The sequence below is a fragment of the Rattus rattus genome, chromosome 2, assembly GCF_011064425.1.
Source record: "Rattus rattus isolate New Zealand chromosome 2, Rrattus_CSIRO_v1, whole genome shotgun sequence".
In the NCBI taxonomy this organism is placed as follows: Eukaryota; Metazoa; Chordata; class Mammalia; order Rodentia; family Muridae; genus Rattus; species Rattus rattus.
In genome coordinates this window covers 4,223,291-4,351,703 of record NC_046155.1, presented here as the reverse complement: position 1 = coordinate 4,351,703, position 128,413 = coordinate 4,223,291, and the positions used below count along the sequence as shown (strand labels likewise).

Below are 128,413 nucleotides of genomic sequence, written 5' to 3'. Positions count from 1 at the left end.
CCTGTTCTGTACATATAGGCCAACCAGGGTCACATAGAAAAACCTTGTCTCAAAAGGGGACGGGACTGGAGAGATGGCTCAGTGGTTAAGAGCACAGTCTGCTCTTCCAGAGGTCCTGAGTTCAATTCCCAGCATCCACATGGTGGCTCACAACCATGTGTAATGGGGGTCTGATCCTCTCTTCTGGTGTGTCTGAAGACAGCAACAGTATACTCATATGCATGAAATAAATAAATCTTTTTTTTTAAAAAGGGTTAAAAAAACCAAGACTTGTACTCGAGTAATAGTTCAATGGATAAAGTGCCTGCTCTATATGGAAGCCCTCTGGTCAGCTCCCCAGAACCTGCCAGTCACAGCAGCATGCATTCCTAACCCCAGTGCCTGAAATATAGACACGTGGATGCCTGGGGCTCACTGGCCAACCAGCCTATAGCTTTCCAGCAAGTTCCAAGGGTCTTGAGAGAACCTCTCTCACAAAGCAAAGTGAACAGCTCTTAAGTAGGCAGTCCTCTTCCTCCACATGCACACAAACATGCAAAGATACCCACACATGTAAACATGTATGCAGCTAACCATGCCTCTGCTGGGCACGGTGGCCACACATGCCTGTGAAGTCAGCACCTGGGAAACAAACCCGAGAGGACCGGCTCACCGTTGCTCTCACAATAGGAAAATGGCGCTGAGGAACAGAGGCCAGACACAACCGCCACACATTGTGTGACTTGATTTCTATGAAGCCCATTCTACGAAATGTCCAGAATAGGCGAGTTCACAGGGACAGAGAACAGACCTGGTCACCTGGGGCTGACAGAGGGCAGAGCGTGGGAGTGACTGCTGATGGTAGGGGTTTCCTATGCAATAGTGGCATGTTTCTGAAACAGATGAAGCTGGTGGCTACAGGGCTCGTTAAATATAGTAAACCCCAGCCGCAGATGCAGAGGTTGTGTCAGGTGCTGGTCACACGTCAGCGAGGCCAGTTGCTTGTTTGGCTTGGTTTTGTTCTTGTCTACTCATTTTGTTTTGTGGGTCTTTTGAAGCAGGGTTTCCCTATGTAGCCATAGCTGGCCTCGAACTTGCTATGTGGGCCAGGCTGGCCTGGAACTTGCTGAACTCCTCCTACCTCTGCCTCCTGCCTTCCGGGATTACAAGCATGTAACACTAAAGTCCTACACTTGTTGTATTACTTCTCTTTATGTGTTTGTGTGTGTTTGTGTACCCCAGCATGCCTGAGGGGGGTCAATTGCAGGAATTGGTTCTCTCCTTTTTTTTGAAGACAGGGAGTGTTTCTTGCTGCCCAGGGGCTCACCAGTGAGGCTAGGCTGGCTGGCCAGCAAGCCCAGGGATCAACCTCTTCCTTTCTCACCAGTGCTGGGCCTATAAGCACACATCACCACATCTGCTTTTTAACTGGATTTTTGGGCTCTCGCAGTGGCACAGCATGTGCTTTACAGGTTGAGTCATTGCCTCAGCCTCCTGACAGCAGTCACTAATGGACAGACCTCATCCAGTCACTTGGAGGGATACAAGGGACACAGATATTGATCTTTCTTCAGGCCAACTGCCTTGACCTTGGAGAATCATTGTCCTTGCCTTTGAACTCACACTGCAAAGTCTCCCTGCTTGGTTCTCAAGCCCATCGGCCTTCAGAGGCAAATGCACGATCTCCAGCTGCAGGTCACGGTGGTTGGCATGTGAACCCACACACATTCGAACCCACACACATGCATACATACTCATTTGCTAGTATGCACACATCAGCACACAGGACACCCATATCTCTGTTTAGGCCAGCCTCTTCCAATGGCCTAATAAAGAAGACAGCTTGGTAGCAGGCACCGACAGGTCTCGTTCTGCACATGGCCTTGACCCAGCAATCAGTTCTGATAGCCTGATGTAGAGCAGCTGACCTTTCAACAGTTATTCAGGGCGATAGTATCTATGACAGGAAAAGAGCTTGAAGACCCCTCCTGTTTCAGGGAAGAAGTTAATTGTGGTCAAATAAAGCCACAGGAGGGGACACTCTTAGTAACCAGTAAGCCAAGCGGAGCATCAGTGAAGCTGTATTTACTAAAGATCTATAACTAAATGTTACAAGCTGGTGGGAGCTGGCCATAGGACAAAGAAATGATTTAAACTGCATTATTTTGGCTAAGCGGGGTGAGTACACACATCTGTAATTCCAGCACTCCAGAGGCAGAGGCAGGCTCATCTCTGAGTTCAAGGCCAGCCTGGTCTACATAGAGAGCTCCAAGATTCTGCCTCAAAAATAAATTAATTAATTAAAATTTAAAAGTTAAAGTCAAGTAAATCTGTTTGTTTTTCCAGTTCTGTTTTTCCCGTTGGGGGATTTTTCTCTCCCTATAGTGAGTACTTATTTGGTTTGCAATTTTAAAGTTAACACAAGGAAGCTTGGTGGTCCACAGTTGTGGCAGCAAGTTGAAGGCCAGCCTAGATTACATATAGAACCGGCCAGTCTCTTAACAAACAGTAGAACCTTGGGGCAAGGTGCAGGCACTGAGGATTGGTGTTGCCAGCCCAGAGTGCAGACCTGATCTAGAGCAGGAATCCTGGCGTGTGCAGCTGCCCTATGGGAGCTCAACGTGCCTGGGGGTGGGGAACCCACTGCAGTCCCTAACCCATCCCGGTGGCCTGCATAGGACTCAGGCACCTTCTAATTCTCTGCATGGGGGTGGGGGGACGCCCAGGTGGCCGGTTCCTCCTGCAATCTGACTTTGACACTGAAAAAATGGCCTGTGTCCACCCACTCACCCCCTCAAACCCCTCATCCTTGAGCCCTCCCAGGCACAGACCCTAGCTCCTGGCCTGGCCACCCTGACTCCCCCTCCCCAGCACAGTGGCTTACAAGGAAAATACACTTATGGTTCAGGGCGAACAGGCATCTCTAACTTAACCTGGGTGTAGTGTGGCTTCCGTAGCTCCTGGCCACACTGACTGGACAGGCCACAGGAAACAGCCACTCCAGCTCCCATAGTGCTAGGGCTGGTCTTATCTCCTGGGGGAAACAATTAGCTTATCTGGAAGCCAGCGTCCACTTTTCCATTGCACAAGTTCTGTAGGATTGGAAGGGCCCCAGGCTTCAGTGAAGTTTCAGACACAGAGTGGCGAAGGAAGATGCTGCCAATCCCAAGGAAAATGGCCCAGAAACCAGAAGACAGGGTTATCAGTCTGTCTGAGGGTCTGAGAGATGAAGCAGTTGACCACGAGGTTGACCTTGGAGTCAGTTTAATTCCCAGATCGGGAAGACTACAGTGATCCAGTCACAGTTCAAAGTTATAGTGAGAGGACTTCCCCACCAACACACACTACCTTAGGCTGATTAGGAGCCACAGTCACCCCTCAACCAATGAATGGAAAAAATAAATGTGGTATGCCCATACAGATGGAATATTACTCAGCCATAAATAAAAATTAAGGGTTGGGTGGTGGTGGCATACTCCTTTAATCTCAGCACTCAGGAGGCAGAGGCAGGAGGATCTCTGTAAACTCTAGGCCAACCTGGTCTACAGAGCTAGTTCCAAGGCAGCCAGTGCTACACAGTGAAACCTTGTCTCAAAAAAACGAAAGGTGGAAAGAGGAGGAAGAGGAAAAAGAAGAGGAAGATGAGGAACTAAGGATATTTACAATACACCAGGTGACCCCTGAGACTGTCATGCTCAGTGAGAGGCCAGACATAAATGATCATGTTATAGGGCCCTATTTATATATGTCTAAAATAGGTAAATCCTTATTCTTTAATTTGACAGAAAGATTAGCGCTGCCAGGGATTGGGAGCTAGTGGCTTTTTAGAACCCCGTGGGTACAGCCAAAGCTACCAGATTGTGTGTCTTCAAGTAACTCAATATGATACACGAGTCATATCTTTGTAGACTTAAAAACTGGGACCTTACATTTAAAAACTATCAATATACAACAAAGGTGAGTTCATTGGCTGAACACTAAGAGCTAGGCCGAGCTGCATGCAACTGCTGCATGGGGGGGGCTCACTGTCACCCCATGTGCCTCCTCGAGGCTGATCTAGGAGCCTCTTGTTGGATCCTGCTGACCCAGCACAGCAGGTAGACTGGAGCCTGTTTGTTCTCTGGCAATGTCTTCTCTAGAGAGCCCCGACTAGTCTGGTTAGCCCTACCTCCCCTTCAGGTCCCTGGTACATAGCTGTACACAAAGACAGGAAGAAAAGACCAGAAGACCCTAGAGGGAACAGAAGAAAGGGATGCTCAGATGCAGGAAGCCAAGTGAGGCCCTAGGTCTCAGATATGCAGAGCTCAGCAGATGTGAGAATAAGGGCTGGGGAGAGATCTGACCTGAGGGCAGGGACAGCTGTACATCCATGCCACACCTAAAGTCAGTCACACGAAACCCTGCTGTCACTTAAAATAATTCTTCTTCTTCTTCTTCTCTTCTTCTTCTTCTTCTTCTTCTTCTTCTTCTTCTTCTTCTTCTTCTTCTTCTTCTCCTCCTCCTCCTCCTCCTCCTCCTCCTCCTCCTCCTCCTTCTTCCTCCTTCTTCTTCTTCTTCTGTTGTCTTTTTTCCTCCTCCCCCTCCTTCTCACCCCCCCTCTCTTTGGTGTTTGGAGATTCATCTAGTCTTGATGTGATTGTCTGCCATCCATTTTGCTCTTTTCCTGAATACTCAGGCCTGTAACTCAGGCTCTGAAGAGGAGTCTTCCTTACCCACTCATGCCATCTCTCTCCAGTCATTACCCTGCCTTGACCCTCTCCATGGGGACTAAAACTATTACTTAGAACTATGCCACATGCTAGTGTTTATCTTCTGTCTCCACCACTGAATCCCAAGCCCCTGTAGGGTGAGGACCTGGCTTTCCGTAGAAGCCACAGCTTATTACTTTTTAAAAACATGTTTGTATGGGTGTCTACATGTACACACGTGCATCATATGTGTGCTTGGTGCCCAAAGAAGCCAGAAGAAGGTGTTAGATCCTCTGGAACTGAAATTGCAAGAGCAGCCAGTGTTCTTAACCAATGAGCCAACAGTGGTCTTGGGTTGTGTGAGAAAGGTAGCTGACCAAGCAGAGAGAACAAGCCAGCAATCAGCATCCCTCCATGCTTAGATTCAATTCCTGCCTCCGGTTCCTGCTTCAGTTCCTGTCCTGACTTCCCTTAATGAAGAAGGGAAACTTGTAAGCCAAACAGACCCTTTTCTCCCCAAGCTGCTTTTGGTCATGGCGTTACCACAGCAACAGAAAGCATGTTCACTGGGTTTTCTTGCATTTATTACTTATTTATGGGGGTGGGACTTGAGTCCAGGGTGGAGGACAACAGCAGGAGTCAGTTGTCTCCTTTTATCATTTGATCCAGGAAATCAAACTCGAGTCATCAGGCAAGCACCTGTACCACCCAGCCATCTCACCAGCTGACTTAGGGTTTTATTGCTTTGAAGAGGTGCCATGACCAAAGCAACTCTTATAAAGGACAACATTTAATTGGGGCTGGCTTACAGTTCAGAGGTTTAGTCCATTATCATCATGGTGGGAAGCATGGCCATGTGCAAGCAGACATGGTGCTGGAGAAGCCAAGAGTTTTACATCTTGATCCACAGGCAGTAGAAGAAGACTGTGTGCCACCTGGGCATAGCTTGAGCATATGAGACCTCAAAGTCCACAGTAGCTCGCTTCCTCCCACAAGGTCACACAGACTCCAATGAGGCCACAATTTCTAATAATGCCACATTCTATGGCCAAGCATTCAAACACATGAGTCTATGGGGGCCATGCCTATTTAAACCACAACAAAGACAAAGTCTCTCTATGTAGCCCTGGCTGGCCCAAAACTCTGACTTACATCTAAGTCAGAGAGAAATGGATTAAAGGAGCGTACCTCAAAACCCAATTTGCAAGAATTCCTTTGGAAATGTTTTAGTTTGTGTTCCTCAGAAATCACGAATGTCATCCCAACACTCAGTCACTGGGAGACCAGAGGAGCAGGAGTTTAAGATCATCCTTGGTTAGTTACATAGCAATTTTGAGGCCAGCCTGGTCTACAAAAGACTAATTTTCTGCCCTTCTTTTGTTTTGCTTTGTTTTTGAGGTGGAGTTTCTCTATGTATCCCTGTTTGGCCTAGAACTCCCTATGTAGACCAGGCTGACCTCACACTTGAACTCTTAGAGATCAACCTGCGTCCACCTCTGCAACGCTGGGATTAAAAGCTTGTTCCACCACACCTGGCTCGTGAGACTCATTTTCAAAGAACCCCCTCCAAAATTTTTTTCTTAAAAAATAATTAGTGGTTGGGCTGGATAGTGAGATCCTATCTTAACAAAAACAAATAACAATTTAAAATGAGTCTAGTTTTTTAAGATTTAAAATTTTTTATATGTGTGTTTATGTCCATGTGATTACATGCCCAGTGGGTATACATGGGGCTGAAGGCAGTGCGAGCATCTGACATGGGGCTGAAGGCAGTGCGAGCATCTGACATGGGGATGAAGGCAGTGCGAGCATCTGACATGGGGATGAAGGCAGTGCGAGCATCTGACATGGGGATGAAGGCAGTGCGAGCATCTGACATGGGGATGAAGGCAGTGTGAGCATCTGACATGGGGCTGAAGGCAGTGTGAGCATCTGACATGGGGATGAAGGCAGTGCGAGCATCTGACATGGGGATGAAGGCAGTGCGAGCATCTGACATGGGGATGAAGGCAGTGCGAGCATCTGACATGGGGATGAAGGCAGTGTGAGCATCTGACATGGGGCTGAAGGCAGTGTGAGCATCTGACATGGGGATGAAGGCAGTGTGAGCATCTGACATGGGGATGAAGGCAGTGTGAGCATCTGACATGGGGATGAAGGCAGTGTGAGCATCTGACATGGATGCTGGGGACTGTGGAAGAACAGGAAGTGCTCTTAACCATCTCTCCAGCCCTTCCTTGGTTTATAGGTTTATTCCCCTATGAGCCAATAAACAACAAAAGATAATTTTGACACTTCCTCTCCCCTGGCAATGGGCAAAGAGACACCTTGTTGATGTTGTTCTCATATCAGTCAAAGGCAGAGCAGACAGCAGTCCTTCGTCTATCCTAGCTTGATTCCTGGCTCGGTGGCCAAAACTTTCTTATCCCTATGACTCATAAAAATCAAATCAAACCAAACTAACTAAAATCCAGGCATGGTGGCACTGGAAGGAGGAAGACAGAGATCTGAGGACTACCATGCTACCCAGAGACCTGCCCTCCAGCACACGGCACAAGCAGGCCATAGATACCCACTTGCTGCCATGCTGTGTAGCTCAGGTATAAGATGTCAACCAGGAGCTCACCGTTCGTGGCCAGCCTGCTGGAGGCACCACAGTGCGCGAGTATGTGGTGGTCAGACAGAAGGGAAAGAGAGGCGGGACAGCCTGAGCATGATGAAGAGAGATGGAACTGGAGACTGAGGGTAGAGAGGAGTCGCCTGTTGTGAGTAGCCAAGCCTGCCAGCTGGGGACATTGATGAGGTTCCAGCCTGAGCTGCCACTGAGGGATGAGTCCATAGATTCGCAGGGGAAGGGGTCAGTGTTCATGTCCGTGGCGCCCATTACCACTGGAGAACATGGGGAAGTCCCTGGCTGGGGCAGCTGCCTGCGATCATACGAATGCCCAGGAGCTGTGTGTAACTGGCTCCACCCCTCAGAGGATGCAGAGTTCTGGAGAGATGGCCCCATCTCTCACCAGGCAGCAGCACTGAGGAGAGCAGGCCCTGAGCCTCACCCAGGCAACACAGTGGAGCTGGCTCTGGGACAGGAGTGCTGGTGAGTCAGCCCTGAAGGGATGAGTGAGGGAGAACTGACCATGCCACTCATCTGGGACTGTGTGGATGCAGAGGTGACGCCTCTCTCCCTCTCCACTTCCGGCAGTGGAGAAAGCTGCTCACAGGGTCATGAGCTCAGGATGCTAGCCCTGTCCCTCACCAGCTGCAGCCCTTGGGAGAGCAGGCCCTGCGAGCTGACTCCGTGTCAGGGAGCAGGTGAGCAAACCCCCAGGGCAACAGCTTGGGGGCCTGGTCTGACACTCTTCTGTCATGAGGTGGTATTTGTGTGGGGCTGATGCCTTCCCCCTCCTTGCTCCTCATTGTCTGTAGCAGTCTGGAGAGGTGGCTCTGGGGTTATGAGAGTGGGAGAGCTGGCCCTGTCCCCTCACTGGCTGTAGTACTTGGAAGAATGGGCTCTGGAAGCCTGGGTAAAGGTGGTCACTCAGGAAAGCAGGCCCCGTACCTCACCTAGGTAGCAAGTGGAGCTGGCTCTGGTTGGCCGGGGTGGGGAGGGTTGGGGGTGGGTGAGCTGGCCCTGACAGCATGAGAGCAGGCGAGCTGACCCTGTCTCCTGCACATGGTGGCATTGGGTGGTCTAGCCTGAGCAATGCTGGAGCGTTCCCCCTGGTGGTGCAGATGAGAGAGAGAGCCAGTGCACTGAGGAACTCAGCTATCATCCAGGCCCAGGCTGACCCCTAAATCTATATCATCTACAAACGGCTGGGACACATGAAAGGGCCGGTCCTGGTGCTCCAAAGAAGCAGGATCTCCAGATACAGGGCAACAACAGGATAACTGGGATGGGGGTGGGGTGGAGGTATCTTGATGAAGATTCAATATTGGTGATCACAGAACCCAGAGATCTCCAACCAGCCCAGTGATTCATTGCAATGAACATTTGCCAAGTGTAGATGTGTAGACAGAGAGATGTGCTGGGGGACACACTGTGACACACTATGAGATTTTTTTTCTATGCTTTGTTGTTATTGTTTGTGTTTCATTTTGGGGGGAAGATTTCAAGGGCGAAGGCTGGGGACAAGGAGATGAGCAGGATTGGGGTGCATGATGTGAAAATCACAGAGGATAAATAAAATGTTTTTTTAAAAAGATAATCTTGATATTCTGTATTTGGTATGACTTGTTCTATGGCCTAGAACGTGATCTATTCTAGAAACAATTCCTCAATCTTGCAGCAAGCCTTTTGCCCTAGCCTCCCAAGTGTTAGCATTATAGGCAAGAATGACCTTAAACTTCTGATCCTCCTACCTTCAACTCCTGAGTGCTGGGCTGACAAGCATACACAACCTTGCCTCGTTTGTTTGGCGATATGGATCAAACCAAGGGTCTTGTGCTTGCTGGGCAAGCACTCTGCCAACTCTGCTTCATCCCTAGTCCCTCAGGGTAGGGACACAAGTGAACTTGGGCTTCCTTGCTCCCGAGGCCTCAGCCTGCACTAGGTCATTTGAAAGGAAATAAGAAATATTCAAATGCATTTAAAAATCTGAGGAGAATAGCATTTGCAAGTGGAACAGGATAAAGCAGACTTATAAACACCAGACCCACAGCTCCTAGAGCAGCAGCCAGCACCTCACAGAGAGATCCTATCTCAACAAACAAACAAACAAACAAATAAACAAACATTCTTTATTAAAAAGCCAGCAGCTGCTCTCAACACACAGAAGCCAGCTCAGTCCTGCTCACCTTGAGTCCTCTGGTGTCCTGTAACCTGTGGATAGAGCCCTCCTGTCAGAGTCCCAGTTCCTAAGTCATAACAATGACCCTCTTCTCCCATCCTCAAACCCTTAGTGGTCTGAGACCTTGCACCAACAGTCTTCAGCCCCATTTGCCTCTCTCAGGTGTGAGGACACGTGCCAGATGCAATTGTCAACAAGGCAAAGGTGTGATTCAAGTTTCAAGTGAGCACACGTCAAAGCAAGTCAAAAAAGACTCTGGAAGCTGAGTCTAGCTTCGAACGGTACGAGCTCAAGAAGTTGAAGCAGTAGATGGCTGTGTGGTGAAAGCACTTGGCCATGAAAGTTTGAGGACCCAAATTCAGATCTCCAGACACCCACGTAAAGACTGACCAGTGTAATTCCAGCCTTCGAAGGCAAGAGATAGGTGATGTCCAGAACAGACTGGCCAGCAGGACTAGGCATATCAGTGAGCTCTGGATTTGACTGGGAGTCTTCCTCTCTGAATGGGGTGGAAGAGCCATGGAGGATGACTCTTACATCAACCTCAGACCTCTCCAGGCATGTGCACTCACACATGCAAAAACGGGTGTGCGTGTAAATTAATTTTAAAATTTAAAAAGGATCAAGCTTGTATTGAGAGCTGTAACAAGGTAGCAGAGCAAGTGACAGAAGATTCTAGAAGCTGAGAAGAAAGCATGCTGTAATAGACTAATTTCCAAAGCAGTTACTACTAAACAGGGAAGTAAAGCTTAACCTTGAGAAGACTCTTCTTTGAGACGAGGTGTAGTTAATAAAGCTCAGGCTGGCCTTGAACCCACGACCCTTCAGCTTCAGCCTCCCAAGGACTGGGATTACATGTGCACCCTGCTGCCACTCTCCTGCTTTGCCTGCCCCTCACTCTTCAGCCCACTAAAATCTTATTTCTATCCTTACTGTGCCTTCATTTTCTCTCTCTTTTTTTTAAACACATTATTTTAAAATAAAAATATTTATGTTTAAAGATGTATTAATTTATTTTTATTTAAGCTGTGTGGTAGTGGTCTGTGCTTGCTCTTTCTCCTTCTCTCCCAAGCCCCCAAGGTCTATATAGGCTTGGTTGGCTTGAAACTCACAAAGATTTGCCTGCTTCTGCCTCGAGTTCAGGAGTTAAATAAACACTCCACCATACCCAGTTTTTAAACTTAATAATAACAATGATGATGATGATGATAGTAGTAATAATAATAATATTTATTACCGTGTAGCAATGATTTTGATTTCTTATAAACCCAGTTATGTTATATGACTATGTTTTTGTTTGTTTGGGGTAAGAGGCTGTTTCACAGCAGGTGATTATGATTTGCCTCGTGCTCTAGCAGGGCAGTGATTTTTGACAGCTTGCAGATATTTTACTGTGGGGGACTCTGGAGAAGGTATAAATGGGAGATCTCCAAGGGGGCTGTGATGCTGCTGCTCCCCCTGCTGCTCCTGGTTGCTGCTGTTGCAGTTTCTCAATGCTTACGAGCAAAGAGATGAGAAGTTGGAAATATCCTAACAATGAAGGCTGAACTTGCTCCAAGGAACTCAACACCCCCAGTCAGCAGGAAGCAGTCTAAAGTGGTCTACAGCTCCTTTCCCCCCAATCTTCTTTCTCTCCTACCTAAAATTGGAGGGTTGGGAGGAATTAGGGTAGAATTAGAGTTGGAAGGGTGATAGAGAGATAAGAACCCAATATAATAGCTAAAGGATTGTACCAACATTATTGTTGTTTTTCTTTTTAATATTAATATCTGTATATCCATTTGTCTGCATATATGTCTACGCACCACTGGTGTGCCTAGTGTCTTCAGAGGCCAGAAGAGGGTGTAGGGTCCCTCATAACTCGAGTTACAGAGGATTGTGAGCAACCACGTGGCGGTGGAACAGAACCCAGGAGCTGGATCCTCAGAAAGAGTAGCCTTTGCCCATAATTGCTGATCCACGTCTTCAGCCCTTTCATTTTTCCACCCAAGAGGAAAGCCCCAAGGCAGCCAAGCTGTAAACCTCAGCAGAGGACCAGAGTTCAGTTCCCCGCATCTATTCAGAGCAGCTCAGAACCACCTGTAACTCCAGCTCCTGGGATCTAGTGCCCTCCTCTGACCTGGGGGCACTTGCACATACGTGAACACAGATAAAAAGTTTAGAAATCTTTAAGAATAAATAGATATTTTAAAAACAAAAACTCAAATGACAGAGCTTCCTGCCTCACCTGTTTCCTCTACCCCCACAGGCTCTGTCACCTACTTAGACATCAACTAACACAGCCCATAGTTATCTGAGGACGTCACATTTGGGGGAATTGCCTCATTCAATGTGGCCTGAGGCACATCTGTGGGAGTAGCTCAGTTGGCGGAGTCCTCAACAGCCTGGCCTTTGTCTCCAGCACCACACAGACTGGGCATGATGGAGCGCAGCTGCAATCCCAGTACAGGGAGGTAGTGGCAGGACATCAGGAGTTCAAGGTCACTCTTGGCTACGTTATGAGTACCAGGCCAGCGTGCACTACCAGAGACTGTCTCAAAAAATGGTGGGGTGGAGGGGCAGGAGCACTCACTGGCCACTCTTGCAGAGGATTCAAGTTCAGTTATTCCTAGCAACCAGATGGTAGTTCACAACTATTTATGCATGGTGCCTTATCTGTATCGTCTGTGTGTGAGTGTGTGGTGTGTGAGTATGTGTATGTGTGTGTATGTGTGTGAATGTGTGGGTGTGGTGTGTGTGTGTGAATGTGTGTGTGTGTGTATGTGTATGAGTGTGTGTGTGTGCGTGTGTGGGTGTGTGTCTATGTATGTGGATGTGTGTGCGTGTGTGTGTGTGTGGTGTGAGTGTGTATGTGTATGTGTGTGTGTTGTGTGTGTGTGAGTGTGTGTGTGTAGGTGTGTGTGAGGTGTGTGGGTGTGTGTGAGTGAGTGTGTGTATGGGTGTGTGTGTGTGAGTGTGTGTGTGTGTGTGAGTGTGTGTGTGTGTGTGTGGTGGGTGTGTGTGTTTGGTGTATGTGTGTGTGTGTGTGGTGTGAGTGTGGGGGTGTGTGTGTGTGTGTGTGTGAGTGTGTGTGTGTGTGTGTGTGTGTGTGTGTGTGTGTGTGTGTGTGTGTGTGTGTGTGTGTGTGTGTATGTGTGAGAGAGAGAGTGTGTGTGTGAGTGTGAGTGTGAGTGTGTGTACCTTTTACTGCTGAGCCATCTCTCTGGCCTCTCCTCATTTCCTAAAGTGAAGAAACTGAGGTTTACACAGGACAAGGAGGGGCTCACACTGACACTCCTAGCCCTGGTCTTGTGACTTCGATTGTTTCTTCTCTGGGACAGCAAACGCTGCCAATCTTCCCTTCACTGGGTGCTCCAAAAACAGTGGAGTGTCTCCCAAAGGGGGACAGGCAGGGTACATTTCACAGGATATTTGCACTCTCTGAGATGGAAGCGCCGGGTCACAGAAGACGCCTCATGGACTCCAAGTTCCTTTCCCCACGCCCATCGGCAGCCTGGGGTTTGTTATCCTTGTGACAACGCCACTGTCCTCATGGAACCTGGTGACGCTGGCTGAACAAATACTACCTCCGCTATTGACTCAAAACGTGTACAGGAGCTCAAAGTTCAAGTTCAGGGGGAACTGAGGCTTGGAGGAGTAGGGGAAAACACCGCCTTCTGGGATTACAACATTATTATGGGATAGAGTTCCCTCAAAACTATGTCCTATAGCCAAGTTCCCAAAGGTCTTAAGCACTGTGGATGAATATCTGTTGGATGCTGCCAACAGGAAAGGAGGCTAGAGAGAACGACCCTGGAGCAGCCATACTCTTGACAACACAGTGGGGGCTTTGAGAATCCCCTGTCGTGTATATTAGGTGAGATGATTAGGATTGGGATGTGGTTTGGCCTCCTATGAATAAGACCTTGGCTTCTAGCCATAGTACTGAAAAACAAACAAACAAACAAACAAGGGATATGGTAGCTCAATGGTAGAGCATCTGACTAGCATGCATGCAACCCTACCTTATTCTTTCCATTTTCTTCAAACGACTTGAAAGTCTTGCTGGGACCACAAGTTGCTCAACATACCTGCTTTACGAGGTGTGAGGGATGGGATTTAGGACTTCGTGCATGCTAAACAAGTGCCGTAACACCAAGCCACATCCCCAGCTGTGTTTTTTTTTTTTTTTTTTTTTTAGATTAAAAATCAATTATGTATGGGGAGGTATGTACACATAAACGCCCATGCCCATAAAAGCCAGAAGGGGGCGCCGGACACTCAGGAGCTGGAGTCATAGGCGCTTGCGAGCCTTGAGACTTGGATGCTGGGAGCCAAACTGTGGTCCCCTGGCAAGAGTAGTGTTCATACTTAGTTACTGAATCATTTCCTCCAGGTCTGTTTTTTTGTTTGTTTTGTTTTCTTTTGTTTTTTGAGACAGGCTTATGCTGTAGCCCAGTCTGGTCTCCAACTCATACATGATCCTCCTGCCTCAGTCTCCCAAGTAATGAGATTACAGGTGTGAGCCACCACACAGGGCAAACGTATCCACCGTGGGCAGTTGGCACAGTCTATGGGATTAAAACTGAGACAGAATGTGAAAAATAAACAGAAAAGCTTGAGAAAGGTTCTTCTAGCTTTGGTGCCAGTTCCTAGGATATTTTCAGAGCTCAGGGAGTTTAGGTTAATGCCCCAAGCATCCCCACACTGAGGGGCGAAGGGGGAGAGATTAAGCTCTTTATTAATAGCCACCCCTGGAGCTACGGTCCCTAGGAGTAGGGCCATGGTGAGTGATGAGGAAGGAAAATGAGGTCCCCACAGCATAAAACCAGGTGCAGGCGGTTCTGGCTCATTACGGTTACCTCCCCAAAGCCCACGAGGCACAAGGCGCCTGAGTGCTCCTTCTAATGAATTCTCTGCCCCTGCTCCTTTCCTGCCTGGCCTGCAGGTGGCACCGAGGCGGCGGGCGGGAAGGCCCGCGGTCAAGGCCACGGAGACTCCCGGACAGACAGGGCACAGGGCCAATCCAGACGGACGCAAAGCAGGACGCCAAGAAAAGAGGAAGTGTCCTTGGGGAGGGGACGGGTTAGGATGGCGTTTTAGGGAGAGGAGGAAGGGCATTTAAGGTGAGCCTAACAGTCCACGATGTAAAAGAACTCTTATGTAGGGAGCCGCAGGAGGTGACGCTAGAGCCTTCAAGGCTGATGAGGACCGGTGGACAGCAGAAAGTTTTCCAGAGAGCATCTCTGCAGTGCCAGCCACATGTCACACTTGCCTCTCTGCCTCCACGTCCAGGAACAGGTGCTCAGACAAGGATGCTTAAGAAGGCCAAAGGCGTGTGGGTGTGTCAGAACCGTGCAGCCAAGTGAAAGACCCCGATTACCTGTGAGTCCCTTCACATAAACTAAGTAAAACAAACAAACGAAAACCCTAAAGGTCTAACAATCGCCTGGCCTTTTAAACAAAAGAGGTGTAAGGACGGGGGGGGGGGGGGTTGAGACCCAGCAACAGTTAACTACAGTTGGGGGCGGGATCAAGGGGAGCTTTCATTTTCTCTTCGGATTCCTTCCGCGGCAATGCAGGGAAAGATGGAGGCAGACACAGCTCTTCCAAGACCAGGCGTGCTTGACCTCAGACTGGCGGGTCTTCCTTCAGCGCATTCAAGGAGAGGTTGCTAGATGCAGGGTCTGGAGCCGCAGCCTGGGAGGGCGCCCCATCTGGCCGGTAGAGTGCCTTGCCAGGTCTGGCCCAGCTTCTCTGCACCTTATGCACAACTCACCCGGCAACCATCATTCCCTGTGTGCGGGCAGCGACCCCTCTCCAGAGGCCACTCTGTACCAGGTTCCAGTCACTCCCCTACTGGCCCCTGTTCAAAAGAGTACTCCGATTCCGTTGCCTTTTGACGCAGAGACTTGAATCCAGGGCAGGAATGCGTGGCATTATGAGTTACACCCCACACCCTAATTGCTCCGCAGAGGAGGTGGGTTTTTTGTTTTTTGTTTTTTACCCTGACGATTTTATCCCAGGGAGACTATGAGTGTGCTGGCCTCTGGAGCCAACCTGCCCCAGGATGACAAACATCTGTTACTCAGGCTTGGGACTTGGGCTTACTTCTTCATTCTGTGATGTTAGGTAAGCCGTTCCTTTCCCCGCCAAGTGCCCCCCGTTAAAAATAATCAACCAAACAGCCAAACAAACCAAAAGTCTAAAGCAGAAACAGCATAACCCTACAGGGTTGCAGAGAAGTTTATGTGCCGGTGAGTGTAAACCGCGAGTGTAGTACCGGCATGGAGCAAAGAGCTTTTATGGGCATGGCTTTAATGAGTTGGCCCCTTTCGTATATGAAAAAACTGAGGCTCACAAGGTAAGGAATGCTGTCCTAGGTCTGTAGTTCGCAAGCTTGGGTCCTAGCCTCAGTTTCTTTACTGAACTCCTCCCCGCAGCCCCGCCTCGTCCAGGCCCCGCCCCGTCCTGCCCGCGCTGCAGCGGGGCTGGGCTCAGCCAATCACCCGCGGCGCGCGTCGGTGCGCCTAGCCTCGCCCGCCCCGGCTCGGACTCAGCTCGCTCATTCCGCCGCCGCCGTCCACAGACTCGGTAAGACACCGGGAGGGCAGCGCTGCGGCACCGCCCTGAACTGGGCGCGCGGGTGTCACCTTTGGGAGCGTGGAGGGAGACCCAGACTGTGCCCGTGGGGTACGCGTGAGCCGCGCATTGGAGAAGCAGAGGGCACCCCCTCCCCCGCGCAGTGACAGATCTGGGGATCCCGGGACGGGAGTAAAGATGCTTGGTCCCCAGACTGGGCAAGATGCCTCCGTTCCGGACGCATGGGACCTCGGCTCTTGATGTCCCAACAGACGGTGAATTCTCTCACCGCGTGTTTTGGGGTCCTCACTACCCAGTGAAGGATGCTCAGGATTAGGCATGACTCCTTGGTCCCTGACCAGTAGGCGTAAACTCCCTTTCCGACCCCATCTCCCCACTCCGCGGGTGGCTTGGGGCCAGTGTGGACACTGAGCCCTTTTCCAGGCTCTTTCCATTCGCCACCCTGCAGGTGGATTGGTTCTCAGGGTCCGTGAGGGTCGGGCTCCGCAGTAGAAAGGATGCTCTGCCAGGGGACTTGGCAGGTGGCCGGTGCCCTCTCCCCGCGCGAGTCCCTGCAGTACAGCCTTCGGGACACACCCTTGGTGCATATACTCAAGTGTTGCGCACCCCTCACCCTCTCTTTTGCCCGAGGTTCAAGGGCAGGTGGGTGTCCAGAGACTGCTCAAGGTCGCGCCGGGACCAGAGCCCGGGAGGGTGGGGCGTCACGTGACCCGGCCTGAGTGAACTTGGCCTGGGACAGCCTGACAGCGCGGTCTGGGCAGCCCGGATGTGCCCTAACAGCCGGTACCCTTCGTCTCGGGTCTGGCTTTCGTTGATGTCACAGAACACAGATGAATACTCACGGTTTTAAGGAGTTAAAAAGTTCCTAGTGTGAACCAGGCTAGATACAATCAGGCTCAGGACTCTCAACTCCGGGCCAACTCCCGCTCGGCTCCTTTCTGTACCGTGCAATCAGATAGTTGTCCAAGGACAGATTTTAGTCGGAAACTGCTAACTTTGGAAGTTTGCAAATAAAATGAAAGTGAGTTTAGAAGCTTTTTCGAACGCGTATTTAGTTACAGCATTTTGTCGCACAGGCGTCTGGTTTCTGGTCATTCCTGATATTCAAGCGTGTTTATCTCTGTCAAAACCACAAGCCAAATGACTAAAACACAGCTTTGGCCTTTTATTTGTGCCAGCAAGCATACATCACCACCACCACCTTCCTAGTCGGTCGACTCCGAGCTCAGTGAGGACCTAAAGCAGAGGACTGTGGTGCGGAGGACAGTGCTTGCTCCGGGGAGTGCAGAGCAATAGGTAGGTCTGGGCACGGTCTGGGTTCAGAGTCTATGGCTGCACTGGGTTTGCTGCTGCACAAGAGCTCTTTTGTCATGTAAATTATTGTTTTTGTTAACTAGTATGCCTCGCTAGACTTAACCTTACACTTGAATTTTCTCTTCTATCTATTTATTTACTTTTAAAAAGTGAGATAGGGTCTCATGGAACACATGCTGGCCTCCAGCTTGCGATGTACACAGGGTTGGCTTTGAACCCCTGATCTCTCCTTCCTGCAACCCCAAGTGCTGTGATTATAGGCGTGCACCACCACGCCGGGCTTTGAACTCCTTAACTGTCGTTGGAATCAAGCGCTGGTCAGGTTTTGTATCAAAAGTGGCCGAAGCGGCTTCCTGCACAAGACAAAACCTTTCGAGTTTGAGCTAGAAAGCCACCTGACTGCAGATGAGGGATGGAACGCCTCCCTTCCGCCGCCGCTGCGCTTGGCTCAGACCCAGTGGTCACGGAACGGGCAGGCTCGATTCTCTCGGGAGTTTGGGGCGCTGGCCGGAGCTTACCCAACCCTGACTCCTCTTGCCCGTTTTGCCCATTCATAAAAGCGTTGTAATTTTTACTTTTTTGTTTTTTACCCCCTTGGGTTTCGCAGTGAAACCCTTTGAGGCACGGTGCTGGCAGGCTGTTTTGTTGCATACGACATCTGTCCTCGGACAAAGCGGGTCGGAGGCTCCCGGGCAGTACACTGGGATGGCAGCGGCGACGCGTCGCTCCGGAAGGCCTGCGTGGGCTCGGCCGGTGGAACAGGATCCGAGCGCCCCGGACGCGCCAGCACGGGGGCGGGGCTCCCGTAACCTTTCCCCTACTTTTCTCAGCCGTCACGTGACCCTGGCCGGGTTGGGGGAAGGGGCGGGGCGGGAAGCCGCGGTTGCTAGTGCCCTTCCCTTCCCCTGCGCCTTGAACTTGTAGTTTTGATCTGCAGGCGGCTACAGCCACGCGACTCTCCTGTACTTTGACCATTTGAAGGTTTTTTTTTTTCATTTGGTTAGAAAATATGTTTAGTCACTCTGCATAGATATTTACGGGTAGGCCAGAGTCTTACGGCTAGAGGAAGTCTGCATTTGAATTAGTTTAGAATAAAGTGGTAGTCCAAGATGAATCGTTCGTTTTAAAGTGTGTTTAGCAGATGTCCAGTCCCCTGAAGGAGGGAAGAGTCACTCGAATCTGGGAGTTAAGGGACAGCCTGGGAACAGGCAAAGATACATCCTCCGCTCAGGAGAGAAGAAAATGGGAGGGGGTGGTGTTAAGCTGGTGACGCGCCTACTAGGCTTAAAAAAGGATTACTGCACACTTGAATTAATGCCAATTTAAGCTCTTATTGCAAGAATTTTTGTTGTTGGGAAAATAAGTCTGCTGCCAAGCCTTACGACCCGAGTTCGATCCATGAACTCGGAGGGTAAACATTAGCCCGACTTCCACACACGAGCTATAGCATGTACGTAACCATAAATAAATAAGATACATGTTTTTGTTTTAAGTAAAACGCAATACCAGCATATTGTGCAAAGTTAAAGAGGTGAAAATGGGTTGCCGTGCGGTCACCTCCTTACTTAGTAGTTACTGCAGAGGCCACCACTGTGAGCTCTTTCAGGACTGTGATGGTATATACCTGTGCCTTCTTCTAGCCCTTGGGAGGTGAATAGAGGGGAGGGGGATTTAAGGCCAGCTACAGCAGTCAGTGAGTTGGAGTCCTGTGTAGGATGCACAAGAACTTGTCTCTAGACCAAAGCTAGACTGCAAAGTTGTTTATGTTTTTGTTTTGTTCTTTTTAATGACTTACCTAACACAAGGAGTAAGTTCTACTTGTTGATTTCAAATATTTGTTGCCTTTTGTACTCTTCACCTTGAACCCCATGCAAATATTGAGGTGGACATTGGGTCCCCGCTGGCCCTGGGCTAAGGCCAGCTTTGCCCTGTTTAGGTAACGTGGCAGTCTGGTTCTGAGAAGTGCCCACCCTTTGCCCTTTTTGTGCGAGCTGTTCTGACCTTCAGAGATGTTTTTCCGGAAGTTAATAACAGTGGGCATGCTGCCCACTGAGGGGCCCAACACCTGGGTAACTGCCACTTGGAAAGTTGGGAAACAGGGTGGCTACTGACCTTGCCTCTGAGGAGTGTCAACCCATGCTGCACACAAACCCATTTAGGTAAAATGTAAAGGAAGCTTGGTGCGGTCCAAAACACCTATAATCCTAGTGTTGGGGGGGTGATGGTGCTGAGGCAGGAGGATTGAGGCTTCAGGAGCAAGACCTCGTCTCAAAAAAAAAAATTACAGAACAAAACCAAACCAGCAAAGCCAGGCTTAGGCTAGGTTATCTATGCCTTAGTAGGTGGAGACAGAAAATTAGTAGTTCAGAGTTCAGCCTCAGTGACTACCTGGTTAGGGTCAGCATGGACTACATAAGACCTGTAAAAACAAGAAAAAATTACTGTGTTATATACTGGTGTTATCCACTCACTGGTGTTACCCTCTCACTGGTGTTACCCTCTCACTGGTGTTACCCACTCACTGGTGTTACCCACTGCTGTTGCCCACTGCTGTTGCCCGCTGGTGTTGCCCACTGGTGTTATGCACTGGCTTGTCACACTCAGGAACACAAGGTCATCTATATTCTTTTTGTCCTTCCTCTTCCATGCATGGTCCAAGCAGCTGAGTCTCACTTGTGTTTCTTAAGTCCCTCCAGAATTCGTCTTCCTCAGTCTCCCTGACCGTGTGCAAATCCTTGTGGAAGGAAGGACAGAGGTTGGGGCGCCCTTTCTCCACTGGACTGACACAGCCTAATGATATTAAGGGGATGGGGGTCTTTTGGAAGTTTCACTGATTACCCCTAGAAGGTAATGCCCGAGAGGGAGGGAGTAGTTGGGCCCCTGCCTTAGTGCACTTCCATGTTCCTTGTCTCTGGGCTGCCTTACCTGACATCCCCATCCAGGCCACATGCGCTAAGCAGTGACCATGTCCACACCCACCTCTACTGACTTCTTTTAGGGTTCCCTTGGCTTTGAGTAAAGCCATGAATAGAGACTTCAACATGCCTTGAAGGGGTAGTCCTATGTCTACAAGGACAGAGACAGTCAGTAACTCCCCACAACCCTGTCCCCCTTGAAACAAGAGTCTCACTATATAGTCCCAGCTAGCCTGAAACTCACTGGGTACACCAGGCTGACCTTGAACTTCTGATCCTCTTGCCTCCACTTCAGCTAAACACTTGGCCCTTTATGAAACTGGTTGGTTTATTAAAGTATTCACCCCTGGCTTCCCAGCAGCTGCCCCTGGAAATGCTACAAGGAAAGTCTACCCCGGAGCCCATTGTGTCCTGTGGATCTGTGAAGGTATTCTGAAAACAAACAAATGAGCTACCCATTGTTAGTCAGAGTTAGAAGATAGACTGAGGTACTCCATGCTGGCATTGAAGCATTGAGCTGGATGGGGGTTGGAAGGAAGAGCAGGACAGACACCCACTTTCTTAAAGGATGAGTGTTGACCGACCACATAGGCTCCTGCCGGAATGGCAGAGTGTGGCCTTGAGTTAGAGAACCCGTTCTGCGTTTGTCCGCTCTAGCATCCTTCAGTCGATGGGAGCTGAGGTGCTCTGTACTGCCCTGTGCTGATACAGTGTATGAGAGGCTGATGTTAGTCAGTGAGCTGGACATCTGGAAGTGAACCCAGATCTGAGTTGTAGCCACTCTCAGCTGGGTCCAACTCACCTGCTGTCACAGAGCAGGACTCAGTGGCGGTCACCACCTCCATACATGCAGTCCTAGACTGACGGCAGCGAGATGTGGGCATGTCTGGGTGTTCATTTTCTTCTCGGTAGGATGGCAGCTCTGAGACCTGCTCTCCTGTGTCCCTTGAGTCCCAGGAGACTCCAGAAAAGAGTAAGACCCAGTCTTAGCATTCAGGTGGCAAAGATCTCTAAGTTTGAAGCTGGCCTTGTCTTCCTAGAGTATAAGCTACACACACTCTTGAACTTCAGAGTGTCTTTTTTAGAAAAGGGTTTATTTTCTTCTATTTTGTTTTGTTTACCCAGAAACACACACACACACACACACACACACACACACACACACACACACACACACACACACACATATATATCCTTTACTAGTCTGGAACTTGCTACATAGACCAGGCTGGTGTTGAACTCACAGAGATCTGTCTCTGCTTCCCAAGTGCTGGGATTAAAGTGTGTCACAACACATGGTGCTTTTTAAATTTTTAATGTTTTTATTTACGAGTATGCATCTGTGTATGCGCACCTGGCGGCTGGAGGCATCAGCTCCCCTGGGACTGGAGACAGGCAGTTGTAAGCTGCCGAGGTGGGTGCTGGGAACTGCTCGATCCTCTGAAGAGCAGCGGGTACTCTTAGCTTCCCTCCAGTCCGGTCCCTGATGCCTGAAAACACCACACATCCCATGGGAAGTGAACTTAGGAGGTTGACTTTGGATCTTCTCCTGGGGCTAATGAGGTGATGTGCCAAAGTGCGACCTTCCCTGTGATCCTGGGTGACTTCCACATGGCCTCACAGCTATAAGGAGGACCAGAGGTGAACATGTGTGGTGGAGTGTGGGACTCAGCACAGGGAAACCCTCAGGAGTCCCTCAGGAGTCCCTCAGGAGGTTAGGGCCTGCCACTTTTCCAGGGGAGCACAACTCATGATATATTTGCAGCCTCGGCTTCCAGGTCTTAAGTCCATTTGCAGTAACCTGAAAGCCCCGCTTCTTTGACATGTGGATCCTCTCATGGCTGGGAACTTGAGGATGGCCCCTGGCAGGACCTCAGTCACATTTCTCTTCCTCTCACTTGAGGAATATGGATGTGCTGAGTTAGTTAGTGTGAACCCTGGCCACTGTACCCTGGGGCATCTCCAAGGCACCCCACATCTAGAGCTGAAGTCAGGGACTTCATGACATCAGAGGCATGGCTATATACAAGCAAACTGTCTCGAGGGTCTCACAGGGGCACAGGTCTACACGGGGCAGGCTTCATTAGCTACCAGGAGGGTTGCTATTCACAGCCACTGCCTGACAATCCTCTCCTTCCTTACTGAGGTAGAGTTGGGGCTGACAGAGGTATTTTAATGCAGGTTTAAACACAAGAGTTAGGAGGAAGAGAGGCTCTCAGAACGAAGTGAGATAAAACATGTCTGAGGGCATGGAGAGTCTCTGTGAACCCCATTTTCATCGTACAGTATTTTTTTCCGCTAAGACTTAATTTTTTCTAGATTGTCGGTACATGCTGTGATCCCAAGGCTCTGTAGGCAAAGGAAGGCAGATCTCTGTGAGTTTGAAGTCAACTTAGCATATACAGTTAGTTCTGGACTACATAATGAGAACCTATCCTGTCCTTAAAAATATATATATTTAATCTCCCCCCCCGTGTGTGTGTGTGTGTGTGTCTGTGTGTGTGTGTGTCTATGTGTGTGTCTGTGTGTGTGTGTGTGTGTCTGTGTGCACCACTTGAGTGCAATGACCTCTGAGTCCTAGGAGGTTGATATTCTAAAGCTGGAGTTAGGGGTGGTCGTGAGCTGCCCCACATGAGTGCTAGAAACTGATCTCAGGTTTTCTACAAGCAGCAGACATTCTTAAGCCCTAAGCCATGCCTCCAGCCCCCTCTAACAGAATTTTCTACCTGGAGGTGGCCTGTGGCATGTGACCCCTGCCCGTATATATCAGAACATTTGTAGATTCAGGTTCTGGATGCCAGTGTCAGGATTGCAGCCGGACGGGTTTTCCAATGGTCACTGGGTTCTGCATTGCTTGTCTTGCAGATCTCAGGTTGCTGAGGTGACAACAACCTGAAGTGCAGGACAGTCCCCCCCCCCACACCCAATGGGAACATGTATGGGAACAGTGGTATGTGAAGAAGTTCTGTTTCCCCAATAATAGATGCATTCCCTAATAGATGCATGCCCCTTCCTGGGCAGAGTTCAGGCTGGTGTCCTGTTCTGGCAAGATTAGATCCATGTGCTGTTTCAGAATGGATGGGGTAGCCTTGTCAAAGTGAATTTTCCTTGTCATTAAAATTTTTTACATGTATTTTTATATGGTAGGGCAGGTGTACGTGTGTGTGTGTGTGTGTGTGTGTGTGTGTGTGTGTGTGTGTGTGTGTGTGCATGTGTCCGTGTGCACTCACAAGCATTTTTGGGCCACCTGTGAGGAGGTCAGAGGACAGTTTGTGGGACTTAGTTCTCTCCCTGTCCTGTGTGGGTCTCTTGAGGACTGAACTCGTGTTGACTTGGCAGCGAGAGCCTTCTCCTGCCAAACCATCTTGCAGGTCCCCTTTACTATTTTGTTTTGTGTTTTTTGAGGCAGAGTCTTATATCTGCATGCTGAGCGTAAGCTCTACCTCTTGAGGCCTGGGATTACCAGTGTGTGTCACCAAGCTGGCTTTCGTGGTGTTGGGGATGCAGGATCATTAGGACTTCTTGCGTGCTAGGCAAACACTCTGTCATCTAAGTCCTATCTCCAGTCCAGGTCATTTTCCTGTGTAAGTGTGTCCTTTGGTGGCTTCCCCTAAATCTGTTTTGCCAAAGTCCCATTTCTCTGATTGACAGTTCTTGATGATGTGGTGCAGTTACAGCCTACATTGGACTTTGCTTCACTTTTAACTTTTCTTTCTTTTTGAAACGGGCTCTCACTAAGTAGCTCTGGCTGGCTTAGAACTGGAGATGTAGACCAGGCTGGCCCCAAATGTACAGCAATCCTTCCGCCTCTGCCTTCTGGGATTGCAGGTGAGCACCACCACACCTAGCTTTTATTTCATTATCATTGTTAGTATTTTAAATTGAGACAGGTGTCATTGTAGCCTGGGCTGGCTTTGTGGCCACAGATGCCTTGGAATTTGTGATCTGTTGCCTACAGCTCCTAAGCGCTGGAGTTGAGCTGTTCAGTGTCATGGCCAGCTTGGGTTTTTACAGTGTGTGGTAGGTGGGAGCTCTGTTGTTATTTTGGGGGATGGAGACTGAATTGAAAATTGATTGAAATCTTATTTTTACCATCCAAATACTAACCAGGCCTGACCCTGCTTAGCTTCTTTCAAAACCAAAACATTTAAAATGGTATGGCCATAGACCAGATTTTGTTTTCTAATCTGATTTGAACGACTGTGTCCAGCCAAACAAAGCAAATGCTTATGGTGATGTGCCCATTCTGTGGGAAAGTCACCTAGATGAATTACGAAATGCAAATGGGGACTGTTGAGGCATGAATTCCAGGTACGACCTTTAATGGTGAGTTCCTGTGAACCTCTACCTGTACACTAAGTTAACAACAACAGCAACAACAAAAAGCTGTTGAAATCTGGTAGCCAAAATGACAGTTTCCAAGGAGGAGTCTTTCAAGTGAGTGGTCTAATGTCTTGGACTGGATTAGTTCTTGGACTGGGTTAGTTCTCATAGGCACTGTGCCTTGGGCCTGCTTCCTCTCCACACACTCACTTCCATTCTTATCTAGGCTCCCACCAACCCAATGCCTTCTCCCATCTAAGGACATAGCATAATGCCCTCACCTAGAAGGAGAGATCCTGAACTCTCCAGTCTCTGATACTATGAGACATGTAAACAAACCTCTATAAAGTACACACCTTCTGCTGCTCTGTTATAGCAACTGAAAATGTACTAAGACATTCCTTCAAGCACATGGTGCAAGTGTCTCATTTCCATCTGGAAATAGCTGTCATACTCAAGTTTTTAAGTCTCTTTTTTTTATCTTTGATGTGTTTGTGCATTTCACATGTGTGTAGCCCAGAGGCCACAGGCAATGTCATCTTCAATTACTCTTTAGCTTTATTGTTTTCTTTGAGACAGGTGTGTGTGTGTGTGTGTGTGTGTGTGTGTGTGTGTGTGTGTGTGTGTGTGTGTGTGTCCTGGCTGGCTCTCCTGGACTTATTTATCGACCAGGCTGGCCTCCAACTCACAGAGATCCACCTGCCTCGGCTCTCGAGTACTAAGACTAAAGGTATGCACCACCATGCCCAGGCTATCTAAATTGGAGCCATTTCTGTTTAGCGGAGCAGACACTCCCAGAAGTTAGACCCCACCAGCAGCATCTATCCAGGGGCAGGGCCCAGGGTTCATCAGCCTGGTTACTGTCTCTTACTGTCTCTAGTGAGGGATGCCATGTTCCTGGATGCCCTGCCTGGAATTCTGTTAAGGTGCCACTTCCTGTGGGTAACCCTTTCTCTAAGGATTTCCAGAGGTTGTTTACTGCTTGTCGAGATGGACAGCTGGTGAGGGATTAGGGCTGCAGGCACAGCCTGCCCCTGCCTGGCGGTGAATTATGCAATTCTGGTGGGCACCCAGGTCGCAGTGATATGAGGTATTAGCCTTGCTCCAAGTCTGTAGTCACTGAGTTTTGCTGCTGGCTGTCTTTCTATCATTTTGGCTACAGCAGTGAGCTAAGCCGATGTGTGTTGCAACTGCTGGCCTGTGCTGTCACAGCTGCTTCTGCACATGGAAAGGTAAGGACATGCCTGTTGGAGCTGAGCCTGGACCTCACTCCTGCTCTACAGTTGGCTGGCTGTGACCTTACGCAAGCTTTTGACATCTAGGTCTTGTTTTCCTCATCAGTGAATGGGGACAGCCGTGGATTCATTAATTAGAACTGTAGTTAGAATTCAATGAACTGGTGGGTGTAAAACAAATTAAAGATAATAAAAAAGACAGCAGGTGGCCCATGCCTTTAATCCCACTTGGTAAATAGAAGAAGGCAGATGGATCTCTTTGAGGTTCGGGCCAGGCAGGGCCTCATAGGCTTGGACTGAGGAGATGGGGCTCAGTGAGTTAAGTTCTTGCTATGCAAGCATGAGGACCAGAGTACCGACCCCAGCACCCACACAAAAAGCCGGGAGCAGTGGTGCACATCTGTGATTCCAACACTGGTATTAGAGGATCCCTGGGGCTCGCTGGCTAGCTAGCCTCGCCACATCGGTGATCTCTGGGCTCCATGAGAGACCCTTTCTCAAACAGTAAGGTAAAGAGTGATGGACACAAGTTTAGACACATGCATTCATGCACAGCATAGGGAGGGCATTGTTTGATGAGCAGTTATCAGGCAAACCCCATATTTTCTTTGCCATGAGAATGAGCCTTCTTGCCATCCACGCAAGTACACGGTGAGTCACCTCCCTGTCTGTTGTCTACCAACCTATCTGGCTCCTCATCTATGGACTGCTGGGCTGTGTTGCAATACTTCCTGAGGCCTAGAATCTATTTGCATAATTCAGTTACTCAGAAGCCTGTCATCCCTGGGTAAGTCTTACTGTTTGATTTATACGGTGGACACAGTTTCCTCATTGCAGTTTCTCTGGCATGTGCCAGTTTCTGGCCGTGTGCTGGGCCTCTCCTGAACTTTCCCCTCCTTTCCTAGCTGGCTGCCTGTCTCAACTCTGCAGCCCCAGGGAGCTACAGGAAGAGCAGGGATGTTGAGACGGCCTGGTCTGGGAAGGGAAGCATGTCTTTTCTGGCAGCTTGGTGGCATGGCCAGTGTTCATGGGCTGACCTCAGAGGTGAAATGGTTTTGACCCAGAGGGGTTGACTGTGGAGGAAGCAAGCCCATCAGCAAAGCTCAGAGAACTGGCGCTTGACACCAAGCCATGTTATTAAAATGAAGACTGTCTCAAGTCAGCAAGAAGCCTCAGTGGGTAAACTGCTTGCTGTGCAAGCCCAGTGACCTGCTATCAACCCCCAGATCCCACATACATGTAGAAGGAGAGAAGTGACTCCACAAAGCTGTCCTCTGACCTCTACACATGCTCAATAGCATGTCCCCCAATCATACACAATAATAAAGACCAATTTAAAAATGAAGACAGTCTTGGCAGTGGCAGTCGAGCTACAGCCTGTGGGGTTCTCGTGATTCGATCAAGAGGGTTAAGCTTTGGTGTCTTTAAGAGGCTTTCAGCTTATTGGGGGATAATTAATCATGGATTGTAAGGGGGAGTCCTTTGCCAGAAAGACAAGAAAGCAGAGGTGAGTGGCTGAGGGCTTCTTGTGGCATCTCTGTGCTTTGGGAATGTGAAGTCAGTAGCTGGTTAAAACTGGGCCCTGAGGGAGGGGTGCATTTAGCTAACTGATGAAAAGTGAGAACAGGTATGATCCAAGAGGGGCTAAGGAGACGGGTCAGGCAGTAAAGTGCTTGATTTGCAAGCATGAGGACCCTAGAAAGGTCAGGTGTGGCAGTGCACGCTTGTAATCCCAGCTCTGGAGAGGTGAGCACAGGAGCATCTCTGGGGCTTGCCTCTAGGCAGCCAGCCGAGCCGAATTAGCCAGTGAGAGAAGCTTGGCCCCTGAGGAACAACAGCCAGGACTGATCCCTGGCACACGCACACACCCCAAGAGCCTAGTGCAGGTGGAGATACAAAAGTGCAAATAGGTGGCAGTTTAAAACACCAGAGCTAACATGTGAGCTGCAGTGAGGAGCTTAGGGTTCTGCTGAGGACCTCCTTGGGAGTTCCTCCTTTGCAGTGGGGCGTGAGGCTGGAGTGTTTACCCTAGAGGGTGTGTCCCATGTAACCCTTTTCCTCTGGTTTTGATTTTTAGTCCAACGGCTAAAGCTAGGTGTGGTGGTGTATATATAATGTAATCCCAGTATGAAAGCAGGCACAAGTTCAAGGCCCACCTGGTCTAGACACTGAGTTGTCCTTGCTGAACAGCTTGGGGAGAACAGCGAGTGGCAGAGGGGAGGTCAAAGCCCTTCTCCCTCTATCCGTGTGCTTCCTTTCCAGTGTGTGTTCTTGGGGCCCAGGCACGTGCCCTGCGGGGCTATTACTTCCCTGTGGTCCTAATGTAGATCTGGTGTCTAGGGACACTTAACGCTCTCTCCATCTTGTGCTCTGATGGCTCAGCCTCTGGGGACATATACAAAGCAGAGAGCTTCACAGGGCACTTGGGACATCTCTGTGAGTACTAGTAGAGGCTGGGAAATCAGGAGGGGCATCGAAAAACCTGGTCTATGCCTAGGCAAAGAAGGGTGCAGGCTGAGGAAGTACTGGTGGGCTAACATGCCTCTTCCTTCTGTGGGCTCCGTGCCGGGGTGGATGAAGCAGAGGCAGGGAAATCAGTTCAGGTAAGTGTAGCTCCTACATGCCCCACTGAGGCAGGCCAAGTAGGAGAGAGGTCAGGTAGAGAGGGCGCAGCTTGAGAGATGGGCTGATGTCCAATCTCTGTAGTTTGGGCCTTGGAAGGTGGGTTTGTAACATCTGGTCACATGCACATGTTGTAGAGATCTGATTAATGACAGGGGCCTGGCTAGCTCCCAGGTATGGAGAGCCAAAGAACCTCCTATGAGTGTAGACAGAGATCAGGGGCTGGAGGTCATAGTGGACAATGTGCTAGGCCAGACCTCACTGATGGTCTGAGGTGGGCAGGAGGGGGACCTGGACATGAGAACTGGTTCTAGGGAAGCAGTGTTTTAGTGTACCCCACATGGATACATGGCGGAGTCCTCCAGCCACCATGGAGGTCCGCCGTGCCCTCTTTGCAACGGCCTTTGGAAGGAAGGAGGCAGCTGCCCAATGTCTGTGGCCTGTATCCAGGCACAGCTGACCTGCCAGACAGAATGGCTGGGCCAGTTGGCCCTGAGGACTTTTCTTCTAGTACGTCAGGTTTCCAGCTTCATAGACACAAGGACACAGCCTTGAGCCCAGGCTAGGCAAGGTGTGATGGTAGGAAGGGCTCTTGGGAAGGGGTCAGCAGTGGGGTTCTTACTATCCAGCCTCAGGTGCCAGCTGGCTTTCTATTGTCAGAGGGACACCAAAGAAGAATGAGGAGGGACAAGTGGGTGGGTCAGGCAAGGATAGGCCCATCCCCAGACCTTGCTGCTTCTGAGACAGGAATACATTTCTAGAGAAAGGAGAGGAATGGCTCCTAGTGGGCAGACAGATTGAGCACACTTCCTTGGGTGTCCAAGGTGAGGCAAGTGGGGCCCTCCAGACTCTTGGGGGAACTGGGTTGGGGATACAAGGATAGATACAGCAAGATTTGCTTTTATCCCACTTGTACACACATTCTTGCATATACAAATATGTACACTCACACACGTAGCCCATGGCTGCTCAGACAAGAATGAGAGACGTCCAGGGTTCCAGGGAAGAGGTATCTGTGTGTGCATCATGTGCATGCAGTGGCCTTGGAGCCCAGAAGAAGACATTGGATCTGTGGAGTTGGAGTTCAGGCAGTTGTTGGTGCTGGGAACTGAACTTGGGTCCTCTGTGAGAATAGTATGCTGTATCCTCCTTTTAAGAAGTATTTATTTTATTATTTCAAATTATCTGGCTATGTGTGACTGTGGGCGTGTGAATGAAGGTGTCTCTGATCCAGAGATGTCCGATGTCCCTGCAGACAGAGTTACAGACATCTCAGAGCCACATGATGTGGGTGTTGGGAACTGAACTTTGGTCCTCTGCACGAGCAGTGTGTGCTCTTAACCACTGAGCCACCTCTCCAGCCTGAGACTGTATTTGTAATTATTTATTTATTTTCACTTTTTATTGATTCTTTGGGAGTTTCACACTGTGCACCCCAGTCCCACTCATTTCCCTCTCCCCTCAGATCAGCCCTTGTAACCTCCCCCCCAAAATAAAACACACGCACATACACACACACGCACATACATACACACACACACACACACACATCACAGAAAAAAAATCTCATAGTGTAAGCTGTAGTGTGCCACAGTGTGTCCCACAGTATACCGCTCTGTCCACACGTGTTCACTTGCAAATGTCCATTACAAATGAGTCATCCGTGTGGTTGGAAGTCTCTGGCTTCTGTGACACCATCAGAATTGGATCCTCACTGGGACTCCTCTGGGTTATCCTGTTGCCTTGTGTCAGGGCGATTCTGCAGCTTTGAGTCAGCGGATCGGCTCTTCCACGAATCCCAGTGATTCGCCGATGACATAGATTTGGGGGTGGGTCAATTCAGAGCCCTGGATCTGGGCCTGGGTGGTAGTTGAGCTGGACAGCACCCTGACTCTTCCTTGTCTGCACCACTAGGGTGAGTTCTGTTTGAACTAGGCCATCCAATGCCACCATCAGCAGGAGGCAGTTATGTCCTCAGTCTGGCTCACCCACACCCATGCCTCCAGTGCCAGCTCCACTGTGCTGCCCAGTCAAGGCGCAGGGCCCACTTTCCCCACTGCTGCAGCCAGTGAGGGGGCAGGGCTAGCTCTTCTGCTCTCGCACTCTCAGGGCTGGCTAACCTGTACCTTTGCCATCAGGGCCAGCTCCACTGAGTTGCCCAGGCAAGGTGCAGGGCCCTCTCTCTGAGTACTATAGCCAGTGAGGGGGCAGGGCTAGGTCTCCCACTCTCATGTCCTAGGGGCCAACCAACTCTTGACTGAGAAGATAACAAAAGGAAGGGGAGGCATCACCCCTGCACCCCCACCACCTCACAGCAGACAAGTGGCAGAGCCTGCTCTCCCTCGCTCTTGCCCTCGGGGTTGGAGCACCCACACCCTCTTGACCAGGGCCAGCCCTACTGTGCTGCCCAGGCGAGGGGCAGGACCAGCTCATCTGTTCACACAACCCTGTAGTCTACTCTCCTGACTGCCACAGGTGGCAAGAAGGAGGGAAAGCATCACCTCCACCAGCTCACCTGTGCCCCACCACCAAGGTCATCTCCTCCACACTGTCCAGGTGAGGGGCAGGGCCTGCTCTCCCTGCCCTGTGGGCAGCTTTCTGGACTGCTAGAGTGCTGCAGCCAGTGAGAGGGCAGGGCCAGTTCTGCACAGCCCTTGGACAGTCATATAGTCCCTGCTGGCTGCCCAGATAGAGACTTCCCCACATTCTCTGGTGGTAATATAAGCCAAGGACACCTACACCGACCCCTGCCACTGGGTAGCCATCGACTGACTCAGACTTGGCCCTTAGCAGCAGCTCAGGCTGGGACCTCATCATAGCGCCAGGTGGCGGGGCTGACCACTCACAGCGGCTGTTCCTCTCCACCCCGAGTCTCCAGTTCCGTCTCTCTTCACAATGCTCGGGCTGCTCCACTCTCCTCCACTACCATCTGACCACCCATTCCTCACTGTGGTGGCTCTTATGGTGACAGGCTGGTCATGCAGCTGATGGGTCCCTAGGTGACATCCTCAGTCTGCACTGTGTGAAGTGGCAGCAGATGGGTGTCTTACAGCCCTGCTGTGCTGTGTGCCAGAGGGCAGTTCTGTGGGTGGCATCGTGGTCTGCGGGTCTCTGTCTTCCTCCTCCCTCGTTACACCGTGTGGTGATAGGCAGGGCTCTGTGTGCCTGTGCCATGGGGCAGAGGGCAGTTCTATGGGCATTTCCCCCTGCCTGCACTGTGTGGTATAGCAGGACACAGGTCTCTGTCTGTCTTCCTCCTCGCTTGCTGTGCTGCCTGAATTTGATTTGATTTTTATGAGTCCTAGGCATAAGTAGCTTTGGCCACCAAGCCAGGCACCAAGCTAGGATGGACAATGGATGGCCACCTGTGCCTACCTGAAAAGTAGGGAGCTGTAGGTAGCAGTTTCTGCCAGGTGTGGGGTGTGGTCTCCTGGGCAGGAAGAGAATGGCAGTGCCAGTGTGCAACCCGACAAGCAGGTGTAGTTGAGTCTGGCCAGGTATCTCAGAGAGTAGCGTGTGTAACAAAACATGACCTCAGTCCAGCTCATTCTCCCACAACAGGGCACCTAAGTCCAACTGGGCAAACCAATGATTGGGGGTGGGTTGTTTACAGGAATATAGGGGAGGGCGGTTCCTTGCAGGAGCAGGAATGGTTTAAAAACAGCTGCCTCCAAGGCCTGCCCCCAGTGTGGGTGACAGCTCACAAAGCTGGGAACTTTGGAGCACACTGCACACTACTGGCAGCTCACAGGTTGTAGAGTGTCCTCTCCAGGTGCCTCGGTTGGTCTAAACCTCTCTCAGTTAGCTTGGCTGGTTTCTGCTTCTTTAAGGCAGTTGGTCTGAAGAGATGTTTGAAGCTTGTCTTGTCTTACTAGCAGCTCTATTGTTGGGCTAGTCCCACAGGCACTCTCAGCTTTTATTGCTTTCTCTGGCAGAAAGGGGCCTAGTGGATCTGCTTAGTTTCAGGGACTTCCTGGAGGTGTTTACCTGTCTGCTTCAGGAGCCTCTCTACAGGATGGAATGCTTTGGAGGAAGCTGTTACACAAGAAGTGGGCATGGGATGTGGGAGGCGGGCTTGGGTTGCTGCAGCTGCATTCTCCTTCCTCCTGTCTCTACTTGCGGCCTTCATCTCCTGCAGGAGTCTATTGTGCTGTATGTGGGTGGAGCAAGTGCTTCCCATCACAGGAAGCCAAGCAGGGGCACCCAGACTTCTTAGCAGCTATGAGAGCTCTGGCTTGTTGAGCAAACAGCTGTGTTGGGTACATTCAGAGCCGTGGGGGAGATCTCGGATGTGTACAGAAAAAGAGCCCAGAGGATGGAACTTTGTGTGGTCACTGCCCACCTTTCCTGGCTCTCACAGAAACTAACCACTCTTCCCCACCCAAGTCCTAGGTGCCATGAAATCTGCAAGTGTGTGTGGGGTGTGTGTGTGTGTGTGTGTGTGTGTGTGTGTGTGTGTGTGTGTGTGTGTGTGTGTAATTGCCTCTGTGTGTATTTGTATTGTGTGGTGGAGGATGTGGGAGGGGTTCATGTAGGTCAGAGGTCAACCTTGGCTGTCATTCCTTGCACAATCCACCTTTTTTTTTTTTTTTTTTTTTTGAGTCAGGGTTAGTCTGGGCAGATTCCTTGGTGAGACAGGCTGGCCAGTGAGCCCCAGGGATCTTCCTGTGTTTGCCTCCCCAGTGCTGGGATTACATATGTGCCCCACCATACCTGGCTTTTGTAGATTGAGCTCGGATTTTCGTTCTGTGCAGCAAGGGAAGCACCTTACTGCCTGAGCTGTGTGCAGATTCCACCACGGTAGGGGATCCCTGAAAAGTTACTTAGTTCTGGAGGGTGACGTTTGTTCTCAATGAAGCCTTGGTGGGAGCAGTGATGGGGTGGACTGCTAGGGCCATCTCATTCCACACTGATGGCCCCAACTGTGTGTTTGACCAGAGAAGGATTCCATGCTTAAATGTTAAGAAGACAACATTTGTGTTCTCTGAGAGGACATTTTCTTTTTTTTTTTAAGATTTATTCATTTATTATATATAAGTACACTGTAGCTGTCTTCAGACACATCAGAAGAGGCCATCAGATCTCATTACAGATGGTTGTGAGCCACCATGTGGTTGCTGGGAATTGAACTCAGGGCCTCTGGAAGAGCAGTCAGTGCTCTTAACCACTAAGCCATCTCTCTAGCCCAAGAGGACATTTTCTTTTCTTTCTTTCTCCATTTTTTCCCCTTTGTGAATGTGTGTGTGTGTGTTCATATATATGCATGTGTGTGCCTGCATATGTGTGCATGTGTAAATGGAGGTCAGAGGTCATCTGTCTTAGCAGCAGCCTTTCTCTTCCCACTTAAAAATTTTAGTTTATTACTGTATGTACATGACGTGTGTGAGAGAGAGGGGGAGAACACTCACCACAGTGTGTGGAGCACAGAGGATAGCTTTTGGAGTCAGTCCTTTCCTTTCACCTTTAATTAAAAGAAATTTAGTTTGTGTGTGTGTGTGTGTGTGTGTGTGTGTGTGTGTGTGTGTGTGTGTGTGTGTGTGTGCATGTTCCCATGTGGGCACATGAGTGCAAGTGTCCTCAGAGAGCAGAGGCATTGGATCCACCTGGAGCTAGAGTTCTGGAGTTTAGGCTGATGTGAGCCAGTGATGTGGGTCTAAGCACAGAACTCTGGTTCTCTTTGAGAACGGAGTGAACTCTTAGTCTGGGAGCCCCTGCAGCTCACACATTGTCTCAGAGTCCCCCCTGCAGCCCACACCTTGTCTTGGAGACCCCTGCAGCCCACACCTTGTCTTGGAGACCCCTGCACTCCACACCTTGTCTCAGAGCCCCTCTCCCTGCACCCCACACCTTGGTTTTGAGACAGGGTCTCTCACTCTGCTGCTGGACTGTAGATTCCACACTAGCTGTGCGGTGAGCTCAAGGGCAGTTCTGTTTCTGTCCTGCTTCTTGCTGAAGGAGTGCTCGATTACAGATGTGCTCATCTTCCTTTTTACTGAGCTCTGGGCATTGAGCTGAGGTCAATAGGTATCCAAGGCCCTCGCCTTGGCTTTGAGATAGGGTCAGTCACCAGTCCCAAGGATCCACTGTCTCTACTTCCCCAGCACCAAGATTGCAAGTGTGCTCCACCACACCCAGATTTTATATGGGATCAGGACCCAACTCAGGCTGTCTTGTGCAAATACTTCACCAACTGAACCACTTCCCAGTTCTCTTTTCTTTGTTTTTTTGTTATGAGACAGTTTCTTACTTCTGTAGGTTTCACAGCAAACCTCCTGCCTCAGCCACTCAGAGTCAGGGATTAAAGATGTGAACTACTATGCCCAGCTGAGACAGCTTGTTTTCCCAAGTGATAGCAGGGCATGGTGGTGCCCCCACTTTCAATCCCAGTACTGAGGAGGAAGAGGCAGGCGAATCTCTGGGAGTTCAGGATCATTCTGGTTTAGAGAGCGAGTTCCAGGATAGCTGGGGCTACATACAAAGACACTGACTCAAAATACAAGACAAAAACAAAAAAAATAGATTTATGCATCAGTTTTCAATTTTATTTTATTTTTAAGTGTTTGGGTATGTTGTCCGTATGCGTGTCAATGCACCATGTGAGTGTCTGGTGGCCAGGGAGGCCAGAAGAGGGCATCACATCCTCAGGGACTGGGGCTACAGATGGTTGTGAGCTGCCGCGTGGGTGCTGGGAATCTGACCTGGCTCATTTAGAAGAGTAAGCCATGGCTCCCCAGCCACCTATGAAGCTCAGTTTTAATTTTTATTCATTTATTTGTGTATGTAAAAAGAGTGTGTGTGTGTGTGTGTGTGTGTGTGTGTGTGTGTGTGTGTACCACATAAGTGCAGTGTCCATAGATGTCAGAAGAGGCCATCAAATATCCAGGAACCATAAATACAGTGGTTGCGAGTGGCTTAACACGGGTTCTGGGAACTGAACTTGGATCTTCTGGGAGAGCACTCTTGATGACTGAGCCTTTTCTCCAGCTGGTTTTATATCAACTTGACACAGGCTATTATCAGACATTGGACTGTAAGGTATTTTCCTAATAGTCATTTATGGGGGAGGGCCCAGCCCCTGCCCATTGTGGGTGGGGCCATCCTTGAGCTGATAGTCCTGGGTTTTATAAGAAACCATGTGATGCAAGCCATGGGGAGCAAACAGGTAAGCAGCACCCACCATGGCCTCTGCCTCAGCTCCTGCCTCTAGGTTCCTGCCCTGCTTGGAGTTCCCGTCCCGACTTCCTTTGATGATGTTGTGATACACAGAGAGTCTTGTGCCAAATAAACCTTTTCCTCCCCAGCTTGGTTTGGTCATGGTGTTTCATTGAAGCAGTAGAATCCTAAGACAATGGATAAGTACATAAGTGATTCACCCTTCGAAAGTCTGTGTTTGGGTGATTTTTGATTTATTCTTAGCAAAACAGTATAGCATTCTAATCAGTTTGGGACCATTTTTATCAGCTCCCCCATATACTCCTTCCAAGCTCCCCATGATCCCTGGCCACTCTGATCTTTCCATCTCTGTAGGTTTTTTTCTGTTCTGGACACGTCATGTAAATGGAGTGAGATGACATTTGTCTTCCTTGGCTTCCTGTCATGCTCCTTTGGTTTGATTCGGTTTGGTTCGGTTTGGTGTTGTGAGACAGGGTCTCCTCTGTAGCTCAGGCTAGCTTCTCGCTTACTCTCTAGCCAAGGATGATTAGAACACCTGATCCTCCTGCCTCTGTCTCAAGTGCTGTGACCTCAGCAGAGTGCCACTGTGCCTGGCTTATGCAGTGCTGGCATGGAACCCTGGGTCCTGGGTGTGCGAGGTGAACCCTCTGTCCTCTCAGCCATGTCCCCAGGCCCTGGTGCCACCCTTTCATCTGGGTCACTTCATGTGTAGGGTGGAGCCATGTTCCTCATGTGTGGCTGAGTCACAGTTTACCCACGCTCCTCCTCCTGTGGAAGGGCCTGGCTATAGTTTCCTCTCCTGCTGTGAAGGGACCGTTGGTGGTTCCTGTAATTTTGTCTGTCATGAACATGGCTGCTGTGAACATGTGTCTATAGGTTTTCATGTGAACTTGTTTGGGCTATCATAGCCAAGAAGTTGCTGAGTTCCATGGGTTTTAATTGTTTTGTTTGTTTGTTTGTTTGTTGTTGTGGGGATATGATCTTTTTGTGTAGCCCAGGCTAGCCTGGAACTCGCCACCTGGAATCTGCTTTATGCTTAGCCTTTCAGGAAAGGACAGGCCATCTTCCAGAATGACCCAACCCTGTCACATTTCTTTGACATCAGCGGGTGAAGCTCCTGATTTCCCAGTGTACCATGGACGATTTCCCAGCGTCCTCGGCAGTACCTGGCACTCATTGTTTACATTCTAGCGGTTCCTGTGGGTGACATGTGCTTTGATTTGATTTGTACTTCCTGGTGACTTCTGGAAGCAGTCTGAGAATTTGAAGAAGTCTGTGAAACACAGGCTGAGACTGCCTCATTAGGTTTCTCAAGCCGGTGTTTTCTGGCATCAGTGCCTGCTTAATGGCTTGAAGCAGAGAGGCTGTGTGAGGGCAGAGTGCATTGCTCATGCATGCCCACAAAGCAGCAGAACTTCCTGCTGTCAGTGAGCAAGGCCTTTATTAAGCTTAGGCAGGGTTTTAAGTCTGTTGGTGACATGGTTTTGTGTAGGTCGGGCTGGTCTTGAATTCACTGTGTAGCCCAAGATAACCTTGAAGAGTCGCTTGCTTCTACATCCCTAGTGCTGGGTTTATGGGCTTGTGCAGTCATACCTGGTAGGTTTAGGTGGTTCTGAATATTAAACTCAGGTCATGTGACAGGGATATTTCACCCTGGAAAGGACACCATAGATATTCCCAGGCCCCATGATTGTCTTGAGACCAGGTTTGGTTTCTGGGCAAACATGGGGTTGGTGACTTCGGATAGAATTAATTGCAACACTGTGTTTAATCCACTGCTGTTAACAGCCTCCTCGTGGGCTGGGGAGATGACTCAGTGGGTAAAGTGCTTGCTGGGCAAGCTTGGGGTCCTGACTTAGAGCCTCAGTGTCCACGTAAAGTGCTGAGAACAGCAGCGCAGGCCAGTAATTCCAGTGCCGTGTTTGGTGGTGGGAACAGGAGGTTACTCCAGCTCACTGATCACTCAGCCAATCAGCATGCTCCAGGTTCTCCTCGAGGCCTTGCCTCCAAACTGTAAGGTTGTAACAACAGAGGAAGACACCTAGTGTTGAACTCAGGCCTCCAGGTGTGCACACCCACGAATGCACGTGTGCACACATGCACAGAACAGAAAGGTTTACATCCAAATAGTTCCCTGGTGTTTTAAACACTCATTAATGTATTTATTGAGTTCGTTTTTGTTTTTGCTACAAGGTCTGTCTGTAGCCCAGCCTGGACTTCACTGTTGAGCCCACAGGCTGGCTTTGAACTTGAAACAATACTGGTGCCTCTGCCTTACAACTAGTGGAACTGTAGTGTATGAACCACTGTGCCTGGCTTACCTTTGAGGTTGTCTAAAAGATTGGCTAGGTGTCTAGTTGCAGAGCCCTGTTTGCCAAGATTGATGCCTTGGGGGAGGGGGGGGGGGGAGGGGGGAGGGGAGGGAGGGAGGGAGGAGGGGGAGGTTTCTTGTCTTGTCTACCATGCAGCCTCATGATTGCTTCAGATATGGGAAGCCTGCCTGGCATGCCCTGGCTTCCATCCCTGGCTTCATAAACCAAGAACGGTGGCTCGTATCTGCAGTTCGGCACTTGGGAGGCAGAGGAAGAAAGAGCAGACGTTCGAGGGATGGCACATGCGAACCTCCTCGCCCCGCCTAGAGCCACACTCTGCTTCGAGCTGTCTCGATGGCTTTCTCAAGTGTGCATTCACCACGGCCAGGCCCTGTTGCCATCTTCCTGCCTGCCACAGGATGAAGATACACTGGAACTTCCCTTGCCTCTAAATTATCCTCAGTACCAGGCTGTTTCCCCCTTGACCTTTCTGAGGTCAGAACAGTGCTCAAAGGCCAGCTTCCAGGTGTGCCGCCCACGGGCATCTTCCTCTTTCTCCCACATCCTCCTGTCCCTAGTTGCTCCACCTAGGTGTCCTCAGTGACATTGTGACATTTCCAACGCAGCAGGTCCACAGGTGAACTGTCTGCTCTCTCCTCCCCCCACCCCAGGAGTGGCTTCGCAGAGCACATAGTTCAAGGCTGGAGGGTCCCTTTTATCAGCTTGCCCAGCCCACAGGTCTCAGACCTGTTCAGTAGGCCGTCATCTTCATCTCCACTGGCACCACACAGGGCCAGGGCTGTCTGCTCGCCTATCCAAAGTGGCTTGCCGAGCTTTGTGGTCTCCTGCCGGGCCCTCCTTCTCCTGCATCCTAACTACCTTGTAGGCATTGCTTGCCTCTCAGCTATGCCACAAGAGGGCAGAAGGGTCATTTCTATGAGGGTCCAGGTCCTCACCTCACGGGTACACGGGAAGCAGCCGGCAAATATTTGCTGAATGAACACGTGATTGACAGTTGACACCATCTCATTCTGCAGCTTAGGCTGACAGATCAATCAAGCTGGCCTCAAAACTTGTGGCAATCCTTCTGCCTCATCCTCCTGCGGTGCTTGCTACCACGCACAGCTGGCTTTGATATCTTTGAGTTGTATTGATATATATTGGTACATATACTGATTTTAGAAATTTTCCTTTGCAGTGCTGGGGATAGAACCCAGACATTCCCAGGTCCCAGGATTGCCCTGAGACAACCATGCCTCACGTACGTTAGCAAATGATCTACTACTGAGCTACAACCCCAGTTTTGCTTGTTGATGTCGTGTAGCCCAGGCTGGCCTGTAGCTTTCAGTATAGCCAAGGGTAACTTCGGTCTTCTTGCCTCCCTGTGCTGATGGCCGGAATTACAGGCGTGTGCCACCACACAACACTGGGCATCACGCCCAGGGCTCATTCAAGCTAAACAGGCATTCTTCCACCTGACCTACAGCCTAGAACACCGTCTGCTGATTTTCTAGAAAGGCACATGCTTAAGTTTTTAAAAATCTGAGTGTTTTGCCTACATGCATGTATATGCAGGAAGTGCCTATGGTGGGCAGAAGAGGGTGTGGAATCCTCTGGAACTGGAGTTTCAGATAGTCGTGAGCCACCATTTAAATTCGGGAAACCAAATACAGGTCCTCTGTAAAACTAGTAAGCGCTTTTAACAGCTAAACCATCTCTCTAGTCCTGATACCTGTTGGTTTTGACAGGTTTCTCAGACACACACACACACACACACACACACACACACACACACACACACACACACACACACACACACTTTGTAACAAACAGCCAGCTTTGGAAAACAGAAGGGTTGCACACCTTCAGAAGAGGGGACTCCTCGGGCAGTTCTGGAGAGTGAGGGAAGGCAGGAAGAGAGGGGGTGACACCGGCTATGCTGAGTGTGGGAGGGGTTGGAAGCTGTTGATTCTGACAGCAGGAGTAATCGAAGAAAAGGGAAAGAGTGCACTGTAGATCCCTCTCGTTCTATTATTCATGTGTATTGGTGTGCACTGTGTATATGTGCATGTGAGTGCAGTACCCGTAGAGGGCAGAAGAGGCCACCAGATCTCATGGAGCTGAAGCTACAGGTGGTAGTGAGCTGCTTGACTTGGGTGCTGGGACTTGAACTAAGGTCCTCTGCAAGAGCAGGAAACACTGTTCCCAGCCAAGTCATCTTTCCAGCTCCATATGCTCATATTTTGTGGGGGCTGGGAATCAAACCCGGGCTTCACACAGGCTAGGTATGGAGACAGCACCCATAGATTTCTAAGATTTCCTGTGTTGAGTTAGGCAAAGCAAGCTACTGCAGAAAAGGCCTTGTTTCATTCAGGGATGATGAAGGCCCCATACATGGATGCTTTAGACCAGTTTGACTTTAGGACTGGCCTCAGAGGATCATGACTAGTTAGGGTCTGTGCAGTTTGTATGATGCTAATAGAGTCTTTTCTTTCTTTCTTTCTTTTTTTTTTTTTTTTTTTTGCTTGTTTGTTTTGTTTTTTAAGTTTTTTGTTGCTTTTTGAGTCAGGGTTTTTCAGGATAGCCCTGTCTGACCTGGAACTTCTGCTGTAGACCAGGCTGACCTCAAACTCAGAAATCTGCCTGCTTCTGCCTCCTAAGTACTGATTAAAGGCAGGCGCCACCACAGCCAGTGTACAAAGCATTTTTATTTATTCCATGGGGGAAGGGGACAGGGCATGAATGGCACCGTGTTGTTGTAAAGGTCAAAGGACAACTTTGTGGAATCGGCCCTCTCTATCCACCTTTCCCGGGTTCTGGGATGGAGCTCACATTGTCAGCCTTTAGAGGAACGGGCTTGCCCGGCAGAGCTACCTCACCACCACACGTGGAGTCTTTGTCGCACCATCCAGAGCTGGAGGTGTATTGGTCCTGTCTGAAGGTCAGGTTCAGGGCCGTTGGAGACTTGTTTGTGGCTACTCCAGGTGTCTTCACAACAACTGAGGGGGGCATGGGCTGCAAGAAGATTTGTGTCTGCCGTTCAGGTCAATGCATGGGCACCAATGTCCTTTGCCAGGATGGCTGAGGATGCCATTGCAAGTGTGGGGTAGGCAGAGGGGGTGGGTGGTAGCATGAACCCACGCCATCACCCCAGGCCTCTAAACGAAGCTGTCAGGAGCTGCACAGGTGAGGAGTGTGGGGCGAGGGGCAGAACTGTAGCTGTTGACCAGTGTGAATCTGTTGGGCCACAGGGCTCACTCTGAGAGGGCCTACTCCTCCTAGTTCCTGGTGCCAGGCTCCTCAAAGCCATCTCTCATCCCTCCTCCAGGTTCCCACTCAAGATGGCAGAGGCTCACCAAGCTGTGGCCTTCCAGTTCACTGTCACCCCCGATGGCATTGACCTCCGCCTGAGCCACGAAGCCCTCAAACAGATCTGCCTGTCGGGGCTGCACTCCTGGAAGAAGAAGTTCATCCGGTTCAAGGTTGGTTGAACGATCATCTCTGCAGCACTTGCTCAGGGTGTCTAGTGCGCCCCCCAGGGCCCCGCTGAGGAAGGGATGTGTCTTAGGTGGGTCTCTGGGGGAGCAGTGGTCTCCATGCTGGCCTAAGGTTTGTGGGGGACACAGATATATAAAATGGCCTCATGGCCTCATGGCTCCTTCTCACTGTCAGGTTTTGGGTGTGTTTGCTTCTGATTTTTTTTAAGACACAGTCTCTTTACATCCCTCACTCTCCTGGAGCTCACTCTGTGGACCAGGCTGGCCTTGAACTCACAGAGACTAGCTTGCCTCTGCTTCCCAAGTGCTGGAATACAAGCCTATGCTACCACGCCCTAAAAGGCAGGTGGAGCTCACCAGATCAGTGTAAAACAGGCCAAGCAGCTGAAGCCAGAGCCAGGGGCAGTGTCAGGATGGGAGCACAGGTCTGCCCTCTGCCCCTCAGCTGGATCCCTTGCACCTTCCTGAAGAGAGTTATTTTCAAACTTCAGTGAATTTGTGTCTTACTTAATTGTTCAAAGAAAAGGTCTCGTGTAGCTCAGGCTGACCTCCATGTAGCTGAGGATGGCCTTGAATGCCTTCTGCCTCTGTCCTCCCTGGTGCTGAACCATGGACTTACCTATTGGCCGTTTTATTAGGTTTCTTAGAGTTTGGTTGACTTCAGAGACGAAGCCCAGGGTTTTGCTCAAGCCACCTCTTTTAAGCCACATCCCCAGTCTGATGGCTTTGTTCTCCCAGGATGCATTTGGGCTCAGAAGTCAGGGAGAGAATAGACTGCATGAAGGTTAGGCAGTCGTGGCTCCAGGAAGAGACGCAGCTTCTGGGCCTTGGTCTTTGTTGGCCTGCACAGGGCACCTTCTCCCTGCTGCCTGATGCTCCAGCTGCCTGTTGCCACAGGGCTGCTGACGGGCAGTGATGATGGCTTCGGGGAGGGTGCTGCTCACAGCTGACGTGTCTTTCCAGAATGGCATCATCACTGGTGTGTTCCCCGCGAGTCCGTCCAGCTGGCTTATCGTGGTGGTGGGTGTGATTTCATCCATGCATGCCAAAGTGGACCCCTCCCTGGGCATGATCGCAAAGATCAGTCGGACCCTAGACACCACGTGAGTAACCCGCCGCCCACCGTCCGCATCCCGAGGAGGAAGACGACGGTACCTCTGTTGACCGTCCTCCATCCGGACCGTCTGTGTACCACACTATTGCTGTTCTTCCACATGCGTCCTCATTGCTTTCCTGACCTGCTATTGAAAGTCTGCAGACACTGCTGCCCTTCCTCTGGAGATTAGGCTAAGAATGGCAGAGGCACGGGGACCTGCCTTCCAGGTGTCTGTCTCCCTGAGGTCAAGCTGGAGCCATCGGTGACCTCAGAGGGCATCTCTGCTCCAGAAGATGGCTCCCAGTGTGGCTGTTGCCCTGGAGTTAGTCCATCCAGTGATCTGGTCCTCTGAACTTACTGCCACTCATTGCCTAGGGACACCAGCCCTCGGCCTCTTCACAGTGGCTTAGATGCCTGCAGCGTGGTCCATTACCCCTTGGCTTTGAGTTTTAGTTTATTTTTATTCTGGGATCTTAAGAGTAGATGTCATCCTGTTTAGGGACAAGGCCTGGCCAGCCTCTGGTTTTCCTTTCCTTTCCTTTCCTTTCCTTTCCTTTCCTTTCCTTTCCTTTCCTTTCCTTTCCTTTCCTTTCCTTGTTTCTTTGTTTCTTCCTTTGTTTCTTTGTTTCTTTCTTTGTTTCTTTGTTTCTTTCTTTGTTTCTCTGTTTCTTTCCTTCCTTCCTTCCTTCCTTTTTCTTTGTTACAGGGTCTCACTGTATAGCTCTTGCTGCACTGACTGTGTAGACCTGTCTGGCCTAGAACTCAGAGATCTACCTGCCTTGACCTCCAGGGTATTGGGATTAAAAGTGTGTCCCACCATGCCTGGCTTTTCTTTTTTAAAGATTTATTTATTCATTTTTATGTATATGAGTGCTTTGCCTGCATGCATCCGGGTATGTCTGTATACCACATGTATGTCTGGTGGATCCCCCACCGGCCAGAGCAGGCTTTTATATTTCCTGAAATTGGTATTAGAAACGCACGAACTACCTGATGTAGATGCTGGGAACCCAACTCGGGTCATCTGAAAGGGCAATAACTGCTCTTAACCACTTCAGCCCTGTAATACTTTTCTTGGGTTCTTTGTACCTAGGGTCTGCTGCTGGATGCTGGACCTGATCTGAAGGTAGATAGGGAACATTCTGCATACGCCATTCCTTATCTGTGATGAGCATGGAGTCCTGGGGCTCCTGCATGCTAGGCTAGCTCTTACCACTGAACCACACAGCCTTAGACCACCCCTGGAGACAATTATGTCATGCAGGTTCCTAACACCATCTAGGATGGAGGCTGTTAGATCCTCAGTGTGGAGTGGCTGGGCACAGGACATAGGCACCTCAGTTGCCTTGCACTTTTGGACACATTTTCTTCTTTTGTTTTTCTGAGGTAGGGTCTCAGGTATCCCAGGCTAGTCTCAAGGTGTCGTGTAATGTAGGGTGACCCTGAGTTCTTGATGAGGTTAACCTCCTGCCTCTTGGGACTGCAGGCGTGTACTACTACTCTGGGCTCAAACATGCTGCCTCAGAATTGACCCTTAGCTGTCCTGTGTCACGTAAATCCTTCAAGACAAGCACACTGGCTTTGTGACTGGGCAGCGATGACCGAAAGCCCCTTGCTCTGTACTTGGCCTTGCTTCCTGGCCAGAGGCTGAGTTGGCTAAACTCAGCTGCAAGTGCGAGAACCAACCTTGACCACTTGTCCTGTCAACCACTGAGCCATCTCTCCAGCACAGCTCTGGGCCTCTCGAGGCTCTCTCCTGGTCATTCAGCTGTAGACACTATACACTAGGAAAGATTGCACAAGCAAACAGATGAGAGAGTGGCCCCAGGGGACGCTCACAGCTGGAGGAGTTGGTTTCTGCTGACTCAGAGCGACTAGCAGGTTTAACCCAGCAGTGTGGCATGTTTAAGACAGACTGTACAGGCGCCCGGGAATCCTGGAGGTCAGCCTTTAATGAGTGTCCATGCCCTGCCCTCTGACTGAGACACCCAAGAGTGACTGAGAAGCCAGCCAGCTCCTCAGCCTCCAGCGCTCCAGGCAGCGTCAGTCAGGCCTTTGTAAGCAACTGCAGGGAATGAGATAAAAATGCCTGTCCAGGCGTCCTGCCAAGGCTCTTGTCTGCCTGGGGCCTGGAACATCCAGCTGGGCCTAGGTTGTCAGAAGCAGCTAGCAGATCTGGTCACCATAGACTAGGCCCGTGCAGTCCTGAGAGGTGAGGGAAGTCCTTTGAACGCTCACCTTGCTGCCCTGTGTGTTGAGCCGGCTGCCTTTGCTCTTAACATGGGCTGTGTCTCAAAGCCGGATTGCACATAGCCATGCCAGCTACTAAAACCTCATTTAATCTCAGTGTTTATAAGATTTGTTTCTTTGTCCCTTGGACTCTATTTTCGTAAACTGGGTCATCTCTGGCCCAAATTTAGAAAGGCCAGGTGAAGGCTCAGAGTCTGGCAGCCTGGAGGGCTGTTCTGGAGCCATCTTCCCAGTGTGGATGGCACTCCTGTGTCCCTAGGCTGCTTCGATTTTGTTTGAGTAGATCTGAAAGGAAGATTGTAGAGGCCATCGGCACAGCCGAACGTTGGATTACCTTTTTTGTTGTTGGATTTTTGTTCTTGTTTATTTGTTTGTTTTTGTTTTTGTTTTCAGCCAGGGTCTCTCGATGTAGCCCTGCTGTCCTGGAACTTGCTGGGTTGACCAAGCCATCTCGTGAACTCATAGAGATCTGCTTGCCTCTCTGCATGTGACACCAGGCCCAGCTTGGGTTATTTTTGAAATTTTATTCTATGTGTATGTGTAGCCTGCATGTATGCCTGTGTACCATGTGTGTGCCTGGTGCCTTCGGAGGTGGGAGGAGGGCACCAGATCCCCTGAGACTAGAGTTTTGGATGATGGTGAGCCGCTGTGTATCCGTTCCCATCAGCTGCAGGAGGAAGCACCTTCTGATGACAGTTGTGCTAGGCCGCTGACCCTGTTCTTCTGAGAGGCAAGGCCTCCAGAGCATAGGTCTTTTACTTGTCTCTGACATGACATTAATATTTTCCATTATCAGAACTCTGAAGATTATATGAGCTGCTATTATGATCATTTGGGACCTCTTAATTTTGTTATGTGTTTTAGATTTATTTATTTATTTATTTATTATGTATTGTTTACATATTATGCATATAGTAAGTATATGTATGTATGTATTTGTATGTACGCCTGCAGGCCAGAAGAGGGCACCAGATCTCATTATACATGGTTGAAAGTCACCGTGTGGCCAGTGCCCTTAACCTCTGAGCCAGACCTGACCTCTTGGTTTTTAATAGAATATCTTTTATTTGTTCCTTGTCAATTCCATACATGTCAACAGGGTGTCTTGATCAAATCCATCCCAACTCTCCACTCGAACCTTTTTTTTTAACCCATTGAATTCACTTAGCGGCCCCTGCTGGAGTGTCTCTGGTTGGGCCTGCTGGCCTGGTCCACCGCTCAGAGAGTTCTTGTTCACAGCTGTCTGCACCCTTTCCACCCCTTCTTCCTTGATGTCCCCTGAGCCATGAAGAGGAGGAGCTAGTTTTTATTTTTGTCACCATTTTTCCATTTCTTTTTTTAAAGTGGTTTTATTTATTTATTATTTATGTGAGTACACTGTAGCTGTCTTCAGACACACCAGAAGAGGGCATCAGATCTCTTACAGATGGCTGTGAGCCACCATGTGCTTGCTAGGAATTGAACTCAGGACCTCTGGAAGAACAGTCAGTGCTCTTAACCATTGACCCACCTCTCCGGCCCGTTTTTTCGATTTCTAAAACAACTAAAATAACCCCACAAAACAGCTGTGCTTTGTCTTGATTTTTCTTTCACAGTCAGTGATTTTGATTTTTAACTACTTAAAATCTTTTGTTTTTAAAGATTTATTTATTTTTATTTATGTGGAATTTTTTGTTTTTGTTTTTGTTCTGTTTTTGTTTTTGGGACAAAGTCTTACTATATAAACCATGCTGATCTTGAACTCACAGAGGTCTACCTGCCCCTGCCTCCAGCGTGCTGGGACATTTGTGTTTCCTATGAATAAAAGCAGCTTTTAAGGTTATATTTGAGGGCTGGGGATATAACTCAGGGGTTGAGCCCCTGCCTAGCAAGCACGAAGCCCTGAGTTTACCCCTAGGCACAGCAAATACAAGCAAGATATGTTTGAGAGAGTGGCAAAGCATTAGAATCTGAAGAAAACAGGCCAGGATCCCTGTGCGCAGCAGTTGGCAGTCCCCACCCCTGGGAGCAGTTGCCATTGAGTGCAGCTCTCCACCGTTCCTCCAGAGACTGGAAAAGTTGTGTGTTGTTCAAGATTGCTCAGGCCGCTGTCTGGCCTCTTGCTTCTTCCTTGGGGAATAGAAGGCTCGCGGTGTTGCCCGGGCTGGTCTCTGGTCTCTACCTCCAGAGTGCCAGGACCAGAGGCAGGCCACTCTGCTGCACCCAGCCACGGCTGGCTCATTTTGAGAGGGCTAGAGACTGCCAGAGTACTTGGAGAGTTGGGGTCCCTCAGGCTTCCTCTGCTTCAGGGTGCTGCAGCCTGCTCTGTCCTGTCTCTGGGAGGGTGCTTGGTTCACTTGCGTTCTGGTAGCTGACATCACCACCCTCTCCATGCCGACGCCTTAACTACTTGTCTGGTCCATCCCCACAGTGGCCGCATGTCAAGCCAGACGAAGAACATCGTGAGCGGCGTCCTCTTCGGTACAGGGCTCTGGGTGGCGGTCATCATGACCATGCGCTACTCGCTGAAGGTGCTGCTCTCCTACCACGGCTGGATGTTCGCAGAACACGGCAAAATGAGCCGCAGCACCAAGATCTGGATGGTAACCACCAGTCACCTGCTAGGGGACCCACTGTGACCGATGCCCCACGTCAGAGCAGGACCCTTGTTAGACCCTCCCTCCTTTGCGCCTTGGTGTGTGACCTGTCCCCAACCTCCAACTGTGGGGGAGCTATGACTCACCTTGACACTTGCATGGATGGAACAAAGGGCTGCTTTTGCTAATGGTTTCTGGGAGTCCTGCCATTTCTCTACTCACCTGTTTGTCCTGTAGTTCAGGCTGGATATTGAGCGTAAGTACCACCCACGAGGTCTTTGTAGCCTCGGGGCCCGCTTTGCAGTCAGATGGTTTCCTGAGTTGGTAGGTCACATGATTTACCCTAACCCATCAACGTTCTCTATTTCTCCATGACCTTGAGGCCAAACAAGGCCCCCTGTTTAAAGGAGAGGGTTGTATGCATGAGTGTTTGTCAAATTATAACTAGTTGTGGAGACTTTTGTTGTGTTTAGTTTTGGTTTTTGAGGTGAGGGCTTGTGTCACCCTGGCTGGCCATACCTTGACTCTGTAGCCAAGGATGACCTTGAGTTTCTGGCTCTCCCGCCCCCGGTTCAGGCATGCGCCACCATGCCTGGTTTTTACGAGATGCCAGTGATCAAACTCAGAGCTTCATGCCTGGTTTACCCGGGTGAGCTGTCTGAAGCTGTCACTGAAGGACACCCAAAGCCCCATCGAGCTGCTTTTATAAGCTTAGTTTTCTGGAGTAGGGGGATGGGGCAATGGCTGATCGTTCTTGGAACCTCCCTCTTTGGCACTCAGACCCCAACCTCTTCTCTCATACACCATTGTGTGACTGTCACATGTCCCCCCACGCACATATTGTCACCACTCTTGGCTTCTGCTTTTTATAAACAGTAATTTTCTGCACCCAAGGTTTGTAAAGGATTTTAATGAGTCTGGTCCTGGTGACATTGTCTTTCAAGTTGCTTCTCCTCGGAGTCCCTTTGTGCAGGGAGGAGTAGGTCAGCTTGACCTTGACCTGCAGGTCAGTGTGTCCCCCCCACCCCCTCACCCGCACTCCTTCAGGGTTCCCCTTGTTGCTCACCACACACTCCTGGCCTTCACTCTTTCCCAAACCAGCCTCCACCTTCTGTATGAGCTTTCTAATGTAGTAGCAAAGCTTAACCCTCAGGCTTAAACAGCGTCCGCTAGTGTGGCGCTTGTGGCTGATGTTGTGCTGAGTCCCGGCACTCCTGAGCATCAAGAATCATCACCTACCACACCTTGAACCCTTAGGATGCCCTAGCTTCTGCCACAGGAGACAGCAGCCTGCCATGGCTGGGCTGCACAGTCTTCCCACGGACTGTGGGAGGAGCTCACCCTCTGCTGTCCTAGGGGTGGCTTGAGGATCAGGCACCTTAGTTGACCCTACTCCCTATATGCAGAGCCAGCACAGCCTCGAACCAAGGACCTTCCAGGAGACAGCCGACCTGCAGAGTCATTGTCAGATCGGGGGTGGAGTGGGGGTGGGGTTCCTAGTCAGAAAAGGCAGTAGGCAGCCACACCAGAAGACTTTTTTTTTTCCCAGCTGAGCTTTTAGTGGGATCTGTATTGTTTGACCAGGGCCTGATGGTATAGAACAGGGACTGGATCTATCGTAACACTCAGCAAATCATACGCAGTTTAACACAGCCTCATCTTTGAAAATGTATCTTGTATCTTCAGGCTATGGTCAAGGTCTTCTCCGGTCGCAAGCCCATGCTGTACAGCTTCCAGACGTCTCTGCCGCGCCTGCCTGTCCCAGCTGTCAAAGACACTGTGAGCAGGGTAGGTATGATTCACACTCAAGCGAGAAGCCAGCATCCTCGGGATCCATGTTTCTGTCTAATTGTGACTGTAAAGTTCAGTCCTTGATCTCTGTGACTGCTCTGCAGTCTCTCCTGTAGGGTTTAATAATGACGTCTCCTGACTCCAGCTCCACAGAGTCCTTGCACTGGTTAGACAAGTGTCCTACCTTTGAGCTACATCCAGAGCCCTTTGATATACATTTTCTGGATACAAGGTCTTTCTAGTTAGCGCACACTGTTCTTGAACTTTTTCGGTTGGGGTTTTTGTTTTATTTTGTTTTCCTATGTAGCCTTGACTGTCCTGTACTGACTTTGTACATCCAGTTGGCCTAGAACTCACAGAGATCCTCCTGTCTCTGCCTCTGCCTCCTGAGTGCTAGGATCAAAGGTATGTGCAACTACGCCTGGTGAACATTTCCTTTTAAGATTTACTTACCCTTTGCTTTATCTGTATGAGTGTTTGACTTTGCGTATGTATGTACACCATATGCATGCAGTGCCTGAGAAGGCCAGAGGAAGGTGTTGGATCCCCTAGAACTGGGGTTATAGATAATTGTGAGCCACCAAGTGGATGTTGGCAACAGAACCTTCAGCCTCTGCAAGAGTAGCCAGTGCCCTTACCGACTGTGTCATCCCTCCAGCCCATGACCTTGAACTCTAGATCCCTTTGCCTTAGCCTTCTGATGATAGGGGTTTCACTCTCCATGGTTTGATACTGTTTTTCTCTGGAGTATTGTTGCAACATCAGTGTTTAAAGGTGCCACGTCTCACCTACTGGAACATCTTTCCTTTTTAATGGCTTTATTGAGATGCAGTACAGTTCCCTTGTTTAATGTGCAAAGTTTAGTAATTTGAGTGTATCCATTATTTTAAACTGTAGCAAATACATACAAAGACCACATTTATTGTTTTTTAAAAGGCTGGGCATGGTGGTACATGTCTTTAATCCTAGCACCCAAGAGGCAGAGGTAGGCAGATCTCTTGTGAGATCAGACCAGCCAGAGCTACATAGTGAAACACTGTCAAAAAAAAAAAAAAATAGAAGGATGAAAATGGTTAAGGAGATGGCTCAGTCAGTAAAACGCTTGCCTTGCAAGCATGAGGTCTTGAACTTGATTCGTCAGAACCCATACATAATGACAGATTCGTGGTACACACCCCTATCCTAGTACTGGGGAGTGGAGGCAGGAGGATCCCTGTGACTCACTGCCCAGTGAACCTAGCCTAATTGTTAAACTTCAGGCTGCTCCCAGGGAGGCGGATAGCATTTGTAAGGATGACTTCTGAGTGCCTCTGTCTTTCAAATGCCACCATATGTACACACACACACACACACACACACACACACACACACACACACACACAACCATTGTAACTGTTTTCAGTTGTAAGCTCAGCAGTGCCAATTATACCTGGGGCATTGAGCAGTTGTGACCACCCTGGGTTTAAGGCTTTTTTATGGCCTGAAGCAGAAGCCGTAGCGATTAGGTAATAACTCCCACGCTCCTGCCCCAAGCCTGCCAACTTCTGTTCCACTTTCTGTTTGTAGTTCTGCCTAGTCAGGGAATATGACATGAATGGAATTAAGTAATATGTGACTTTTACGAGGTTTCCCCGCTACTAGCGTTTATTTTTCTTTGAAGCAGGATCTTAACCCAGGCTAGCTTCAGATCCTGTCTCAGCTCCCCAAAGCAGGATGATTTCAGGGTTCATCCCTGTCCTAACAGTGCTATGCTTCTTCCCCTTTTGTGGCTGATAACGCTCGGTCGTGTGGGTAGACCAGTTATCTGTCCATCCAATGGAGTGAGTGTGGGCTGTGTTGTGAGCAGGGGAGCTGGGAATATCCATGCATGGTTTTCATCTGGGTGCCTGCTGCCTCTTGTTGATGGCGGTGTCCACGGGTCACAGAGTAGCAGAGGCTGGCTCTGTCATGATCCTGATTGGCTGTAAACTGGCCGTACCTTAGCGCATTCCAGCTTCCAACGCTGGAGGGCACCCATACCGTTGTGACTTCTGCCCTCCTTTCAGACACCGTCTTACTTTTTCCAGGGTGTGTGAAGTGATCCACGGCTTGGATGAGGGTGTTTAACGTCACTCGTGTTTTCTCTCTCCAGTACCTGGAATCTGTGAGGCCGCTGATGAAGGAAGAAGACTTCCAGCGCATGACGGCACTGGCCCAGGATTTTGCTGTCAACCTCGGACCCAAATTGCAGTGGTATTTGAAGCTCAAATCCTGGTGGGCCACAAATTACGTAAGTAATTCTGCAGGCAGATCTTTTCTCGGTGAGAAAAGCTCCCATTTGGGTTCCAGGGCTCACGGAGTCCTGGCTGTGACTGAGCGCAGCCTTACTTTCCCTGAGAACTGTGCTCAGAGCCGCTAGCATCCCTTCCCTCCTCAGGGTCCTTAGCAGCCTTTGCACCCTGCTCAGGGCAGGGACCTGTTTTGGATATGACCCTCTAGCCCCAACCTGGCATGTCACAAAGGCTGTTCTCTCCCATGGTGGCCCAGCCACCTCAGCTCGCTTTCTGGTATTTTTCCATCCAAGAGCATCACCTCTGAGTGCCCTGGTCAGAGTTCAGATGTTGACAGTGGCAGCTGACTGCTTGGAAACTGCTAAGGGAGGGACAATAGGTACATTGCAGGATATGAAACCAGGAGGGGGGATCCAGGTGTCACGAAAAACTTGATGGAAAGTAAGGGATTGAAAATAACCTATAGGAGCCAGCTACAATGGTACATGCCTATAGTCCCAGCATTCAGAAGGCAAAGGCAGGAGGACTGTGGACTCAAACTAACCAGGGTCACATAGGGAAACCATACTCTATCTCAAGAAAAGCTCCTAAATTAAAAAATTATATATACATATACACACACACACACACACACACACACACACACACACACACACACACACACACACACACACACCCCTAGGTGAGTTTATCTGTATTGCATAAATGTAGATGCCTATGGAAACTAGAGGGCATGGTATCCCCTAACAGTTGCAGGTGGCTGTGAGCTGCCCAGCATGGGTGCTGGGAGCCAAACTTGGGTCCTCTGTAAGAGCAGCACACACTGAGCCATTTCTGTAGCCCATCAAAAAAAAAATCAAGAGAGCTGGGAAGGACGCTCAACTGGAGTCCTTGCCTATGGTGCACAAGGCCCTGGGTTCAGTCTCCAGCACAGCACCTGTTTTGTGGCACACGCATATATCCCCAAGGGCTTGGGAGATAGAGGCAGGAAAATCAAAGGTCAAGGTTGTCTGTGCTTATATAGAGCTCAAGGTGGGCCTGAACTTCTTGAGATCCTGCCTTAAAAATAAAACAAGGAGCTGGCGAGAAGGCACAGCAGTTAAGAGCATTTGTTGTTCTTGCAGAAGACCTGGGTTTGATTCCCACAAGCGGCTCACAAATCTATAACTCCAGCACCAGGGAATCCAACGTTCTTTTCTGACTTCCATAGGTACCAAGTACACACATGGAAAAAATTTTAGTGCACACTTTTAGTCACAGCACTTGGGAAGGCAGAGATGGGTAGATCTCTGAGTTCAAGGCCAGCCTAGTCTACAGTACAAGTTCCAAGACAGCCAGGGTTACACAAGAGAAACCCAGCCCCCTGCCCCACACAAAAGAGAAAATTCATTTTAAAAACACAAATAATTAATAGTTAAAAACGAACAGAGAAAATAGACAATAAGAAACAGAGAAAAGGATCCAGCAGAGCCAGCAGATGGTGCCAGACCCAGGCCCTGCCTGGGAGAGCAGGAGGCCACAGGACCCTCAGGCCATCAGGTCCTTTCCTCAGGTCTGCGCCCAGCACAATGCTCAAATCAGCATGGGTTTAAATCTGCAGCCTCTGGGTGGCTAGGGCAGCTTGCTGTGTAACATATTCACCATCACTCTGGAGGGTGGAGACAACACATGCCAGCCTCAGGCTCAGTGCTGTGCCTGAGACAACCCAGGCATCAGGAAGAGGAAGATCGATCTGAGGGAAATTTGAGGATTTTTTTATGCCTTACTGGGGATGGGACCCAAGGCTTGGTGAATACCAGGCAGGCGTTCAGCACAGCACCCCAGTTGTAGCCAGGACACTCTGACAGTTACACGTTTGTGGAACCGGTCTCATGTGCCCCCACCCCCAGGCGAGCCTCAGTCTTGCTATGTAGCAGTCTTGAACATGCTATAACCTTGAACTCCTGATACCCCTGCCTGTGTGTGTGCTGCTGTAGAGCTCTGTGCCCAGTTTTATGCATTCTAACAGTTGAGCTAAAACTCCAGCCCCAACTCTTTCATTCATTCATTCATCCATTCATTCATTCATTCAGGCCCAATATGAAATAATGATCTATTGTCTGGCCAGCTCTCCCTTTAAGATCAGTGTGTCTCTCAACTCCTTGTGTTCTCTCTGCTTAAGACAGCTTTGCTTTGGACCCTGTCATATGCTGGAACCTTCCTGAAAGTTTTCGCATTCATCTGGGCAAGGCTCCTGCTCAGTACCCTGACTTGTGTTTGTGCCGTAGGTGAGTGACTGGTGGGAAGAATATATCTACCTGCGGGGCCGAGGGCCGCTCATGGTCAACAGCAACTACTACGCCATGGTGAGTTGGTCTTCCATTCCCACTGCAGTCAAGATGGGTTTGTCCTGCTGGGCGTCCCTGCTGGTGCCTGGGAAAGCTGGAGATGGATTCCTTTATTGCTTCTGCCTCTGTTGTCCAAGTCTTCATGCCGCCTGGGGCCCATGCGTTAGACCCTCCTGTGTCTAAGGGGTCCCTGCAAATATCTTTGCATTGCAAAGCATGTTCATGACAAACAACACTTGCTAAACTAAGCGCAGGCTGGCCTTGAACCTGTGGTAGAACAGATAGGAGCTGGGGTTGTAATAGAGCAATAGCAAAATTAGAGCTTGTGGTGGCTCCTGCCTGCCAGGCAAGCACTAGGGAGGTGAAGACAGGGGGATTAGGAGTTCAGGGTCATCCTTGGCTAGATATAGTTCAAGGCCCACCTAAGCTGTATGAGATACTCTCTCAAAAGAGTAAGTCTGGGGCAAGAGAGATGGCTTAGCAGTTTAAGAGCTCTTGCCGCTCTTCCAGAGGACTCAAGTTCGGTTCCCAGCACAAGTCAGGTGGTTCACAACCATCTGTGACTCCAGTGGCAGGAGATCTGATGTCCTCTTGTGGCCTCCCTGGGTACCTGCACACATGTACACCTAACACCGCACAATCACACGTACACACATAAAGAAAAAAACATCCAGTCTGCCAGAAAAGCAAATGGTTTTATCCTAAAGCAATAACAGAAGTGTCCAACTGAGGGAAAATGGTCTAACAATTTATATACGTCGTGAAGTTAGTGACGCGTGCCTTCAATCCTAGCACTCAGGGACCTGAGGGACGAGGATTGCCTGAAAGCTACAACCTGGTCTCAAAAAACAACAGCAGAATCCAAAAGCCTACTTAAAACAAATGCAAAGGGTGGCTGGAACTGAGCACAGCTGTAGGAGCACAGCTGTAGGAGCACAGCTGTAGGAGCACAGTGTAGGAGCACAGCTGTAGGAGCACAGCTGTAGGAGCACAGCTGTAGGAGCACAGTCTGGGACAGTGTAGGAGCACAGTTGTAGGAGCACAGTTTAGAAGCACAGCGTTAGGAGCACAGCTGTAGGAGCACAGTGTGGGAGCACAGCTGTAGGAGCACAGCTGTGGGAGCACAGCTGTAGGAGCACAGCTGTAGGAGCACAGTTGTAGGAGCACAGCTGTAGGAGCACAGCTGTAGGAGCACAGTGTAGGAGCACAGTGTAGGAGCACAGTGTAGGAGCACAGTTGTAGGAGCACAGCTGTAGGAGCACAGCTGTAGGAGCACAGTTGTCAGGGAGCCCCTACCCCCCAGGCCCCTGTGTACAGACCACTGTGTCATCCCGATGAGCCCTCTCTGCTGTCTCGTCCTCACAGGAGATGCTGTACATCACCCCAACCCATATCCAGGCAGCGAGAGCTGGCAACACCATCCACGCCATACTGCTGTATCGTCGCACATTAGACCGTGAGGAACTCAAACCCGTACGTAAACTTTCCTTTTAAAAAAAATCTTTTGGGAGGCTAGAGAGGCGGCTCGGTTGATAAACTGCTTGCTTCGAGAAAAGCGTTCAGACCTGACCCGGTGGTTCCCACTCGGACGCACTGGTGCAGCAGTTGTAACCCCAGCACTGGGGAGTCAAATCAGACAAAGCTGGGGTTCCTAACAGGCCGAATCAGTGAGGTTCGGGTTCAGTAAGTGACTTTGGGAGTCCTGAGTACAAGTGTTCAATTCTGGGAATCCACGTGGTGGGAAGAGAGAACCAGTTCCTGCAAGTTGCCCTCTGACATCCACGTGTATGGACACACTGGTGAACTCCTCGGGAGAACTGTTTCTTCATAACCTCGGGTGGCTTAAGTGTTTCTCTGGGAGGAATTTCAGTGCCCTGGCACAGAGTCCCCTAGGTGCTACGCCAGGGGAAGCTGAGTGATGCAGTGTGTGGAGGACATGGGCAGCATTTTAATCAGCTCATTGTAAGGCTTTCCTGTGGGATGTTTGCCTGTTAGTTTCAAACACGTTTTTATTGCAGATTCGTCTTCTGGGATCCACCATTCCACTCTGCTCTGCCCAGTGGGAGCGACTCTTCAATACTTCCCGGATCCCTGGGGAGGAGACAGGTGAGTAGTACTTACCGGAGTCTCCCCTGGGACCCAGCATTTGCCATTCTGCTGCTCAGAACTAGGAATTGCTGGGGAACGTTGGGGGCAGAATGGTCTACAGGGTCCTTTCCCAAGAGCTTCTGTTTCTGAATGTTCCTGTCTTGGAGTCCCTTTGTCTTTTGTCATTGGTAGTGATTTGGGGACAGGATCTCATGTGGCTGGCCTAAAACAGTACACAGCTGAGGGTGGCCCTCTTGCCTCCCACTGGAACTATAGGCATGTGTCATCATGCCTGGAGTAGATGTTACAGCAGTTGGAACTCTTGGCTTCATACGTATTAGACAGCTAAACCCCAGCTCTGGCCTGAATTCCCTTTACCTACTAGGCCTGGACAATGGGCCAGTGTCCAGGTTTTAGTATTTCTTCTGTTGAGAGTTCCTTTCACTAGGCATTTCCCCCAAACCTGCTGGAATATTCCCCCAAGACTCCTTGGGCATCTTACCCTGGCCCACATACAGGGTCTGCTGTAAAATACCCGTGAGAACCAGCATGCCTGAGGAGCTGGATCATGGCCCAGCTGCTTGCTGCTGGAGGCGTGGCCTGGGCTGGGTGGTCATCTAATCTGCTTCTAACCATCCTTGGAAAACACAGGGAGGGAGAATGGATGTTAGCTGGTGCCGTGCAGGCCAGCTGGGGTCAAGTGTGCAGCACTGGTCACTTTTTAACATGGTGGCAAATACCTGAGCAAAATAACTTAGGGACGAAAGATTTATTCCACCTCCTGGAGCCAGAGCCTGTAGTCCATTGTTTCTGGGCTACGGAAGGGCAAAGCATTATGGGTGCAGGGGCATGTGAGGGAGCAGAGTATTTACCTCCGACAGGCAGGACACAGCTCAAAGGGGACTAGAGCCATGGGTAGCCTTCAGGGCTAGCGAAGTGGCTTAGCACCTGAATGTGTTTGTCTGCAAGCCTGGTGCTTGTGCTTGGTCCCAGGCCTCATGGTGGAAGGAGGAAACGGACTCCCACGGGCTGTCATCTGCTGTCTACACATGCATGTACCAGGGCATGCTTGTCCTCACACATGTTTAAGAAACTCACACGGGGGGTTGGGGATTTAGCTCAGTGGTAGAGTACTTGCCTAGCAAGCGCAAGACCCTGGGTTCAGTCCCCAGCTCCCAGCTCCGAAAAAAAGAAAAAAGAAAAAAAAAAAAAAAAAAAAAAAAAAAAAAAAAAGAAACTCGCATGTGATACATAAATAAGTGGAATTTATTTATTTTGTTCTTGCGGGAGCTGGTTCTCTTCCGCCATGCGGGTCCAGTCTAGGCAGCAGGTACCTTTACCATCTGAGCTATCCGCTGGCTCCATCGTGGTCACCAATAGTAATGATCATAAATATTAATTAAAATCTGGGTAACGTTGGGTGTGGTGGCCCGTGCCTTTAAACCTAGCATTCAGGAGGCCGAGGCAGGTAGATTTCTGGGAGTTTGAGCCCAGTCTGGTCTATACTATGTCCACATAGTGAGTTATAGGCCGGGAAAGCTTCTTAATGAAGCCCTGTTGCAAAGACGACAAATTAGAATTCATGAAAATGTAGCGTGCTCAGTGAGGTCATACAGCGCATGCTAGCAGTCAGAGGCCTCTCCTGCTCTGTTTGGACTCTGATTGTTTGCTTCTTTTGAGACAGGATTTCATGCAGCCCTGGCTATTCTGAATTCCCTAGCTAAACCAAGCTAACTCACTGAGATCCCCCTGCCTCTGCCTCCTCAGTGCTGGAATTAAAGGAGTGGGCCAACACAACCAGCCTTTTACTGTCAATTCTTTTTAAGGTTTTTTTATTGTGTTTGTGTGTAGGAGGGACACAGCCACACTATAGCAATCATGAGCAGGTCAGCTCTTGTGCCACGAGTGCAGATCAAACTCAGGTCGCCAGGCTTGCACAGCAAGGGTTACCCACAAGTCATCTCCTAGTCTCCCCCACACACACCCCTTTTTGAGACAGGGTCTTATGTAGCTCAGGCTAGCTTCTAACTTGATATGTAGAGGCTGGCCTTGAACTCCTGGTCCTCCCAGGGGATACACCATTGTGCCTGGCTGAAACATTTCATTTTTAAAGATTTTTATTTTTACTTTTTTTTTTTTATATGAGTACACTGTAGCAGTCTTCAGACACACCAGAAGAGGGCATGGGATCCTATTACAGATGACTGTGAGCCACCATGTGGTTGCTGGGAATTGAACTCTGGACCTCTGGAAGAGCAGTCGGTGCTCTTAACCACTGAGCCATCTCTCCAGCCCTTATTTTTACTTTTTATTTTTATGTATGAGTTGCCTCTTCATATGCGTGTGCACATGAGCATGTGAAGTGCCCAGAGAAGCCAGAAGGAGGCACCAGATTCCCTGGAGCTGGAGTTTCAGCAGGCTGTGAACCACCTAATGTGGGAATTGGGAACTGAACTCTGCCTTTGACTTATGGGAGAGATCATTCAATATTGCATGTGCCGACCTTGTTTCATAGATAGGAAACGGTTAGATTAGAAGGGCTGGTTAAGCCAAAGGGAGTGAGTGACTCAGTACGGAGTCAGGGGCCACACAACTGTACTCCTAGAACTCAGGAGGTGGAGGCAGGAGAATCAGAAGTTCAAGGTCATCCTTGGCTACATAGGGAGTTTAAGACCAGCCTGGGCTACATGAGATCCTCACAAAGCAAAACAGTCAGATCTGATGCTCCCAAGGCTTTCTGACTTCTTGTCACTCCTTTGTGTCCTCACCACCGCAGACACCATCCAACATATCAAGGACAGCAGGCACATTGTTGTGTACCACAGAGGGCGGTACTTCAAGGTCTGGCTCTACCACGATGGAAGGCTGCTGAGGCCCCGAGAGCTGGAGCAGCAGATGCAGCAGATCCTGGATGATCCCTCAGAGCCGCAGCCTGGGGAGGCCAAGCTGGCCGCCCTCACTGCTGCAGACAGGTGCGTGCGTGCATGTGCGCGCCCGTGCGTGCAAGTGTGTGCACTCGTGTGTGTGTGTGTGTGTGTGTGTGTGTGTGTGTGTGTGTGGCCTTCCTAGTGCTCTGCAGGAGCTCTTCCTCACAGGGTAGCACCAGAGCAGTCAGAGGTCATTATTTAGTGTTGCTTCATGGTATCAGACTGCTCCTAGATGGTGGATCACAAGGGCAGCTGAGTTCAGTACAGGACAGCAGGTGTATGTGGGACAACACAGGAGGGCACGTGTGAAGGTGTGGCCTTTTTCATGGGGCTATGGACATATTTGTTAATGGCTCAGACTTCCTATGTGTTTGAGGGCCTCAAACCAATGCCCTGATCTTGGGGTTCTCCCTTCCTCCACCTCCTATAAGCTTGGATTAAAGTCCTGTACCACCACATCCAGCTAACTTCTTCCTTCATTTCTTTTTCTGAGGTAAGCACTCCACCACTGAGCTTGCCCCCAGCCAGGGAGACTTGTTTTGTATGTGTGTGTGTAGTGTATGTGCACGTATGTCAATGTTGGGTGTCACCATCTGGTCCTCTCCACCTTAAATTATGAAGACAAGGTCGCTCCCAGAACCTGGAGCTCACTGATTGGCTAGTCTGGCAGACCAAGGAGCTCTAGGGACCCTCTTGTTCCCACCTTCTCAGCACTAGGATAATAGGTCAATGGCCACAGGTCCTCAGGCTTATGTAGAACGTACTTTACCCACCGAGCTGGCTCCCCCTACACCCCACAACACACACCAAGCGAGCAGATCTTTAAGGCCAGCTCCACTGTGGGGTTAGACTGTGGGAAAGAGGAACTGCCCTGTGCCTTGCTTTGAGCAGAGTAAGAAGCAATGAGGAATGAGAAGGTGGGGAGGGCATTTTGCTCTCTGAGGCCAAAGGTATGCCAGCATTTCACAAAAGGCCATCTTCCACAGAGCCCCTGAGCTGCTCTGAAGCTGCCGCGGGAGCTAAGGCCGAGAGGCAAACGCTTTAATAGAGTTGGAGAGTACAAGGCTGTGTGTTGTTTGGAGCCTGGGACTGAGGAGGAAAGCCAGAAAGCTGGGGTGCACGGGGGACCTGCAGCATTTGTGGGCGTTGACACCGAAAGGTGCTAGAGATGTGAGCAATGGAGGTTAGGCAGCACAGAGGGCCTGGAAGCTGAGAACTGTGTGGGGGACCCAGGAGCAATGGGAGGAAGCTACTGCAGTTTTGAAGGGAAACCAATTTTAGCAGCGTGGTGGGCACAGGGAGGTCATTGTGGGAGTATCATGTGATCAGTCCCGGTCTGGGATCGGGGGCCACTCTTCCCTGCCCCAGAGTAGTTGTGGCTTGATCTCTGTGCCTCAGGTTTCCTCATCTGACAGATGGGTCTGTGGTGCTGAAGACATCAGTGGACTCAGGTCAGAGCCTGGCTCCAAGGCCGGGTTCTTCAGCATTTGTCGTGGCTTCTGCTAGAGGAAGTCTGGGGCAGGGACAGGCTGGATTTCATTCTGAACAGAGTGTGTATGTGTGTGTGTGTGTGTGTGTGTGTGTGTGTGTTAGTGAAAAAGGGCGGGGAGTGTGTGTGTGTGTGTGTGTGTGTGTTAGTGAAAAAGGGCGGGGAGTGTGTGTGTCTGTGTGTCTGTGTGTCTGTGTGTCTGTGTGAATGTGTTGTTCCTCAGGCACTAGCTGTCCACACTGATTTTGGAGACAGGGTCCCTCAGTAGCCTGGAGCATGCCAATTTAGGTGTCCCGGGTGGCTAACAAGCCTTGAGGATCCTGATTCTGTCTCATACCACCATACCTGGTTCCTTTACGTGGGCTGTAGGGGTAAAATCCAGGTTCTCGTGCTGACAAGCAAGAACTGTTGCCTACTGAGCCATTTGCCCCCTTGGGCAACTGATCTTAGATGTGTTTGCTCCTTGCCACAGAGTGCCCTGGGCAAAGTGTCGGCAGACCTATTTTGCACGAGGGAAAATAAGCAGTCCCTGGATGCAGTGGAAAAGGCAGCGTTCTTCGTGACGTTGGACGAATCGGAGCAGGGATACAGAGAGGAGGACCCCGAGGCATCCATCGACAGCTACGCCAAATCTCTGCTGCATGGAAGATGCTTTGACAGGTAACCCCCTTTTTTAATCTCCAGGGTTGATAGGGGGATGTTCCTGGGTGTCCTTAGGAGCAGCCTCCCCAAATCTGACCCCACCTTCTAAGAAGAAATGAGCTCCAAATGTAACATTCTGCTTTCTTCCCCCCACCACAAACTCAAAAGGCACAGCCGAGGCCAGGTGGTTTCGAGATCCGTTCCTTTGCTCACCCCACCACCCTTCTTAACTATGGGCTACCTGGCTCCCAGCAGAAGGTGGCACACAGGGCAGAGTGGGTTCAGTCCTGGGAGTGAGGAGGTGCTTCCGAGGCCCGGCTGGAGAGGGCATGGGACCGGTCTCTGTGTTACAGCAGTCTGCACTCCTCTGGTCCCAGGGCTTACACACATGCTGTATTGTATCCTGATACAAAAGATATGAATGACTCTGTGTTCTCTGTGTCCCTTTTAATCACCTTCTTGGGGTGTAGAAACCTGGAGAACTGTCAGGGTTGGGGTGAAGCGATCAGTCCTTGCAGAAAGAAACACACATGTAGCTTTTGGGGTTCCGTGTCGATGTAACCCCAGAAGCCCATGATCATGTTGTCTCCCTGTAGGTGGTTTGACAAGTCCATCACCTTTGTTGTCTTCAAAAACAGCAAGATAGGCATAAATGCAGAGCACTCCTGGGCGGACGCGCCCATCGTGGGCCATTTGTGGGAGGTGAGCCACACCATTGTTGCCTGTGTGAATGGGAAGGTGCTTTGGGAAACCCAACCCAGGCCCACAGTGAACTCCGCAGTGTTTGTCTAATCCTCTGTATCAGTTACATCTCTCTTCCCGCAACCAAATACCTAGGAGAAGGGAGGAGAGATCTCTTTCAGCTTAAGCTTTGAGAGGGCATGGCCTGCAGTGGCAATGGAGTGTGGGGGCTGCTTGCTTACTATTCGGTGCACCAAGGGTGCAGAGACCAGACAGGAAGCAGGGCCCTGGCTGTAAACCTCAAGGCCTGCTCCCAGTAACTCACTCCTCCAAGAGTCCATAACATCCAAGATAGCACCACCAGGGGCTGGAGAGATGGGTCAGTGGTTAAGAGCACTGACTGCTCCTCCAGAGGTCCTGAGTTCAATTTCCAGCAACCACATGGTGGCTCACAACCATCTGTAAGCCCTCTTCTGGTTGTCTGAAGACATTGACAGTGTACTCATATAACATAAATAAATAAATCTTAAAAAACATAGCACTACTATACTTGAGGACCAAGTGTTAAAACATGCACGCCAGTAACCTGGGCAGGCAATGGTGCCTCACACCTTTCATCCCAGCACTCAGGAGGCAGAGGCAGGAGGATCTCTGTGAGTCCAAGGCCAGCCTGGTTTACAGAGTGAGTTCCAGGACAGCCAGGACAGCATAGAGACTATCTGTCTTGAAAACCAAAAATAAGTGAACAAAAGAGCTGGTAAGAGGCTGCTCTTTAAAGCACAGCACCAAGGTTTTCGTTGGTGTTGGTGCCACATGGGAAGTTAAAGACATCTGAGTCTTGGTTTCTTGTAACTTAGGTTCCTTGAGTACTGGCATATGTGGTGTCTGTTTATGCAACTGAAGTCACATAGTAGCTCACAGCTCACACAGCTTTGTTAGTTCCAAAATGATTAGCTTCCTGCCAGACTTCCTGGTGTTCCCATTCACCCTAGTTTGAGGGCAAATAGAAAAGAACATACTAAACTCTGAATGTATGTGTTTGAGGTGCCTGGGACCGAACCCAGGGCCTCGCACATGCCAGACAGGTGCTCCACACCAAGGCTATACTGCTCTCACTAAATTAAACATGCTAGACTCGAACTCACTCTGTTGCCCAGAATGGCCTCAGACCTGGAATCCTCCTGCCTCAGTGTCTTGAGTATCAGAGATTATAGATACGTACCACCAGGCCTGGCTTAAAATGTGGGCTTATGAAATGGTAGTGTCTTGGAGCCAGAGAGATGCTAATGGGGTAAAGTACTTATCGTGAAAGTCCCATGATCTGAGTTCCACCCTGTCACCCACGTAAAGTCAGAGGGGCAACACCCCATGCGTGCACCCACACACATCATAACAGTTAAATCAAAAAATTTAAGGCGACATATCTTACTGAAAATATTTCAGTCACTAAAATGACCAGTTCCTTAAAGACCACCAGATCTCTGTCTCCCATTCTCCTAACCCAGCTTTCAAAATCACAGGGTTGGGTGCGGTGACACATGACTGTCACACTAGTGCCTGGGAAGCTGAGGCAGGAGGATCAGGAACTTGAGGCCAGTTTGGACTATAAAACAAAACCCTTTTAAAACAGAGAGAGTCAAAGAGAAAGAAAGGGAGAGCATGGAGTGCAAATCCGGTGTCTTTGTGGACTTCTCAGTCAAATAGCTATATTTCAGAAATCTGAAATTTGTTAAATACTGGCATAACTCTCAACAAAGTTTAAATTTTGGAAGATTTTGGATTTCAGGTTAGGATGCTCTCTCCCTCTCTTCCTTCCTCTCTCCAGGGTCTCACTGTTTAGCCCAAGTCAAACTCCAGTTCATGGCAATGTTCCTGCCTCGGCCTCCAGAGTGCGGCTGGTTTGGGGTTTGCTCTGCCATCCCAGCCAAGACTTTGCACTTGGTTTCTCCTTGCAGTGCTGTGCCAGCGATGTCAGCGATTTCTTTTCCTGTGGTGCAGAATAAACTGCAGAGTGCGGACTGTGTCTTCTTGCTTGTGCATGAACTCTGCCCTCTTTCTGGAGGGGAGATATTTTCTTTAGGTCTCAGCTGACTCTGCTCCCTCCCCTACTTCTCCAAAGCATACCCCCTCCCATGAGGTTAGCAGCACCTTGGCTCACCTCTCAACCCTCGGGTGCTCTGACCTCTGCTTGGGGTCTTGGCAAAGTCCCTGCTGCTGCTGCTGCTTCTGTAACCACGGAAGTCTTCCTACATGAGAAAGCCTGGAGAGGAAGAACCAGGCAGTCTGGGTCTAAGGCACCACCGTGCTCCACTGACACACTGATTCCAAATGGCAAAGTGCAAGGGCTTATGTCCCCATCAGGCCCTGAACTGATGGGCAGCAGTGTAGACTTTCATCCCAGATGCGCAGATACCTCACGTCCATTAGCCGCCAGACCCTGACGCTCACACACACATCTCTGGGAAGCTCTGCAAAGCCCAACAGTATAGGCTCTTGAGAACATCCCAGGGACTTTTCAGATAACACATGCACAGTTGCTGTTGGGTAATGAGGATCTCTGGGACCCGGGCAACTAGCAGCACACACAGCACAGTTCTCAAGGGCAGACATAAGAGGACACATAGTGGTGGCACATGCCTATAATTCCAGCACTCAAGAGGCTGAGACAGGAGGATTACTGAGAAGCTCGAGGACAATCAGGGTCATATAACAAAAAAAAAAAAAAAAACAAAAGGTTGAAAAGAGAGATAAAGAAGAAAGAGAAATCAACAAGGTATCCACAAAGTCTGCCTGACATTAAGGTTTATTGTGTTTATACACGTGCACATGCATGCAGTATATGCAGCAACCAAAAGGGGGCAGTAGATCTCTTGGAGCTGGAGTTACAGCTGGGACCCACCCCTCAGCCCCCCAAAACTTCTGCTATAGCAGCAGGCACGTTGAATAGCTGAGTTGGCTCTCCAGCCTCAGGCTAATATTTTAAAATAGCTGATCAAGAGAAAGCCAAGGAGACTTAGCCTTAGGCCAAGGCCACAAGTAGAATCAGTATTTCATTTCCTGTCCGTCTGATGGGATGAGGAGTGGAGCCCAGCTGCCCAAGAGAGTGCCAGGGACCTGGCTCTCATCTTGGAGGCACAGCACCAGCCACAGTGGGAAACCTGGTGGGGGCAGACACAGCTTGTAGCATCCTGCATGCTGGTGATGCGGCATCCTGAGAACTGTGGATACTCCCATCAGTCCCACGCAAGGCTCCCTTGACCATCTTCTCTAGACAGCTTAGTCTGCTAGAGCAGCTCTGACTCAGGGAAACGCCTATGCCTCTGTCTTATTACAAAGGACACAGAAAGGAGCAGAGGTTCAGAGCCACACTTTTATCCTCCCTAGGCCTGGTGTCTAGAAACCACCTATCAGTTAGCTCTCTGGGATCTTCCTACTCTCTGCCTTCTGGTGTGTGTGTGTGTGTGTGTGTGTGTGTGTGTGTGTGTGTGTGTGTGTGTGTGTGTGTGTGTGTGTGTGTGTGTGTGTAACTGAATTGGGCACCCACCACCCAGCTGGTGGGCACTGGGGAAGGTGCTTGGTGTGTGGAGACCCTGCCCTTACTCCCAGCATTGGTCCCAGGAGTGTTCTGTGCTGAGCGTGGCAGGAGACACTGTACTTGCTCACGGTTTCTATTCAGTCCCTGCTTCTTTTTCTCAGTATGTCATGGCCACCGACGTCTTCCAGCTGGGTTACTCAGAGGATGGACACTGTAAAGGAGACACCAACCCCAACATCCCTAAGCCCACAAGGCTACAATGGGACATTCCAGGAGAGGTGAGTCTGGTGATCCGGAGACCAACACTCACTTGGGTGACAAGCTTGTTCCTGAGCTGTCTAGGCAAGCTCTCTACCAAACAGACAGGAAGTTGTTTGCCCAGAGTTAGGGAAGGGGTCTGGCTGCCAAGAGAAATGGGGCTTCAATTCACAGCTCTCTGTTGAGATTTCAGCTGCAAAGTAGTTGGGCTTCTGTAAATTCCCTACAAGTAAGGATAAAAACTTAAATCACTGTCAGGCAATGGTGGTGCACTCCTGTAATCCCAACTCGGGAGGCAGAAGCAGGCAGATTTCTGAGTTCGAGGCCAGCCTGGTCTACAAAGCTAGTTCCATAAGAACGATGGCTACACAGAAAAACCTTGTTTTTGAGATTTTGGGACTGTGTGAAAATGGCCCATTTCTGTCATCCCAACCCCTGTGGCTGAGGCAGGAGAACTGCTGTGATGTGACCTTGTATCAAAAACCAACAACAGAAGATTCTGAGACGTAGTCCACTCAAGTAGGAGCCCTGGGGAAAAGAGGAAGGGGAACCATTACTCCAGCCTATCGATCCTAGTGGGGGTTTCTGGGGCCTGAGAAGTACTTTTTGTGTGGTAGTCCAGAGCACTGTGCAGTGCATGGAGAAATAGTCCCTCCATGGAGATCCTGACCTTGGGGCGGGGCTGACGGCGCCTCCATGGCTCACTGGCTCTTTGACGCACCAGTGACAGAGCCCCTCAGGGTTCATGGCAGAATTTCAGGAAGATGCAGGTTTTTCCCGGGTACCACACAGCCTGCCCGCTCAGCATCCCCATCCCAGCAGTCTATCTGCCAGGCCTCCTGGCACATCCCGGGTTCACACGGGGTCACCTGGATGGGATTGGTTGTGTAGTGTCACATGACTACTGCCACTGATCCAGACAGCAGTGTCGTCATTGCCATGAACGCCCGTGGCCTCCGCCTGCTCATCCAGCTCCCTCCTGACCCCTGGCAACCACTGACCCCGACGTTTAAACCCTTAAAACATACTTTATTTATGCTTCGAGACTTTAACACATGTAAACAATGTTTTTATTTTATCCTCCTCCCTCCAACTCCCCTAGGGCCCTCCCTGATGTATGTCCCTCCCAACTTCATGATGTTTGTTTGTTTGTTTCAAGACAGGGTTTCTCTGTGTAGCCTCAGCTGTCCTGGAACTTGCTCTGTAGACCAGACTGACCTCGAACTCACAGAGAATCCACCTGCCTCAGCATGGACGATGGCTTTCCCATGGCCCCATAGATTGAGTAGTACTTTCTGGTACCCTCCCACCACCCACATACTTTAGCATTTTCCAAAGTGACAAAGCCACTTATGGTTGGGGCTTAGAGAAACGTGCAGGCCATATGTCTATGACATTTGTCACCCAAGGGTTCCACACTGCTCCTGGGGTGAGTTAGGGGGACTGTGCTGTGGCCTTCCAGGTGTCTTTGTGGACTGTGAAGTGCACACTTCCAGACTTGGTTCTGTCCTGCTCCCTTCTGCTGTGCTTCCCCACTAAACAGAGCTGTCTTCTTCCCCTGCAGTGTCAGGAGGTCATAGAGGCATCCCTGAGCAGCGCCAGTCTTTTGGCAAATGATGTGGACCTGCATTCCTTCCCATTTGACTCTTTTGGCAAAGGCTTGATCAAGAAGTGCCGGACGAGTCCCGATGCCTTCATCCAGCTGGCGCTGCAGCTCGCACATTACAAGGTAAGAGGGAGTCTGGGCTCACCATGGGCACTTCGAAGCCCCACACAGGGGCAGTATAAAGCCCAGCATGGAGGGCAGCTGACACCAAACACCAGCCCTGCGGGTCCCTGAGGTACCCAAGGTGTGAAATGTCACACTTCGGAGCAGATCACCCTGGTTTTGGGACATCCCTCTCAGGCAGTAGCTTCTGTCACAGACGAGAGTGTTTGGGACTTAAGCAGATGAACAGTTAAACAGTGTAATCGGGGCTGGAGAGATGGCTTGATGGTAAAGACCACTTGCTGCTTCTGCAGAGGACCCTAGTCAGTTCTCAGCACCCTCATGTGATGACTCATAGCCACCAGTAACTGCAATTCCAGGAGATCTGATGTCACTCTTCTAGCTTCTGTGAACTCCTACATTCACATAGTTACAAATATGCACAGAGGCAAACACGCACACAAAATTTAAAAATGTAAATCTTGTAAAACAACCCTATAATAAGCCCTTAGGACAAATTGCTTAGTGTGTCTGACCTCTGACATCCCTTTCTTTAAAGCAGAAGCTGTCAGCTCCTCGTTGCTCTAGACTGAATCAGGTTTCTGTATCCACCCAGGACTGTGTGCATTTCAATCTTCTTTCTCTGAGCACTGCTAAAGGTGGCGAAGCAGTGTGTGACTGTGTGAGGATACAGAAGGGACTTTGGTTCTTGGGAGGGGACAGTCTACCCCAGACAGAGGCATTCAGTTGCTGACAATGCAGAAGTCATTGTGGCACCAGATCGAGATGTACAGTGCAGTGGGAGGGTGGACACCGGCTCCCCTGGGCTGTTAGTACCCCCCCACTGTCCTCTGTGACATCCCAGGGGCTCAGCTTCAGGTGCCACCGTATGTGTCCACCCTTGCCTCCCCGTAAGCTCTCCCCACTCCACCCTACCCCAACCCTGTTACTCTTCTTGTCCTCTCTGGCACAGCTCCCAAAGCCTCTGTAATCACTCCTCACCTCAGCTCCCTCTCCTCCCTAGTCATGCCCTCCTGACCACTCCCCTGCTGTTCCCTTGTCCCAGCCCTAGCCACACTCCAGCCAGCAGCCCCTAACTTATCTCTCCCCGAAGCTCATCACTGGCTTCTATTCTGCTTCCAGAAAGGCAGCCCTACCTGCAGACCCCTTTGCTTCAAGCTCAGGAGCACCTTGGCTTCCACCTGTGGTACCTCCCATCCTGCCTTCCACAGGTGGCCCTTCAGACAATAGGCTTTTCCCTTGGGGACTTTGGTCTGCATCTGCCAGCCCCCCCCCCCCCACTGTCTCCTCCATAAGCCATACCGACTCAACTCCCCCTCATTCCCCCAACCTGCCCTCCTGCCCTGTCCCTCCCATGTCTCTCCGACCTTCTCATGGCCATGACCTTGCTGTATGCCTTGTCCTTCCTCCTAAGTAAATTCACATCAGCTGGAGGGCTTTCTGGGAGACAGAATGGTCTTAATTGTGTCTTGGACCAGTAACCATGCAAAGAGACTCCAGGGTGCTGGAGAGATGGCTCAGCAGTTGAGAGCACTGTCTGCACTTCCAGAGGACCTGGGTTCAATTTGAGTGGCAGCTCACAACCATTTGTAACTCCAGACTTCAGGAATCCAGTGCCCTCTTCTGGCCTCTGGACACCAGGCTTGTCCTTGTTGGGCAGATGTGCGTGCAGGCAACACACACACACACACACACACACACACACACACACACTGAGTGGGGGAGGAAGACTGCTGCCTCCTCTCAGATCCATTCCAGGTCACTTCTCCTTCAGACTTAGGCCACTCCCACCTGTTAGTCCTAAACTAGTTTTCCTTCCTTCCCAGGACATGGGCAAGTTCTGCCTCACATATGAGGCCTCCATGACCCGGCTCTTCCGAGAAGGGAGGACAGAGACTGTACGCTCCTGCACTATGGAGTCCTGCAACTTTGTGCAGGCCATGATGGACCCCAAGTCAACGGTAAGACCAGGGTGGCAGAACACAGCATGGTGCATGCTTTCCTGGAAGACTCGAGAACAGTGGTTCTCAACCTGTGGGTTGTGACCCCATTGGGGTCACATATCAGTATCCTGCAATCAGATATTTACATTGTGATTCATAAAGTAGCAAGATTACAGTTATGAGGTAGCAATGAAATAATTTTATTAGTTATGAGGAACTGTAAAGGGAGACAGCAGGAGGAAGGTTGAGAGCCACTGCCCTAGAAGCTGACCATGAAGCCCTCTAGCCCCTCCAGCCCCTTCCTCCCTCTACCCCTCCTCTCATATCCTCCCCCTGCTCTCCTATCCCCACCCTACCTATGGATCCCCTCCCTCCAGCTCCTTATGCTCGCCCTTTTACGAAAGAACAGAAAGCATTTAAGAGGTTCTGTGGGGACACATACAAACGGAGTATTGTTCCCTGAGCTTTGGGAATGAGATTATATGCATTGAGAACCTTCACGTGCAACTGGACATGGCACAGGGACACCCATCACTGTGGTGTATGGACTGTGGCCCTGGGGTCTGCAGAGCCTGGTGACCAGTCTACCAGACTACTGCAGAGTACTACAGAGACTACTGCAGAGTACTACAGAGACTACTGCTGAGTACTACAGAGACTACTGCAGAGTACTACAGAGTACTCTGCCTCTTAGGAGCCCTGCAGTGGCCTGTGAAACTCAACTCAGATGAATCCAAAGCCTTGCTGGTCCTAGCTGGCACATGACCACAATCCGCTGTGCCCAGGTCCCCAAGTGAGACAGGTGCTTACCACCAGCAGACGACAGGCTGCATTTTTTTTACTCTAGAGAAATGGTAAGCGGCTACACCTGTCACTAGAACTTTGAGGAGGCTCCTAGGAAGTTGGGTCTGTCACAGGAGGGCCAGTGCCTTGACATACCTCCATGTAAAGGGCATACTTCTCAGATGGTGTTGTAATGTCCCAAAGATCCCAAAGCAGCCTGTGTGTGTCTGTGTTTGTGGTGTGAACATGCGTGTGTGTATGATATGTCCATGTATATATGAGTGTGGTAGAGGCCAGAAGTGTTGTCTTCCTCCACTATTCTCTGCCTTGTCTTCTGAGACGGGGACTCTCACTGAATCTAGAGCTTGCACCTAGGCCAGACGGGCTGCTCCTCAAGCCCTGAGGACCCTGATGCTTTTGTGCAGCAAACACATCTTCGATCCCCTGAAACCTCCCACTTGGGTTATATTGAAGCCCTCACAGAACCATTTTAGCAGAGTAGCCAAGGAGGGTTAGTGTTCATCCCTGTGACAAAATAAACTTGGGGTCAGAGCTAGGACAGAGCTCCAGGTTTGACAAGGACTCTTAAGTTTGAGTGGTCCACATTTGGCTATCTTACTGTGTACACAGCAGACACCCCCCACACTGGGTGCCTCTCCATTAAGCTGCCCACCCCAGCAGCCCTTCTGAGGCAAGAATCTGGAAAGAGCTAATGGGCTGGTGAGGCTCTGTCAAAATATCTTGGTCACAGCACCTTGGCACATCCCACAGCCTTTTGCAGACCACTGAAGAGAAAGTGGCCCAGCGCACAGCCTGAACCGTGCAAAGCATGTCCTTCTCCTGTTGACCCTTAGGCAGAGCAGAGGCTCAAGCTGTTCAAGATAGCTTGTGAGAAGCACCAGCACCTGTACCGCCTCGCCATGACGGGCGCCGGCATCGACCGCCATCTCTTCTGCCTCTATGTGGTGTCCAAGTATCTTGCAGTCGACTCACCCTTCCTGAAGGAGGTAGGTGCTAGGACTGCTTGTGTTCAGCTTTTCTGTGTTGAGACAAGATCTTACTCTGCAGCCTAGACTAGCCTTAAATAGCAATCCTCCTGCTTCAGCCTCCTGAATTCTGGACCTACAGGCATGTATCAGCTTGAAAATCCCTCGAGAATCCAGAGTGGGTTTATAGAGGCTATCCTAGACCCTGCACCACACACCGTCCTCTACCTTCCCTGTGAGAGGCAGTTTGGTCAAGGGAAGGAGCTCACACACTTAAACCTTAGTGCAGCCCTCAGGGTCTTTGGCCACGCAGGTCTTTCCTTGCCTCCATTAGGGCGTCCTCAGGCAAAGAGGAGAGTGGTCTATATTACTTTCTGCTGCTGTATAAAACACTCCAACCATTTGCCTCTTAAGCAGGAAAAGGATTATTTGACTGAAACTTCAGGTCACAGTTCATCGCTGTGGAGGCCAGGGCAGGAACTTAAGCAGGAACAGTCAGAAACCATGGAGGAGGGCTTCTCGAGGACTTGTGCATTTGGTTAACATTCTTTCAAAATATATTTTTACGGGGTTGGGGATTCAGCTCAGCGGTAGAGCACTTGCCTAGCAAGCGCAAGGCCCTGGGTTCGGTCCCCAGCTCCGAAAAAAAGAAAAGGAAAAAAATATATTTTTACATGTGTGTTTTGCCTTCACATATAGGTATGTGTATTGTGTGTGTGCAGGGCCTAAAGGGATGTCTAGGAACTGGAGTTATAGTTCCACCGTGTGGGTGCTAATAATCAAGCCTGGGTCCTCTGCAAGAGCAACAAGTGCTCTTAACCACTGAGCCGTCTCTCCAGCCTTCTCCACCTGGATGGACACCCGTCCAGGGACTGGAACCACCTACACTGAGCTGGACCTTCTGCATCAAGACGATTCTGTCTTGATGGGGGTTTCTATTGCTGTGAGCTGGGGGGCAGGAAGCGTTTATTCAGCTCACATGTTCATATCATAGTCCTTACTGGAGGAAGTCAGGATAGGAGCTGGATCTGGGAAATGGGACCTGATGCAGAGGCCACGGAGGAGTGGCCACTGGCTTGCTTCCCCTGGCTTGCTCAGCCTTTCTTATAGAACTCAGGACCACCAGCCCAGGGATGGTCCTATCAAAATGGGCTGGGCCTCCCCACATTGATCGATAATTGAGAAAACGCCTTACATTTGGATCTCACAGAGGCATTTCCTCAACTGAGGCTGCTTCCTCTGTGATGACTCTAGCTTGTGTCAAGTTGACACACAAAACCAGCCAGTGCAATGTCCACAAACCAGTGTGATACCGGATCAGTTCCTCAGTTGAGAACGTCCTGTGGTTTTCCCCCGAGGTGGTTGTCAACTGTGTCAGGTTGACAGGTGGTGCTCACTAGGAGAAGCAGGTGGGAAAGTGTCATTTGGACATTTTTTGCTTTGTCACAGGTATTGTCTGAGCCATGGAGGTTGTCCACGAGCCAGACTCCTCAGCAGCAGGTGGAGCTCTTTGACTTTGAGAAAAACCCTGACTATGTGTCCTGTGGAGGGGGCTTTGGGCCGGTAAGTGCAGCCAGGCCACCCACTAACTTCAAGCCCATCCCATTGTCCTCAGGCTGGCCTCAAACCCCCTCACTGTAGAGGCTGGTCATCACCATCCTCCTGCCTCAGCCTCTTCAGCACCCAGACAGGAAGTCCCTGTCCATGTGATCTCATTTCCTAGTGATACAATTGCCCTCTCTCTCTCTGCAGGTTGCTGATGACGGCTATGGTGTCTCCTACATTATAGTGGGAGAGAATTTCATCCACTTCCATATTTCTTCCAAGTTCTCTAGCCCTGAGACGGTGAGTATATAGGGCACTATTTTTTCTAGACGTAGAATAATTTTCTTTTTGGAGGGAGCCCGTCTTTCAGGTGTCAGCCTTAGCTTCACATAGATGGATTTCGCTCATTTGAAAGGCATATGTTTATTCCATTCACCTACCTTTGGTGGAAGCAGTGGTCTTAAACCTTGATGTGTCTGTGTCATTCTCTCTGTTCTAAGCAACTCTGTGAGCAAGTTCTAGCCTTACTTTGGAGCTGTCTGAGGAACCTCCTTAGAACCTCTTTGATGGTGGCCTCCTCAGTATCATCCCAGCCCATGCTACCAAAACTTCCAGGCTGCCAACCCCGCCCACAGATACTGAGTCCTCGAGTGTCCTTTATGTGCACACCTCTAATCCTAGCATTACTTAGGAAACTGAGGCAGGAACTGAGAGTTCAGGGACAGCTTGGGGTATAGAACGGAGTGACAGGAGGCCTCAGATCTGACCCATCCGTGCACATAGCAAGTCACCTATGACTGTCCCCTCTGAATGCTCAGGGTGTGTTTATCCCCCCTTCAAGAATCCCCTCAGAGTTAGAGAGTGGGAAGAACAGGAGGCTGATCTAACCCAGGGACAGATGATAATGGACAGGTTCCAAATGTGACACTTTCCGCATGCCAATGCCTTTTCCTTCTCTGTCTCTCTTGTTTCTTTGTGTATGTGTTTGTGTGTGTGTGCCTGCATACGTGTACACTCTCTCGTACACAGTGTGAGGGGGGATGGGGGGAGTGCTGGATATCACTTTCCACCAATCTCTTTCTTCCCTGGAGACAAGCTCTCTCTGAGCCTGGAGTTCACTGTTTGGGCCTTGGCTGTTTGATTAGCAGGTTTCCAGACTCTCACTGCCCCCATCCCCAGCACTGGGTTCCAGGTGGGGAAGGAAGGCCATGTTTGCTTTCCACATGGGTGCTGGGGGGTTCAAACTCAGGCTTGCACAAGCATTTTGTCCACTGAGCCAGCTCTATCTCCCCAGCTCCTTTCATTTGCCTCTTGAAGACAGAGTCTTGCTCTCTAGCCCAGGCTGGGTTTGAAGTTGCTACACTTGATGCTCCTGCCTCGCTTTGCATGCTGGGTTTGCCTAGCTGCTGACGTGCTGTCGGCTTCTTTCCCTCAGGACTCACACCGCTTTGGGAAGCACTTGAGACAAGCCATGATGGACATTATCACCTTGTTTGGCCTCACCATCAATTCCAAAAAGTAACCCCCTGAGCCACACGGAAGGAAAACGTACCCTCGTGATACAAACCAAATGAATAGATGTTGCTCCTGACCATAGGACAGGCAGAAAATTGCTCTTATAAAACTCAGTTTTCCTTCCAGAAGGTTTACCGTCAGTCTCCCTAGAACAACAGTAGGCTTCACGTGTGAATTGTGACCCTACTACATCCAGAGATGCCTTGGCTCCAGGAATATTGGGCACAGTCCCCTGATGTCTTTTGAATCGGCTCCTACTGGATAAAGGGATTTAAATGCTGGTGAATTCCTGGATTCTGGGGTTGTTTCTTCACATGTGTTGGAGGTGACAGACTTCCTCAGTGGTGACCCTGTGAATACTTGGGCATCTGACTCCACCCAGGCAGTGTGAGCATCACCTTGTGGAAAGAGAAAGTGTCTTCAGAGCCAGCAGAGGCAACAGCTGTAGCTAACACATCTGTAACACACTAATGGAATGGTTAGGCCTGGGGATTAAGGTTCTGCTATGAGTGACAGCCACTGTCCCTTTGGAAGTTCACATTTCCAGGAAGCAGAGTACCACCTCCCCAGTGCCACCTTCCTCACACATCTTCAAAACCCAGTGCCTTAAAGAAGGGAGCCCATTGGCAAGCGGGACCATAGAGAAGACTTAGCATCTGTGAAGCCTTTGGGTGGATATGTGAGGATGCTGCTTCCCCTTACTGGTTCCTGCATAAAGATGTCCCTAAGTAAGCACTTCCCCCACCCCTAGAAAATGAGGTCCTTGGTGAAGGCAGGGATGCTGGAGTCTCATTGCCTGCCAGTTCCATTAAGCCACAAAATAGCAGACGTGTCCACAGAGGGAGGGGCTTGGTAGTCAAAGGCTGCATAGCTGGACACCAGCGGGAGAGTGTGGCTTGCTGTATTTGACAGCTGTTGGCAAGAGGAGTGAGACCCTGGTCACCAAGTCAGACATACTGACACAGGCAGCCAAGCCTCACGGAGCCAGGAGATATAGATAGATACTGGCTTGTATTCTGGCAGATACACCCATGGGCTTATCTTCTAATCCCACCCAGTCAGATTCCTACCAGAGTCAAATTCCATAGAAGGCTAGGTCATTTTGGCGACAGACTCAGGGGTCTCAAGTAATGGGTGCTTTGTACCCACATGCCATCCCTCAGTGGGAGTGCCTTTCTTGAAAGCATCCAATGGACTAAAGCAACTCTATCAAGTCTGTTTGGTATTTAATGTAAACATAGCATAATGGAGTGGTCTCTCCTACCTGTCACCATCCTGTCCTGACAAGCTTAGCTCTCCGCAGTTTAGATCATGTATTTATTTTCCAGTGCCCCTTTGGCCTTGTTTGATTGATCTGTGCCAGCAGTGGCCCAGAAGTGAGGGGTGGGGTGACCAGAAGTGCAGAGAAGTGCTGGCTGAACAGTTCATGTGTGTCTTATGGGTATACATGTATAAATTTTGTAATGTAAAAAAAATCATACCTAAAAGGGCCAAAGTTTTTTTTTTACTAAAACCAAGAAAACAAAAGACAACATAAAGACATAAGCGGAAACAAACTGTTGTAAGTCAGAGCGGCCTGACTCTCGCTGCTGTGACCACTCACCAACCTGTGTTACTCAGAGTAGCCCGGCTGGTGCCCGAGTGGGACATTCCTCTCTCAGGTTTCCAGTGTCCTTGCTGCTCCTGAGCAGTTACCAATGCAATTTCGCATTCCTTACAAGGCGGAAGAGTGGGTTCTCACTGTATGTGTTCAAAGGAGGAGGTAAGACTATTGTGTATTTAATTTAATGTGGAACAAAATATAGTCTTACCGCAGCCAAGGTTCAAATTTGGTGTTCTAATCTGTCCATTGCATGTAAATACCATATGCTGTTTGGATATAAATCTTAGAAGTGCATGTGTGAGCGAATGTAGCTGGCCATTAATAAAACATTAATACTGTCTACTACAGCATCTGTCCCTGTCTCCTTTGTCATACCAATCGGGGTTATAAGACAAGTACAGACTCTGAGCCTGCAGCGTGGGGACACCACTGCTCATGTTCTTGACTGAGGAACAGCAATGTGATAGAGTTGCCCACTGCCACATTTACCCTCCGTTCCTCTGCGGGTGCCCAGCATAGAGGTGCTTCAGTGCATGTTAAGTAAGTGATAACATTTCCTTCTTAAGAATGTGTAGTGTGTGCCTTTGCAGCATATACACATAGGTGTACAGCTGTGCGGGTACATGCAGAGGCCAGAGGAGTCCTCCGTCACTCTTCACCCCTTTCTTTGAGACAGGGTCTGTATCTGAACCTGGGGCTATGCCAGCAGCCAGCAGTCCTGACTGCCCCACTTCAGTGAAGGGTTCCAGGCATGTATGTAAGCACACCTAGCATTTTCAGGGATGCTGGTGTCTGAACTCTGGTCCTCGTGTTGCCTACATCTTAACTGCTGAGCCATCTCTCCAGATCAGCGCTGAGTTTCTTCATCACGCCCTTCTGAGCATTTGCTCTAGGCACTGAGAATAAAGACCCGACTCCCTCCCTACCTTTACTGCTAGTGTTAGGTCCAGTTCCAAGACAGCCAACTGAAGGATCTGAAGTATTGCAACCCGAGTAAGGGCTGGGCGTGATGGAATGGACCTTGAATCCCAGTACGAGGGAGGTGAAGGTAGGAAGACCATGGATACGAGGTCAACCTAGGCTAATAGTGAGTTCCAGGCTAGCCTGATCTATATAGTGAAACCCTGTCTAAAATGAAACATGAAACTGGACATGGATCAGCAATTAAGAACACTTGCTGTTCTTGCAGAGGACCTGGGGTCAATGCCCAGCACTCGTATGGTAACTTACAGTTCAGAGCATCTGACCCCCTCTTCTGACCTCCAACACAGGCATGCCCATGGTGCTCATACAGACAAAACACCCGTTCACATAAAATTAAATCTTAACATTTTTTTAAGTAAACAAGAGGCAGATGTGGGAAGTGGAAGCTGGCACAAGGAAGTACCCAACTGGGCATGGGTTAGACCTGAGACCAACAAGAATAACAAGACAGAGCTAGCTTTGGCCAACCTACTAGAGGCAGCAGCAGTCATGGGGTTATGAGGCTTCATTCTGACCAGCCTGGCGACATGCCAGTGTCTGTGTTTATCTGGTGGGTAGGTGTTGAAGACTCCTTCCCATGTCTTCCCAGCAGTTGTTGGCTTAATGCACTGATTCCCAGGCCTGCCCCTTAATGCAGTGTACTTATTCCAGCCATGGAACATGTACACAGACACCAGGAGTGTTGGAGCTGACAGGGCAGTCTGGTGCATGAGAGGATGTCAGCCTCATCTTCCATTGAAACCTTTGGTGGGAGACTCTCGTAGTGTGTAACTGAGTGGGGGCTCTCCTCATTTTAACTGGAGGAAGCCACCAGAGCATTGTGTAGAATGGGAATAGTGAGGTGTAAAGAAATTCTCACTGCCAACCTGGGGATGTGGATCAGCCTAGAGAGTGCTTGCCTCACATGCAAGAAGCCCTGGGTTTAATTCCCATACTAAATAGCCTGATTATAGTGGTGTATGCCTATAATCCTAGCACTCAGCAGGTGGAGGTAGGAAAATGAGAACTTTAAGATTGCCCTTGATTACATAGTTACGGTCAAGGAAGCTTGGGCCACATGAGACCTTACCTTAAAAGATATAAATAAATAAGTTGGAAGCCAGCCTGAACTAAATAGTGATCACCAGGCCAACTAGAGCCACGTGACAAGACCCTGTCTCAAACTAACAAAAGCCCTAAATGGCTGATGAGACAGATAGCTCTGTGGGTAAAGGTGCTTGCTGCCAACCTGCCAACCTGAGTTTGATCCGGAAACCCACACAGTGGACTCAACTCCCCACTCTGGTAAGTTTTGCTTTCCTTCGGACTAAGGCCGTGGTTTGTCCACACATGTACATACACATAGCAGTAAGCGTAAGTAAACAAAAACAAACCCTGCAAGCAAAACCTGATGGCACAGGTTTGATTGCAACTACTGGGGAGACTGAGACAAGGTAGCAAGTTCAAAGGCAGAGTGCTTGCCCAGCATGTAGGAGGCCCTCGATTCAATCTCCAGTACTGTATAAGTAATAATAAACAGGCAGGAAGATGGCTCAGAGGTTAATAGCACTTACTGTTTTTGCTGAGGACCCAAACTTACTTCCCAGCACCCATTAACTCGGTTTTGCCACGCTCTCAAGAGATTAGACTGACCAATAGGGACCCATCTCTGACTGGCCAGGGCAGGGCCTGGACAGGGGTGGGCGGGGCCTCAGCTTGTTAAACATAGCCTTGAACAGTGGTCAGAGTCAAGCCGGGAGGCCCGTCTAACACTGCTTCAACTTTCCTGGGATGTCAGTCATGCTTTTAACCCCAATTTTTGAGAGGCAGAGGCAGGGGGAGCTCTGGGAGTCCTGGCCAGCCAGGGCTACCTACTGGGATCAGGACTTTAAATCAAGTGGAAGGGCAGGGTGAAAATAATATACAGTTCACACCTATGAAATTCTCGATGTTTAAAAAAGAGAGAGAGAACCACCCCCTTGGGAGTCTCAGTTTCCCCTACTGGGGATAGGAGAGGTTGGCTGATACCCAGTCCCTTCAGTCTCCATCCAAGCATACAGAAAGGCTGCACTACAGGCCTTGCCTGCCAGCCACGGCCTCTCCCATCATGCTCAGGCCCCGCCCACCAAGAGTTAGAGCCTAAACTGACCCGCAAGGCCACGCCCACTATAGGCTCCCACCTACCACACCGCAGGCTCCTGTCATCTTGGCCGAGGCTCCGCCCACCACAGCCCAGGCCCCGCCCCGTTCAGTCAGAGACGGGCCCCGCCCCCTTTCCTAACGGTCAACGGTCGGTCCAACCTCTCAGGAGCTGGGCGGCCGCGTCGTGTCGCTGTTCTCCGGTCCCTGTGGCCATGGAGGACGCGCTGCTCGGCGCCATGACTGGCCCCGAAGACGAGCTGGGCGCTGAGCTGTTCGGGTCGGAGCGTGCGTTCGCGGACGGGCTGGCGCTGAGCCCCGCGGGGGGCGCGGCCGACCGGGATGAGCTGCCCGTGCTGGCCGACGCCTACCTGGGCGCCACCGAGCCGGGGGAGCCGCTGCTGCGTGCGCTCAGCCCCCCGCCGGGCGCTGAGGTACCGGCCGCCTTGCTTGGCGACTTCCCGGGGCTGCCCGAGCTCCGCAGCTCAGACGACGCGGCTCCGCCTCCCGCCTACAGCGTGCACGTGCTGTCGTCGTTACTTCCCGGTGCTCGCGGGCCCGCGCTGTTGCCGCTAAGCGCCGGAGTGCGCGTGATCCCAGTAAGCGCCTGCAAGGGCGCCGTCGCGCCGCATCTCCACGTGCATACCCTGAGGGCTAGCCCCAGGCCGCATGATTTCAGGGGAGTTAGGGCATAGCCATTACAAGGGTTACCACAAGGGTTACCTCAAGAGGCATCCCGCCTCTTTCCTGCCCAGCCTTTTCCCTTTCAGATGACTGTACCACACTAGACGAGTTTATAGCTATGCCACCACAGTAGGTGTTTGTATTGGACTCCTGCTTTGCATCATTCCTGCCTGTTGGACCCCCGACCCCAGCAGGGATGGGACCCAGGGCCTTTTGTGTGTTACTAAGATAGTCTTCAGCCTGGTAGTTTGGGGTTAAGGTGGATTGTTTTTTAGATACATGCTTGTTCACAACAAAGACATTTTCAGATGATTATTTCCCCCCTCTGTAAAATAAGGGACAGTTCTTTAAACCTATGTCTTGATGAATTCTGCTTCTCAGCCAGCTACTATTCCCTAAAATTGCTATATATAGCTTAGAATGACCTTGAACCTCTGATTCTCCTGCCTCTACCTCCTAAGTGCTAGGATTACAATGCTGGGAATCACACCCAGGGCCTATCTTATGCTAGTCAAGTATTCTTCCAATTGAGCCACATCCCCAACCCCTCTACTCTCTTGCCAATAGAAAGGAATCAACCTTTTAAAGGAAACCTGGCACATAGGTCAGCCCCCAAAGACCCCTGCTTGGGAAGCTGGGCTCCTCCCCCAGTCAAGTGTGCCAGGTCTAGAGTAAGCTGCCATGGAGTTTTCTTTTAAATCTCTAAGGAGATGACAATATGACTTTGTACAGCAATGTCACAGCTAGTGGTGCTCAGGATCCAAAAGTCCTGCTCCCCGCTCAATTTACAGGGAAGGTGGGTCTCTAGCCTTCCCCACAGGAACTTTCTAGCTCAGCCTCATCCCAATGCAGAGGCCTCCTCCTGATTTCTAATGATTCCAAATGCCAGCAGTTCCGCTTACCTTAAGTAGGAGCTAGTCCAGCACCTCCTACCAGTCCTAGCTCTCCTCTCCCCTCTGAGGGTGGAAGAGGGAAGGGAATAAGCCAGTGTGGAAGACAAGTTCTCTTCTAATGTAATCCAGGATTGATTATTGAGTGACAAAACATGCTTTTTTAATTTTTTAAAAAGATTAATTTTTAATGTGTGAGTTTTGCATGTAGATGCAGTGCTCAAGGAGTCCAGAAATCACCCACCAGTTGTGAGCCACAATGTGGGTGCTGTGAACTGAACCCAGGTCATCTGCAAGAGCAAAAGTGCTCTTAATCCATGAGCTGTCTTTGAAGTCACTCTTTGAACTTTTAGACTATTTCTTAATTCATCAATTAAAAAATAGATAAAGCATAGGTATATTTATTGTTTAAACAATGGAATTGTTCTTTCTAGTCTAGTAACACTCTTCAGAGTGAATCACCAATACCCTTTTGTAGGCCTTTGTGTTTGGTTTTGTTTTGGTTTTGGTTTTTCGAGGCAGAGTCCCATAGCCTAGGCTGGCCCTGAACTCTGGGTCCCTGCACATGAACTTCACTCCTGCTCCTCCTTTCCAACCAAAGGGCTAAAGTCCCAGGCTCAGGCAAGCATTCCTGGCTCTTTCTGTGGGAATCCTTGCCACAGATTTTCATGTGTTAGGTTCAGTCTGGAGAAGCACTGCTGCTGTCATTTAAATAGTTTCGATATTTGCTGCTGATAAAGAGGTGAGTGTGTGTTTGTGGGTAGGGGAAGTCCTTTCAGTGAGACTCCAATGAACTACTGGCAGGTTCCCAAGGCAGCAAGCAGGAAAAAAGTATAAGTTTCCTTAAAATCTGAAATGTCTGCATAAGGCTATCACTCAAAATCTAGCTGCACTTTCTTGTCTTCTAAGGTTTGGACCACTCAAGTCTGATGTAAATTTTGTAGCCATTGGGACCTTTCAGCTTTTAAATCTCATTGATTCTTAGTAAATATAATTTTGTCTCATTTATTTATTTTATAATTAGATGTATTTGTGTGTGGGAGCATGATCCACAGTGCACATGTAGAGGTCAGAGGACAGTTTCCAACAGTTGACTTTCTCTACCATATGTGTCCTGGAGTTCGAACTTGGGTTGTCAGGCTCCGTGGCAAGTGCTCTTACCTACTGAGCTATCTTGCTGGTCCTATTTCTTTCTTTTTGATTCAGGCTCTCAGTGTGTTCCCAGCTCCTGTTTCTCTGCACACCCCGGAACTGATGACTGTCCTCAGGCCTCCATTTGAGACTGCTCAGATGGCTAGTTCCCTTTATTTCTCAGAGGAGAAAATGGTTCCAGGGCTGGGGGCCAGGGCAGTCCTTTCTCCGCAGCTGCCCCCACGCTCAGACTTCAGTGTTCCATGTGCTATCACTTCAGTGCGTGCCTCTGCATCCAAAACCATTGCCTTTTGCTTTTCCAGGTAGAAATCAAAGAGGCAGGTGGCGGTGTGCCAGGCAGCAGCCCTGAAGATGCAGCTTTCCAGGCCCCTCTGGCTCAGGAATCCTGCTGCAAGTTCTCATCATCCCAGGAGGCAGAGGAGGCCTCCGGCTGCCCTCGGAAAAAAGACTCCAGCCCCATGGTAACTATGAAAAAACAACAAGGCATTACTCAGCCAGTCCAAGGTCCCTGCCTCCCACTGTTGCTCACTGGCTAAGTCAGTATTCTTTGCTTGTCTGTCTACAAAGGGGGAGAGTAAACTTGAGCCCTCAACTCCCTCCCCCAAGATTCTCATCTCTGCCCCTCCTTAGAAAATCAAATGAGGATTGGGACATTCCTTTTTCCCATAGGGGGTCATGCTATCTGCTGTGTAGAGTGTTAGGAACTAAGGTGGGGACAGTCTGCCCTAGGGTTTGGAGTGATGGTTTCTCCAAGGCTGTGTTTCTACAGCTTCAGGCATAAACCCAGCCTTTCTGCCTGCTTCCAGGTTGCCAGTGACAATGGTGTAATGGTCACCTCTGGGGACTACCTGTGTGAAGTCATTTTCTTACCTCAACCCTGCAGGCAGTCCTTCTATGGCTGTCTTAGATAACTGATGCCTCACTGCTGTCTTAGCTCTAGGCGTGGTGTGTTGCACTTCTAGAACTGCTCTGGAGATGGAATCCCCAGCACTTCAGCCCAGCTGGGTTACACAGCAGCACAGCCTCAGAGCCTTGAGCCACTCCAGATAAGGCTTCCCCAGAAACACTTGAAATAATGTCCTTGTGAAGTCTGTCTTTGGGGTGCAAACACTAGTACCTGTCTGTGTCCAAGACTTATTTGGACCCCAGGTTCTGATGAGAGCTTTCCTAGGACCTTCAGAAGCCAGAAGACAAAGGACTCTGACTCTTCCCATACTGTAGGGTGGCACCTTCCATCTCTGACTGTGGAGCCCAGAGCTGGACATCCCTTTAGGCTGTTCCCAGTTTAGTGCATGCCTCTAGGTGGCCACATTGTCCTCCAACAGCTGCAGCTGTGTAGGCCACTGACCTCTTCCAGTGTCAGAGTGACTTGAGCATTTGCCCTGAAACCTGCGTTCTTCTTCTAGCAGGTTCATGGTGTTCTTCAGATGACTTCTGTCCTTTGTACCTATTTGAGTTCTCCTGACAATCTCCATACTACACACCCCAGTACAGCTGGTTGTGCAGGGCACTCCATCAGTGCCTAGACTGGTGGCTCTGATGGGCACCTGGCTTGCTGGGGATGAGTGCTCAGGACCTACATGGGGTCTGACAGTGTTGGTTTCTTAGTTTCCAGTCACTGGCTTCATCTTTATTAACTGTATTTATAAGAAATAAAGCAACAGACATAAAAAAAAATCCACAAAATCACCTGTTAGATAATACCTGGCTTTGCAGCAGAGAAGAATACACAACAAATTAAAGTGAATTCTACAGATGTGCTTATCCCTCAGGGGTCTCAGAGGTGGGAAATTGAGGTTCAGGGAACAGGCGGATCCCTGTTCACTAGGTTGTGGACATCAAGAAGAAATCTCAGTCCATAGTCAAGTCCTTCAGAGGATGCAGGAGCAACCTATGAGTGTAGAAAGGTCACAGGAATTCATGGGGTTGAAGCTAGGGAACAGCAGTTAGTGTAGAGGAAGACATGGAAAACAGCTACCTTCCTCCCTCATTTAAACCCCAGGGAAAGACTTCTCAGATTTTGGTCTGTTCCTGCTCTGAACTAGAGTCATCTGCCCTCTCTACCCTGTCATTTCAGGTGATTTGTCAGCTGAAAGGAGGTGCCCAGATGCTCTGCATAGACAACTGTGGTGCGAGGGAGCTCAAAGCACTCCATCTACTTCCTCAATATGATGACCAGAGCAGTTTCCCACAATCAGGTACCTTGGTGCAAAGGCTGCTCTGGGCCACTCGCACTGGAGGTGGTGAGGAATGGGACAGCAGAGGAGCCTGTTAGGCTCATGTCTAAGAATATGAGGAGAGAGGAGGAAGCTCTGTCAGTAGCCGGCCAGTCAGCCCAGGTCACTTGCTGAGTTCCAGACCAGTAAGAGACCCAGAAAAGGTAGATGGCTACTGAACAACATCCCAAAACATTGTTCTCTCTACCCACACACACAGAGTAACAATAAAACAGGCCAATAGTGTATTAAATGAGTGCTTGTGGAACAGCCAACCACAGCCTAAAGCGACTCTCATCTAGCTCCCTCCACTGCCTTCCCTTCTAATGATTGACAGTTCTCATCAGTCTGGATCTGCTTCGTCCCTCTAGGCCAGCAGATGTGGCTGGTCTGAAACATTATCAGCCTACCCAGTGGCTCAAGGCCTGGCTGTTCAAATGTGCTCTAAATTATTGGCATTTTTAATAGGAACAATTTGTGTAATCAATAAGGGTGGTCCCTCTGCTTTACCCTCAGGAGTTCCAACCTGGCTCTCCAGTGACCTATATGACAGTCACTTACCCAACTCCTCACACTGATAATTGATCCCAAAGGGCCTGATCTACACTTCAAAGCTGATGAATGCTTAGTGAAAGATTAAATGATGTCTTGGACCTGTCTAACCAAGCCCCTGCCTTGGCCTTGGCAGAGAGCCTCTCTGTGTAAACCACAGGGTCTCAGGCTGCTGTGATGGGAGATAACCGTCCCAACAGTGTCAGGCTAATTTCAAGTTCAACCAGTTTGGAGCCGAGGACAAAAAGTGTAATACTCTGTCTCCATACTCCCTCCTTGATGTCCTTATCTAGGTCTGGGCCTTACCTCTGGGGGTCCTCTAATGCTCATCATCCTGGATTCTCACATCATCCCCCCGAAGTCCAAGCTATGTCTATGATGCTTAGTGTGCAGGGAGTGGGTTTTTTCATGCCCAAGTCCTGATCCCTAGAGACCCACAGAAGGTCCTTCAGTTCAATGTCCTTGTGGAGGAACAGAGGCTCTTTCTCAGTTGTTGCTTCCTGCTACTTGTAACCCATCTAAGGTCTTTAGTCTTTCTTTTACTGAGTGGATACAGAGGCCCAGAGCAGGAAATAAGTGCATGCTGGAGGGCTGCAGGGAGGAGGAGGAGGGGGAGGATACACCAGGGATGTTACCTGATGGAGCCTTTGAACCAAAGTACAAGTGGCTTCATCTAGAGAGTTTAGAAAGCACTGCTATCCTAACAACTTAAAGCAATGCCAAAAACAAACCCAAACCAGCAGGTACGTAGATTGAGAATCCTGGATGTGGTCCCAACAGTTGTTGCTAGACCTTCATTGAAAATGTAAGCTGCCTTAAGGTGTTCAGGGAATTTGCTGGGTCATATAAGGGTACCTCGGCACAGTTTTAGAAGCCAGTGCTACTATTTTTCAGTGTAGTAGACCCCTGAGGTGCTCAGGCCAAGCAGCTTTAGGATGAAAAACAGAGCAAAAAGAAGTTTAAAAAGAAGTTTGGAACTGGCCCAAAAGGGACTACAGAAAAATCACAAAACCTCTCTATGCCATTCAAGGACTACATGCATAGTGAGGTGAGCTCCTGACTTGATGAGACCCTGCTTAAAAACATGGGGCTATAGAAATTGCTTAGCGGTCAAGAGTGCTTGCTGTTTATCTGGAGGTCCAAGCTCCCAACATCCACTTTACTTGGCTCACAAACTGCCTGTAACCCCTGATCCAAGGGATGGTACACCTTCTGGACTGTGTGGGTGTCTGCACATACATGACGTGTACCCATACATGCACACATGCATGAAGAAAATTAAAAACAAAAGGCCTAAGATCAGGATAAGTTTAAATAGCCTTGCCCATGGTAGACCTACACCTTTCAGTGTCTGCTGTCACTTAATGTCAGTTGTTTTCCTACAGAGCTCCCTAAGCCAATGACAACTTTAGTGGGAAGACTTCTGCCAGTACCAGCAAAGTTAAATCTCATCACACAGGTGAGTCAGTACAAAAGCACACTCGATATCAACTCCTGGCATGCCAGCCACTGCACCTATGTCTCCTCAGGTTATAAGGTTAACAGTGAGAGCCAGGCCTCGTGGACATGTCTGTATAATCACAACAGTTGGGAAGTAGAGGTGGGAGGCTCAGGAGGTCAGGGTCATCCTCATCTGTGTATCAAGTTCAAGATCAGCCTGGGTTACATAGAACCTGTCTTAACACTATCAAAATCAATAGTGAAATGTCCGCTGAGTATTTGTCCCTTCACACCTGTGTCAGACCCTGGATGGAAGACCAGAAATAGGGACATGAGGCTGTGGGAAAGACAAGAGTCACAGCATTAGCCAGGAATCCCGTATGTGCCCATTGCTGGCCCTCTGCCTGAACAAATGCTAGGTGTGGTGAGGGAACACAGGACACCCTCCTGAGTGTTGCAGCATGGATTTTTTTTTGAGAGAGTGTCAGGGTAGACAAGGTGTGAGTAGAAAGATGGAGTCCAGCTGCAAAGTCTGAAAAAGAAAAAAAAAAAACCACAATGTTTGCCAGTGACATTTCAGATGCCCAGGTCTCTTTTGATAATAATTGTGAACATTTGTAACAGATTGTATTTTCAACTACTGGTTTAGGGACACAAAGTGTCCCATGACAGTGTCTCCCTAAGTGACAGCTGTATGCACTGCTCCCTAGCTTGTCCCCATCATTCTCTCCATGCCCATGGTCAGAGACTTTGTACCCTTGGAGCCCTGGGCCCCAGTGTGGGAATAGGTACAAGATGAGGTCTGGTTGTGACACCAACCTGTAGTGGCTGCTGCTGTCACTTCCCACACACTCTCAAGAGACCATTCTTGCTTTTGCCTCTATCCAGGTCGATAACGGAGCTCTCCCATCGGCTGTCAATGGGGCTGCTTTTCCCTCCGGACCTGCTCTGCAAGGCCCACCCAAAATAGCTCTGGCTGGGTAAGGATTAAAATCCGAGCCGCTGTCTTTGATGCAAGCATCTAGATGCTGTTTTGTTAGCTGCACGTCCTGTTGCACTGTAAGATTAACTTTGCTGAAACATCAGTAGTCCTCCTGTCCCCATGCCCGAAGCAGGGCCACTGACCTTCCTATGAGTACATCAGTGGTAGACCCTGGCTTTACCTCTACTCTTTGCTGCCCCATTTGTGCTCCATGATCCCATGACTGTAGTCCTGTCTTGGTGTGCACTCGGGTGGGTAGTGACACACAGTTTCCTCTCGGCTGTCATCAGCGCAGATCACACAGTAGTAGCTACACCCAGTAACAGGTTACAGTGCTACCTCTGTGTCCCATAGTCTCAGGTGGGCATGAGGTACACTTAGCCAGGTACACTCTGTCCAGTTTAACGCTTTGTGTATGCTGCAGCTGGTTAAACTGAACACACTGGCAGGAACTGTTGGGTCACCGTGTATTGGCTGTGCTGTCTGAGCCTGTGCTGTTATTGGCAAGTGTAAGACAAGGGTCTGGAGACAGACAGGAGAGAAGTCAGATGCTCTCTGGAGACAGACAGTGTTAAGTCCAAGTGTTAGGTTCAAGTCAGTGGGACCTGAGGCTTTGGTTGAAGCACATTTGGGGCAATGCTATACATAGTTGGCTGATGATTTTCCTCAAATGTTCTAGAATGAGACAGGATGGGTTCTTGCTTTCCTCTGTGAGTGTAGCACACCTGGATTGGTGGTGTTCTTGTTGATCATCCTACAGTGGCTGTTTATCCTGGAGGAAGAAGTGAGATGGCTTCTGCAGCTTACAGCTGCTTCTGATAGCATCAAGGCTGTGCAGGGACCATGTGTGAGGCTCACCACACTTTTGTTGTGATCAGGAGACCCACCCCATGTTCTGTCATGTCCAGAACCTAGTAGCAGATGCTGGCTTACAATCACACAGTGTGTGGAGCTCCACCGCAGCAGCCGGGTGCGCTTTCCAAGGGAGCAGCGCCTCTGCAGCAGTTTCTCCTTCTCTCCGACCACTGCTCTCTATCAGACTTTGTCTCACGTGCTGTCTTCATTTTTTAAATAAAATTCTGCAGGGCCCAAAAACGTTCCCTCTCCTAGAGGATGCACCAGGGAACACCTGGGTTTTGAGCCTATTGTTGTGCTCTGGTGATGACCTGACCAGCTGTCACTCCACTGAGCTAGCCCTGCGGGGGTATGGTATGAAGACCTGGGCCTGGTAGCTTCAGTGTGGAAATTCCCAGTCTGAACCAACCTACCTTCCTCCCCCTTCACATGCTCGTCAGCCCTCTTGATTTCATAGTCAACCAGATCTGAGAGATCAAAAGGAAACTGTCACCTGTTAGAGGACAGAGAAGCAGTTCACTGGGGCCTGAAAGATAAGTGTGTGGCTTGGTCCAGTCACAGAGCCTGGTGCTGACTGGCTGACCTGTCTACCTTTTGTTACTGTATTCTAGAACGTCCTGAGATAACACTTGGTGATTGACTTTAGCACTCAGATACCTGCCAGGTAATGGATGTGAATCCTGCCCCATGGGTGATGCTATCGTTTGTGCAACAACCACTTGTTATGATGAGGTTAGCTGGCAGTTGCTGTCTCCAGAGGTGTGGCTCATTTGTGGTACCCTGCAGAGGTGAGGTTATCCAGATCTTGGCAGGCCTTTTGGTCCCACTAGGACAGTAGTCAGACACTGTCAGAGCCACAAAAGCCTTTCCCAGTGATTTCAAGCCCAGGGAATGGTTTGTTTCTTCTATGCTCCATTTATTCCCATTGGCCTGTCTCTGCTCACAGTGTGCGTCAAGACATCCTTTCAACCACAGGAAACCCACTGCCAGGGCAGGGGAGAAGGCTGTTGTCAGTCTTGTGCAAGCATAAAGATCTGAGTTCCATTCCCAGACCCCACACAACATGCCAGGGCATGGTGGTGTTCACTGAGAGTAAGAACAGAAGTATCTCTGGATCTTTCTGGCCAGTTTTCCTGATTGGCAAGTTCTAGACCAATAGGACACTCGGCTCGGTGGTTAAGAACACTTGCAGTTAGGGGTTGGGGATTTAGCTCAGTGGTAGAGCGCTTGCTAGTAGCAAGCGCAAGGCCCTGGGTTGGTCCTCAGCTCAAAAAAAAAAAAAGAAAAAAAAAAAAAAGAATGCTTGCAGTTCTTGAATGAGGATCTGAGCTCTGTTCCCAGGACCCACACCCGCCTATAGACCCACAGATCACAACTGCCTGTAACTCCAGTTCCAGAGGATTCAGTGCTGTCTTCTGGCCTCCATGGGTACTACATGCACATAATCTTCACTTAGGTACACACACATATACATCAAGTGCTTTAAAAAAAATAAGGTGGAACACAATAAAGGAAGAAACCCAGATTCACTGGTCTGTGAGGTCAGTGAGGCCAGGGACTCACTCGTCCCTGCCTCCCCCATGCTAGGATCATAGGGTGTAGCAGCACACCCAGCTTTTTGTGGAGGACCTGGGGTTGCAACTCAGGTCCACATGCCTGCATGACAAGCATTTTACATACCAATCCATCTCTCCAGCGTCTCTAGCTCTTTGATGCCCACTTTGTAGTGTTCAGATTTGGTGGGAAATCCCATTTAGAGGAATGGAGGGCTGAGCAGGTTAGAGGTGGAGCCTTGGGAAGACTGCAAAGCAGTAGGCGGCTGTGGGACACACCCTCTCTGGACCTGACCCCTGCCTTACCCTGGCTGTGTTTAGAGAACACTCAACAGTGGCTGCTGCCTGTCCAGCTGTTAGAGCTCATTCCCTCTTTATTGTATTTTATTTTACTTTTAGCCAGCATACAAACTAATGGGCTTCGTTGTGGCATTTTCACACACAACACTGTGTTCTTACTCTGCCACTGCTCTTCTCTGTCCCCCCACTTCCCTCTTGGTGGCCCCCTTTTGTTTTCATGCATCTTTTCCCTCTCACAATCACCATCTACTATGTACACATACAAACACACAGGAGTCTTTTTCCAGACCAACCATCTGGAGACATTTTCCTTTTTAATCTTTGTAGGGTTACTCTGAGCTCATGGGACACAATGTCTAAAGAGCCCTGTAACTGCACCAAATCCCTGATCTGAAATTAAATGCTTTCCTTCCAAGATAAGGGTCCCAACGCTGGGTGGGAGTCAGTGCAATGTAGGCCAGCTGCAGCCCCAGCTAGCACTCCATAGTCATGGTCTGACGCTTTTCCCAGACCAGCAGGCAGGGCCACGCTAGGTGACTGGCCAGGTGACTTCAGGCATGATGTGATGCCCAGGTATCCAGGCTTCAGTGGCAGGATTTGGTTGGTCCTCTGCCTCTTCTGTGATGTGGCACCCTCACACCCTGTCTCTGAAGGCCAATGCTTGGCCTGATCCATATTGAAATTTTCTCTAAATAATTCTGTCCCCAGGATGCAGAGCCTCCCTCCCAGAAGTCTCAAGCCAGGGAAAGGGGCGGAGAATCAGGGCAAGCTGTCTAGTGAACATGGGTTGATATTGCACCTTCATACTCTTTCACTGCAGAGCTCCTGCTGAGGGAGGTCTAGCGGGGGCAGGGACAGGAGTGCAAAACTGGAAAGACTGGGTCTGGGTCTTACAAGCAGAGCCCAGTACTTGGGAGACTGAGACAGAGTTGCCACAATTTTGAGGATAGCTTGGGCTACAGAGTGGGTTTGAAGCCAGCACAGGTTATGGGTGAGGTACTTCTTTTACAAAATAATACTGAAGACTGGGTGTTGACTGCAAACATTGGAGTGAGTCTGACTTGATGTGGCCCTCTCTGGGCTGGAACCTAAAAGTAGGGGTGAAGGTGAGGACAGAAGCTAGGTGGGTGCAGCTCCAGATAGGATGTGGGGTGAGGTCAAGGAGTGGACCGTAGCTGAGGCCTGAGTTCCTTTTGATAAACATGCTGTAGCAGTGCTTTGCTTCTTAATGCGCTCAGGGCTGCCTCTTTGTGTGAGGCTCCCTTCTGTGGCAGCAGTTTTTTTGGTTTTTTGGTTTTTTGTTTGTTTGTTTGTTTTTCTTTTTTTCGGAGCTGGGGACCAAACCCAGGGCCTTGCGCTTACTAGGCAAGCGCTCTACCACTGAGCTAAATCCCCAACCCCCTGTGGCAGCAGTTTTGATGAGCAGCCATGCCAGCCTCCATAATCTTTACTCCATCATTTCACAGAGCAAGAAGGGGTCTCTCACTGAACTGAGGGCATCTTCCTCAGTGGGGCACACTCTGAAATTTGAGCCAGTTTGTACAATGACTGTAAATAGTTTGTAGATCAGGCTTTTTGCTGGTTTTGCTGGTTTGGTTTGGTTTGGTTTTGCTGTCTCGGTTTGGTTTGGTTTGGTTTGGTTTGGTTTGGTTTGGTTTGGTTTGGTTTGGTTTGGTTTGGTTTGGTTTGGTTTGGTTTGGTTTGGGGGAGTTTGAAACACTGTCTCTCTGTAGCCCTGTCTGTTCTGGAACTACATGTAGATCATGCCGGCCTAGAACTCTGAGAGATCCATCTGCTTCTGCCTCCAAGTACTGGGAGTATCACATCTGGCAGTGTTTTGAGACAGGGTCTCATGCAAAGCAAGCTGGCCTTGAACTCCCGGTCCTTCTGTTTTGCTCTCCTGAGAGTTGGGGTGACAGGCCTGTACTCCCCCTTCTTTCCCATGTTAGGAGACTGGGTCATTTGGAGTCTGGAGCTCCCAGCACTAGCATCCAAGGCTCCAGCTTGTCTGAGTCACTGTTGCTTTCTTGAGTTTCTACTTCCCTGGTCACATATGTCCTGTGGCTGCATTTTCCTGTGAAGTTTATCAGTGAGGAGTGAGGAGAAGGAATTATTTGTGGTTTGGCATGAGGATGGACTTCCTCTGGGGTGTGTCTTCACTTCCCCTGGGGCTGTGGTTCCCAAGTTGGACAATACAAAGTTTCAACCAGTTTGGTCTGCTGCCAAACCAAACCCTGGCTGGCACAGGGCAGCGCAGGCATATCCTTGAACACCATTTTCACCTCTCCATAGTAACTGGACAGAATGACCCAGAAATCATTGCCATCAGCCACCCCGGAGTGACGTAGACCTAGAGATGGCAGCTGTCACTCACCATTCAGTGTTCACTGATACTTCACTGACAAAAAGGAAATACAACATTCGCGTGGTAGTGGCTGTCCATGGGGTTTCCCAGGCAACAATGGGAGCTGATTGATGGCAGAGGATGCCTGTCCCTTGTACCATAATCCCTAAATGATCATGGTGCAGAAGCCTGGACCAGCAAGAGTGCCACACTCAGTTTCTCCCTGCTGCCACTGATGTTGCTATGCCAACTTGACGGGTCAGGGTTGTTAGCAGAGGGGAGCAGTGCTGCCCAGAAGAAGCTGTGGTAACAGCTCGGTAGAAATAGCTCTGTGTCTACTCACTGCTGTGCCAGGGAGAGTGGAGGAGAGCAGAGAGCAGGGGAGCAACGATGGGCAGCATGTCTTCCAGGAAATGGTGTTGCTTCAAACAGTGCTTGAAAGCCAATGGCTTTACTAGTTTGTCTTTCTTCTGTGTTAGTAGTTAGAAGACCCTGCAATTCTATTTTTCATATAAAAAGTCCAAAGGAAGCCTGTAAACTAAGTCACCTTTCCTCGTATGCGTGCTTCCACCTTAGGCTGCCTGTGCATGACTCAGTGAGCTCTCCCTCACAGGTACTGTGACTGCTTCTCCAGTGGGGACTTCTGCAACAGCTGCAGCTGCAACAACCTGCGCCACGAGCTCGAGCGCTTCAAAGCCATTAAGGTAATGCGCTTGGCAGAGCATTACCAGTGCTGTCTGTGAATGGTCTCCAGAGTTCAATTCAGGCAGAAGCATAGACAGGCACAGTGACCAGGGCTAAAGTGATACCCAGCGATCTGGGGCACTTCAGGACTGCAGCATAGTCTGGAAAGTGCTGCAGTTTCTCTCAGCTCTAGGTCCATGACTGTGGTAGCGCTGTGCCCTGTGGGGAGGTACACTGTATCACCTGAGGATGGGGAGCACTTGGTTGGACCTCGCAGACTTTACGCTTTCATTCCTTTAGTTTCAGGTTCAAGGAGATAAGTTTGGAGGGTATTATCCTGTTCAAAGGAACAGCAATGACCCTGAGCCTTGGTCAGTCTGTCTTTTATCCCCCTCTACAACTGTTTATTTCCCCATCTTGAGTTGTGGTATATCACATAGGGGTATCTTACCGATTAATATGGCCAGACCCAGAGGACAAGAGAGTGGCCATGACCCTGAGCCTCACGGCAGTTGATTATTCTTTATGTGGCAGTGAGTGCGATCTGCTAGTGTGAGATCAGGATTCTCATGTGCCAGGGATGGGAACATGGCTTGATAAAGCTGCTACTCTGAGGAATGATTAGCAGATGCTCCGACAGCTGAATGTTTGCCTAGATGTCACCCAACATGCTCCTCCCTAAGACACAGCCAATGGAAGCTGGAGGAAATCCTCACGGAGACTTGCCAAGCAAGTTCCTAGCAGCTTTGCTCATAACAGAGAAAACTTTCCACAAGCCCAGAGCTCATCACGGTGGGATGGAGCGTCTGCCGGCCAGATGAATAAAGAATGCCACACGCCACAGCGAAAGACTAGTGGTCCCTTCCCATGGGAAGGGTTATGTTGGCCTCACACTTGTTCTGGGCCATGTACACACTGTCTACCCAGCACCTCTACAGTTTTAAGCTTCTAAGTTTGCCAACAGGATGAAATGAAAGGCAGTGTGCATCAGAGAGAAAGATGGCTGGGTGCTGGTGTGAGCTATTTGCTATGCCACGGCCTCACCTCCCTCAGGCAAAGGTGCGGGGCATACCGGGAGGGCACCCTGGCTTTCTTCACATCCTTATTATGCACCATTCTCTATGGTACATATGTTGGGCTATCAAGCGCAGAGAAAGGACTCAGTGCTTCTAGAACCCAGCCACTATCACAGCTCTGTGAGATGAGGCACAGAAGCCTTGAAGCCTCTGGCTTGTCTTCAGTGGCTTCCCCTGCATGGCCTTCCCTTGCAGAGCACAGAGCCTTGCTTCTGGCCCCCATGCATCTCCTGATGGTTCTCATGTTCTCTCTTAGGCGTGTCTTGATAGAAATCCTGAGGCGTTCCAACCAAAAATGGGGAAAGGCCGGCTGGGAGCTGCTAAGCTTCGACACAGCAAAGGGTGCAACTGTAAGCGCTCAGGCTGCCTGAAGAACTACTGTGAGTGCTATGAGGCAAGTGGCAGCTGCCTGGAACAGGCAGAAGGGGATGCACACTCCCTGTCCGTCCTTCCCAATGTGATGATAGGGACTGTCAACTTGGCAGAGTCTAAAGCCACTAGGAAACAGGCCTCTAAGGGATGCCATGGTCAGACTCAACTGTCACCTTGGCAGGGTCTAGAGTCACCTGGGAAACAGGCCTCTGGATGTGCTATGGGGATCTTGAGGTAGAAGAAAGACCTGCCTACTAGGGCCAGCGCCATTCCCTAGCTTCATTCCTGGACTGTGTAAGTGGAGGGAGGGAGCTCAGAAGCAGCAGCAGCATTCATCATTCTTTGCTTCCTGATTGTGGATCCTAGCTGCTTCTAGCACCTTCAAGTCCTTGTAACCTTGATCTGTGTGCTAAAGTGAGCTCTTTCTCCCCTGAGTTGCTTTTGTTCAGGGTATTTTATCAGAGCATTGGGAAACAAAACTAAGACAGTATTTTGTTTTGATAGGCAGGCCTCATGTAGTACAGGCTGGCCTGGACCATGATCCCTAGCCAAGAATGCGGACTGTGACTTTGTGGTTCTCCTGCCTCCACCTCTAGAGCACTGGGATGATGACCTCACTAATGCTGCCACGTCTGTTTCTTTCCCTGCTGAACATTCTCTAGTGTTAGTCTGAGCTAGTCCCATCAAGCAGATGTGAGTGCGTGCTGGGTGGCTTGTGGGGGGAACCCTGATTTCATCAAAGCATTTTTTATCATCAGGCCAAAATCATGTGTTCTTCCATTTGCAAATGCATTGCTTGCAAAAACTATGAAGAAAGCCCAGAGCGAAAAATGCTGATGAGCACACCCCACTACATGGAGCCTGGGGACTTTGAGAGCAGCCACCATCTGTCCCCAGCCAAATTCTCAGGACCTCCAAGACTGAGAAAAAATAGGTAGGTGCTCTGAACAGTTAGGGGGTGGTTCTGAGAGAGGCTTAGAAACCATTTCTGCACTAGCTGGAGCCTGGAGGGCTGTAGGGGGCAGGAGAAGCAGGAAGATGGAAGCCCAGTGTGCAAAGTGGCTACTGTGGCTAAGGTAGTCTGCTCTATTTGAACCTGAGTTCAAATCCTAGCTCCCATATAAAAAGTCAGGCTTGATGGCCTATGCCAGTGATCTCAGTATTAGGGATGGAGACAGGATCCCTGGGCTCACTGGCTAGCCAGGTAAGCCATTGATGAGCTCCATGAATGACTCTATCCTTTTTTTTTTTTTTTTTCTTTTTTCCCCGGCTGGGGACCCAACCCAGGGCCTTTGCCTCCCAGGCAAGCGCCTACCACTGAGCTAAATCAACCCGAATGACTCTATCCCTAAAAACACGGTGGGGCTGGAGAGATGGCACTGCGGTTAAGAGCATTGTCTGTTCTTCCAGAGGTCCTGAGTTTAATTCTTGGCAACCACATGGTGGCTCACAACCATCTTACCTGGATCTGATGCCCTCTTCTGGTACACAGATGTACATGCAGATAGAGCACACATACATTAAATAAATAAATTGAAAAAAAAAAAACATTTAAAAAAATATGGTGGACCGTCTGGGGAGACCAATCAGTGGTAAAGCCTTGCTTTGCAAGCCTGAGAGTGAACCTCTAGCCTTCACACACATGCATGCAGTTACACCCACCCAAAACCATCCAGTTAGTCATTTGGATGTCACAAATGAACCAACTTCATCTGGAAAGCCAAACTCAGGCTTATTCAGTTAGAGATGTGAGAAGTGCTCCCACCGCATCCTCCATGATGATCCCCACCCTGGGGCCAGCCTTCTCTGGGGTTGTTTGAGTGTGAGTCCTGCTCAGAGCTGCCTGGGTAAGCATCCTTCTCCAGAACTCAGAGAGGAAATGAAATGCCAAGTCCTAAAAAGCTTGGCCCACACTGGCTGCTTCTTCAGGGTTCCAGGGTGAGATGTCCTCATGGTGTGCCCACAGGTGTGACGGGAGAGCCACATGGTACTTTACAGTTCCTGATGTCCTGCAAATAGGACAAGCAGCCCCCACCCTGGCTGTCACCCTGCCAGCTCTCATCTGCTGACTTAATGCAGGGAACTGAGGGCATCTGTACACTGGGAGTCCTACACTGCCAAGCCTGGGTGACCTGTGGGTTTGCCACCAAAGCACATGAGCTTCTGGGTCTGGCAGTGGCCTTACACTGAGACATTTAGACTCTGCCAGGTGATAATGGGGTCCCTGTGCTGCTTTCCAAGGCCCAGCCTCATGCTTTCTTCTATTCAGTTAGTTATTCTGGTGTGCTAAGACAGCATCTCTCCCTCTAGCCCAAACTGGGTCATGGGCATGGGCCAGTGGGCTCTGCTCAAATTAAACCCGTTTTATTAGCAGAAAGGGACATACATAGCTTCTTTTCCCCCAGCAATTTCACACATGTATAAAACGTGTTGTGATCGTAAGTCCCTCTCTTGCTCGGTCTTCCCTGACTCCATCCCTCTGATCCCTCTTCCAAACTCACTCTCCTCCTCCTCTCTGTTTTTTTCTTTTTCCTCCATTTGGCGTTTGCATGTGTGTGCGTGTGACTTTTTGTGTTTAATTAGGGCTTTTCATCTGTGCATGGAGTAGTTATTTCCTGGGGCCTTGGCAGTTTATCAGTGCTATACCCCTGAAGAAAATGTCCCTTTGCCCCAGCAGCCATTAGCTACCAATCATTCCTCAGAGAGGGCTGGGGCCTCGTGAGCCCCTCCCCATCCATTCTGGGGTGTGGAAAGATCCAGTCCTGATTTCTGAGATGTTTCCTGGGCCTTGAGGGAGGTGATGTAGGTGACCTCCCTACAGGCCATTGATGCCTGAACTAGAGTGATTGGGCACTGCTCTGCTGAATGAAGAAGGTGCTGAGTGGCTGTTTCTCTCCCCAGGCAAGCCTTCTCCTGTATCTCCTGGGAGGTAGTGGAGGCCACATGTGCCTGCCTGCTGGCCCAGGGTGAGGAAGCAGAGCAGGAGCGCTGCTCTCCAAGCTTGGCTGAACAGATGGTCCTGGAGGAGTTCGGAAGGTGCCTGTCGCAGATTCTCCACATCGAGTTCAAGTCCAAGGGGCTGAAAATTGAGTAGAGTGCAAGCTGGTAAAGGGGAATGCCTGTGGCAAGCCTCAGCCCTGGGGAGTCTGCACGGAGGAAGCTGGTGCAGAGGGAGGGAGGAGCAGGAGGCCCCACATCATGGCCAGGTCAGCTGTGAGGTCTGAGTGATCTGCATGGGTCACTTTTCAAACGCTTAGTCGTACCTCCACTCCGTTCAAGTTGTTACGAGCCAGCTTCAAGTTAGAGAGCTAGGCTCTGCAGGTGGACTCTGCCTGAGTCACACACAGGTCAGGTGGCCAGCAGGGCTCTTCCAGGCCAGGCCTGTGACAGGAGATATGGGAGGGGGGTCAGGTTGGAGCTGGGTTTGTTTGGGGTGTTTTGTTTTTGTTTTTCTGTATTTCTGCTTGAAGTGGGAAAACTTGTCTCCTGTCCAACCCTCTTCTCCATAATTACTGCAGCACTGTCGCCTGCAGACCAGTCACAGTGACCTCACACACCAGCAGGTGAGGTGGGTTATTATGCCCACACTTTGTGTGTTGTTGTGAGAGTAAACCTTTCCAGATTCCCGGTTGGAACTAGGTTAGTAGCTGAAAATATATTTGTCTCAATACCCACTGTGGCTCCCATGGAGACTTTGTCCGTCCTTGAGTCTATGGAAACGTTCATGAGTGTAACAGCACTGCCACCTCGTCACTTGGAGGGTGTTGGGAGACCGGGTCACTGACAGGATGGTGGCTGGGGGCTGGCTGTGGGAAGCCTGAAGCTCCCTGACAAGAAGGAAAGGACTGGAGATGGCTCATCAGTGAAGTGCTTGCAGCACAAGCCTGAGAGCAGGAGCCCAGAATCTGTGTTAAAGACGAACACCTTATCCCCACCCCACAGCCACAAACACAAACAGCAGAGAAACAGAAGAACGGGTGCAGCTTGTAACCCCAGTGCTGGAGAAGCAGAGGCAGGAGGCTCCCGGGACTCACTGGCATGGCCTTATTGGCAAATTGCAGGTAGAACAGAGCCTGGCTCAAAGGACAAGGTGGGCAGCTCCTGAGGATCGCCTCCTGTACGCGTGTGCCTTTGCACTGACACACGTGCACAAACACACCATGAAGCAAAGAGCTAGAGGAGTCGGAAGATGGTAAGGAGTCACAGGACAGCTGTGCACTGCTGACCAGAGCTGGGTTGCCATGGCAGAGGCTGCAAGAACTCTTGGAGTCCTGGTGCCAAAGGCCTTGCAGACGCCTAGGGCTCAGGAGGCTCTGATGAGCTGGTTAGCTTTCAATTAGGGTTCCCCCACCATTGAAGCCAGGGAGAAGGAAGGCTGCTGCTTAACAAGGTGGCCCTGACAGACCCCTGACTGCGTGCCAGACGTTGGGAGAGACAAGTGTGAGGGCTGAGGTGAGGCAGGGTTGGCCTAGTTGCTAGCCTGGAGAATTGGGGATAGAGACATATGCTTATGTCCTAGACAAGAGAGAGCAAGGCTAGAAGGATGCCACATAGGGTAGGCTTCAGGCTGGGGGCTGACTGGAACCCTCTGGGGACCCTTGAAGCACAATGTGGCCTCCAGACCTGCCTTGACACTCAGCAGGGCCGGGTAGTCTGTTTTCTGTAAACCTCGGGGTCCAGATGCCTGCTCAAGTCAGAGGTAAGTGTGAGGAAGAGTGAGGGGAGCTGGAGAAATGACTCTGGGTAAGAACTCTTGCTTCTCTTCCAGGGGACATGAGGTGGTTTCCCAGCACCCATGTTGGGTGACTCCTGACCACCTACAGATCCAGCTCCCGGGATCCTGAAGCCTGCACACACGCACATGGCTCCCTCCTTTAGGGTTTTTTGTTTTTTTAGAAGAGTGAAGAGTGGGGAAGGAGGCCAGGGGTTGAGTCCAGGCAGACAGTGTCTGTGAGTGTAGCACTCACCTGGGAGTAGGAACTGTGTCTGAGTCACAGGAGTATATAAGGCATCAGCCAGTGTCCCTTGAAGGGAACTAGGGCTGCATTCACTATGAGGTTGAATTCATCCTTGTGGAGCCTCTGCGGACTCCCTTTCTGCAGAGGACCCACATAGGCCAGCCTGTCCTCCAGCCAGAGAGACACAGGATGTAAGGCTCAGCTCCACCTATCACGTGGGTACCTGGCTCTCCTGTCGCCTGGCTTCTTCTCTGGTCTGGTATCATCTGCTTTCTGCTCAGTGCTAGTTCTTCCTGTCTCCAGAGCCTGCTGCAGGTGGGCTTGTACCCATTTGTGCCTTCATTTGCCTCAGCAGCACACGAGACAGCTGCACCAGACCGAGCTGAGCACCAGACAAGTGTTCCTGGGCACAGCAAGAGCTGACGGGTGCCCTGCAGTCCTTGTGGGATTTGGATTTAAACCTGACTTTAATGCATGAGTGGATGGCTACCACCACCTTTTAAAACACACCAGGGGGAGCCAGAGACATGGCTGAGCAGGTAAAGGCACCTACTGCCATGCCTGAGGGTCTGAGTTCAGTACACAAGGTGCACACATGCATGTGCGCACACACACACACACACACACACACACACACAAAATACAATAAACAACCACACAGGAGGTGGCAGTGATAGACGCAGCATAGAAGAACCAAACAGTCCAGATACTTGCTAGTTTTTATTATGTCACACAATATAATTACTCCAATCAAAACATCTTAATTGTAATAACACAGCATCAAAGCAGAGAACAAAGTGTTGGCTTGAGAAGTTGGCGGAAGGTTCTTCTTAGCCTAGAATGACTTTAAATTACAGCAGAGGACACAGGTGCACAGCGGGCGTGGTCTCAGGACTGCTCTAGGTCTTCTGAGGAAGTGGCCAAGGGGACGCCAGGCAGGCTGTCGAGGGCCCCGGCCTCTAAATAAGAATAGCAGTCAGGTAGTTAGCGTGAGAGAGAATCAAATCGCAATACCTATGGAGGGGGGCGAGTTCTCACTGTGGGGACTCTTAGGGACAGCACCTGAAGGACTGTCCACCCTTCAAAGAGGGCAGGTCATTGCAGGAGTGAAGCTGGTTAATATCCAAGGACACTTCCTCATGAGATCCAAACCAAATGGAAGCCCAGAAACCCCAGCAGAGCTGTGCTGCCCTCTGCAAGAACAGCCATGCAGAGATTTCTGGAAAGCCCTAGAAGCTTTCTAGAGGTCTGGGGACCTGGGGTTGAAGGCTCTTGACACCATCAGTTCTTCCACAGTCTCCTGCCCTAATGGGTGGTTTAACTGTTGTAAAGACGTCATTTCATTTATATGTTGTGGAGTGTGTGTGCGTGTGCATGTGTGTGTGTGTGCGTGTGCGTGTCAAAGTAGGAAGAGGGTGTCAAAAAAAAAAAAAAACCAGGGTTGGGGATTTAGCTCAGTGGTAGAGCGCTTGCCCAGCAAGCGCAAGGCCCTGGGTTCAGTCCTCAGCTCTGGAAAAAAAAAAAAAGTTAAAAAAAAAGGAAGGGGTGTCAGATCTTCTGAAGCTGGAGTTATAGGAGGTTGTGGCCACCTGACATAGGAATTGGGAACTGAACTTTAGAAGAGCAGCAAATGCTCTCAAGTACTGGGCCATCCTCCTCCACCCTGCACTCCCCCCCCTCCCACCCTGTTGGTTTTAATTCCCTGCCTCTCGGCTCCTCTTAGAAGGGCAAAAAAACTGAGTGAGGAAACAGCTTCCTTCCAGAGCTGCCCTGCCAGGCACTGTGCTAACACTGACTTCTTGTGGCCTCACAGAACCTGGCTTGAGGCACACTATACCCTAAAAACCACTATACCAGGGGCCGGGAAAATGACATGTCCACAGCTTCCCTTTCCTCCCACGTTAGCCTGGGATACCCAACCCCGGCACAGGATGTTCGAGTGTGGTGAGCCTCAGTCCTAACATAGGGCACAGGGTAATGGATGCTTCCCTTTTCACTTTCTTTCCTGCCAGTACAAGGGATAGCGGCAGCCCAAGACGCCATTTTAGATAGAGAACACTCCCATACCTTTAAGGTGCAAGAAACTGAGAAACTCCATTATAGTGCGAACGATACTGCTCTCAGGCAGGGGCACAGCAACACTTCCTAGATGGTGGGAAAGAACAATGTCTACAGCCTGCTTCCTTACCACCCTTCACAAAGGCCAGGGAGGCTGGCAGAGAGCCAGCCAGGGCCTTCCTAGAGAAATGGAGGGGTCCTGGGCCAGCTCTTCCAGGAGCCTCTATGGCCAGCTCCCTTGTAGCCGCATGCTCCCAAGACTTTGAGAAGTGTGTGAGGCTGCAGGCTCTCAGGCCTGGCTAGGGCAGTCTTAGGCTATGACTGGAGCAGGAGGGTGGTGGGTGTCACCACCATATATATATCCACATGTACCTGGGAGCCCCAGGAATGATGGGATGTATATTTGGGACTCAGGCCTTACCGAGTCTCCCTTCCTCCACTTCCAGTGGTAACTCCCTCTTGCCTGTGAGGCCATGCTTGTCGCTAAATGATCTGTGGTTGTCAATGGCATCTGTTGGCAGAGCAGAGAAGGAGGGTCTGTCACTGTAGTGCATCCCACTTCCAACCCCAGGGGAAGACCTCACACTGCTGGGTCACCAGCATAAGTGTGGAAGCCTCAGCAGAGGACAGCAGTGTCTCCAGGAGGCGCAGTACAGGGCTCAGGCAGGTTTTGTTTCTCACAGGAAGGCCACACATCTGCAGCATGAGCGCCCGGCTTCATGCAGACTCTGGGGCTGAGAAGCACAGGCTCTCCATGTTGGTGGACTGGGGACAGGAGCTGGACAGATGTATATGTTGCCTCTACTCACATGTGAGGGGACAGTGAGTACTTAAGACAGGCAGACACCTCCGATTCAGCTGTGCATGTAAATTTAAAAGCTGAAACTAACTGGGCAGCTCTCAGGAGGGAGCTACTGTCTTCCAGCCCAGTCTTCTCCTTTGGGATAGTCCACATCTGAAGGCATTAATGCAAGTCACAAACATCCAGGACACCGACTAGGGGACAGGGCAGATGCCTTTGCAAACATTTTTTTCCCTCTGTGGCTGCCTCTCACTGCAGAGCTGTGCCCTCCCAACCCCTATCCACCCCATGATTCCACGGCCCCAAGCAAAATCCCCATCTCTGGTGGTCACATGTAAGAAAGCCTTCACACTACACAGAAACAACATCAAACTCAAAAGGCAGTCTCCACCTCCCACAGGTGATAGCATTGGGATGACCCATGGACACCATGGGTGCTCTCCCCACCCCCATGAGGGGCTGGGAGCTGGCAAAGTCCTCAGATTCTAGCCCTCCCCAGCTATGAATGCAGAGAAAGAACTAATAACATAGGTCAGAGCAGGACCTGTGCCACAAGGACAAGACCAGTGTTAGTGTAAGGTGCTGGGGTGACAGTGGGGCTGAGACTGGGGAGCAGGTTTGAGCAAGAAAGAAACCAGCTCAAGTGGGTCTAAGGTGGGGTGTCTGGCTACCTTCAGTTTGTCAGAGTTCCCTACCAGGGCTCAGAGGACTGCTTCAGGATACCATGAAATGAGAGGGTGTTTAAGGACACGGAGATTCAGAGAGCCCAAACAGAACTCCAAGGAGACCTGAAAGACTCCTCCAGAAAATTTGAAAAAAGCCCCATGGATGGGGGAGATGGGGAAGTCAGTAAAAGAAACTTCTAGAAGGAACAGGTGCTAAGGTTAAAGGTGCAAATCAGGGATAGGAGATCCCTGGTGAGCCCAGGGGAATGCTGGGGTGCTGAGTGTCAGGGCAGGTTTCAGAAGTGGAAGGGAAAGGTGGTTCAGGCCAGAGCAGGCTTTCAGAGGCTCTGCCTAGATAGCAGGAGGATAGGCACTGGGGTTCTCAGAAGGCTGGTGTGGATGATGTCAGGAAACCCCAGGGATGAGTTCATTTGCTATGAATAAGAGTGGAGGCCTGGAAGAATCAGGCCTTTCAGGGAATGAGAAAGCCCCCCTTCCCTGCCCCTGCCGCCACCCACAATGCAGCAGGTGTTTTAAGTCGCTGCGGGTTAGGCTAATGGAAACCCACAGTCCCCAAAGCCACTTGGGAATGCCTCCTGCTTCTTTGCATCTGAGAGTAATTGGGCTATGAGAACAGTCTGACTCCCATAGTCATATCAGGACACACAATCCAGCCTCAGCCATTCAGCCCTACATCACTCACGTGGGCCCAGAAGGTAGCCAGCGCTGTTCAGGGTCCAGCCTCTCTTCTCCTTTGTCTAAAACAGAATGACACGGGGGTGGGGGGTGTCAGACAGCCCCTGGGCTGAGGAGCAGAGCAGCCTGTGCTTTGCACCCCAACACAACACAGAACAGAAACCTGGGCATCCAGCCTGCCTGGAGTGACTGTGTTTGACCCTAACACACTACTGTGTGCATCAATTTAGGGTTCACTAATGCTCAGCTGCTGATAACTCCCAGTATTGTCCTCAAAGCCAGGTGACAGGCTTACTTCCGAGCAACCCCAAGGCTAAGGGCTGTGCTGGCACTCCCAGACTTCAGGAGAGGTTAGTCTATCCCAGGCATTGGCCAACAAAGGGAGCCTTTTCCTTGCTGTTCTATTAAGACAGCCCTTTATGTAGACCACACTGGCCTAAAAAATCTATATAGGGGAGGTCGGTCTTGAACTTTTGGTTCTCCTGCCTCCACCTCCCTCCTGAGTGCCGGGATTACAAACCTGGGCCCCTACACCTAGCCATGAATGGAACCATTTTGAACCTATGTCCAGATGGTCCTCAGCCCTTCTCCTGGGATCCTCCCCACCCTCTAGCAGCTTCAGGGACATGTCCCCCCACCCCATCCCTGCTATGGGGACAATGAACCATCCTTCTTCCAGGCTGATCTTCAGATCTGACACCCTTAGCACTCTTTACAAGTCAGCTGTCCCCAGTACTTACTGGCATCCCGAGCCCCAGAGTGGCTGACAGGGTTGCGACCAACAGGAGCCAGGCTAGCAGGATAACGCTGCCCCTGGCCATCTGGAAGGAAGGAAGTGGATGAGTGGACGCACCTGAGCGGTCCTGCACACGCACATGTCTGGGGCACTTGGACTGCGAAGGCATTGGCATGGGAGTGGCTGGGTGATGGGGACAGAGCTGTGAGGGGTGCAGGGGCAGGGATGGGGCTACAAACCGCAGGAGGACTAGGGCCAGGCAAGCCTCGGTGGGACGCGGGTACCTTGAGCAGTGGTGGGAACCGGGCGTAGCTGGTTAGTGCAGGTCCAAGTGTCTCCGTCCAGGCGTGGCGTAGAGTGGCGGGCGCGAGGGTCGCTCACTGCATGGCGCAGATCAGCGGCGTGGGGAAGCGCACGAGGATCCCTCGACGTGTCCGCCGCAGGAGCCGCGCTGCCGCCGCTATTTATACCCGGTGGGAGCTGCCGCGTCACCCGCTCAGCGCCGCCTCCTGCGAGTCCCAAGGGCCGCTGTGACCGGAACCCGCTCCCGCTCCTGGGGCTCAGGAGAGGACCACCCACAGTCCCAGACTATCTCCCGGCCAACCCTGCATCACAGAGTCACTCCCCACTGTTCTGCCCCGTACTCGCACAAGAGTGAGTCCCGACACCCCCATCCTGAGGCTGGCGGGGAGGTCTTGCTCTCCTTCCCAGGGCTGGGGCTGGAATGGACCACCCCAAAGCCCAAGCAAGGCCAGTCACGGACACCTCCTGAGAAACTAAATTCCCAGGACTGCTTTGCACCATGTTACTGCAGCTTCCCTACCCTGGTCCAGGGTCCTCCATTCCTCTTTTGCTGGGGAAAAAGGGGGAGGGGTGCAGCCATTCAGGGCTGAGGGCAGGGTAGAGGGTGACTGGCAGCTGTGCATCTCTCTAGCGCCCCAACCATCCATTTTCCCTTAGAGCCCAGTCTCCTGAGTGGTCTCTGTCGTGACTGTGGTTGAGTCCTGCAGAGCCCCAGGCCAGATTCTTGCCAAGGAGCAGAGCTGTCTGCACCCAGGGAGTTTAGCCAACCTGTGCAGGGGCAGCACATCAGCATACACGCACCCTGAAATCTCACCTCAGGACAGACACAGAGCTAGCAACTCCGGACTCCCAAAGCGTGAGATATTTCAACCAGGACGCAGCCCTCTGATGAACGTGTTAGCCTCTGGGGCTCATCAGGAGCACTCTGTCACCTGGCCCAGAAGTGGACCCCACTAGCATGGTGAGCCAGGTCCTGAGGAGCCTTGTTCACCCAAGAGGGTTCTGATCACGGCTTAACATGGCTCCGTTGCTGGAGCAAGGAGCAGCGAATCACATGAGACCACAGTCACTTGGGCTAACCAATGTCTTGATGAACACTGGCCTGACCCTGAGCCAAGTTGTCCCCCCTTCTCCTAAGACCCATCTGGGACCCTGAGGTGAGCAGAATACAAAGCAAATGGTGAGTGTTGATTTGACATTCCAAATCTCCACACTAGATTCCGGAGGCTGTGCAGAGTCCGGCCACTCCTGAGGGATCCGCTGACCCACAGGGACAGGAAGTGCTGGAAGACTCTGGATCATCGTGCCTGGGTGTGTGTGTCATGGCTCACATGTGGCAGCCAAGAGACAACTGTGTATAAAGTTAGTTTTCTCCTATTTGTATGGATCTGGGGATTTGAACCTGCGTCTCCAGGCTTGTACGGAGTGTCTTTACCCACTAAGCCATCATGCTGGCCCTTCTTTTAACAAAATGATACTTTGCCTCTGAGTCATCCCTTTTCTTGCAAATGTTCAAAACCAATAGGTGGACAACTCCCAATGTCTCCATAGAAATCCAACCTCGGGCAGCATAAGGTCTCAGGCACTGCTGGAGTCTCAGCAAGAGGAGAGGGATGTGCCTGTCACAGTGGCCGCTGGCCGAGATCTCTGCCAGTGACCAGGAGGCAGAGCCCCAGAGTGGACCCCTGCTCAGAAGCAGCCAGGGTAGGGGGCCCGAGCAGAACAAGGAAGTCTGCCCATAGCCAATAAGAACACTAAAAGACTGGAAGCCAGACACAGAGGCAAGGGCCTGCAGCTCAGCGGCCCTGGCTAAGGGGGCATGGGGGGTGGATCGTGTTGAGCCTAGAACTTCAAGGCCAGCCTAGGCAATGTGGCCAGACACCATCTTAAAAAGTAAATAAAATAAAATAGAATTAAAAAAGAAAAAGAACAAAAGAGGAGCCAGACCAAGGCTGGCCACCCTCTTACATGTCTCCCAGGGAACCAGGCACGTCCAAAGCATAGGCTTAAGTGTTACAAACTCCTTTAAAGAGGGAGCGAGCTGGTGCGACGGTCTGCACTGTGATCTCAGCACCTGGAAGGCAGAGCCAAGGGAGCTGGGAGTTCACTCTGGCTACACAGCTCCAGGCCAGCTTGGAATAAATGAGGCTCTATTAAAGGGGATGGGGACTCAGGCCAGACTCAAAACCCGTCCTTCAGCGCCATTCCATCCAGGGTACTTCCACCACATGTGGTGGCCACTGATGCCACGGCTCCCCCACTTTGATTGGGTGAGGGGATTTCTCTCTAACTCTTAGAGTATGACTGGCACCTCCCAGGGAATACTGGGAGGAGGGAAGGCAGCAACAGGAGGGGCTGTGACTCCCCACATCACTGACAGACTCGCTCCTTCAAATGAGGACAGGGTGCAGGATCACAGGTCTCTGCTTCCTGGTACACGCCGTGCTGGAACCCACAGCCTGACTCTAATGGGCTCCTCACTCAGCGATGACCCAACGGAGTCACTGTCAACTTATCATCTTCAAGGCAGCCCAGCGTGGAGCTGGCAAAATGGGTCACCATTAGAGTAATGGACACGACACACAAAGCGTCATTTTCCTACCTGTAAGTCCAGACTTCCTCAGAAACCCTGCTCGCTGCTGCCTGCCACCGAGAAAAAACACCCACATCTGAATACCAGAGCTGGGGGCTGGAGGACAGCGCCCCACGTAGGAGTGGTCTCAGCAGTGCTAGGATCCTTCAGCCGTGCGCCTGAAATCACCATCAGAGGGGCCTGCCCCACAGGGATTCCAATCTGGTGCAGACCCGAATTCGCAACAGTTCTCCAAATAACTACTGGGTTGTCACGAGAAGGGCTGCGGCTTCAGGAAGCCAGAGCTAACAGGCAGGTAGCTCTGTCTGGGTGAGCCAGGGCTCTGCACTCCCCAAGTGGAGGACAGCTCTGGATATGTGGTTATGCCCCTTCTCTGTTCTCCTTCCTTCGGCCTGGAATGTGAAGGCGGGGGCTGGAGGGGAGCCACCCTCTTGGAGCCCAAGGTTAATGCAATGGATGACAGTCAGACTAACGGAGCTATGCTTGTGGGGACCTGAAACTGGGTCCTGCGCTGCCAGCCTCTAGGCTTGTTTCAGAACAGAGGGAAAGTTCCCGTTTTGTTCAAGGCCCTGCTACTTTGGAGTTTTACAGTGGATGCGCTTGAAGCCACTGTGATCAACATCTCCCATGAAGCACTCACCTGATGTCTGATGGATAGATGAGCACATACAAGCAAATGGAAGGACAAGTCATCTATGGTGGGCAGTGCTGATGCAGGGAAGATGGACTCATGAGGGGAGAGGCTGGGGAGAGCTGCCAGACAGATAAACACCCTGCACCCCCCTCTCCCGTGACCTCATTATGGCTGGAAAAGCAACCAAGGAAATGGCTGGGTGATCTAAAACTGGTTGACCTTCACCCTGAAGATGCCTGTGCCCTTGACTCTCTCTTCCCACGGTTTCTGTCTGGTCGCAATTCCTTCCCTCTGACACTAGAAACTCAGGCCATTGGGGGAAAAAAGTCTCCCGGCTTAATTCTGTCTGGGGCAAACCGCAGAAGGGGCTAGGGTTTGTGGTACAGGAGTAGACCATGTGATTAGAATCCCCCACTAGGGGTAGGAGTGTGACTCAGTGGTACAATGCTGTCAGGCACCGCAAGCCATATAAATTAAACATTACAATGAAACAAAGTATCACCTTGGAAAAGTGTTAGGGAAAGGGAAATGCCTACAGATAGAACCGAGCCATCCATGAGTGTCTGGGCGCCTGTGCGCACAGCCTCACAGCACACATGAAAGCTGGCCCGCCTTCCTTCACACACACAGCAGGTGTTTCCTACCAGTCGTGGTAGCAGGTCATTTGCTAATGTTCAGTCAAAGAATTCTTCATTTTTAAAATTTTTTACATTTGTATTTATATTTTTTGTGCATAGGGGTTTTGCCTGAGTCTGTGTGTGCCAAGTGCACGCAGTGCCTATGGGGACCAGATGGTGGAGACAGATCCCGTTCCAGGGGTTTGTGAACAGTCACGGGGATGCTGGGAATCGAACCTGAGTTCTCTGGAAAAACAGCTACTTCTCTTTAACGGATGAGCATCTCTCCATCCCCATGCTGATTTTCTGTGTTAATTCTGGAGTGTCTATTTAATTTATTGTTAATGGTGTGTGTGTTTGCTTGTGTATAGGTGTGTCCAGGTAAGTGTGCATGTGGAGGCCTGTGGTCCCCCAGGACCTGCCCACCTTGCTTTATCTTGTTTTGTCTTGAGACTTGGTCTCTCAGTGGGATCTGGAGCTTGCAAATTGGGCAGTGACCGTGAGCCCTGAGGCTCTGCCTGACGTCTCCCAGTAGTGGATTACAAGTGCGCACCGTCTATGCCCAGGGTTTTGCATGGCTGTTGGGAGAGAATGCAGTCCCTTGATCACATGGTAACCAGTTTATAGACCACTCTCTCATTTAACATACATTAATTATGCATAGTAATGGGCTTTATTATGCCATGTCCCTGCATGCGTATAGTGTATTTTGGTTGTATTTGCCTCCCATTAGAAATTCTGTCCTTAAGAAGCTTCTGGAAGATGGCTCCCCACTCCTGCCCAATTTTAAAGGCCTTGGCAGGGCTTTGTGGTGAGGCCCTCTGTGTGGCCTGGGATAGGCACCATGGCTCTGAGGCTGAAAGGAAAGGGACATGGGACATGGGAGGACCTGCTGAACACCCCAGTCTGCTTCAGGTGGGACTTTAGAGCAGTGTGTTTCCCGGGCCAGGGCAACACCCCTTCCTTGTGAAACCCCTCCCTGCACAGTTGCCTTGCCCTCCGCAACTCTGCCCACTGGACTCCCCACCAGGACGGAGCTCTGAGGGCCGAGCCTTCTCTGGGAACTGAGAGAGGATGGGGTCCCCGCCCCCTCCGGGTAGTCTGGGATTCCACACTCACCCTGGGGTGACTCACCCGGCTCAGCCTGAGAGCTGCTTGCTGATGAGCCACTGCCCATGGTGGCAGCTGAGGTGGCTGGTGACTCAGCTCCAGCCCTGGCCGGCTGCACCTGTTTCCTGGCCCTGAGTCAGACAGAACCATAGCATTGTCCAGGCAGACGGGGCCCATCTGGCTCTCGGGATGTAAAGTCTCTGGGGGGCGATAGCTGAGGAAGACATTTCCACTTCTGCTGACCTGTGCGGCAGAGTCACCCACGGCCTCGTCTTTGTCTACTTTAAGGGACCCAGCACACTTCGGGGGCCTTTACCTCTGTGTCACCAGCCCTCATTCAGAGTGTGACATCCATTCCTTTAAGTACCAATGTCCCTTCTGCCACTGCCCCTCAGAGGGAACGGCCAGGGGCTGCCTTTCTTCGTGACACCTACTTCACTTTCTCCTGATGGCCTCTCGGGTTTGCACTGTGTGTCTCATGTCCCTGCATGTTCAGAACCTCAAGGGCTGAGCTGCGGCTTCCCACAGAGACAACACCACTGACCAGCCTCTTCCCAGCTGGGCTTGGTGAGCAGACATTCCCACTAGAGTCATGGGAGCCTCTGTGGGTCCGTGTGACTGGGCTGAGAAGCCCTACCAGGTACAACGAAGCAGCCCCCAGGTTCCTCTACCCATTCCTCCTCAGGGGACCCCCACCTGTTCACACCGTCTCCAGGCAGCAGGCACCCTCACAGCTCTAGACTTTTCCTTTTTCCCATCTAGAATCCTTCCTGCTATGTATGCAGCCGTGCCAATTTCCTAGGGTGGAGGGGTTTCTGGGACACGGAGTTTCCCGTGTCAAATCCAAGGCAATGTGGGGCACAGGCGGCTTGCCCTTCTCCCCATGTCTGCACCGGCTGCTCCTCACCTCACCTTAGGAAATCCGCCTTGCCAAAGTCCCCTCTCACAGAGGTGCTCCTGTGTCCTCACCCTCGCCTCTCCACCCCACCGATCCCGATCTGAGCACCCCGAGACCCCCTTTCTCTAGGTCTTTCCTGTAACACAGCACCCTGTTCACCTCCCCCACAGCTCCCCAAATGGTTCTGGTATGGTTAGGGAAATGCAAATGGAAAATGTGAGATAAACTCACATTTATGGAAATTCAGATAGACAGTTTCAATTTTTCTTGTATTTTTAAAAGATTTATTTATTTTTGTTTTATGTGCAGGTATTCTGCCTGCCACCCCCCCCCGTGTGTGTGTGTGTGTGTGTGTGTGTGTGTGTGTGTGTGTGTGTGTGTGTACACCACATGTTTGGGAATGGGATCCCCTGTAACTGGAATCAGAAACTGTTGTGAAACACTGTCCTGTGAGCCGTCCAGGTCCTTTGGAGGAGCGGTCACCTCTCCAGCCCCTAGAAAGCTCCTCCTTCCTCTTACGTAAGCTCACAAAGCGTCCTTGAGAAGGGCGGAGGACAGTTCTCAAGAGTGAGTGTGTTTGAATGTCTGCTTCATGCAACACTCAGGATGTATACTCCAAAAGATTACGATCTGGGCCATCACACCTGCCTTGACGGTCTTTTGCTTAATTAATAAACTAATTTATTTGTTTACATGTATAGGTTTATGTCTGCCTGTCCGTCTGTCCACCACGTGCACACAGTGGTCTCAGAGGCCAGAAGAGACTTCTGGTGGTCTGGTCTAAATGTAACTGGAGCCCCACAGTTTTGTCTGTCCCCAGGCACCAGAGCAGGTGGAGCGTGGGAGCCCAGCCCTCAAAAGCTGAACTCTAGGGCTGGAGAGAGGGCCCAGTGGTTAGGAGCCCTGTCTGTTCAATTCCCAGCACCTACCTGGCTACTTATAACTTTATAGCTCCAGCTACAAGGGATTACATGCTCTCTTCTGTCCTCGGTGATGACTGCATGTGTGTGGTACACAGACATACATGCAGACAAAGCACCTGTATGTATAAACAAATCAGTTTATTAATTAAAAAAATAAACCAGAGCTTTCATGGTGGTGCACACCTTTGATGCTTTAAAAGAGGCAAAAGTAAGCTGAGCCCTGTGAGTTCAAGGCCAGTCTGATCTACAAAGCAAGTTCAAGGGCACTTAAGGGCATTTCAGAAAAAGCACACTGACCAACCAATGCACATCAGCAACTAAGCCTTTGGCTAGCTGAGCCACAGAAAAATGACGAGTCCTGATGGGGTCTGGGGTGGTTTGAATATGCCAGCCCACAGGGAGTGGTACTCTTAGGAGGTGTGGCCTTGTTGGAAGAAGTGTGTCACTCTGGGGGTGGCTCTGAGGTCTCAAGTCTGGCCAGAGTCAGTTTTTTCCTAACTGGCTTCAGACTAAGATGTAGAACTCTTCACCCCTTCCCCAGCACCATGTCTGCCTGTGCGCTGCCGTGTTCCTGCCATGATGAGAATGGACTGAACCTCTGAGACTGTAAGCCACCCCCAATTAAATGTTGTCCCTTGTAAGAGTTGCCTTGGTCATGGTGTATCTTCACAGCAATGGAAACCCTAACTAAAACAGGTCTTTTTTTTTTTAAACATAAGTCTGCTAGAAAAACATGGACATAAGAATTAATTAAGAGGAAATCCAGTTAATGGCCCTTAGTGCCCACGGACATCTTCTCCCACTGTGGTACACAATAACATCATGCATTGTGACCTAGGTGGGGGGAATTAAATTCCCAAACCCTGTTATTCTATTTGAAGAGTCAGGCTGAACTCAACAAGGAAAGGACATGGCCAATTACTGTCTCCAGGGACAGTTTTTTCCGGGGAGTGCATCTGCCCTGCAAGCTGCACAGATGGTACCCCCTGCCTGACAGCTGGCCGTGGCCGGTGCCATAGCCTGGGAAACTCATTTTGGATGTGAACATGAGTGTGGGGAGGGGGTGGCAGGAGTTTTCCTCAGGAAATGACACTCAGGAACAGCTGTCAGACCTGCGCCTGACTCCCAGCCCCTGTCCTGCTCCCTTCTTCACCCCCATGAAGGAAGCAGGCAAAGCTCTCAGACTTCCACGGTTCTGCATAACAGGTTTCTCCAAGATGGTGTGGCAAGTGCTAAGACAGCCCATTTCTCCAGCCCAGTGCAGCATCACTGTGGGTCTCTTTAGCTCTTGACTCAAATAGTGAATTGGTACCGGCTAAAGGCCTGGAGCACTCGAGGGGTCGATGGTGGCATCTCCAGGGACAGCTCTTTTATTTCTCTCCTTGTGGTCACTTTGGCTTCCTCACAGTATGGCAGCGAAGTGTCAAAGGAGAGGAAGCAGGAGACAGCCTTCCACCGGCCAGGCTTGACTACATCATTTCTCTTTTGTTGTATCGAGCAAAGCAGCCACAGCTCAACCTGGATATAGCGGCGTTGTGTGGCAGTGAGGAGTAACCCCCTCTCAGCAGCACTCCAGGTCCCCTTCAAGCTTCTGAAACACAAATCTGACCCCACCTCTACTTTGCCTGCAGACTTGGGAACTGTCATTGCCATTGATCAAGTTCAAATGTTTTCCTGGCACTCTAGGCTCTCCAGGTCTGACTTGAACCCCTCTTCCCACTGTCTTCATTGGCCTTCTTACTCCTCACCTGGAGTCTACACTTGGTCTGCACCTCTGAGTTTCCAGTGGTACACTTGTTCTTGTTCTAGAAACACCCCTGGAATGGAACTACTGACATCATATTGACTTAAATAATTTTTCTTTAAACCAGTCACATGGCCATAAGATAGTAGATTCTGACCAGTTAGGCCAGCACTGGGGTGGAGTCAGCCACACCCATGCCACAGGGGGAAGCTTCCAGGGGGAAGCCGATAGCCCCAGCCGACAGGTGCCTGGGAGGAAGCAGAGGTGAGTGGAGAAGTGATCCAGGGGACCAGAACCTGTGGCTTCTGCTCTGTGAATCCATGGACAGCAAGAGAGGCCCAAGGATGTGGTGATGCACTCCTGGGTCCCCGATGGCCTTCAGAGACAGGCTGGCTGGTGCCACAAGGGGCAGAGTCCTGCTGCATTACCAGTGCCCAGCGGGTACATGAAAGGAAAGCAACGTCCACTCCGGCTAGAGAACTGGGACATATGTCAGGGCCTGGCACACAGAGCAGGGCAGGGGCTTCCGTGATGTCCTGAGCCCTAATGGGTGCTTTCTACAAAGATGAAAGGCCAGCCTGGGCTGCCCAGCTTGTCACACTACAGCAGAGGATCTTTCATGTCTCGTCCTCTTTAATCTGGGGAGCCGCTCACAATGGGCTTAAGTGGCGGAGCTGGCTTTGTCTATACTAGGTTCAGCCCACGGGGCCCTGACAGTCTCTGGCTGTCCTGCATGGCCTCTGTCCCTTCTGAACCCCTTCCAAGGTGTTTGCAGGTGTTTCCCACTCCTCCCTGGGGGACTCTAACCCTTTCCTCACCACCTTTGCTCCCTGGTGCAAAGGGACCCTGTGGACCCTTCAAGATCAGGCAACCACCCTTCCCTGGCCTCAGGAGGAAGACGCTGCAGTGCAGTCAGTCAGACTCTGCCCTGTAACACACTATAGGGGCCTCCCAACCCCTTCACCCTAGCTTCAGACCAGAAAGTAGGGCCTAAGGAGGTAGCAGCTATCGCAAAGTCACACCCCAAACAGGGAGAGTGCTTGGCCTTACTCAGGGAAAGGTCAACTTGAGACCCAAGGGCAGGAAGAAGGCCTGGGCTGGGCTGAGGTCTCCCTTGACCCATCTTACCCTCATGGCCTCTAGAGTGGGTCAAAGGGAAGCTGTAGAAGGAGATGGGAAGACTGAGTGGTTGATTGATATTTTCCAAAGGGACAGCAAGGGACAGGCTTGATCCCAGGTGGGAACCAGATCCCCTGGAACTGGAGTTAAATGGCTGGGAGCCACCATGTTGGTATTGTGAACTGAACCTGGGTCCTCTGTGAAAGCGGCCAGTGTTCTTTACCACCGAGCCCCCTCCAAAACAATGTATTTTATTCCTTTGAGTTCATTGTCTTTTAAACAGGATGAGCTCAACGCCCCTTGGATCTGGGAAACTTTCTGTCAACCAACATCAGGGAAGCGAAAGCCAGCACAAGAGAAGCTGCAGATAACAGGCTGGCACTTAGACTCCCCCTTGTGACAAGGGAGAGAGAATTAGATAGCATTTAGCACCCTCCTCCACTTAGAGTTCAGCCGTGAAGACAGCTCTTGGCATTTTTGTCCGATTAACCAAGAAGAGATTTCAAATTACCATCAAATATCCCCTTTCCCAAGACACAGTGTTCTTTACAACAGGGTGGGATGCCCCAGTTCAGCAGAGAAAGGGGAGTTGGGTACCCGCTGTGGAGACCTGTGGGCAGCGTTGGCCCCCAGGCCCACAGGTTCGCTCATGCTCTATCTCTGAGAGGAGAAAGTCGAGTCTTCTGAGGAAGTGTATTTACAAAGCTTCCTGAGCAAAAGAGGTGGCTCAGCGGGTAAAAGTGCCTGATACCAAACCAGATGACCTGAGTTCTATCCGTCAGGACCACATGGTGGAAGAAGACACTAGCTCTGACTTTCACACATGCTCTTATCCACATGTGATCTGTGTCTCACACAATACCAGCAGAGACACACCTACATGTGTACCCTGCTCTCACACACACACTTGGTCATTTGGCCCAGTTATGTGGGGATTGATAGTTAGGAAAACCCCATTCCATGCGGATGTGGTATGCCATGCTGCACGCGCACTGAACCCTCCCTGGGTGTCAGGGCACTGAGGGGTCAGCCTCCCAGTAAACATCTGCTGATGCCTGTCCGCAACAGGGCCTGCCCCTTACCACGCTCACCCTCCTCGGTCCAGCTGCTCATGGAAGCTCTACGCAAACTGGACCTTCAAGGAAATTATGGACGACTCTGACAGGAGTCAGCAGAGCCCTGTGCGGAGCTGCAGGCCGGGGGATGCAGCTAGGCTGAGTGCCAAGGGGTCACTTGGACAGAGGGGCGGGTTCATCTTTCTCTGGTCTCTGGTATTGTCGCTAAAAATCGGGGTGAGAGTTAAGGAGGCTGCAGTTGTGTGAATGGCCTGGTCATCCCAGGCTCAATGTTTGCCTGGTGACTTGGGAACTGACGCTCTCTCCTCAACCCAGCAGGTAAGCTGGTGTTCTCTCTCTCTCTCTCTCTCTCTCTCTCTCTCTCTCTCTCTCTCTCTCTCGCATTTTTTGACTTTTAAATTTTTTAAAATTATATTCATTTACTTATTTTTGAAGATCACTTAACTTTTAATTTGTTTTAGATTTATTTATTTTACTTTACGCATAGGTCTATCTGTGCACTTCACTCAGCGCCCTCAGAGGTCAGAAGAGGGCGTCAGATCTCCTGGGACTGGAGTTACAGACAGTTGTGGCCTGCCACGTGGGTACTGGGAATTGAACCCTGACTTGGTAGAGTAGCCAGTGCTCTTAATCATGCGGCCACCTCCCTAGACTGTTTATGTCTCTGTGCTTGTATGTGCTGCCATGGACGTGGAGTTCGGGCCACAACTGTGGGAGTCAGGTCTTACAACGTCGGCTCCGAGGGTCAAACTTAGGTCTTCACTCTTGGTGCAAATGTTCTTACCCAACAAGGATCGCCTCAGTCTATTTACTTTTTCTAGACATGGTGTCATGGAGCCCAGGCTGACCTCAGACTGCTTAAGTAGATAAGAATGCTCTTCAGTTTCTCTTTCGACCTGCCTCTACCTCCTGAGTGCCAGGATTCCAAGTCTGTCACCACAGTGCTCCCAGCAGCGGTTCCAAACCTTTCACTTTTGTCAGAGCAACAGAGCTGCTTGCCATGGCCTCTCGATGGCTCTGGAAAAGCAACTGGGCTGTGAGAGGAGGCTTATAACGTCACGAGGAGCTCGGGGGAGGAGCTTCTCTGGGAGTGAAGCCGTCACTTAGTTAAATTCTGTTAATCTGGGAGTGGGATGTCATTTAGTTTCTATGTCCCAGGTCTGTGTGGGAGCCAGGCCTCGGCTTCCCTATCTGTAAGGTATGGTTCCAACAGCCTTTCTCGGCTTGTCACCCCACTCAGATCTAAAGGACAAGGAGGGCGTGGTGTAGGAGCCTGAAACAGGGAACATCTGTGTGAAGAGGCCAAGCCACTCCCACAGGAGCCCGAGGCGGAGCTTTGAGTCCCAGCGGTGGTTCCTGGGCTTCTTGTGCTGCCTGGGACTGCACAGTAACGGTCTTCAGGCCAGGCGGCCATGCTTGGGTCCATCTCCTGAGCCTTGGGAATTCAGGCGCTGAGGCAAATGGAAGTTCAGAGGCTGAGAGGGAGAGAGGTGCTGGAGTGGACACGAGGAGCAAGCGTTCTCCACGCCTGAGGATGTCTCCACAGCCCCACTGAACTGCGTTCAAACCCTCCTCCTGTCCCATTGCAGCTGGGTTACCTCACACAAGCAACTAAACTTCTCTGAGCTCTCCTTTCCTCGAAGGTAGTTGTCAACCTCCGCCCTGAGTTAGAAGCTGGTAGTTGTCATAAACGGACTTAAGGGGGAAAGGAGACAGGTCACCTCAGAAGACAACATGGCCTCAGGCGACCTTGGAGCCCACTCACCTGGTCTCTTCTTTTTTTCTTTTTTTTTGTTCTTTTTTTCGGAGCTGGGGACCGAACCCAGGACCTTGCGCTTCCTAGGCAAGCGCTCTACCACTGAGCTAAATCCCCAACCCAACCTGTTTGCTTCTTTATCCTTCCCTATGGCTCCATGCACCTTGTTCCAGCCTCCTAGGGGACAAGGCAGATGTCCTCACAGTGGGCTTTCCTTCTTCAGACACCTTCTGTGCACCCTAGAGCACTCTTCTGCCTTCCAACCCTGAATTCACTCTTGGTGGGGGTCTTGGAGGGTAAATTTTTGTTTGTGGGGTTTTTTTGTTGTTGTTTTTTTAATTGGATAGTTTATGTATTTACATTTCAAATGTTATCCACTTTCCCCTGTTCCCCCTTCTCCCATCCCCACTCTCCCTGCTTCTATGAGGATGCTTGTTGGTTGGTTTCTTATTTGTTTGTTTGTTTGAAGACAAGGTTTTCCTGTGTAGAAGCCATGGCTGTCCTGAAACTTGTTCTGTGAACCAGGCTGGCTTGGAACTCACAGAGATCCACCTGCCTCTTCCCCCCACCCCCAGTGCTGGGATTAGAGGTATGCACCATTGCCCACTTCAATCCTAAATTCTATCTTGTGAAACCTGACTGATCCAGTCCAAGACAGATGCCTAGGCTGATCCATCACCGTGTGGTGGCAGACTGGGAATGTAGAAGGCTTCGTGACAGGAAAAGGCTTCTGGGTACCGGCGCACACAGGAGGCCAGGTGGCTGTGGGACTCACTGTGAGAACCTGGGTCTGAGCAACCCCCAACCCCTGGGGAGTTAACTCTTGCGTCAGTGCCACAGTAGCTACAGCTGTTAATCTGACACACACCTTAGAGGGAAGCAGGAACCTCAGCTGAGGAAAGCCTCCATCAGATTGGCCCGTGTGTGACTCTATGGGGACACTCTCTTGATGGTTGGGTGGCTGCGGGTGGTGCCACCCCAGGAGATGGGATGGCTGTGAGCCTGTCAGGGCATGGTAAACAGGAAATGATGATGTCTGTGCTTCTGCTCCTGTCTGAGTCTGCTGAGTCCAGTCCCAACTTCTCCTGAGAGATTGAATGCGATTGGGACCTGTGAACCAAATGAACCCTTTCCTCTCCAAGTCTCTTTAGTCGGGGTTTTAGTGTAGCAATAGAAAGCTAAGTAGGACCCCAACTCAACAAGACCACAGATCGTTAACGGGGGGGACCTCTGAGGAAAGTACACAGAGGCCATCTCAGGATGTAAGGAAAAGGAACGATCCTGCGCCATGGCTCCGTGGGCACCCAGGACAGACAGCCCATAGCAGATGGTAGAGGGAGACAGAGCAGCCCCACACCCAGCCTCTGTGGGCAACCAGGCAGCCTGTCCCCTTGCTGCTGACAGGAGCTGGACGGTGAACCGCCGTGATCATCACAGTGACCTGGAGACAGACACGACTCTGAGGAGCTGAAGAACACCGTCAGAAGGGTCACAGTGTCCTCCCGACTGTCCTGACAGCCATGGGCTTACGTAACTATCAAAGCCCATGTTTCATATTAGGTGACGCAGCTGCCCTCCTGGGCTGTGAATGACCCTGCTCTTCTAGCCACGAGCTCCATCAGTGTCACCGAGATTTTGGAAACTGAGCTTTGAAATTTGTAAAACTGTATAAAGAGTCAGTATTTTGAAGATAAGTATTCCCTCTTATTCCCCCTCCTGGGGGGGGGGGGTGTCCTATAGCTCAGGCTAGCTTCCAAATTGCTTTGTAGCCAAGAATGGTCCTCACAGCCAAAAGACTTGTTTTGGAAATACTTAGTAGCAATAACTTTCTAAGCACATCTCTCTTCTCTCTCTCTCTCTCTCTCTCTCTCTCTCTCTCTCTCTCTCTCTCTCTCTCTCACACACACACACACACACACACACACACACACACACACACACACAAATTTGGTTTCTCCAACAAAGCAAGCCTTTCTTCTTTTCTTCTTGCTACCCTTTATGATGTGTTGTTTAAAACAAAACTAAGACCCCACCAGCCAAGCATCAAGCCTGATGACCCAAGTTCAATCTCCAGAGAACCCATGTAGGGGAAGGAGAGAACCAGCTCCCACACATGCGCTTACGTTCCTTCCAAACAACTAAATAAAAAGTGTTAAAATGTTTGCTGAAAAGAGAGAAAGGAAGAAAATAACGACAGGCAGGGTCTGCAGCTCAGTAGGAAGAGTATTTACCTGACACGCAGACCCCGGGTTCCTTCTCAGAATGAGGAAAGAACAATGGGAATCGTGTGGTTACAAAAGTCCCATGTCATGCCTAACCAGGCTCCATGCATAGCGGGGACTCCATACTCCACAGATGAACTTGGTCAGAGCACGACTCCTTGCCCTGAGGCTGCAGAGATGGCTCAGAGGCCGAGCACAAGCTGCCCATGCAGAGAACTCAGTTTTCTTTCCAGAAGCCGCCCCCCCCCCGCTGTCACACTCCAGTCCCAGGGGATCCAGCATCCTCTTCTGATCTCTGAGAAAACCCAAACAACATGCGAGGCCACAGGAGGTGATGACAAAATTGACTGAGATGCAGTGCATGCTGGGTATGGGCAGTGCTCAGCCTCACAGCAGGATGGGAGCTGAGGGCAGCGGTCCTCATTTAGACTCTTCTGGAAATCTGTTTTGCTCCACCAAGGAAGCTTGGTTTAGTTGTGTGGTGTTTACAGCTCACCATACCTCGAGAGATTTTAAATAAAGATTGTATCTTGACTAGCAATGAGTTTCCATTCAGGCCAGATCTCTCTCTCTCTCTCTCTCTCTCTCTCTCTCTCTCTCTTGGCCTTCTCTTTAAAGTAATATAAAACAGCCTGCAGTACTGCCACAGGCCCCTCTACCCAGTTGTTGGGAAAGGGAGACAGGAGGCTTGTGAGTTTAAAGCCTGCTTAGACTACATAGTGAGACTCTGTCTCAGACTAACTTTCTTAAGATTTATTTATTTTATTTTATGTGCACTGCCATCTGCCTGCATGTATGTTTATATGTATGTATGTATACATGCATGTATGTTTGGACATATGTATGCTTGTATGTATGTATGTTAGTATATATGTATGTATGTATGTATGTATGTTTGTGTGCATGTATGTAGTATGTGTGTATACCATGTACATGGCAGGTGCCTTGGGAAGCCAGGACAACGGATCCCCAAGGATTGGAGTTACAGACAGTTGTGAGCTGCCATGGGAGTGCTGGGAATCGAACCCAGGTCCTCTGAAGAGTAGCCAGTGCTCTTACCATTGAGCAATCACCCCCATCTCAAAACTTAATTAAACAAAATAAAAATAATGTGTTAAGGGTGGTAGTGCGTTCCTATACTTCTAATACCCAGGAGGCCAGTCTGAGCTACATATGGAGACCCCATGTCAAAAAGAGGGGTTGGTAAAGAAGGGGCTCGGTGGGTGAGAATTCATTGTGGCACCATGGGCATTGGAGCTGAAGGCTTGGCTCTGTGTTAAAGCACCTGTTCTGTCAGCCCATGGTGGCACAGGCCTTTAATCCCAGCCCTCAGGAGGCAGAGGCAGGTGGATCTGAACTTAAGGTTAGCCTGGTCTATGGAGTGAGTATCAGGATAGCCAGGGCTACATAGAAAAACCAAACCAACCAAACCAAACCAAACCAAACCAAACCAAACAAGAGCACATATTCTTACAGCACACCTGAGTTCAATTCCCTGGACTCTTGGCCATCTCAAGCTCCAGGTCCAGTTCCAAGGGATCTGATGGCCTCTTCTGACCTCCAGGGGCACCAGGCATGCATGTGCACAGACAAACATAGAGGCAAACATCTGTGCACATTAAAAACAGCAGGCAGGGCTTGCTGTGTATAGACCTCTGACGCTGGGGCTGGGGGGCAGGAGGACTTGCTGGCTGCCAGCCTAGGTCAGGTTTGGGGAGAGACCTTGACTCAAAGGAGTGAGGTGGACAGTGTCAGAGCAGGACACACACAAGATGTCCTCTGTGAGTGTGCAGGGGCACACGCACACACACACATACACACATACACACACATGGACACACACACGGACACACACACACACACACACACACACACACGGACAGCTGTGCTGGCTTACTCTGGTAATCTTAGCAGTGAGGAAGCAGTGGCAGAAGGGTTGGGGTTTCAAACCAGCCTCAGCTGCACAGTGAGTTCCCAGCCGTGGGTACCCGAGACCTGGTCTTCAAATACAAAATTAAAACTAAAGGGGGGCTTAATGAGCCCACAGGTGCCAGCTGTACGGTTCAACACGGCCTTCACCTGCACACTCACCGAGGGGCGTCACCTGCACACTCACCGAGGGGCGTCACCTGCACACTCACCGAGGGGCAGCCGGGCAGCCGTGGCTTCTGTGTTTGGGCTTGGCTGATGTGTGTGTGCATCTGGATACAGCTCTGTGTGTAGGGGGGTGGTCTGCGGGGGTGCTGTGTGCCTGTGTGTGTGCCTGTGTGCCTGTGTGCCTGTGTGTGTGCCTGTGTGCCCGTGTGCGTGCGTGTGTGCCTGTGTGCCTGTGTGTGTGCCTGTGTGCCTGTGTGCCCGTGTGCGTGCGTGTGTGCCTGTGTGCCTGTGTGTGTGCCTGTGTGCCTGTGTGTGTGCGTGTGTGCCTGTGTGCCCGTGTGTGTGCGTGTGTGCCTGTGTGCCTGTGTGTGTGTGTGTGCCTGTGTGCCTGTGTGTGTGCGTGTGTGCCTGTGTGCGTGTGTGTGTGTGTGTGTGCCTGTGTGCTGTGTGTGTGCTGTGTGCCTGTGCCCGTGTGCCCATGCGCCTGTGTGCGTGTGTGCCTGTGCCTGTGTGCCTGTGTGCCTGTGCCTGTGTGCCTGTGTGTGTGCCTGTGTGCCTGTGTGCCTGTGTGTGTGCCTGTGTGTGTGCCTGTGTGTGTGCCTGTGTGTGTGCCTGTGTGTGTGCCTGTGTGCCTGTGTGCCTGTGTGCCTGTGTGCCTGTGTGTGTGCGCCTGTGTGTGTGTGTGCCTGTGTGTGTGTGTGCCTGTGTGTGTGTGCCTGTGTGCCTATGAGAGCTGCTGTAGCATTGCTGTGTGCAATTGCGAGTGTGGGTTTGCCACCTGTGTGCACCTGCTTGGGTGTCTCTAGTGACCTTGACTCATCTCACTCCTGCCCGCTGCCAGGCCATCAAAGGCAAGAAGGACCCACCAAGGAAGGCCAGAGCCCTGGGGGAGGCTAGGTGCAGGGCCCTAGGGCTTGTCACACAGGAGGAGAGTGGCTCTCTTCTCTGTTTCTCTGAGTGGTGGCACTCGCTCATTGTCCCAGCCGTGGCCTGGTCCTGGGGCACTTGCCAATGTCCTGGCCTTTCACTGAGACTCCGTCCTCCTCTCCCATCTCAGCCACGCTGACAGCCCAGTGACCCCAGCCGCTGCCTGCAAATCCGATTTGATTTATTGGGTTATTTCTGCCCTTTACAGAGCAGCTTCACGATGCCTGGCAGCCTTCTAGATTGAATGACACCTCTCCCCTCAAAATGAACTTTTCTTAAAATAAAAGTCCTCCAGTCCCTGGGGAGGTAACAGTGTGGGGTCTGGAACTTGTACCCTGCTTCTGCTCAACAGAGAATGCTGCCCTACCCACAGCCCAGTCCACAGGCCACACTGTTTCCCTTCGGTGCAGGCTCCTTACTGCCTCAGCCTTGGGCCAAGACCTCCCTGGGGCTGGTTCCGTGGCCCCGGCTCCTCTGGGCAGTTCCCTATTCCTCTTTCAGAGAACTAAGCCTCTGGGTACTGAGCCCTGAGGAGCTGAGCCTCCCAGTTTTCGTGACCAGTTACCTAGAGGGAGAGGGATATCCTAACGGACAGGGATACTGAGGCTATGACCAGCCTGCAGGGCTGGTACTCAGTGGAGAGCCAGTCCAGTGTTTGGGGGCCCTGGGGTCTGAGATAACCCTGGTTATGGCTTGCACAGCCTCACCCCATCAAAATGAAGAAAGACATTGTGGTGGTTAGAATGAGAATGATTCTTGTCTTTACCATGTTCTATTGCTATGAAGAGACACAAGTGATCATAGCAAATCTTATTTTTTTAAAAAACAACAAACATCTAACATCTTACAGTTTCAAAAGGTTAGTTCATTATCATCATGGCAGGAAGCATGTTGGTGGGGAGGCCAGCCTGGTGCTAGAGAGTTAGCTGAGAGCTACATCTTGGTCTGCAAGCAGAGAGAGAGAGAGAGAGAGAGAGAGAGAGAGAGAGAGAGAGAGAGAGAGAGAGAGAGAGAGAGAATGAATGCAAGTGAGCACCTGGGCCTTGCACAGGCATTTGAAACCTCAAGGGGCACCCCTAGTGACACACTTCCTCCAACAAGGCCACACCCTTAATCCTTCTAATCCTTTCAAACAGTCTGACTCCCTGGGGACTAAGAATTCAAATATAGGAGCCTATGGGAATCATTTTTATTTAAACCACCACAGCCCCCATAGACTGTCTCAATACTTGGTCCCCAGTCAGAGGAACTTAGCGGGGAGGATTAGGAGGAATGGCCTTGTTGGAGGAAGTTTCACGAGATTCACACTGTTCCCAGGCAGACTCTGACTTCTACTGTGGATCAAGATGTGAGCTCTCAGTTGTTCCCGCGCCTTGCCTTCGCTCTGCCATCATGGCTCTGAGACCGTAAGCCCAGCTGAGTGCTATCTTTTCAAAGTCGCTTTGTCACAGCGTTAGAGGCGTAAGTAGGACAGAAGTTGGTATGGGGAGTGGGCTATTGCTGTGACAGGCCTGACCAGGATGCTGTGGGGAGGATGCCAGAGACTCTGAGATCGCCGTCTTTAGGGAAGTGATTGAAGGCTGTAAGCAGGCTTAGTGGCTATCCTAGTGGGAACTCGGAAGACGGTAACTCTGAGAGCAATGTGGAGTACGGAGGCTCAGCGAAAGTGGTGTCAGAGGGGAGCAGAATTAGCCACTGGGCTAGAGGCCATTCTCGTGATATTTTGGTGAAGAATGTGTCTGCCTTATGCCCCTATGAGGATTCTTATGTCCTAAGAATCTTCCTGAGGCTTAAACTGAGAAAAATTGGACTAATTTCCTTGTCAGAAGAGATCTCAAGACAGCCCAACAGTGACCATGCCGTATGGTTGTCAGTGGGCGCGCTAATGCAGGTCCACAGTGAAAAAGCAAGTGGGGTAGAAAGACGCCCAGTTGGGAGGAAAATGGAGCACCAGGGAGCCCAAGGCTGGAGGAGCCAAGGCTGCAGAGAGGACAGCAGAGCGAGAAGGGGCCTGGTCTGCCTTGGAATGGAGGGAATGGGGCTCGGGGCACCCCCCAACCCAGCCCCCCAGCTAATCCTGCCTCAAGGAATTTTCTGCTCTTAAAAAGCAACAAAGAGAAACTGTCCCAAGTGTGATGTGTTGGTTCCAGCTCAGCCTGGCAGGAGAGGCACAGTGGCGGTCACAAAGCTCTTCCAAGTTTCACTACCAACTCGGGAAAACGAGGCAACCTTGAAAAAACCGAAGCAAATTGTCAAAAGACAGCTAGCAGGCTTGCTGGTCACCCTAGTAGAAGCCCCACCCAGAGACAGCAGCTGCAGGCCTGCAGTCACACTGCAGATTCACTGCACGTCACAGCTGAGACAAGCATTACAGAAGAAGCAGACATCCTGCTGGCCCCCCCAACCCTCAGCTGCAAGTGTCAATCACGAGTGGCCAAGAGCCTCAGGCAGGGGCCTCAGGGCTCGCTCCGTCTAGAGAGCTGTTGACAAACCTCAATTGCAGTCTTTGATGCTTGCACCTCCTCCCTGTGATTTTCTTCTGAAAACCCTGACTCCCTACAAGGGTGAAAGGAATCCAGAGCCCTCAGGACCCCACTGAGATCCCAGGAGGGTGTTCCTGTAAACCTCTGAGCCTCTGTCCCTTCTCTGTGGTACAGAGGCCAGCTTTTGACCTGGTGGCCGCAGTATGTTAGTTCAGCCTGCAACAAAATGTCAGAAACCAAACAGCTTAAGCAACAGAAATGTCTTTCTTAGACTGCTGGAGCCTGGCTTTGTTCTCCTGGCCTGTGGGTGGTACCTCTCTGCGAGCGAGCTCATCTGGCCAGTGTTTTGTGAGAGTCGAGGAGAAGGGGGAGGGAGAGACAAAGAGAGGTGACCGGGAGACAGCTCTGGTGTCTCTTTAGAATGGCATCCGTCTTACTACCCAGGGCCCCACCTAAGGCCTCCCTCATCTCTAAAGTCAGCTCAAAGGCTCTGGGCTGTGCATTCTGGATTTCCCCTGCTCGGATCTCCACACCCGAGTCCCAGCCTGAGTTCAGTGATTCTTGGGCGAGCCACAGTGGGCTCTGTGCTTAGTGTCAGTCTCCTGACATCATTCTGGGGCCACACGTGGGCCTGCTGGGAGCAGGTCAGAGCTCAGGGCCTCAGCAGAAGTGTGGCAGGCCCATTCTCAGCCCCAGGTCTTCCAGGAAAAGGGTGAAGGGACACCAGGAACGCCCCCACCCCACGCCTCTTCTGTCTGCAGAGAACAGGCTCACCTCTCACTCTTCAACAAAGGACAGAAGCGTCCTCGCAGCAGCAAGTAATGGTCTGATTTGTGCTGAAATTATCGGTAATTTGGGCCATTGAGACTGAGTGGTGACGGGTTTTCTGAACACAGGATGAAGACCATGTCCTGCCAGGCGCTGTGGCTGCTGTCACTGCTGTCACATCTGGGTTTTTGCTTTTGTTTCTTTTTATACGTCGTGGCTCAGACATGAGCCTCTTCCTCTGCCATTGCCCAGGTTCTTCTTTTGACTCTGGAAATTCCAGGGCGGGGCTGGTGGCCATGATGAAGGGTGAGACCCTTACAGTGGCCTGGATGGGACCCCAGAGCCTGGTCAAAGGCTCTGTCCATTCATTTGCATTTTTATGTCTTTATTTGCCTCCCCATGGATAATTTTAATAACTGAAAGTGTTCCAGGCAAGTGCAGATTTATATTTAAATTCACATTGGCGTCACCTAACAAGATTTGAGTCTCCCTTGAAACTATTAGAAACACATTTCGAGACCATTTGCTAGAATTATGAACTTGAGCTGAGAAAATTCCAGAGAAATTGGCCCTCCCGCGAGACAGCCAGACTGCTGTGGGAAATGGAGTAGCTCTCTTTCGTATACACAAAGGGTTCAGGTGCAGTGGGACCTCAAGCCACTCGGGTACAGTCACCTCCTGACCCCTAGTTCTTGTCATGTCTGAGGGTGGGCAGAGTGGGAAGCAACCATTGGATGCTTCTAACTCTAAGGCCAGCAAATGTTCTCTGCCAAGGACAACAGGCTATGTAGTCATTGTCACAGGTCAACCACAGGCAACATAGGCCTGAACAAACAAGGCTGTGTGCCAATAAAACTTTATTGGTGAAAGGCGACCTTCGGGCAGGCTTGGCTCCTGTCCTTCAAGGTTTCCTCTGCCTCTTCATTCTAGAAAGTCTCAGTTTTCTTCCAGCCTCCCCTTGGCTTCTCCATGTGCAACATCCCCTGCATTGTTTTCCTGCTTAGTGGCTCTTCCCTCTCCACCCATCTCCCCCTCCTCGTCTCCTGTCTTAACCCTCACTCACCCTCACGTTCACTCACTCTTGCCCCTGACTTTTCCAGCCTCTAGCATCCATCTTTTATATAAAGTCCTGATTCTTCTGACCAGACCATAGTATGTTCCCAAGTGCTTCCTGGGTGGAGTGAGACCAGACAAGTGGCTTGGGTCCACATGGTGAGGTCTGGCTGTGTGAGCCTGTCCCATACATGGACCTGAAAGCCCTCTGCTCTTAATATCCTTCCTGGACACTGCGGCCACAGCCCAGTGTTTGCTCAGGTCCAGCAGTTGGTGCTGGTAGGGATGACCAGTCTTATTTCAAACTCACATACCCCAGACTCCTGAGGGTTTCCTGGCCCACTCCTGGGGATCAGCCTTGCTCTGGGGAGAGTCTTCATGGTGGCCCTCCTTGTTCCCAGCAGAGGAGGTTGGGCTGGCTCTTCTGGTGGGTTCTAGAGGATCCAGATGTTCAGCCTGTTAGAACAGCCTTTCCAGGAGTCCTAACAAACGGTTTCTGGGTCCAGATTGAATGTCGCTGAATGTGGCCAGGGTGCCCTCCCTCCTGCAACCTAATCCAATCTCTTAACATGTTGGCTTTAGGCCCTGCTAGTCTTTGTGCAAAGCCACTGTGAGCAGAGCAAAGTTTAGCTGTTCCTGTGTGACCAGGTGCAGGTGGCAGCTCACTTCAGCAATAGCGCCCCCACTGGCCATACTGGGCACTACAGCCTTTGCTGAGTCCTGCTGGAGAGCTGGGGACTCTGGGTTTGTAGGTTCATCTCCTGTGGCTGCTGCTGTGACAATACCACGGTCTGTGTGGTATAAGATAGCAGGCACTGGCTCTCCCAGAAGTCCCAAATGCCTCAGTGACAGGTATGGCCTCCTCTGAAGCTTGTCCTATGTCTCCCAGCTTCTGTGGTGATGGTTGGTTCATGGCCATGTTCTAATCCCTGCCTAGCCTCCCTGTGGTCAGCACTGTGGATGACACAGATGTCACTGTGTCACAGGTGTAGACGCACAGTAGCTCTACTGAACCTGGGATGTGAGTGGCTGTGCTCCTCGGGGAGGGCGAATGGGCTTCATGCATATCCAGCAGTCTGCTGGATTCAGTTCATGGTGTGGTAGTACTTGAACCTGACTTTGGGAGTGGGAACTGCCACTGAGCTCCCCAACCATGGGGTTTGGTAGAAGTTCGAGGCCACTTCTGGGCATGGTTTCCATCTGGCTGTCCCCAAATAGAAAGGATCCTGTCCAGCACATCACACCAAATAGCCTGGCTTGCCACAGGATAGAAGCTACTTGTCGTGTGACTTCCTGTAGCCCCCAGTAGAAATGGGGTACAATATGGGACTGGAGGCTAGCAGGAGTTGTCTCCCAAGATCAGCTGGTGGGGCTGTGTGTGCCTCAACACAGAATCAGAAACCCACCCCTTCTTTCCATCTGGTTGTTGTTGTTGTTGTTGTTGTTGGTAGTGGTGGTGGTGGTGGAGGAGGTGGTGGTGATGGTGGCGTGTGCTGATGGTGGTGGTGATGGTGGTGGTGGTGGTGGTGGTGGTGGTGGTGGTGGTGGTGGTGGTGGAGGAGGAGGTGGTGGTGGTGGTGGTGGTGGTGGTGGTGGTGGTGGTGGTGGTGGTGGTGGAGGAGGAGGAGGAGGTGGTGGTGGTGGTGGTGATGATGGTGGTGGTGGTGGTGATGGTGGTGATGGTGGTGATGGTGGTGGTGGTGATGGTGGTGGTGGTGGTGGTGGTGGTGGTGGTGGTGGTGGTGGTGATGGTGGTGGTGGTGTGGTGGAGTAGGTGGTGGTGGTGGTATACCTGTTCCTATGGGTGTGCATGGACATGCAAGTGCGTGTGATGTGCGTGAGTTGACAGTGGCTGTTGGCCATTCTTCTGGAGAGCCCCATAGTTTTCAGACAGGGCCTCTCACTGGACCTGAGTGCACCTGAAGCTTAGCAAATCCCCTAGACTGTCAGCCCAGCGAGCATCCTCCTGCCTCCTCACCCCGCCCATGTTGGGATTACAGGTCAGCTTTCCCCACAGGTTCTGGGGATCCAAACCCAGGTCTTTTTGCTTGTGCCGCAGGCACCTTACCAACCAAGCCGTCTGCTGGCCCCAGACGCTTTGTGGATCTAGTGGGTGAACCTGGGTTTTCACATCACCTGAGCAAATACTTTACTGAGCTATGGCACCAGCTCAGACTCAGTCATTCTTCCCTTCCAGGTGCCTCCTCACCAACATGTCACCTGTCCTTTTTTCTGGTGGGGACCAAATGAGATGCCACACTGTGCGCAGAGCCAGCCCTAGAGCTGCTGCTGGTTTCGGTGAGCCCTCATGAAAGGAAACCAGGGCAGTTTTCCCTAAACTCCCCACAGTGTCACCAGCCCTGAGAGCCTTGGGGTCATTCAGCTTTATTGGTCGTGTGAGAGAGAGGGAGCTATGGTGTCTTCTGTTTTATCTACAGAATGAGAGTCCCATGATGGCTGTCACGGGAGAGGTGGACAGAGAGCATTGTGGGAAGCAGAGTGAGGGTTG

The 128,413-nt window shown here is 50.6% G+C and overlaps 3 protein-coding genes across 3 annotated transcripts; 2 read left to right on the top strand and 1 right to left on the bottom strand.

The window, feature by feature from the left end:
- The first annotated feature begins 16,036 nt into the window (after positions 1-16,036).
- Positions 16,037-75,811, top strand: Cpt1a (carnitine palmitoyltransferase 1A). Its single transcript, XM_032891308.1, is given in 21 exon segments — positions 16,037-16,129; positions 17,218-17,335; positions 41,262-41,415; positions 42,394-42,533; positions 47,187-47,358; positions 49,039-49,140; positions 51,275-51,412; positions 53,681-53,758; positions 55,106-55,213; positions 55,759-55,846; positions 58,605-58,800; positions 60,717-60,757; positions 60,760-60,904; positions 61,483-61,588; positions 65,264-65,380; positions 66,925-67,089; positions 68,916-69,050; positions 70,670-70,822; positions 72,251-72,364; positions 72,554-72,646; positions 73,782-75,811. Coding segments are annotated over 19 exon segments (2,319 nt in total). The 5' UTR covers positions 16,037-16,129; positions 17,218-17,335; positions 41,262-41,274; the 3' UTR covers positions 73,869-75,811.
- Positions 75,812-78,749: 2,938 nt separating this feature from the next.
- On the top strand, positions 78,750-97,341 carry Tesmin (testis expressed metallothionein like protein). Its single transcript, XM_032891306.1, has 9 exons — positions 78,750-79,165; positions 81,595-81,753; positions 83,370-83,490; positions 85,446-85,519; positions 86,389-86,480; positions 92,148-92,238; positions 93,551-93,688; positions 94,425-94,600; positions 96,568-97,341. Exons 1-9 carry the CDS (start codon positions 78,782-78,784, stop codon positions 96,758-96,760), a joined length of 1,428 nt encoding a protein of 475 aa, XP_032747197.1. The 5' UTR covers positions 78,750-78,781; the 3' UTR covers positions 96,761-97,341.
- Positions 97,342-99,325: 1,984 nt separating this feature from the next.
- Gal (galanin and GMAP prepropeptide) lies at positions 99,326-104,026 on the bottom strand. Its single transcript, XM_032895310.1, has 6 exons — positions 103,866-104,026; positions 103,586-103,666; positions 102,853-102,907; positions 101,104-101,193; positions 100,692-100,769; positions 99,326-99,583 (listed from the first exon to the last, which is right to left on the bottom strand). The coding sequence occupies exons 2-6, from the start codon at positions 103,664-103,666 to the stop codon at positions 99,513-99,515; spliced, it is 375 nt and encodes a 124-aa protein (XP_032751201.1). The 5' UTR covers positions 103,866-104,026; the 3' UTR covers positions 99,326-99,512.
- Positions 104,027-128,413: the final 24,387 nt, after the last annotated feature.

Coding starts and splice junctions, on each gene's coding strand:
- Tesmin (XM_032891306.1), top strand. CDS start 78,782: ATGGAGGACGCGCTGCTCGGCGCCATGACTGGCCCCGAAGACGAGCTG. Junction 92,239..93,550: donor AGCGCTTCAAAGCCATTAAG/GTAATGCGCTTG, acceptor GTTCTCTCTTAG/GCGTGTCTTGATAGAAATCC. Junction 93,689..94,424: donor ACTACTGTGAGTGCTATGAG/GCAAGTGGCAGC, acceptor TTTTATCATCAG/GCCAAAATCATGTGTTCTTC.
- Gal (XM_032895310.1), bottom strand. CDS start 103,666: ATGGCCAGGGGCAGCGTTATCCTGCTAGCCTGGCTCCTGTTGGTCGCA. Junction 102,908..103,585: donor CTCTGGGGCTCGGGATGCCA/GTAAGTACTGGG, acceptor ATTCTGTTTTAG/ACAAAGGAGAAGAGAGGCTG. Junction 100,770..101,103: donor AGTGGAGGAAGGGAGACTCG/GTAAGGCCTGAG, acceptor CCCACCATCTAG/GAAGTGTTGCTGTGCCCCTG.